The sequence below is a fragment of the Melopsittacus undulatus genome, chromosome 10 (genome assembly GCF_012275295.1).
Source record: "Melopsittacus undulatus isolate bMelUnd1 chromosome 10, bMelUnd1.mat.Z, whole genome shotgun sequence".
Lineage (NCBI taxonomy): Eukaryota > Metazoa > Chordata > Aves > Psittaciformes > Psittaculidae > Melopsittacus > Melopsittacus undulatus.
In genome coordinates this window covers 6,812,106-6,956,284 of record NC_047536.1, presented here as the reverse complement: position 1 = coordinate 6,956,284, position 144,179 = coordinate 6,812,106, and the positions used below count along the sequence as shown (strand labels likewise).

The 144,179-nt window shown below is 36.8% G+C and overlaps 1 protein-coding gene across 6 annotated transcripts; it reads left to right on the top strand.

Annotated features, from left to right (window-relative positions):
* Nucleotides 1-46,052: 46,052 nt before the first annotated feature.
* On the top strand, nucleotides 46,053-110,781 carry GABRG2 (gamma-aminobutyric acid type A receptor subunit gamma2). 6 transcript variants are annotated; one of them, XM_005144966.3, is made up of 10 exons: nucleotides 46,053-46,837; nucleotides 70,386-70,534; nucleotides 72,139-72,206; nucleotides 73,169-73,389; nucleotides 75,932-76,014; nucleotides 76,709-76,846; nucleotides 104,761-104,913; nucleotides 106,927-107,132; nucleotides 108,803-108,826; nucleotides 110,397-110,781. In XM_005144966.3, exons 1-10 carry the CDS (start codon nucleotides 46,731-46,733, stop codon nucleotides 110,670-110,672), a joined length of 1,425 nt encoding a protein of 474 aa, XP_005145023.1. In that variant the 5' UTR covers nucleotides 46,053-46,730; the 3' UTR covers nucleotides 110,673-110,781. The 6 variants fall into 6 exon arrangements, with proteins under 6 accessions (XP_005145023.1, XP_033922642.1, XP_033922643.1 ...); XM_034066751.1 differs by lacking the exons at nucleotides 46,053-46,837; nucleotides 70,386-70,534 and having other exon boundaries at nucleotides 72,148-72,206; nucleotides 104,764-104,913; nucleotides 110,397-110,672; XM_034066752.1 differs by lacking the exons at nucleotides 46,053-46,837; nucleotides 70,386-70,534; nucleotides 108,803-108,826 and adding an exon at nucleotides 110,263-110,282 and having other exon boundaries at nucleotides 72,148-72,206; nucleotides 106,927-107,136; nucleotides 110,397-110,672.
* The last annotated feature ends 33,398 nt before the right edge of the window (nucleotides 110,782-144,179 follow it).

The window sequence follows — 144,179 nt, the reverse complement described above, 5'->3', positions numbered from 1 at the left end:
ACTCTGATGTTAGCAACATATGCCATTTTTATTTATCACAGCCACCCTTCTGGAATACGCAAGAACCAAACATATGTACTCATTTTGGCCAGGGAGACAAAAACAGCCATGGAAAAAGTTAGTGAACAGATTTCTCTTGCATTAAATCTGCTTCTTACCTTGCACAGCTCTCACTATGTAAATTAGACAGTGATTATCTAAATAATTATATACATCACAGGATTTTAAAATGGGAGGAGAATCTTAATATAAAGCCATACACACTTCTTTTGACAGCCTTCAGCACAGAGCTATCAGGTATGAGCAGCTTTCTGCTGATGTCCATCTGTTAAAATAGCCCCTCAGAGATTATCACAGCTGGATGTGAAAAAGCAGTCCCCAGGGAGCTCTTATTTACACCTATGATTGAAGTGCCCAGCAGTAACACTGTGGTAGAAAACTGCTTTTGCTATAACCACCACCTCTTTCTTTGCCAAGTTCAGTTGCACTGATTCAAACAACCCCTAAAACTTAACATACTCCTTTTCTACAAAATATTAAAGTCTTCAACAGCAGCTCATAGAAATCACTTAATGATAATGCATTAGCTTAAAATAAATAGTCATTGTAACAAGCAGCGATTATTTAAAATTTGTTTCAAGGTGACTTTGCTCTATATTAGAAAGAAAACAAAGAAACAGAATAAAAGCCTAACAGTCTCTTCCTATCAACCTGCTACAGGCTGCTGTACCCAGCCAGCCCATTCTTTTACTGGCAACAGCTTGAATTAAAACATGTTCATCTGTTTGTTGAGAACATTTTGTCAGCTTAGATTAAGATTCTGTTTTGTCATCCTTACCCACACCAGTGAGTAGAGGCATGCATTCAGCTGAAGAGGTGAATAAGGATTGGGATCTACAGGACTGGAATGTATAAGACTTTATTATAAACCAATATTGAATTTAGCACAGCCATTTTTTCATTGTGCAAATGCTCACTGCATACAGATTTGACTTTGCCGAAAGAGTAGCTTTGCACTTAAGTTACTGCATACTAATGTAGTCAGAAAAAGGATGCATTTTTGATCAGCTTTGTATGTCACTACAAAACTGAGAAACCCACTCAAACTACACCAGCTTTTGCTCACACCTGAAGAGCGTTTGAACACTTTTTTCCAGGTATCCAAGTATGGATTTCACTCTAAAATAATTCGCAGAAAAAATCTGGATTTTTCTCTGAAATGTTCCAATCAAAGTTCTTTCAGCTAAGTAGGTACTAAAGCTTTTCAGTTATGTGTGGAGATCATTCAAAATCAGAAGCACAGATTAACAAATGCAGGGAAATTTCCCTGTATCTCCCCTTTCCAACTTTTTTTTTCTTTTTTTTTTCTCCTTTTTTCTCTTTTTCTGTTAGCTCCATTAGGAGGAGCTCTTGCAGTATTTGGCCTAGATATGACTGGTTTATCTAGTAACACTCAAACTAATCACACAGCTTTAAAAGTCAGAGTGAATACATTTCAAGAAGTGCAACTTCAACGATACAGCTTTCAACCATACAGCTTTCAGTAATATTGGCCACAGACACTAGTTTGACCACTAAAAAGAAAAACCCACTATAACAAATAGCACTGCTAGTCATTTTGCATTTCAGGGCATATGCACAACTTCAGACATTCCCACAACCTGAAGAATCCCTTAAAGAAGTATCATATACTTATGCTGTGAACATGGAAAAATGCTAAATCATGAAATATAGGCAGGGTCACTCATATGCCATATCCTTACAGAATTCATCCAGCTCTTGACAAAGAAAGCACAGGAACCTAAGTGCAAAGACTAATTCCTTAACACACTAACCGTAGCATGTGGAGTCACTATGCAACGGACATAGTGATGAGAAAACATTCAGTACCACAGATATTTTCAGTACTACTGACTTCAATAGGCTTAAATTATTAATGGGTACTGTTACCCAGCATATCTTCTATTTACTTGACTGACCAAAACCTGACACTTCATGAAGAAGGAAAACCCTCCCTCTCCCCAGCAAAAAATGTTAAGTACTTAATGCAAGTTGCTTCAGATGCACAACTGCTTGTAAATAGAAAGACAAAAGCTGGAAGCCCAAGTTCCTTTAAAAAGTCACATGAGAGATATGTAATAGTCAAAGCACAAACTCCAGTGCTAAAAAAGGACTTAAAATACCTAAGGAAGGAAGCATGAACCTCCTTTTGAGTCCAAACTACAAAATTTCTAGATGCAGCAAGAGTTACTTAAAGATAAATTTGATTCAATGTTTTTAAAATATTCTTCATAAATATTTCAGCCTTGGCAGTGGTTCTGTTCAGTGACATACTTTTTTCCATGGTGATTCTTTTTATGTAAACTCCACTTGATAGCCACGCACCATTAGCTTTTCAATAAAACCATGTTTACTATACTGTTTGGAGAAAAATAGGATACAGCATCTCATAAATCTGTCCAGTCTGATGAAAATGCCTAAGAAAGTGATATTTCAGCTAGTGCTTGAGTTTTCAAAGTTTCTTATTTGAAGAAGCTTGCATTTTAGGTTTGTCAGAATAAGGATCAATAGTAAGGAAGAAGAGTGTGAAAAAACATTTTTAGCACTTGAAGCTGTTATGTAAATTTAACTTCCTGAGGGTTTTTTCTTACTTTTCCTTTCTTTAAAAAACCTGAAACTGTGTCCAAGTCTGTAAAAAATTCTCAAGGCAATAGATAGTCTAGTTTCAGTCTCAGGATCAGGGTTCTCCTTTTCACGTCATGAATACTGAAACATAAACCTGAGCTAGATTAGCAGAATGTAAAATAAGTGGAGAAAACTGCAGATGAAATTCAATTTAGCAGTTCAGTACCCTTAATGCGTGTGCTTTTCATAAGTAATGATTCATTTGCACAACCTAGCTTTTTTTTAATTGTAATTCTAGAGGAAAAGTTTCAAAGGTATAATTTCATAAAGAAAGAACTGAAAGGTTATGAATGGACAAATACCTAAGAGGTTACACAGTTTAGGTATATTCTTCCTAGAAATTATTGGTTTACACATTGTGCAATACCATCTTGGAACATAGAAATCCTTCTTGGAATGCAATACAGCAAGATCTACTGTCTGTTATTCTTGCCAACAGCCCTCACACACCACCTCAAAGGATGCCTCACACTGTTCCTGGGAAACATCTACAGGCCAAGATGGAGAAGGGAAAATTAGATCAAGTATCTGCTAGCACTTTTCACCCTCTTCATCTCCTACTATTCGCTGTATTTTACTAAACCTGTGGAGATTTCACAGATTTCATTGATTTAATCAAAAAAGGAATGTGATGGAGGGCAAAATTCACAAAATCATGTCAACATCTTTTCCTGATCTCTGATTATGGTTTTTGTTTTTTCCTGATCAATGTATTGATAGATGGTAAATAAGTCGTGAATTTTTTTTTTAAATATACATTTAAAAAAGATATTTTCAACACATTTCTTCCTCTTCTACAGACTGAAGAGGAAGTGACATTTACAGCAAGTAAATTCTAGAAAACAAAGTCTGCAACACTGAAGGTCTAAATTCACAGGCAAGAATGATCATATTTTATCTTAGAAATACCTGTAAACAGTCCTGCAGACAACACACAAAATGTTTTAAAAATCATAAAACTAAATCCTTTTTAAAAAGTGTTAGCTACTTGCTAGCAAGGACAAATAATTAAATTCTAGGCCTTCTACTTAATTTATTTACTCTTATTGCTCCATAGCAAATTTCTACTGAAATTTTAGCATAAGTTTTTGTTGTCTAGTATATACAAATAACAAAAATATAATCACTTTCAGATTTCCCATTAATTTTAAAACCTCCAAATGCATTGGCTAGACATAAATTACGCATGTAATTCAATAATCTGAGCATTTCTTGTGTGACAAGTTATGAAGAATGGGAATTGCCTAAGTACTATTTTTCTCAACTCATTACTATTCCTTTGAAAACCCAGGGTTATTTTATGCTTCATAATATTTTTCAGAGCTACCATTTTCATTAATTAAATAACTGTTCCACAAAGACAAGTCTAATGAGAGATTGTATCTTGTGAGGCAAGTTAAAAGAATAGCCCAGTCATTTCTGTAATCAAGGCTCTTCTCTAATTAGATTTATATATAGCATTTGTAGTGCCACTGTCAAACATCAAGGACTATGGAAGTAAAAAGTCCAGTCATAGGATCATTAGAATAATTATGTTTTGATTTATCAAAACACCTCCAAAATTAAGAGGAGAGTGATACACTGCTGCATCTTGATAATCCAGAACTTCTGACAGATAATGATGAAGTGTAATAGAACCTCCAAAGAGGCTTAGAATAAAACAGTTTAGCAACTTACTGGAAGCAAAAGTGAAGACAGTTACCGATGATCTTTTAAATCTTAATTCAGAATAAGCTCACATAACATTGCTTCATATTTCATAGGTTCTAAATCCGAGATGATTGAAGACTAACAGTGGGATAATATTACCCTGCAAGTTCATCAGTAGCCACATCATTTTAGGAAATAACTTCTATATTCTTGTTCACCATTTTGTGAAGTAAATCAAGGATATTTAGCCACAACATTTTTTCTCTACAGTAGTTTTCATATTTTAGACTTGACTTGGTAAAATTTAGAAATGAACATTTGACAGATAAATCTGTCTCCAAGTGTGAAAGAATTTGAAAAATCATGCAAATATGAAAATGTGAGTTTAGACAGAGCTGTGAGATCCCCAAAACAGTCTGCCAGAAGAAGTAATTGTGCAAATAAGATCACACCCAACAAAATACCAGGAAGGTGGCAGTGGAAAGAAAGTTGTTTGTTTTGTATTCAAATCATAGGATTTATTGTTGAAATATTCTCCCCAAGGACAATGATAGAGTATAATTGAGCACCTGTTTGGTCAAACATGTAGATTAGAGGTTGACATCATGGTGCAGGTTGTAAAGACTGATCTCTTGGTTCTCACTGATGGATTATGAAAAAGGTGACTGTGAAGTGAAAACTGAGGAAAGTAGCTTGTGTTCAGTGAATCAGGGAAGCAAAAACAGATCAAGAAAGGGACAAGATAACAAAATCAATTTGTGAGGCAAATGACTTCACAGTGATGTTCTGGATAACCCAACTAAGTGCTTTAGGCGAAAGAAAAAGTAGATTACAGCAACCAGGTAACAGAGGAAGAGAGTGATGAACCTTACTGTCTGTGTAGATAATAAAAGCCCATCTTACAGATCTTTGCTCACAATAAGATATGAATGCCTTCATATGTAGAAGTCTGAACAAAGAAGTGGTGCACAGGAGCCAAATGAAAGAGCTGTAGTCTTTGAGAAAGGAGAGAACAAAAGGGAAGAACAGGTATGTTTGCTTAAATCAGAGACAAAGTCGTCTGTGAGGGCAAGTCAGAAAAACATGTCATGATTTTACATTGAGCAGGTGGAATCATGTCACACTGTCATTCTAAAGGTGGGCTGAAACATTTGTGCTTGCAAATAAGAACCTCCAGAAATATGGCGTGAAGCTAGAAAAACAAAATAGCAGAAGTCTGGGGAAATATAAAAAGGGCGCTAAGTAAATGAGTGACAGCATATTAAGAGTCAAGAGAAGATGACAGAGACAAATAGCATGATAAAATCTCATTACAAGGAGACACAGACGTAAATAAACGAAATGTTTTCATCTGTCACATTCCTATACTACTCTACTAGCATGTTTATTTATTTTGACTGTAAGAGAAGTAGCTTCCTATCCACTGGCTTAATTTTCTCATGCTCTTTTTAATTATTACTGAATAATATTAATTCCCATCCAGATCATCTAATTTCTGAAAAAATCTATTTAAAGGCTTTGATGCTCTTTTGTGATAGCAAACACGTTATGCTTTATAGTGAAGAGCAATGTAAAATATAAGTCCCTGTATGTACACTGGCAGTACCAGAATTTATTCTAGCAATATATGTATGAGCTACTTACATCTATGCAAGGTAAGCAGACTTGCTCATGAAAATTTTAAATTTATTATTTCAAAACATTTCATTAATCCTAAAAATTCACAAGTAATATCTGCCTGATTATTCCATCAAGTGTTTAAGTGCAAGAGAAGGGGTGTTGCCCAAGAGACATTTAATTACTGTTTCATTTGCAAGGGCTCAAAAGTGTAGGCCAGGCTCCCAAGAATAAAATCAAATCTCTTCACCCAAATGGATATTCACAGAGGCTATTAACATAGACTCATATTTTGGGATTTAACATTCCTAAAAAAAAAAAAAAAAATAAAAATCAGCAAAACCATCCCATATTGCTACCTTAGTATCTGGTAGAAACCTTTCCAAAATATTGTTAGTGCTGCAGGCCCAAAATATCCCAGATAAAATTTCCTTCATTATTTCAGTAGGTGATTCCAGCAGGCCAAAATCACATTAATGGAAAGAGATGATTAGTAAAATTAAATGAGGATTGAAGAACTTTGTTTCATGAATGTCTGTTTGAACATTTGATCCCTTGAACAATATTTTGTTAAAATAAAGGAGAAACCAGTAACACTCCAAAAACAGTTTACAGATTATTGAATCTCATTATAGTAAAAATCTGGAAAGGCTTAGATATAAATATCTAAGACTATACGAAAACATAGAATCTCTTAGAAGCCCCATTTATTATAATCTTAGAGCAGAACTCTTTCTTGAAAATAAATGTAGACTTCTTCAGACATTGAGATTTTTCTGTAAATACAGTGTTAACTTTCCTAGCACCTACACGTACTCCTTTATAAACCTAAAGGAGATAAATGGGATCAGATTGGATTCAGCTGATAAATTGCTTTTTCAATGGTCACTATGATCACTAAGTACAACTGACAGATCAGTATGTGACCCTGGTGGCAACGTGAAGTTTTAGAAAGCGTAATTCAATGATACTGGCTAGCTTGTACACACACTTCATTTAAACCAGCATAATAGAAAATGGGGTGGTCTCTTATAGAAATCTTACTTCAGAGTACATTAATGGCCATATGCATACAGAGAAAGAAAATACAAAGAACAATCACAGGCACAAATTAAAGGAAAATAGGCACAGCTTCACACATTTTTAAAACAATTATGATCAAAACATATATGGGATCAAAGTACCCAATATTTATTTTTTCCAAGCCTGCATATAGGGACATAATTTACAAATTTCAGAAAAAGAATATTCATCAAAAGGTAGATTTTTATAAATTTTTGAAATGTTTTTCCCATCAGATTCTCTTTAAATCTATGGCCAATTTATTATGTGACTTGGCAAGCCACTGGGACTCAGAATTTCCTTCACATTGAATATATTTAATTATTGTAACACGGCTGGGTAATGCTGGTGTTGTACAGCCTTATAACAGTTTTAAAGATGTAAATATTGTTTTTCATGAGGCCTCAGAACACCCTGATAAGATGGATACTATCATGACCACTTTCCAGATGACTAAACTAAAGGTGAAGCAGTTCATTGTTTTATTAAAGCTAAGCAATTTGTTTAAATTGAAGCTAAACCTGACCTCGGTAACCTGAATCCCACACCTCCACTGCCAACCACCCTTCCAAAAATACGTAACAGTAATGGAGTTCAACATTTCTTGCAGTGCTGTTTCGTACATTTGATTACAACCACATAAATTTCTTTTGAGCATCCTACTTAAGAGTCTGTGCAATGAAAAGGTTAGACCTTTAAATGTATCTTGGTGAGATACCTACTCTCAATTATGTTATACTTAAAAGTGACTGCAAAAATAGGAATGGGAACAGGAAGGGTGTTGATTTAAATAAAGTTTCATCCATGGTATTTACATCAAGAGTGACAGCAAAATTACTGAGCAACATCAACATTGATTCATTAGGACAGCTTCAGGGTAGTCAGTATAACAGAACCAGTGCTTGTGCTAGACACTAGACAGTTTGTATACACACATTGGAGTTGAAGTGATTCCTAAAAGCAACAGCAGACCTGGGTTTTTTTATGTAATTATTTTTTTTTAAGTAGAGGAAAAAGGATTTGTGCTATAATGCATTTTACAAGAGTCTGGAAAGGCTGGTAGAGCTACAAGTCACTGTTCTATGGTCATAATCTATTTCAAACAAACCAAGGTAAATGAACCATAACTCAGAAGTAAAAATCCCCCTCCCCCTTTTTTTGTTAAAATTGTACAGCTGAATCCTTGAAGCAATACAGACACCCTAGCATAGCCCCATGATGAGCTGTTTAGTCACTACATCATCTTTACCTGCTCTTTTTAAATTCTCTCAATGAATGTAAATTACTGGTCACAACAAGGAATGCTTTGACTATTACTGTAACTTTAAGAAACAATAAAGAGTGAGACTTTTTAGTAGGTCTAAATAGTGTCACTTGCTTGCTATGTATAAAAGGAGTACCCTCATTTAGCCTGCATTTCACAAGAACCAGAAACACTATGTGTCCTGATATTCTCTGCCTCCATATCATATCTAAGGAGCAAAAGAATTCATAGTAGATTAGAGACAGTAGAGAAAACTAATAGATTAGAGATGTTTGAAAGAGAGTATTTAGGAAATTTTTCATGGCTCTTCAGTAGATGAAGCAAAGCTGTGTCAGCTTTCATACCTGAGTAAGTTTCACCATAAAAACATATAAAACCAAGGTAACAAGCACAGATTTAACTCTGAAGTTATTTGATTTTTAACATGTAAGAATGTACTTATGACTTCTATTTAATGATTATTTCCCCCCTGTAAAAACTTCAAGAAAATAACTTTACCATAATTTAACATTGATCATACACTTTTACTATTCCAAATAGCCAGTATTTAACTACTTTCTGCAGACTATGTAAATTTTCCAAAAAACCCCTTTTTCCACTAATCATAGAGACAAAGCACTCACGAGACCAGTTTTAAGAGCTGCAGTCAAACCTCCATTATACCATAGAACTGATTTGTTTAAACCACCTGTATTAGGCTTTTCAAGTAATACCTGACCTAAAATATCCATATGTCTTTTGAATATGTGTACTTTTTAACATGCAAATCTACTGTTATTTGATAACGACTGTTTTTATGTGCTCAACAGGCAGGCTACTGTTCACCTAAGTAGCCCTGGGTACCCTCAGGTCCATAGAAATAGTGTTAATTACTCATTGTGTTAGGGTCTCCAAACAGTTTGAAAAGCTACCAATAGTTAACTTCACAAATACCAAAGGAACATTAATTCTGCTGACAGTTTTGTGAGATATGCTGCTGATGAACCTTCTTTCATTAAGTTTTCACAGTAAACTAGGTGATTATCTTTAGAAAAAAAAATAAAGACACATTTTTCAGAAACAAGTGAAGATTAAAACATCACTTTCTAAATAAACCAATCAAGCTCAGAACTATTAGCTGCACTCTGTACGATGGGAGAGAACAGACCTGTATGATACCTAAAGATTAACGAATTGTAAGTACAATATATCAACAAAAAACTTTGTACTGTAGGCTACTATAGCTTTTCCATTTGATTCGGAGAAAACTCCATGAACAAACTCGCCAACAGAGTTTCAAGTTGACAAGCAGGTATTCTTTATTACGGCGCCGGGAGACACGGGGGATAGCTCCTCCTAACGTGTGTCCCCGTATTGCTCTACAGGTCATCCTTATATGGTCACTGAGAACATTACATCATTTCCAGAAAGTTTCCCGCATTCATACAAAATATGATGGTGGTTCCCAGCTTAATTAACATTACAGATATAGCAATCATCCTGTTCTTTTACTTATCAATAGGTTTTAACTACTGCCATCCTGGCCATCAGCTAGTCCCAGGTGCTACCCACCCCTTGGTCGTTTTCCATTCTGTTCTTGTCACACCTTTTGTATTGAGGTTCTGAGGACCTGAAACTGCCTTCAGGCAAAACGGTTACTTTTCATTACAAAGCCAAACTTATCATTACTTTAGAACTGATTACATTTTGTGCCTCTTTGTTTCAATCCCCCCTTTTTCTGTCCTTTTGCGAATTCTTTTGCAACATTTTATATAATACCATTACCATCTAGAGTCTTTTGAAAGTGTCCTGTTTCTACTTGATACTTAAGTTTCATTTCTTTTTCCAGTCTTCATAACTTATTATAGATCATTTACAATACCAGAAAGAAAATTTTGTTATACCACAAGTAATTAATATTAAGACAATATCCTGCAACCAGTTGCCTTAAACAGGAGAGATCAAGTAACCATGAAGTTAACTTTTTCCATATTTCTTTAAACCCCCAGGAGGTATCATCCTTGGCCATTTTATGAAAGATTTTAATTTATTTCCAAATTTCCTCCAGATTTGTTTCAGGAACAGCAACTTTCACTGATTATGGAACAACCCCCTCCTTGTGAAGCCAATAATGTCTAGAGCCATTCGGCTTTGTAATACCATATTAGATATCACCCACAAATTTGTCCATGAGATAGTGTTGGAAACTGGAATGCCAATTAATGGACGGCCCTGATCTCCTGATTCAGGCAACTGTGCACACACTCAACAGCCACTACAATTAACAATTTTAGCAACATTCTGCATTAATTTCAGGTATAAGTATTGGTCCCAAACTAGTATACCAGTTATCATATAAGTTCAAATTACGACCGATACAATTTCATACACCAGGAGCCTGAGGGTTCAATCCACCATGTCTTCTCTGGTTCTGGTGCTTTCTTTATTCTTGAATAATGTATCCAAGCAGGTTGTTCCTTTATCTTCACTGCTGTAAAGGTGGTCAAACTCTCAGAGATGGCCTTCTCCCACTTCCAGAAGACTTTCTCTTTTAAACTGGGACTGATATGGTCTTCCATATAAAATTTTACATGGTCTAGCCTTTTCTTTCGACCGAGGTTTAGTTCAAAGCCTTAATAGAGCCAGTAAGGCTTGGTACCAATATTAATTTATTTCCTGACATATTTTACCAATCTGATGTTCTGATCAGATGAACCATCTTTTCTACTTGCCCACTGACCTGGGGCCTGTATGGTACATGTAGTTGCCAATCAGCTTCTATTTTTGCTAGTTTCTTGTAACTATTTTGCTCTAAAGTGTAAGCCTCGGTCAGAAGAAATTGCCTCTGGTGCTCCAAAACAAGGTATATCATACAACGATGTTCCAATTACTTGTCTTACATTATTTATTCTACAAGGGAATGCTTCTGGCCATCCTGAAAAAGTATCCGTTAACACCAACAAATATTGGTAACCCCCTTTTCTTGGTAATTCAGAGAAATCTATTTGCCATTGCTGTCCCGGATAATTTCCTCTCCCAATGGTCCCAATTTGATTTCTGTTTTCAGTTTTAGGATTATTCTTAAGACAGAGCTGACATTGTTTTGTCACTGATTGAACTGTGGTGTATAGATTCCTTCCTACAATTTGTTTGTCCAAATATTTATACAAAGAGTTGCTACCCCAATGAGTTTTATTATGTTCCTCTTGAACTAGCCTCCAGAGTTGATTATAAGGAATTACAATTCGCCCATCAGGTATCTGAACCCAACCCTCTTTGTTTTCCTGTCCTTCGAGATCTTCAATCAATTTTCTATCCTCCTTTGAATATCTAGGTTTAGATTTCTCAATTGTTAGTTTGTCATCAGGGATTAAAAGAATGATTTTAAGATTGTTCAGCTTCTTGTTTGGCTCCAATATTGGCCAAATTATTTCCAGTTTCCTGATCAGAGTCACCAGCTTAAATTTATTTATTTATTTTTTTTTTAAAAAAAAGTTTTCATTCTTTTCAGACGTCACCATGTCCATGGACCACAAATGCATATTTAGAATCAGTCCAAATATTTATCCTTTTGTCTTTAGACAGTTCCAGGGCTCTTGTTCAGCATGTTCCAGGTTTCTTTCAAATTTGGTAAAAACAAAAACCAAAAGAAAAAAAAAAACCATGAAGAAGATAACCAGTGGGCTTCTTTCTGTTCCAGAACTGCTAATACAACATGAGACACTAGTACAGTAATCTTTTGTCCCAAGGTAAATTTGCAAGCCTCTTCAATGTTCATGACAACTGCAGCCACAGCTCTTAGGCATCTGGGCTATCCTTTGCTTGCTTCATCCAGCTGTTTTGAAAAATGCACCACTGTCTTCTTATAGGGTCCTAGCTTCTGAGCAAGGACCAAAGCTATTCCCTCTTCATAGGAATATAGCCAAAAGGGTTTAGTCACATCTGGAAGTCACAGAGCTGCAGTTCTCATTAGCTCTGTTTTAAAGCCCTCCTATACAGAATCGGTCTATTCCAAAGAGAGGTTTCTTTTAACAGTTCATATAGTGGTCTTACCAGAACACCATAATCACATATCCATGTCTGCATCATTCAGTCATTCCCAGGAACGTACAGAACTCCTTGATGGTTGATGATAGTGGTGTTTGATAAATGGCTTCCTTTCTAGCAGTTCCAACTTCTATGTTCTCCTGTTGTTTCATATCCTAGGTAGGAAACTCAGGTTTGAATTAGTTTGGCCTTTTGTCTGGATACCTGATATTCATTCAGCCCCAGAAAATTCAATAATCCCACCATTAACGAGACATATTCTTCCTTTGTTCCTGTAGCAATTAATAGGTCATTCACATATTGTAACAGAGTCCCTCTGAGTGGGTGGATTCCTTGTTTCTAGTTCCAGTGTTAACTGATTTCAAAACTTGTTGGACTGGTTTTAAACCCTTCAGGTAATACTGTCCAAATTAGTTGAGTTTTCCTTACTGTGTCAGGATTTTCCTTATTCAAAAGCCAATAAATTCTGGTTTTCTTTGGCCAATATTAAGCAAAGAAAGAGTCCTTTAAATCCAAGACAGCGAACCATTTGATTATTATTCAATTTAGTAACAAATGCCTATACCCCCCCTTCCTTGGCAGTTAGTTACATTCAATGCTTTAGCTATATTTTCAGCAAGATTTACAAAGAGATTTTTTTAGCAACTGTGGGAATTTCATATTGGACTCCAGTTTCCATTTCATGATAATACATGATGTTGTATTGACTCTTTATATTTTTCTTTGATCTTAATACTAATAATCACATTTGGGTCTTCTTCAGTTCCATATATTTTAAGTCCAATTTTAGTTACTTTTTTTCTGTTTCTAATTTTTCAGTTAAATTTACTGGCTTGCAGGCACGGGTTGTACAGCTATTCCTGCTATTAAATTTAGTCATATCTCCAGCCTGCAGTATTCCAGCATACACAAGACCATCCTTTTCTTCCACAGAGGTGTGATGACTGATATCTAGCCGTTTGACTAGGTACATCATCAGGATTTATGTGACATTGGTATCCACCTGGGCAAATATATTTTGGTTGGCTACTGTAGTACCGCCTCTACTCTGAACTTCCACAATTAGTATCTAAATCATCATCTATAATATCACATGCATCAAAAATTATTGACAGTGAGGTACTCAAATTGGTTATAACTTCATTATAACTTATTCCAATTAATCTTCCGTCTGAATTTGTTCTCACTGAGTTTGATTGTATATGCAACTGCCTGTCTTTGTTCCTTTGCATTCATAAAAGGTGTGGTAGATCAGCATTTGAGAGGTTACTCTCCCTTGTCTAGTTGTGGTAATGCATTCACTACAGTTGTGAATGATTTTAGAAGCCACGGCATTTTCCCATATGGTTCCTATCAGAACCGACACCAAAAGAGGTCCGGTCAGGATCATAGTGCTCAGCGGTCACAGCCCCAGGGGTTGCAGCCCTCGGCAGACCTTTTCAGCTGCAGCACCGATTCCCTCCGGTCTTGCCCTCTCTGGTAGCTTAAAGGTATATTCCCCGTCGGCTACTATGGCAGTAGTATTTGACCCACAACAACTGTTCCAATGAGGTGGTAATTTCACACCGAATGCAAAAGAACTGTAATTGATTTCTCAAAAAATTGTTCCTGGTCTCCCCTACGAGTAATAATATGCTTCAAACAATTGGGACACTTAGGAGGACATGGACTGGTACTGGCCCTTATCCTATGGTTTCTTAAAATAATTTCAACTATATCTGCATTTCCCATATCAAATTTACAGGAGTCAATATGAATTCTCTCAGTTACTTATCCCAAGTCCTCTTGAGGGTCAACTTGGCGTCTCTGGGTTCAGTCACAACTTTTCCATTCTTTTATGGGTCCTTTTACTCAGGACGCATGTGTCCACCTTTTTTCAGCAGTTCTTATCGCCATTTCTGGAACTTCAGATGCCCATACTCCCAGATATACTTGATTATGGATTTCTTCTATTTCAGGGGGTGTCCTCCTGTTCGCTTTTCTGTTGAAGATATAAACTCAAAACTGAAATTAACTGATTTTTAACTCTCAATTCCATTTTACCTTCTTTAAATGCTTCTTCTAGTCCTAATATAGATTTTGGAGAATTTAGTATGCATAAATTTATGCATTCTCCTTTGTTTTTCCAATTGTCTGAAAGGGTTTCAGAAAGTTTTTTGTTTGTTTTGTTTTGTTTGTTTTTTTTCCTTGGTGACCATTAGCTCCCACATCTGTAACAAATTCTTTTCCCTCTGACTTAACTCTGAACAAGTTGCTCCTGTATCCACTAAAATTCTACTTTATTTCCTCTAGTCCCCGGTTTTAATTTAACCAGTAGATCTACTAGGGTAGATTACCCAGGTTCCTGTCAGTCTAGCTCCAATTCAGCCACCGGAGCCATCCCATGCATTTCCCCAGCATTCATCCCACTCAACCACAGGAGCTGCCCGAGCTCCCCTACTTTCCTTCTTGGTTTTCCTTAACTTTAAACATCTTTCCCCAGTATCACGATCTGAACAACATCTCTCCAGCTTAGCTTTCAAGTTTTTCCCTGTCCTTTTCCAAAGCCAAAATTAAGGGATCTGGCGAAGGTATATTAATTTTGCATTCCATCTGTCATATCTGCATACATTACTTAATTCAATTTTCCTTGCCACCTCAAAAACAACATTAATTATAACAATGTATCATAATTAAAAGTTCCATTTTTAGGCCATTTTTCCTGATCTTTTAAACTATACAAAGGCCACCATTGGTTACAATATTTCACCAATGTTTTCTTATTTAGCGAGCCCCCAGAAGACCCTCCCAGTTCCTTCCAATGGGCCAAAATGCAACCTAAAGGACTCTTTTTCAAGATTTCTCCACTCTGCTGATTTCCCATTATCAATCTCGCATTCACACACACACACACACACACACGGGATCCCACACACACACTCCACACAGCTACAACACTTGAGACAAAGACTAAAATCGTATCAAACAATAGTTATAACCTGCTGCCAACACTAACATCACAAGACGAAAATCATCACTATAACAAGCCACAGAATAGGCACTCCACAGTTACAATACTTGAAACAGAGACACATTTATAGTAGTCTGTCACCAATACCAAAAATCACAAGACCAAAATCACAACTGTAATAAGCCACAATAGAAGTCAAATACCAGTAAAATCCAAAACCCTTCCTATAAGACACCCACTGTGTCTTGCAGGACTTTCTATAAGACACCCACTGTGTCTTGTAGGACCTTAACCACAAGATGCCCACTGCCTCCTGTGATTGTAAACCACAGGACGCCCGCTGCCTCTTGTTTTACACCTTTACCCAAACCACAAGATGCCCACTGCCCCCTGTGTCTGTAAACCACAGGACGCCCGCTGCCTCTCGTGCGTAAAACCTTTTGTTCACTGTGCCTTGCGGACCCGAACCACAAGATGCCCACTGCCCCCTGTGTCTGTAAACCACAGGGCGCCCGATGCCTCTCGTGCGTAAAACCTTTTGTACAAGACACCCACTGTGTCTTGCGGACCCAAACCACAAGATGCTCACTGCCTCCTGTGATTGTAAACCACAGGACGCCCGCTGCCTCTTGTTTTACACCTTTACCCAAACCACAAGATGCCCACTGCCCCCTGTGTCTGTAAACCACAGGACGCCCGCTGCCTCTCGTGCGTAAAACCTTTTGTTCACTGTGCCTTGCGGACCCGAACCACAAGATGCCCACTGCCCCCTGTGTCTGTAAACCACAGGGCGCCCGATGCCTCTCGTGCGTAAAACCTTTTGTACAAGACACCCACTGTGTCTTGCGGACCCAAACCACAAGATGCTCACTGCCTCCTGTGATTGTAAACCGGTAAAACCTTTTCTACAAGACGCCTACTGCCACTGCGTCTTGCATGACCCAAACCACAAGATGCCCACTGCCTCTTGTGATTGTATACCGGTAAAAACCTTTTCTACAAGACGCCTACTGCCACTGCGTCTTGCATAACCCAAACCACAAGATGCCCACTGCCTCTTGTGATTGTATACCGGTAAAAACCTTTTCTACAAGACGCCTACTGCCACTGCGTCTTGCATAACCCAAACCACAAGATGCCCACTGCCTCTTGTGATTGTATACCGGTAAAAACCTTTCCTACAAGACGCCTACTGCCACTGCGTCTTGCATAACCCAAACCACAAGATGCCCACTGCTTCTTGTGGGTGTATACCAAACGGACGCTAGCAGCCGGGTATACGCCTTTACCCACGAGATTTCCTATCTCGATTTACGGAAGGCTTCCTCACCATGCGTACGCTTACCAAACCAATATACAATGCTTTCTACAAGACGCCTTCTGCCACTGCGTCTTGCAGGATCCCCCCTTAAAATATAAAAGAATACCTTTTCTGAAGATGGTCCTTGTCTGCTCCCGCAGTGATCCGAATGAGTCGAGGGGTCCCTCCAGGAAAAACTCCCGAGGGCCCTAGGGAGCCCTGTCCTCAGCGGGTCCTGCAGCCGAGCAGAGAGGGTCCCATCTGGGTCGCCAAATTGATTCGGAGAAAACTCCATGAACAAACTCGCCAACAGAGTTTCAAGTTGACAAGCAGGTATTCTTTATTACGGCGCCGGGAGACACGGGGGATAGCTCCTCCTAACGTGTGTCCCCGTATTGCTCTACAGGTCATCCTTATATGGTCACTGAGAACATTACATCATTTCCAGAAAGTTTCCCGCATTCATACAAAATATGATGGTGGTTCCCAGCTTAATTAACATTACAGATATAGCAATCATCCTGTTCTTTTACTTATCAATAGGTTTTAACTACTGCCATCCTGGCCATCAGCTAGTCCCAGGTGCTACCCACCCCTTGGTCGTTTTCCATTCTGTTCTTGTCACACCTTTTGTATTGAGGTTCTGAGGACCTGAAACTGCCTTCAGGCAAAACGGTTACTTTTCATTACAAAGCCAAACTTATCATTACTTTAGAACTGATTACATTTTGTGCCTCTTTGTTTCACATTACACTGCCACCAATAAATATCATAGAATGACTACTAAAATTTGAACACTTGCCTCCTTTTAACAGCCTCTAGACAAGTTCCCCAAAGTTCCACATTGTATTCATAGGACCTACCTCTCTCCTCTTAGCAGTACAACCTTGATGTTCATTTACTAAACAGTTTATTCTGGTACCAGTCTTATATGAACTCTGATAGTTTACCAAAGTATCTACACCTGAACACACTCTGCTTTTCACTGAGGATACTGTCAACCAGCTGCAGACATGATCTCCTGATTAGAGACTGCTACTTAGAAGACAGACTCTGAATTTCCACAAGTATTTCTACAAACCATAACTGTACAGAAATTAGTTGCATTGCAAATGACCAGAGGCTGGATTTCAAAGATATTCTGGAATCTGAACATAGATATATATTTAGGTCACTTTCCAAAGTGCTTCCTGCCACCTGCTGCATTGTCAACTAAATAATCAGCAAAATCAAGGACTGATGTGTAGCTAAATGAAAACAATACTAATGAAAGATCCTTTTCAAGATCCTAGGGAAAAAAAAACAAACAAACTCCTATTTATTTCATATTGACCTTATAATTCAAAGAGAATGAGCTGATACTCTATGACTTGAGCAAATAAAATTCAAGAGATAATGAAAATAAAGTAGCAGTTACAGCATAGGTGAAAAGGTGACAATTTCTCCACTTTTAATGGATTCTATTCCTCCTCTCCATGTTCGAATCTGAACATGCCTATTCCCTCTAGTGATTAAAAAGAATTTCAGTTGTTCAAATTCAGGACAGTCTTCAGTGTAGAAAAAAGAACTCTACTGATTTCACCAGTTTCCTTTGCTTTGAGCACTTCAGCATTTGTCTCACAGTAACTTTTCAGGGTACAAAGCACATGAAGGTCATATTACCCACTGCCAAACTCACAAATCTCCCTTGTATCTCTTTTAAGAGAGAATAAGATGAGATGGCTGCTATTAACTTTGTCAGCATCAGCAGACTTATGGCACATGACTGTAAACTTTCAGAGCTAATCTAACAGATTAAGCTTTGCTTAGTTGATAGAATATAAGCAGCAATCTGAGGACAGAGTTTGTTCTGGTATTAACTAAATACCACCACTGATGTTTCTTTACTGTTTACACATTAGCACCAAATAAATCAATAATTAGCAACTGTAAATAGACTAAAACCTATGTACTTCTGAAGTGAATTAACAAATGGCTTCTCGGGAAATGTGATAAGGGCAAATCCTGATATAAGTAAGAGCAAATATTCCAACTTGCCTTGGCATAGAACATTCATAAATAGCAGGTGAGGGCAAATCAAAAGTGGAGGGCTTGAAAATTTATTCTCAGCACAACTGATCCACTGTTGTGCCTCCTCATTTGTGGTATTTCTACTACACACCTTTCAATGAACTTAGGTGCAGAAGAGAGACCACTCTGAGAAGAAATTGATGCCCAACGTATCTGTGTCCAGAATAAGGTTTCTCTCTTCCATGTGACTAGTACAGAAATAATAGGTAAACAACGTATTTGTCCTTTGCTGTTCACAACTAGAACTGACCATGAATTGTAATTGAAGACTGCAAAGAACAAATTTTCAAGACAAAATAAGTTTTATTGCAATACTTAATAATTTATCCCACTTGAATTTCTTTATTAATAAACATTCTCTTAAATCAAATCCTTAACCATACGAACACATTTCTCAAATGCTTCTCAGCCTTATTATACTTTTTCAACCTTTGGATTATTTCCTTGATAAGTGGCAGATAGAAGTATTTTTCCTCCTAAGTCTTTTGATTAAGTTCAGTGAATAATTTTATCCAAAGTATCCTTGAGGAGCACTTAGACAAGTTATCTTATAAATATTCAATATTCAGTTACACATACTTGTAACTTTCAGTCTATGTATTATAAGATTCATCTGGAAGAGATAAGAAAAATTCCGAAGCACAAGCAGTCACTGGACAAAAGCAATTCATCAGGAAGTGACCTTTAATATCTAGTGATAATCCCCTCCAAAGGAAGCTAAACTTCAATTTAAAAGTTAAAGAAAAATGGATTAAAACTCAAAGAATTGTCTCATTGCATGCATGGCTTTAATCTACCAAGAACAAGTTTTGCCAAAAGGATGAATGAATCAGGCAGACATAGAAATCAAAATAATCTTTTGGATGTCTATTATTTAATAGTGTGAAATGTTCTCTTCTCAAGGTCACCTAACTGTTGTATATCACTGCTGAAGGAGAGCATTAATTAAAATCACTGATGATGAATACTGCATCTTTAGATGTTAATAAACGAAACTAAATGCTTGTTAGATTTCTCAGAAGTCAATCAGAGCTTTAAATTAAATATCACACTGAATACCCCAAACTGGCACACAGTGCTTTACTAAGACAAGTACCAGAATAAAAATTCAACAGAATTGTAGCTTAATACATCATTTGGGGCAGAAATTTTTTACTCATTTTTCTCTCTTAATCTGGATAACTCTATTGCAGTTTTTTTTCCTTTTATATGATAAATTCCTCAGCATTATCAGTGTTTCCCATTAATCATATATCTAATGTACGGTATGTCCCTTTTACCCTTGGGCACAATGCTGTCATGCGGGTGTGATATGGAACACCATACAGTTTCCAGTTATGCCCCTGCCCTTAGGAAAATAAATCTTAGAGACAGAATATTTTTTCCTCTTATCTCTTTTTATTAGAGTCAAGGTTGCAGGATTCTTCTAGCTACTTGTATTTTTTTGCTTAGATATGAGACATTCAATGGAGTTCATTTAATTAAACTATTCCACTTTTCATTCAGTAAGATATTGTGATAGGTACAAGATTGAATTTTCTAGAGCATAAGCAGGTTTATTGCACTTACTGCCATATATGCAAGCCCAACAACACTACTAGGGAATGACAACTATGCTGAAATAAGCAACATGCTCTAACACAAATAAAACCAGCAGACACGAATACTACAAAGATTTAGAGGGTGCATCTGCTGCCACTAGTAAAATGTAGTATTGCTCTCATGCTAAGAGTGTTTTACTCTAGTTTTGCTGTTCAGACTTCAGCAGTTAGGTTATTAGTTTATGTCTTGAGGATCCTAGTTTCAATTACCTTCTCTGCTGTTGACATCCTGATGACTGAAGGTAAAATACTGGCCCCAAATATGCAGTATTAGCCTATTATCTAGCTGCTATTGATTTCACCATATGAATAGACTATTAGATGTTAGTGCCGTTGTGAATATCAAGTTAAGCTTAAAAATATCCTGATTTTCCTGTGACAGACAGTACATCCCATTTGCACCTAAAATTTATTACAGTATTGAAGCCCCAGCGAATCTTGCAGGTAGCTACTTTCCCAGTTTTTTATTTTTCCTGTGTTACATTATGTTAGTACCTGGGAGCTAAAGAAAAATTCTAATCTCAAATCCAAGGCAGTGAAAGAGCATAACAAAAGACAGATTCTGCCTTAAAAGGAAGATATCATGCCCTGAAATGCTTTTACTAAGCTTTAAGAGCTTTAAGTGCCTCAAGTTCTTAGATTTCCTAAGTAACTTCCAGTGCATCACTTTGTTCATTGAGGTTATTATGCAATGAAATAAAAATAGGGTCTATTCCTAATTTCCTTTCCTCCCCAGCCCTGAATATTGACTGGCTCTAAATCAATGGGCTCACCTTCATTAATGTGCCTTATCTCTTTGCTAATTATCCTCCCTTATTATATTGTTAGTTGTTATTTTGTTTGTTTTATCCTGATGGTATAATTTTAGTCTTTTACTTTCTTCCTCCTCTTCTTCAATTTAGTGAGTAAAAGAAATACCATTTACCTAGTGATATCAAAGAACAGTTAAGAGAAATGACCTACAACTTAAAGAACAGAGTAACTAATTATATAACTCTACATTCGCCTTCTTTATACGTCACCTTCCAAGTTCAAGCAAGACTGAATGTGTGCAGTACAGCTGGGCAAGTATTCAGGCAAGGAGGACACCACCGAGAGAGAGAACAGCTGTATAGGATATGATGAAATTACACTTTCTGTGGGGTGTACTTGTTTCAGAGCATTGTGAAAATCATTTCTATTTCTGTTTCAAAACCCCTAGTTAAAGAAAATCTCAGCTAGAAAACCTCACTTATCTTCATTATAGTAGAGTGGGATTGTTAAGAAACTCACTCTGAAGCAATCAAAGTAAATGAGTTTTGCCAGTTCCTTCCATACCTGTGCTCAGTTCTTAGAAGTTTATCGCTAGTTCAGCACTTCCATTTTCAGCTACATAAAATTTCCAAACTGCCACCTTTTATTACACCACTGTATTGGACCTCTCATGTCCTTCCAATTAGAAGTGCTGGGTGCACACTTCTTAGAAATAATATTTTCAAGAACAAGAGTTGAGAAATTAAAAAAAAACAAACAAAACAAAACAAGAAAAAACCAGGAGGAAGCTAGAGGGAGGCAAAAATAAGGTAAATTATCAAATAGGGTTTCTTTATTCCTTCCAGCCTTCACATAGTCACCTGAAACAGTGTTAGGGATAACGTAATTGTCCTTGCACAGAAGCATGTTTACTCTATTGAACTGCAAACTTCTGATCTTGTCAGTGTCTGCTAAAAGATACGCTACTGAATTTGCACCAGCCCGGCTCAGCTCAACTCTTTTCCTCAGCTAGAAGTCTCCTAATGACTCATAAACAGAAAACCATTGTACATTCAACATATCCTGTCTTGCCATCTACCACAAGTTCAAAGTGCTCCCGTGACCTCCTGCTCGAGGACAGGGCAAAGCAACAAAGACATGTAAAATCTCTTCATTCACTCACCCACTGCATAGGAAGAAAGACAGTAACACAGAAAGACCTCAAATTGCCCATAAATAGAAATTTGATAGAAACAAATGAGTGTAATCGTCGATAAATTATCTCAGCCCTAAGATAAGTCACTGACCATCTGGCACTTGGCAACATGATAACTCATTAAACTACTTTGGTAAAGCTGTGGATTGAAATATTACATTCTCTCTTTCACTTTTAGCTGACACATAAAACTCAACGTCTTACAATTCCGTCAAAACAAATGTAATAATGCCATCTTTCCTCTTCACCTTCTCATATTAATTTTTTTAACAGTACTCAGAAATCCACAGTGACATGTTTTAGGTGGGCTAGTAGCTCAGAATAACTTTTACATACCTTCTGATTTCATAAAGCATTTGAAATAGAAGTCTGTAGGAGGGAAAACCCTTTGCTGATATATTATTTGCAGGTCATGCTGTATATGCCCCTGTATAATTGCAAGATGACAATGTTAACAGTGCTAAAATTAGGGATAACATTTAGAAAAAATCTGCATAAGAGATTTAGCAGTTTAAGCTTTCCAGAATATCATGTGCTTGGCAGTTGATACCAAGAATACAGCAGATAATTTTAAACATAATCTAAAATGGAATTTGAGCTACAAAAAGAACAAAGTAATATACTGCTGTACACATCTGAATAATACCATGTTCCCAGCCAACAGATTGGAATTTTAATACATATAAATTTCTTTAATTTTTTAAAGAACTGATGAGTTTAGATACCAACTAGTCAGTTCTGAGGTGTCATTTTTCTCCTTCTTAGTAGCTGGTGCAGCACTGTGTTTTTGACTTTCAACCTGGGAAGAGCGCTGATAACACCTATGTTTTTAGTTACTGCTCAAATGTTCAGACTGACCAAGGACTTCATGAGCCTCATGCTCTGCCAGGGAGGAGGGGAAGCCGGGAGGAAGCAGAGATAGGACACCTGACCCAAACTGATTAAAAAGGTATTCCATACCACAGCACATCATGCCCAGGATGTAACTTAGAGTTACCCAGAAGGGCTAGGGTACTGTGGGGTTGGACTGGTTATTGGTCGGTGCTCGGTCGGGCAGGGTAGGGCGAGTTATCAGTAGGTGGGTGGTGAGGTGTTGTTTCTATTCCCCTGTTATTTCCTTTATCATTATCATTATTGGTGGTAGCAATAGTGGTTTGTGTTATACCTTAGTTACTGGACTGTTCTTATCTCAACCTGTGGAAGTTGCATTCTTTTGATTCTCCTCCTCATCCCTCTGGGAGCAGGGGAGGGCAAGAAAGGGGGGGGGAGTGAGAGAACGACTGCATGATTTATGGCTGACAGGGTTTAAACCACAACATGAAGACACAGACTTAATAAAGCACTTAGAATTGATAGAAATTTTCTTTGATGTGTATGACAGCACTTGTCATTTTGGAAATTCCTTCCATAATTTTTGGAGTTTTCCAAAAGCTTGTATTGAAATACATTATTAAAAATAAAATAAAACTGTCTTTAAGGAAAAAGTAAGAAATGTTGAGTATGCAACAGAAAAACTAACTTAGCACAACTGAAATACTACAAGTGATGGAAACATTTAAGAAGCAGGAAAAGAAGGAAGCAAAACTTCAAGCCAATTTTCTCACACCTGGAATAGATGCACCAAGTACAGAACTTCTGTTATTATGTCTTGATTTGTATTCTTCATGGAAAACAGAAAATTACGTGCTTGTTGTGAAGAACAGCTCATTTAATCATCAAGATTACTTCTAAGTGTCCCTTAATAATGCTACCAAACTGATAGAGGAAATGGTGATTTGATTATAAGTGGCAAATCTGCATACGGTAACTCCTGTCATGATGTCATAGTTTCATTAAGAGGACCCAGCTTGATTTTGAGTTAAACAGAGAGCCACTGAGAATGCAAACTGTTGACTAAGATTTCTCTAGCACTTAGAAGGCTAATCTTATTTAAATCCTTGCTAGTTAATTTATCTGTATTACAGTAACACTCACATCCGAGAACAGAACTGGCACATGTAGTTCATGTGTTCATCAGGAACTGGCCATTTCTTCAGAGATGTTACAAGATACTTAAAACAAACAAACAAAACAAAACGTGCTTTTTAAATGTGTTTTACCATAAGGGAAATGAGATGCACAAGGTCTATGATAGAAGAGGTAGCACCCAAGTTATCAGGTTATCTACTTTCATATTATCTCCTTCATTTGTTAGTCCTGGATCAAGCCTAGATGTAGAATATCTTTGTTCCTATTAACATAATAAAGTGGTATTTACCAGATACTTTCAGAAAAGCAGGCAAATCAATATCTGTTAATTATTCTAGTTTTACTCGGTTCAGGATGTAGATTAGAAACAGAGATTGATGGCAGTGCTGGAGATCTGTTCTTCCTCAATTTAGTAATTGTTTAAATGAATAAACAAGCAATAACATCACACAAGGAAAATGGTGAGGGAAAACCTTACTCTGTGTCACCCCACAAAACATACCATTTAGAATGCTTTTTAAAGTGCAGTAGGTTAAGAACCCCTTACACAGAAGGACTTGAACTTAGGTGTTACATGATGCTAGATAAAGCACAGGTTTAAACATCCTTTTTTTTTCCCCTGAAAACAGAGGAAGAGCCTTCCCTATGCTTTTGGTAGCTTGTGAATCTGTTGCTTTTGCACTTTCAAGTGTTGAATCGTTGGAAAAAAAAAAGGGAAAAATTTTGGGGAAACATTTGGGTTACATGAAGATTTTATTTGAACTAATTTTTTTGTTGTTTGCTTTTCTGTTAGAGATCTGAAGTGAAACCATCACTTATTTCTACAGTTTTAGTAGTAAAACCTGTATACCAAGGAATTCTCCATTCATTGCTGAAAAAAGTGAACAAGTTTAAAAGACTATAAGCATACCAATTTGGTGGCCTTCTATGATGGGGCTACAAAAGTGATGGACAGGGGTGGAGCAGTTGACGTCATCTACCTGGACATGTGCAAAGCGTTTGACACTGTCCCACATGACATCCTTGTCTCTAAATTGGAGTGTCATCAATTTGATAGGTGGACCACTTGGTGGATAAAGAACTGGCTGGATAGTCACACTCAAAGAGTTGTGGTCAATGGTTCAATGTCCAGCTGGAGATCAGTAACGAGTGGTGTCCCTCAGGTATCCGTGCTGGGACCGGTCTTGTTCAACATTTTTGTCAGTGACATGGACAGTGGGATTGAGTGTGCCCTCAGCAAGTTTGCCAATGACACCAAGCTGTGTGGTTCTGTTGATACACTGGAGGGAAGGAATGCCATCCAGAAGGACCTTGACATGCTTGTGAGGTGGGCTGATGCCAACCTCATGAAGTTTAACCATGATAAGTGCAAGGTCCTGCACCTGGGTCGGAGCAATCCCAGGCACAGCTACAGGTTGGGCAGAGAAGAGATTCAGAGCAGCCCTGCGGAGAAGGACTTGGGGGTGTTGGTTGATGAGAAAATGAACATGAGCCAGCAGTGTGCATTTGCAGCCCAGAAAGCCAACTGTATCCTGAGCTGCATGAAAAGGAGTGTGACCAGCAGGTCGAAGGAGGTGATCCTGCCCCTCTACTCTGCTCTTGTGAGACCTCACTTGGAGTATTGTGTGCAGTTCTGGTGTCCTCAACAGAAAAAGGACATGGCACTGTTAGAACAAGTCCAGAGGAGGCCACGAGGATGATCAGGGGACTGGAGCACCTCCCATATGAAGACTGAGAAAGTTGGGGCTGTTCAGCCTGGAGAAGAGAAGGCTGAGTGGAGACCTCATAGCAGCCTTCCCATATCTGAAGGGGGCCTACAGGGATGCTAGAGAGGGACTATTCATTAGGGACTGTAGTGATAGGACAAGGGGTAACGGGTTGAAACTTAAACAGCAGAGGTTTAGATTGGATATAAGGAAGAAATTCTTTACTGTTAGGGTGGTAAGGTACTGGAATGGCTTGCCTAAGGAGGTGGTGAATGCTCCATCCCTGGCAGTGTTCAAGACCAGGTTGGATGAAGCCTTGGGTGATATGGTTTAGTGTGAGGTGTCCCTGCCCATGGCACGGGGGTTGGAACTAGATGATCTTGAGGTCCTTTCCAACCCTAACTATTCTATGATTCTATGATTCTGTAATATGAAAGCAGGATAGATGAACAGGAAAAAAGCTGTGTGAATTGTTTAATAGATGAGGGTTTTATATCAACTCACATGTTCCTTTACAATAATTGTGAAAGTGTCATGTTAATACTGATATAAAGGTAGCTCATAAAATATTCTGATGCCAAACCAATAGTTTGTTGGTTTTTTCTTGAAGCATATGACTTATGTCAACCTAATCATCAACTAATACATACAGAGTTATGCATATTTACTGTCACTGTGTTTACAAACTCTTTAACTCATGATAAATATATTTACAGATGTATGATTTACCTTGAGCCACTGCAAGTCTACAGGAAAAGAAAAAAACAAAGTTATTGCTGACTCTAGCAGGTACTTGCTGTGCACGCACACAGCAAAAAGTCTGAAAAGCTTCTAGAACAGAGGAACAGAAAATACGCAGAACAGAACACCTTCATGGCATTCTTTTCCTCTAGTTTTATTTCTCCAGTTTTATTGTCATGTCTGCTCAATCAAGGTGAACAAACTCAATTAAAATTGTAGAAAAGAGTGTATGGTTCCTAATGTATAAGAAAATTTATAAAGGATTGGTGGATACTATTTTTGTATCATGATAGGACTAGCCTACTACAATGAAGCTCTTCTCAATAAGCAAGATACAACTACAATAGCTGACACAATTTACACAGTTACTCTGTGGATGAAAGTTGACTATGTGAAGGCCTCTTTCCATTCAGACCCACTTCTAGGTTCACCAATATGTCAGATTACACCTTACCTTGAGGCTCATTTAGGACATTGCTACAAGAGCTTCTCTCCTGATAGAATTAACATGCATTGCTGGGTCAGCAGAGCTTGAAAGAAGTTTCCAGGACCATTTCTATCAAAACCAGTTATATTTAAAAGATACTGTTAGTTACAGGTGGTCTGATGGAAATAGGAAAATTATTGATTGACTCTTGATTTGAGCTTCTCCTTCCTACCACTAACCTAAATAAGAATTATTTTGCCACAAACTAAAATTTTTTTTCTTGGAAATGAGTTATTCACATAATTGTGGCCTTCTAGGAGGTGAGCACTTGTACATAAAAGAATAGCTGAGTATATACATGCATATTATTTTATATTTCTCCTTCCATTGTTATGAAACTAAAGAATAAAATTTAATAAAATAAATATGCCACAAAGGCTAATAAATCAGGTCAGATATAAATATTTAAGCCCTATACAATTTAATTATGGACAGATTAATTTATATATTCATCTGGAATTTTATTAAATTTGATCACTTGTTTTGTATGCATGCTTTTGGAATTGATAAAAGCATTTTTCAGGTAAGCTAGGACAAGTTAATACTCACATGGAAAACCAACACTACTTCCTTTAATCTACTCAGAGACATCACTGATAAAGAAGAGATATTTCAATGCTAAAGAGTACATTATTGTCCAAGAAAGTGAGGGTGAGTATAGAAAGAAAACTTTTCAAAAAGCTGCAGAGAGAAAAAAAAACCCACTTTGATGAAGTCTGGGCAGTGAATTGTGGGCTTTAAAAGGTTCATTTCCTGAGGTCTTTCTTCCTAACATTCCTCTGATGCAACATAACTGCCAGCCAAATTAATGGGTGTCATGGTTTAAACCCAAATCGCACAGCTTGTTCACTCACTCCCCCCCTTGCTCCCCCAACTCCCGGAGGGATGGGGAGGAGAATCCAAAGAATGTAGCCCCCATGGGTTGAGATAAGAACAGTTTAATAGCTAAGGCATAACCATAAATCACTACTGTTACTAATAATAATAATGATAATGATAAAGGAAATAACAAGTAAAGAGAATACAACACCTCACCAGCTGACGACCCATAACTCACCTCAACCTGCCCGACTGAGCACCAACCGATACCTCCTCCAACCCCACAGTACCCTAGCCCTTCTGGGTAACTCTCAGTTACATCCTGGGCATGACGTGCTGTGGTATGGAATACCTCTTTGATCAGTTTGGGTCAGGTGTCCTATCTCTGCTTCCTCCCAGCTTCCCCTCCTCCCTGGCAGAGCATGAGGCTCACTAAGTCCTTGGACAAACCAAACATTTGAGCAGTAACTCAAAACATCAGTGCTATCAGCAACCGTTCCCAGCCTGAAAGTCAAAACACAGCACTGCACCAGCTACCAAGAAGGAGAAAAAATGACTGCTACTGCTGAACCCAGGACAATGGGTTTGCTTGATTTTATCAGGGTGGGTGCTTTTTTTCACATTCTTTAAGAATATTCACACCAAGATTTAGGACCATATTTAAGCATTTATTGCAGGAATATAATCCAGTAAGGCTAGAAAAGGTGTTGAATGCATATGAAAGTACAGCTTTTAAACTGAATTTACCAGCAGAACTCGACCAGTGAGCAGGCAAGTAGGCTAACGACATGCCTACAAGGAAGAATGTGAGAATGAAGACCCTAAGCCCTACGTAGGAGAGGATCTGGTTCGAGACCATCTTAAGAACCTGAATGTACAGAAGTCCATGGGACCTGATGAAATCCATCTGCAGGTCCTGAAGGAGCTGGCAAATAAAGCTGCAAAGCAACTGGCCATCATATTTGAAAAATCATGGCAGTCAGGTGAAGTTCCTGATGACTGGAAAAAGGGAAATATAACCCCCATTTTCAAGAAGGGGAAAATGGATGACCTGGGGAATTACAGACCAGTCAGTCTCACCTCTGTGCCTGGCAAAATCTTGGAGCAGATTCTCCTGGAAGGCATGCTAGGGCACATGAAATACAACAAGGTGCTTGGTGACAGCCAGCATGGCTTCACTAAGGGGAAATCATAGAATAGTTAGGGTTGGAAAGGACCTTAAGATTACCTGGTTCCAATCCCCCTCCCATGGGCAGAGAAACCTCACACTAAACCATGTTACGAAAAGCTCTGTCCAACCTGGCCTTGAACACCACCAGGGATGGAGCATTCACAGCTTCACTGAACAACCCGTTCCAGTGCCTCACCACCCTCACAGTAAAGAACTCATACCCAACCTAAATTTCCCCTGTTTAAGTTTCAACACGTTACCCCTTGTCCTGTCATTACAGTTGCTAATGAATAGCCAATCCCCAGCATCCCTATAGGCTCCCTTCAGATATGGGAAGGCTGCTATGAGGTCTCCACGCAGCCTTCTCTTCTCCAGGCTGAACAACCCCAACTTCCTCAGCCTGTCTTCATACAGGAGGTGCTCCAGTCCCCTGATCATCCTCATGGCCTCCTCTGGACTTGTTCCAACAGTTGCACGTCCTTCTTAGGTTGAGGACACCAGAACTGCACACAATACTCCAGGTGAGGTCTGATGAGAGCAGAGTAGAGGGGCAGGATCATTTCTTTTGACCTGCTGTGTCCCTCAGGGATCGGTGTTGGGACCGGTCTTGTGCAACATTTTTGTCAGTGACATGGACAGTGGGATTGAGTGCACCCTCAGCAAGTTTGCCGATGACACCAAGCTGTGTGGTTCGGTTGATACACTGGAGGGAAGGAATGCCATTCAGAAGGGCCTTGACACGCTTGTGAGGTGGGCTGATGCCAACCTCATGAAGTTTAACCATGATAAGTGCAAGGTCCTGCACCTGGGTCAGAGCAATCCCAGGCACAGGTACAAGTTGGGCAGAGAAGAAATTCAGAGTAGCCCTGCAGAGAAGGACTTGGGGGTGTTGGATGATGAGAAAATGAACATGAGCCAGCTTCAGTGTGCATTTGCAGCCCAGAAAGCCAACTGTATCCTGGGCTGCATCAAAAGGAGCGTGACCAGCAGGTCAAAGGAGGTGATCCTGCCTCTGTTCTTGTGAGACCTCACCTGGAGTATTGTGTTGGATGAAGCCTTGGGTGACATGGTTTAGAGTGAGGTGTCTCCTCCCATGGGAGGAGGGTTGGAACCAGATGATCTTAAGGTCCTTTCCAACCCTAACTATTCTATGATTCTATGATTCTAAGGTTACGGAGACTGTGAAAGATGTCTAAAAACTGCTTGGAAATCTGAGCAAGGTTGCCATTACTGTTTTAGAGCTTATGAACACTAGAGATTTAGCTGAAGTGAGGATCTGACTGCAGTCTGATCTGATCTGAATATAACAAAGCTTTGTTTTATAATGTACTTTATTTTAGCCCCTAATGTATCTGTTAAATGAACCAATGAGCTATATTTCATGTAGATAAACCCCTTTGTCTATGTTTTGCCTGAATCACACTCTCATTAATATTTGCCTACGCTTCCAAATAAATATTGCTGGCATAAATGGAAGCAAATCCAGAGAAAATTATTTCTGATTTTTTTTCCTGGTGTAGACAAAGCTGTTAAAAGTAGAGGCAGGCAGCTAAATTTGCAGGCAGCTGAATTTGTTAATGATGAGCTTCATTCACAGCACTCTTTAAAATCATGTTATCTTAAGAAATTATGTAATTTAATCATCCATTATCTATTTTAAAATACTTCTTTGAAAGTATACAATAAGAACATGATATTAAACATAATTACAAACACAAAATATAAAATGACATAAATAAATCATTTCTGCATTCATTCTCATTGCAGAGATGAACATGACCCACCACAGTTGCTCACAGAGGAACTTTAATTCCCATGACATTTTGACTATCATATTGTAAATGACTTATTCTTTGAATGGCAAAGACATCAAAAGGTAAAGGAAAATGACTATTTATAATGTAGAGGAGCTTTACTTTGTTAAAAGCCTTGAATATTATGAAACTATCTGATTTTCCATATGAAACAAGCACAGTCATAAAGAGGTTTATGGCTATATTCTGAACAGCTGCTGAGGTCTTATCTAACGGGAAAGATGTATTGCAGCCAAACCAAATGGCCCAGTGAAATGTGTTTAATACTTGTATTAAAGATTGCTTTAGACATGAATACAGTGGTAGGATGTCTCAGATTAATAAGTAAGAAAAGTTTCTCAGCTAATAAATCAGTGAAGAATATCTGACTTCAATACTAAATTTTACCATCTAAAGATGTTTTGGCCTTTAATGGAGTCACTAAAATGCTGTCTTTGGTAGATAAATGCATGTTTTAGAAATTCTTTTTCATTTCACCCTTTATCTTCTGTTTTTATTTATATATTCAGTTCATATGTTCAGACTCAGAAAAAGATTCAGGGCCCTAAAGGGAACTTTCATTTTAGGTGTGGGCACCTGCATTTTGATGTACAACTTGTGACAGCAGTCATTCAGCTTCTGTGTGACCTTGATGTGGCCCAAATGCTGCCAGCAAGAGATTCTTGATGTCACTGATTCTGCTTTTACCCCCAGTTCCTGTTTTGACCAAGCTGATCAGATCTGTACCCAGTCTTCCTAAACAGCATCAGAAGTAGTACACTTTTATGTCCTGCTCCCAGTCTCATCCCAGATAATCAGGTTGGTATGTTTTCAAAGCGTATGTAATGAAGAGTGTTTTGACAAATATCAGATATGTCAGATTTCTCCTTTAACCAGGCAGGTTTGCATTTTTAATTAAAAAAAACTAGCATTAAAACAGTCATTTCATTAATTTCTGTTACAGACACAAGACCATCTTCTGTCTAAATAAATTCAAACCTCTACTGCATGCTTCCAAAGGTATGTTAGTTACCTCCTAACCAGTTGCTTAAAAGCTGGGTACAAAGTACTTCATTGTTTTGGATTGCAACTTTATCAGGCATAGTATAATGATTAACCACTATCCCAGACCATTTACAGAATCACTGCATCTCTGGTATTACTCCTTATGTTTTAAACATGACCTATATTATTTAATCTTATCTGGATAAATGTGTTTTATTATGATGCCAGTGATGATTTAATAATCATCTGAGGACCTGTCCAGTTTCTAATCTACATAATGACACACAAAAAAACTTTTGTCTAGTCCCAGTTCTATGTTGAACAACCTTTCACTGCCCAGAATATATAAGTGGGTTTGTTTTTTACTTTTCACACAAAAAAAAAAGGAAGGGCTGCCTGAATTCAACTGGAAGTTTCTTGGCAGGGTTGCAAAATTTTGGATAGTAACTGAGCTCCTAAGAGTGAAAAATCCTAGAGAAATCAGGAATGAAGTGTGGTAGACAGCTTCAAGCCAGAAACTAGAGACACTCCCCCCTTTGGAGACACACTGTGGCAGTGTCTTTGATGGGTATTACTGTGAATTTAATTTGCAAATGAATTGAGCAGATCTCATCATGTAAAATAATATTTTCTTCCAGATAAATGCAAAGGTCTTAAAAGCCATAAAAATCAATTGAAATTGGTACTACTTACTAGTTTGATTTTCATTTTTCATATCATAGAATTTTAGAATCATTGACTGATTGGGGTTGCAAGGCACCTTATACATTCAAGGTAGAGAAAATAATTCCCATTTATTAAGTCTATCTATTTACTTCATTACTGTAGATGAGCTTGGAAAAGAGACTATCAACAGACTATTTCTACTATTAAAAAGGTTGCTATTTACCTTTTTAGTTCCCCTCCTACTACTTTATGTAATATAATATCTAAAAATGCTAACTTAGGCCATCTGTTCTTATTCCTATTTTCAGCACACTTTTTTTTTTCTGTTTCATTCTCCTAGTTTAACTCATTTTAGCAGTACTGGAGCTCATTCTGTAGCATTTTGCTGCAGGGAAAATCCATGTTTATTTCCATAGAATTTAATAGACCCAATCAAACAATGAATATGCAAATTCTGGAAATAGCAAGACTTTTGAAGAAGAGAGTTGTGAAAAAACCCAAACTGTCAACTTATAAATACGGAGCTGAAATGTTAGAGAGCAGCTGTAATGAATGTTACGATGCAGAACAAGTATTATAATTAGCCTCTAGACACCACAAAGAAATATATGAGAGACTGCCCAGATCAACAAATAGAATAAAGAAAATATTATTTAATTACACTAAAAAATAGATGAGGACAGAACTAAAACTCTGTGAAGTTTTATAGATTAATAGTTTATTCACTGCCAAAAGGAGAGCAGAACTGATAAGAAATATTTGCATATATGGAAGGCATTTCAAGTAAGAAAAGGGATAATATTCTATTTCAACATTTTGCTTTCTATGTTGGTGAGAAGGACAAGAACAAGTGGCAGAAAAGCTGGCCCAAGCTTGGCTGGCATTACCTTTGGGATCTTGATGCCAAGAATTCTCTAGCTGCTTACGTAAATTTCTGTATTTTGAAGCACTGTACAAGAAGCAGGGTTGGGAACGTGATCTGACAGAACACATCTGAAACTTCAGTTAAACCATCCGTAAAAAAATGAAGGAAGCAACTAAGGAAACATTATGTATAAATTACTCTGGGTCCTTGTGCAGTTGTTAGTCTGTTTCAAAGAACCTAATTTATTTGCTTTCCCAGGAATTCCTTTCACAGATGCTTCAAAGAGATTTTTTCCTTTTTCCTTCTACAGGATTGTGATTGAAATGTCCATTAGGGAGGATTATTCTGAGAAACAGTCTCCCCATCTGTTGTCTCTTTTAAACAGTATTAAGTAATATTTTTCCTCCCTCCAAAACCTGTCCACATATTCCATTACCACTGCGCAGCAGCAGCCTGGAATGAGCACCTTAGGAAATGCAACTAAGTGGAGAAGTCTCAAGCAATGTTTCCTTACCTGAAAGTAAGAATAAACTTACTTTCAGATAGAAAATTACACTCATAAAAACAAAAGTGCATTTATTAATGCACTATAACTTGTGGCTTAAATCCCTTCATATCTCAACAATGCATGCTGCCTGCAAGAAATGCCACATTTTGTTCTCCTCTGTGGTAAAGCCTTGGTGGTGAAGAGTGGGGGCCAGCAGCCCCAGGGTACAGTAATGCTCCTTCCCTCTCTGCAAGGAAATATTGTCCAAAAGGGGCTGGTGCAGCTGCGTGCTCCCCTGCCTGGGTGCTTCACAGCCAAACTCCAGGCAGTACAGTGACCTTATCTATTTCAAGAGTGGAAGGAAAGAAATTTCACATGTAAAAATCTATTTAACAACCAGTAGGATAATCAGCCTTGAAACAATCTAAAATTCCTTATTTATATTTCCCCATATCTCTACTGAGGTCCATGGAACTTCAGGTTTGAATCTAAACTTGTGACCTTTGTCAAACCTCTCCGTGTTTTTCCTAGTATCTGTTTCATGGACTCTGATGATTAATACATAAATAAGTAAATATTTTGCTGATGGTTATGCAAACATGTTACCTCAGAGGCATAAGAAGATGCTTCTGTTATTCCTCACTATTGCTCTGAAATTATACAAATCTCAGTTAAGTAGCATCTCTGAAAAAAAACCCAAGTATTTAATTTCCTTCTGAATTCCAGTTTAAATAAAGGTGCAGGTACCTGCTGCTAAACATCTAGATAGCAAAGCAGCTGGTTGGCCTTTAGGCCTGGATTCACTCTGACATCACTGTTTTTGACATCATCTGACAAAGATTGAAGTGTACAGTCCATTAGTCTCTTGGCTTCTTCTTTGGGAAAAGTATGAAAAAATAAACCAAATGTTGCTGAATGAAAAAGATCAAAAGTTTCAGGAAAACAGATCTCGGTCCATGGCTTTTGAGACTATTGTAAAGGAAGATGAGTGTGCAACATTTAACCAGTAATTAAAAAGTACTTGAAAGCCTCCTCCTAATGGTTTCTTGTAGTATTGATTCACTGGTGGATACACTACTGTGTCAGAGGTACACTTCATTTGCAAGTGGATACATTCTTTGGATTCTCTGGTATTAATTTTTTCCCTGATTCTGTGTATCTAACAGTGACAGTAGGGGAGCTTTCAAACTGAAACTTTCTCATAGTAGTTGGTTTAATTCAATAGACATTAATATTCATTTCAGTCCAAAGCTCTAGAATAGCAGCACATCTCAAAGCCTTCAGATTTCAGACTAGGCAATGCTGCCTAATCATTATTCTCACATGATCAATTTTAATAGTAGCACCACTGTTTAATAAATGCCATTGCTAATAATAATCAGTACCCTAACCTGATTAGATAATGTAGTGTTTTGTATGCTTACATTTATTTGAGCTTACATATCTTTTTCAGATATTTTTGCTTTAGAATGCAGCCCAATTTACTGAAGTTCTAATGGGATTGTGCTGAAACATGAACTCATTAGTTGCAACAGCCCCTCTGATAATAAAGCCTTTACTGTAAAAGAACTGGTACACAAAACCAGTTCCCTTTGAAAATAAAGGCAGTTTATAGATTTTTTTCCCCTTGACAAGGTGCACAAAATACTTCGCATATAAAGTAGACATAAATACATTCAAAATATAAAATATGCCATAGGAAAGCTGTCAGTGACAGTGTTTTACAATTTAATTTTTTTTTTCATTTAAAATAAATATTAATCTTATTTTTTCTCAGTCTGCTTCAGCTATCAGTTTCACATTTTACATTCTGCTGTTACTAAAATTCTGTACTAAAGGAGATTGGATGTACCTCCACCAAGTCTGTGGATGACACTGAATTGGGGCATGCTGGCAATAGGCTTGAAGGCAGGGCTGCCATGAAGAGAGGCTTCCAGAGGCTGAAGGAATAGGCCAAGAGGAATACCACGAAATTCAGCAGGAACAGCTACAAAGTACTATCTATGGGATGGACTAATGCACTACCAAGGCAAAGGCTGGGGACTGACCAGCAGGGAAGCAGGAAGAAACAGCAGTATTGTGTCCTTGCAGTGCTGAAGGCAAACAGTAAAGAGATCATCAGTCATCTTTGCCTGGCCCTCATCAGACAACACCTGGAGTTCTGCATCCTTTTTGGGGGCTTCAGTACAAGAAAGCTATTGATAAATTTGAGTGAATCCCCAGAGGGCCATGAAAGAGGCTGCAGCTTCTCAGGATCCCCAGGGGAGGGGGATCAGAAGGCAGTGCCAGGGAAAAGGGTCATTAAGCAAAGCAAGGTAAAAACTAACTTCACATTAAGGATTAGAACAAACTGCCCAGAGAGGCTGAAAAGTCTCTATCCACAAAGCTCTTCCAGACCTGGAAAGGCAAAGTCAGGTTTAAATTCAGTCCGTGCTGTCACTGGTTTTGAGTAGGAATCATAGAATCATAGAATAGTTAGGATTGGAAAGGACCTGAAGATCATCTAGTTCCACCCCCCCTGCCATGGGCAGGGACACCTCACACTAAACCATATCACCCAAGGCTTCATCCAACCTGGTCTTGAATGAGACCCCATTCAGTCCCTTCCTGCCTGTACATCTCAGCGCTGAAGCCTCAGGTTTCACCCTGAAAACAAGTTACATTTTTCTGTGACAAGTTTTTAGAGAGATTTCATGTTCTCAGTCCCAATTCTGAGAGCTTTATAGCACTGAAAAGAGTCAAATACTAAATTTCAACAATCTCTGTACTTGCTCTCACTCTATGGCCTTAAAACAGCTCCTGAAGCCTCATTTCACCCGAGAAAATAGTGTGGTGGCCAGTTAAGGACAAGGATGTGAGTACAAGCCTTCACAGCATGGAAAATGTTTGGATTTTCCAGTATACACTTGAGTTACTAAGTGGTGTATATGGATGATACAGAATTACATCACTTCATTTTCCTATGATGAGTCATTGTTTAAAATATATTAGTAAGATTATATTTTGGGGCATTAGGATTCTTGAAAACTTAAAACCACAGAGAAACACTGAAAGAGAAATCTGTTAACATAAGTAAAAGCTAGGAACTAGCCTGCAGCTGAGATCATCATATGATCAACATTGCTGTGGAGAAGGGATGATTCAGCTCTGATTTTTTTGTTATTATAGGGTCCATATCATTCATAGGTGCAAAAGAGGATACTACAAAGGAATGATGCTACTACTTAATGTTTACAAAACACACAAACAAAGCCAGCAGACAAACAAACAGGAAAGGGGAATAAAAGCCTTATAGGTCTCTCAGCTACAGCGAAGAGATTTTCAATGCAGTTACAGTTCTGCTAATGTTGAAAGTAATCCAAGACTAAATAACTTAAACAGTAATGAGGGTCAGGATGTTCTTAGAAATATTTTCCTAAAAGTCATTACTTAGCAGCAGACTTGCAGTCAGCAAATAGAACCTGATGGAAAGAAGTGAGAAGAGGTTATAAACTCTCTGTAACATCCTTGGAAATTACTTTTTTCCCATATATTTTCTTTTAATTGGTAAACAATACTACTAATTTCCTTTTACTTGTTCTAATCTGCTTTCTAACTCATCATTTCTCATTACCATTAATACGTGTAGGTTCCATATTCTTTTTCACACCTAAATCATGAAAAATGCATGCCTTTCTTTTTGTGGCATCAGATGTTTTCTACCAGTTCTTACAGACAAAAAAAGATATGCAGGAGATCACCTTTTTACTTTTGTTTCTAAAAGCTTAACTGAACAAGTCTGTTTAATCTCAGGCCGTTTTTTAATTTATACATCGCACTTCCCTATTAGTCACAGAAAGCAACACTGATGGGACCTCAAAGATAGATCTGACCTCAGCAAACTGTTCCAGCTTGATCATATGTTCCAGTATGATTACTACCATAAGATTTTTTTTCTGAGTTATCCAATGATAATTAATCTTAAAAGCTGTGATGAATCTCTATCATTCTCCAAAACAGGAATACCAGCTATTCCCTTCTTCAGTCTACCAGTATATATTTGAAAGCTGGCATAATTCCTTTCAGGCTGAAATGCATTTATTCTTTTTTGACTTTTTCTTTGAAAACACTTTCCAAGACTCTTGCCCATCATTTCCAAACATTCTGAAATTCACGTTACTTGTTTTCAGATCCACTTCTATTTTAATGCCTAACCCTATCTCCTACCATGCCAAACCCCCTCCTGCCTCTGGCTTGACGTCCTGAATTTAGTAAGGTTATTATTAATACTATGATCCAGGTCAATAATTAATATATTTAGTAATAAAAAGCCCAGAATAAGCACCTGATGAATCCTAGTACCCATCTCAGTACCTACTCCATTTTAAAAACAAACTACTGAAAACAACTGAGAACTGATCTATAGAATTAGACATTTATCCCTATTTACTCATGAGAATATCATACACTATATCAACAGCCCAGAGTCAAAATGTGTGCTCCTTGCCTGCTAGTTTACATGGACTGTTATCAGGTATCATTTCCAATGTGTATTTGCATCCACTGTATGGAATGTGATCCTTCAAAATGCTGGAAGTTTGTTTACAGAGATCAAAAGAATTTACCCTGAACAGAAAACATGGTCATACTGTGAGACATCTTTATATAAAAGCAAAAACATGAACAAAAAATAAGCCAACCTTGTAACTCAAATGTAGACATGAAAAACAGATGTTGAATATAGTATTGATAACTGTACTGTTGTGTACCCTTACTCTTGCATAATTAGTATAATGCTTTAGCACAGATTTTTTCTGATTTTTCTTCTTTCTTCAAAGGAGAGAACAGAGTGCTTCCTTTTTGCAGGCAAAAACATTCTTTATGTCCTACTACTTCCATTAATGTTTTGGAGGGGAGTATCAAAACCCATTTGTAATGATATACAGAATGGATATAACATTCTCCTGGCAATGCTGCCTATAAGACTCACTACATAGGCTGCTGTGGTGGGTTGACCCTGGCTGAACACCAGCTGCTCAATCACTTCCCTCCTCAGCTGGGCAGGGGAGAGAAGATGTGACAAAAGGCTAATGGGTTGAGATAAGTACAGGGAGTGATCAATCACCAGTTACTGTCAGGGGCAAAACAGTAAGTCATGCCAGCAAACCTGTGCCCAAATGTGTTCTTATGCAAATGGTAGGAAGCTTTTCCTCACATTTACTTGAGGAGGAGATATTGCCTTGCTGATGGAAACAGACTTTGAATATTGCAGTCATGGGAAATAACGATACATCAAAATAGATCATAAGATTCTGTAAGATGTCTAAAGGAAATACCAAATCTGGCATAGAAATACAGAGCTTTTTACTCTGTGTTAGTGAACAGTAAGTAAAATGTCAAACCTACATGGTATGTCAAATCAGATTTTCTATACAAAAGGGATAACAATTACAGTAAAAGTGAATGAGGCTGGGTCTGATAGAAATGCTCTAAATGTAATGCGGACGCTGGAGACCAATGAGTCTTAAAATACTCACTGATGAAGAAACTCAGTGTTTGTATTTGTGAATCTCACCTTTTCACTTTTAGATCTCACTTTTCTGGTATGACAGAAGATCAGAAACAGCAAAAATAGCTTTACTGAAAAAGAGCAACTACAATTGTGAAAATACACATTGTGACGTTGAACTGGTGTCTGTCAAGTAGTGCACTTTTCTTGAGTTAATAATAAAAAAATAATTTAAAAAAAACAACAAAAACTCCTTGTGCAAATTAAGTCTTGGACTTAGCTAACCCTGATGTTACAGACAGCAGTTAAACATACTCTCTCATCAAAGTTAGTGAGACTTGAACTTAGGCTTTATTCTTAGCATTTCAAGCTGCTTCCTATGGCCTCTTGTCAGGAATTTGTACACTTGAATCCTAAGAGAAATAAATGTAACTGTGGGAAATGTGATGAAATACTTCTTAAAGAAGTATTCACTCTTAAAACAGCTGAGGTAATCTTCTTTTGTGGAAACCAAGTATCTGGTGTTAACGTTATAGGTTGGGGTAAACAAATAAATGAATGAACCACATTCTTACCTGGTAATAAAGGCAATATTATAAATTTCTTCAGTTTAAATGAACCCTCAAGAATGCTTTTTATTGTTGTTTGTAAGAGTAAGTACAAAAATCTTTAATTTTCCAAAAGCATTAAAAATATTTTTATAAAGAAAATTAAAACATTGAATTGAGCAACTAAAGAAAAAAATGCAGAAGTCTATTCCTCACTTTATAACTCCCTTATACCTTAATATAAAGTCGAGCTATAGCGACTTCTTTTAATATAATGGCACACTCTCCATTAGCAGCATGAAATAACGGAGCGCTAAGAGCTCTCTGTTATACATACAGTGCTTTGGAACATAAAAAAAATCATTTGCAGAACTCATTAATCCTGCTCTTTGTGAATATACACAGATGAAAATGTCCTGGTCCATCACATGCTGTTTCTTAGATAATTTCAAAAATACCAGTTTGATTTCATTCCAATACACATATATTCAAGTACCAGAACACAGTTATTGAAAAGTACTCCCTCATAATTATTTCCTCAGTATTCCAATGTGTTTCTCCTTTTGGTACTCAGTGCTGCTTCCATACACATCATATTTCTTCCTCTCCCACTGCTAAATAGAGAATACATACAGTTACAAGTTTGCTCATGCCATGCAAGTACTGAAAGCTTTCAAAAGAAAGATGCAAGTAGGCTGAAAGACCACTGATCATAATCATACTTGAAACAATAGTACTAAACTCATCCCACTTAAAGTACACACGATGTGAGTCAGGTTCTCCATTCCCCCATGTGAAGATTCTGGCATCTCAAGAGTGATAGCAGCATTGCTGCCTGCTCTCCTCTCTTTACTCTCAGTAGTGAGAGGAGGACAATTCAAGTCTTCTCCTTTCCCCTTCAGTTTATGGGTGACTACAGGAGGCAGTGATTGCCTTCCTGAGATGGTTTCAAAAACCACTGGCCTCAAACTTAGAGATTTAACACAAAGTATGGTGAGGAAGCTATAGTTTAAACACAGGGTTTTGACCTAAACTTTTCATGCAGTATAAACACACATGAGGAGAAACTCTGCTAGAGACTAGTATGAACATATATCAATATATGGCTCCTGAAAATCATGATTTGCGGAAGTCTTGTGGAGCAGAGACTTCTCTTGGGTACTGATAAAACTGTTCAGAAAACAAACATTATTGTGTTCCTCAGAAAGTATCTTAGTGTAGCAATTTTTTCACAGAAGAATTTAGCCTAATGGAATTGGGTCCTCTGGGTTATATTGAAGGGCAAGAGAGCTTTCTCAGGTCAGTGCCAGGGAGATGGGGAATGCAGTTTGCTGAAAGACTTTTATGACAAGAGAATCTTAGATGTTTATAGCACAAAACAGCATTTGTTAAGTCTGTTGCTGGAAGGAACTTGTAAATCTAAATACAGTGAGAGAGCTCTTAGCCAAAAACTTGTTTTCTCTACTGTTTTAGCACACGATCAAAGCATATAAACAAACACAGTATTTTGGGTTTGTGTTTTGGTTGTATTACAGCTACCAGTATATTTTTTCTTGTAAGTTAACTACTCAGAAAGTGATTGCCTGGAATAGAAATGTGATGAAACAGTTTGAATAAAAATATTTCTGACAAATATTCTCTTTGCATAACCCCCTGAAATATCACTCCATACATATTTTAGGAAAGAATCCCAATTTTTTTTTATTGCTAAGGTATGAAATAATTCCTTAAAAAATAATTTCCTAAGCAGCACAAGATTGTGGCTTTTTAAAAAATGTAGTAGGTTGAGTCCTCTTAAGAAGCTGGCTCAGCTCGATGGCTTTCTTGAAAGAATTATTATTTTTGCCTTTTTAGCCTTATTTTTCTTTTATTCTTGCAGCTCAAGTCAGTTGCCTCAATTCTAATAAACAGCACTGAAATAATACTTCAATGGTATTTTTTCAGTTAAATAATAAAATGCATCTGGGATCCTACTTTACCATATTCTATATAATATTATGCAACTTGCCAGACATCTTCATACAATATTTAACAGGGAAAAGTAGCAGTGAGATTCAATATTAAGAACTGACTATTTTTAGTTATATAACAAAAAAATAATTAGATTTAGCTTACATCTGCCAAAATAGGTCTATATTTGGATACGTGATGCACTGTAGTTTTGAGTTCATCTAGTTAGTACTGATACGAATGTATAAATTCATGCAGTTGTAATAATGTGGTTAGACTTGATTAAAAATAACCTCTTTGAAAGGCCCAGATACCATGTCCATGAAGAAGTCAATAATCATCTTTAAACTATGATCTCAGTCTAGCACTGAGGAATGTACTTTCTATTTGGTTCACCACCACACCAATCCTTCACAAAATATTTGTATTTTCTGCACATGAATTAAAAGAGAACCGGATATCCAGGTCTTCTAAATGAGTCCATCCCCAGACCCCTGAGTTGGCAGTATGTACTCAGACCTGGCAGCTCCTACTCTAGTACAAGGTTTTCTTTATGAGTGAGATAATAAATTAATAGGAAAATACACATATGCTCCCATAGACAAGCATAAACATATATTTATATCAATAAATGTACAAAAACAGGAACTAGCTTTCTTCTTTTGATTGTATGAAATCCTAGAATTCCATCTAAGAAATATACTGGATGTTCTTTTCCTCAGGAATTCAGTATTGAGGTATTCAGCAAGGCTAGAGAGTGCTGAGAGAATTTTGGAAGAAACCAAAATGTTATCAATGTTAATATTAGTACTATAAAATCTGTATTTATATATAGCTTTAAATGAACTATTTTTTATGATCTGTGGATTAATGCAGTTCTAAAGTGCTTTTTAATAACTAGAATATTTTATTTCTGGAAAAAAATAATTTGAAACTTCTAATGTATATTCTAAGCATCAAAAACTTACTTGATATGTAATGAACAGTCTCCTAAAACATCACTAGACAATTTAGCTACATAAATCTTTCTGTCTTGTATCTTTAAGAAACCATCCTTAACATGACCCATAAAACCCAGTTACCTCTTTTCCAAATTTTATGCCACTCGAGAGAGTGAAATTAGCATTTTATTTTTGGTTGGATTTTTGCTTTGTTTTATTTTGTTTAGGGTTTTTTGTCTAAAGCAACACAAGGAATTACAAGCTGAAACAGAAGAACTTCCAGATATGAACTTGTGATAAGAGAAAAACAAAGCAGTCTTTCCTGTTGATAAGCTGAATATATGTTGACATTGTCAGTCCTTTTTCTTTTTTTTACTTTACCTTTTATAATACTTCTATTTTCACATTTGCTTTTTTCAAATATTTTTTTTCCTCTTTGTTAAGGTATGATGCAGTATCTGATCTGAAGGCAAAATAATTTTAGAGTAAGGAACAGCCATGTTTTCTTTGGGCTTAAAGATACACCTAGGGAAATCAGCGGAAGCTGAGAGCCTCCTTGTAAATTGCACAAGCTGTCAACTAAAGTATATTAAGATACCCTTGTGAATATTATTCTGGTTTGGTATAGACTGCATGTTTTTGGAACAATTATCTCTTTGTTTAATTATTATTCATAGTTCATTTTTTTCCATAAAAAACTTTAAGTCATTTGTTGTGAAGATAGCACTTTTGTGCTCGGGGCAAATTACTATCTGGAATTGTTTTATCACACTGAACGTGCCAGGAAAACATCTCACACTAGGCAGTGTCCTCATGTAAACTTGGTCCTTTGTGACAATTTATTATGATGGAATTTTAAGACATAGCTGTCTGATCCGAGCTTCAAAGACAGCATGTGTTTAAATAGAAAGCAGCCTACTGAATTCCTGTTTTCTGTAGCACTTATATCTGCTACAGATAAACATTTTTTTTTCCTCCCAGCAAAGGTTATCATCATGACCAGAAATGAAAATACTGAAATACATTAAGCATAGAACCTGGTTTTGCTTTCTCTTCCTTCAGGGCAAGGTTGCAAAGAACTGCAAGGACAGTTTTGCATTTGAAATTACTTACAGCCAACATTGTTATTGCTTGACTATTGGTGGACAGATTTGGTCAAGTGTTCTGATACACAAATGATGTTACCTCTTATGTTTACTATCTAGGAGAACTAAAAAACCTGCCTTGGCCTTTGTGTGGTCCACTGACTGTATCAGAGTCTGAAGACCCTAATTCCCTCTACCTAAGTCAGTGCCTAAATATCAGTTATACACATGTGAAAATAAAATTAAGGTAGATGCATCTGACACAAAAAAATGATCATAAAATGGTGATTCAAGTTTTAATATGCAGAACAGTCTACACAATCTTCAGTTTACACTTGTCCATCAAAACCTACTGATATATTCAGAATGTGAATAGATGGCACAGCTAATAAAATGCCTACAGAAACAACAGTATCAATGACACATGTCTCTGTACATCTTAATGAACTCTAAGAAAGATTGGCACTACGGTATCTAACTACTTTTGACATACATATAAGTGATGGAAACCTGGAAAAAAACTCTTTAGATCTGACACCAGCAAGCTTTTCTTCTATTGCAGCCCCCTTGCCTCTCAACAATGATAATGAGCTGAACCTCTCAAGTCAAAGTGCATAACAATTTTGTAGGAAGTCCAGAAACTGTTATCAGACAAGAAGGATGTGAAACATTTTGCTATGGGACAAATTTCAGGAAATAAAGCACAGTGTAAAGCTGCTAAAATACAGCAGACATAGTTGCTAATACATGGTTAATACAATAACTATTTGAACAGTTCAAATTCTTAGCTATCAATAATTTTGATTCCTTCATCAAAATATACACAGCATTTTTAACTTTCAAAGGAATGTTTTGAGAACTGATACAAGAGATTACAGCAATAACATCACAAAAGTTTCATGTTAAGAGCTAATGAGGTGAACCATGAGCAAATGTTGATATTTGAATATGCATACACACAGATACATACAACTGAGAGAGATACAGGGAGAGCATGTGGAATATTTTACACCTTTTTATCTCTGGACTGGCTGTACTGAAACACAAGTTAGTGAAGTAACTTAATAAAGATTAGGACCCTTGACTGGAAATAGTAAGAACTAGGTTCATAACTTGTTATTTGTTTGGAAACACTGATAAAAATACAGTGACATCATTAGATGTCAACTCAGATAATCACAGAACTGTCTATCTAGGGGGCAAGATGTATTTCATTCAACTGATAATATTGATCTATTGCTTATTGCTGTACTAAAATATACTGGTTTTGGAAATGAAGCTTGATGGCTGGACTGGATCTAATTTTTTGACTATTTGGGAACTCAGCTACTACCACTGTCTATTTTTGATTGATAAAGTTCAGATTGGTTTGGGTATTGGCAGGTTTGAGCAGGATCCGTGTGTCAAATTTCATTTAGACTACATCCAGTCCAGAGGGAAATTTTGATGCTTTTATTCTATTTAGGACCATTTTAGTTTCTCTTCATTTAAGTGTTCTTTAGAAAAATTATTTTTTATTACTCTCTTGAGTTTTAGAAAGATGGGCTTTAAACTGAACAGTGTCGGGTCACATCTCCCAGGTGCTGATGGTTATGTTTGAACATCAGTCTCCTGGTCTATAAAACAGCACTGGAGGGGCTTGATGCTCTCTATACCTGCTTTGGGTTTTGGCAGAAAAAAATTGTGAGATAAAAAAAAATAAACATTTACTGTAGCTCATACAGCTATTTTAGGCTGAGGTGCTCTTACTTTGCGAAATCATGGAATTACCTGAATTTCTTACTTCACTAGTAGCTGCTAAATTGCATTTTTGGACAAGGGAACTTGGGATTCTGGTTCCAGAATCTGGCAACATCCAGCTCTTACAGTCATTTAGTGTTTCCCCTTTGGCCAGGAAGCATTTCCTGTGTCTCTGTAGCCTGCTTTTATTAGGGGGAGGGGAGATAAAAGCCTTGCATATTCCCCCTAATCCTATCACACACTAAATCACCTCATTCATATTGACTCCACCAATGCTGCTTTCACCATTTCCTGAGTTACTTAGCAACAATCATCCCTCCCTTTTCCACTCCCCCATCCATCCTTTCATTTTTTTCCCCCTTTTGCAATCACGATTTCCAGGCTGTTTAGAAAAATGAGGATGCTCAGCAGCATAGGGCAAGCTTTTCCTTCCAACTTCCCTTTTTATGCCTGCCAAATCCTTCTCGCCTCCAAAATGAAAATCCAGGCTGCCTGCATATGTGTAATCAAAGGTTAAAAAGCACCCCGGCTGACACCACGCATGTGTTAATCTGTGCTGCAGCAGAGTGCATCATTTCCACTTTGACCTCAGAGTTAATCTGCATTCAGGCTGAAGCTCCATTGCTTTATTCTTTTTCTTTTTTTTCCTCTCATTTACTCTTTCTATTGCTTGATCGGATTTCATTGCATGTGTTTGAGTGGTTCTGTACATGTCTGCATGTGTATGTGTTTCTTCTTTCCTTGACTGCTTTTATTCTGTGAGTGTCCATGATTTTGCTGTTTGGTCGTTGTGGGGTTTTTTTTCCCCTTTTTTTCCCAATTATATTGTTCCCCTAGACTTGGAAGCTGCTGCCTGCTGCCTGAGCTGACGTTTTCTGATTATATCTGCAAAGGGCTTCTGCAGATCTAATTTCTGTCTCCCTGCATATTAATTCCCGCAGCTGGGCGCAATGTATCATCCCACTGACGGGACCTGGTAGGGAGGGGGGCAGAACCACTACCAAAAAAAAAATAAAGAAGGGGACGGATCCATCTGCAACCGAGAGGAAAGGGGAAAAAAAGTGGGTGGGGGGGGGGGGGGAGGGAGAGAAAAAGAGATGATTCCTTCAAATCCAACAAGCCCGGGGAGCACTGCATTCTTGAATCCTGCATTTTCGCTCAAAATGATGGTGTGGGCACTTCTGTTCCTCTCTCTCATCCAGTGGTAAGATGTGCTTTCTGATTCTGTTGGGAGGGGTGGGGGGGAGAGGGAGGGCTGGGGGGTGAAGAATCTGTTTGCAAATTTGCAGAGCTGTGTGAGAATGCCGGAGGTTTGGATCGTGGCATTACATTCGTCTATCTCCTAGCAGCTGAGATCTTACAATGTTTTATTTCTCTTACAATTGTCGCTCTGAAATGGACAGGGAGGGTAAGCAGCGGGTGTGTATGATGGTGGTACATGCCGGGTTTCTCATAGAATTTGATGCAATATTACTGAAGCCTTTTATCTCTGATTTACTGTTTGATCCTGTGCATGGAGTTATAATACAGCTGTGTTCTGAGGGTAGAATGTCAGTGCATTTTTGCTTGTTTGCACCTAAGCAGCCACATCATGGCTGTGCCCGGCTGCGGGCTCCGAGGCACCACTCACTCTCTCGGGAAGGAGCCAGTGCAGGGATCCAGGGCCAAGGACAGAGATGCGGTTCCCTGCACAAGCCTCCAAGGCAGGCAGGAGGGCTGCCTGTATTTCCCCATTACAGAAGTGTTTTTAATGCTGATGGAACAAGCAATGGGATGTAACAGTGTTCACTGATTGTATGAGACAAACGCTCACCACAGCATTCACCCCCCCACTGACACATGTACTGGCTGAAGACAACCTGTGCATGCTGCATATGTGTATGCATACATAGATGTAAAGAAGTAAAAATCTTAACAGCAGAGGAAGAAGGAGTTTATATGTGGATGAGTAGAAAGTGGAGGGGGGAGTGAGTGCTGCTGCAGTGCCAAGCACTACGCTGAACCATAACTGCAAAAATCTGTGGACTGTGCATTTAGCAGGTTAGATGAGAAAGTAGCTCTGCATCACAAAGTACCTGGCCTTTCAAGTGCCATATCCTCACAGCTGTGTAAGCCATGTTGCATTGATAAACCAGCAAAGTTAGTGCCCACTCTCTTTTATACTATTAATGCTGTACTGACATGGGCTCACTCCTCATTCAAATTTAGCTTCTCTCTTCTCCCCTCCTTTTACATGGACACTACCATACTAAAAAGTGGGTTCTTTCTGTTTGCTTTTTTGTTGGTTTGTTTGTTTAATATCAGACTTTGTAGCTGCAGTGGTAGGATCTTGTTTCTAAGCAAAATAAATAGGCCAAAATTATTGGCCAGGGAAATTAAAAGTTGCTGGGGTTTAGAAAAACTTTCTTCACACACAAAAAACCCCAACTTTGTGAAGAATTCCTATAAAAAAAAAGACTTGAAATTGTTGAAAATGGAGTAGAAAGTAAAATAAAACTTGGTGAGACTACCCTGAGGGATACTTTTGAGGGATACTTTGTTATTGGGAGTAAGACAGGTGCAAGGTGTCTCTGATCCTTACAGAATTGTTTATGATTACCATGTGAATACAGCAATGAAAAATGAGCTTTGACAGGATCTCATGAATAGAGTCTCAGATTATTTTGACATAAAGCTTCCACTAAAATAATCCCAGATATTTATGTTAACACACTTCCTTCTTTTCACTCATCTTTCAGAATAACATAGCCTGAGAGGAATTTTGCCAAAACTATTTCATAAGCTTTAAAAGAAACTTCATAATGCAAATTAAACTTTCTTCTCAGCAAAATGTTCTGTTTTCTGGTCAAAGCCATCTGATAGCCAAGATGGTTTCCTCTGACAGCTTCCTGACCTCATAATTTTAAAGAATAAATAACAGATAAAGAAACAAATTTAGCAAGCTACAAGTAAAAGGGAAAACTACCCTTAGTGCTTTACACAAACTTTTTAAATATTTCAACATGATTTTAATTATAATAATCGGGACACTTTTTCCTACTTTTATAGAAGAAACCTTACTATTAGTCTTGGAAACTCATGGACCTAAACAGAGTTACAGAATTGAGCTTAGATACTATTTATTTATAACCCGGAAGAAAGTTTTTCTTTGCTAAAAACTCATCTAACACTTCATAAGGAAGGGAATAGCTTTCGTATTATCTGTTGCTTGTCTTGGACACAGAAATTCTGAAAAGCCAATGCAACTTAACATTAATATATATGCTCTATGTTACGCAGCTAAATAAATGTGGTGACATCAATTAGAAAACATACGAAAGTTAAAGTATTTGCAGAATCTGATCAAAGTAACTGAACACATAAAAATGGATTACCAATATTGTAACTAATATTATTAAGAAAACAGTATTAATAAAAAAAAACTATGTAGAAAAATTGTTATGCAATTGTTGATATGTAAAAGATTGAAGAAAGAAGAGAGAAGTTAAGGCATCATTCAGATAGTAATGGAAGCTAAAATTCTGGCCTTGACTTCAGCAAACCATGATCTGAATGAGTTCAGAACAAATGTCATATTACAGATCTGCAGACTTTTACCTTCACAATATTTTTATGCAGTAGTTTCAATCACATGCACAGAGCCCACCCTTAGAATTGTATGCACTAAAGTTTTAGGAAGTGCTGTTTTCCAGTTTGTTTCTTGACATTCATAACCGTACTGCAAACTTATTGCATAAAGCTCCCCCATCATCTTATCACTGAGACTAGTGCAGTAGCATTACAGTCCCTCATATTGGCTGAAGGTGCAGGACAGTGAAAATGAGTCAAACTAAATTCCAAATTTCTGAAAACCGTGCAATCTTGGGGTGAGAAACACTTTTGAAAGGTAAATAAAATAGTTTGATATTTGTACACCTCCATATGGGGTTTAATTGGAAGTATTATTTGATTACACTGATTTCACTTTATACATAATTAACATGTTACACGTAAGAGAGCTCACTTGTCAGCAAAGTTTCAAATAGATTTAGTTATATTCTGCACATTATTTACACACAGATTTTATCAGTTATTTTTACATAGGCCTTAGCTTTAAAGAAATGTCAGCAAAAATCACAGGAACACAGCACAAAGTCATGTTCAGATGTGAAATGCTGGACACTAGCTACTTTTTTCACTTGTTAGTGCCCAAGTAGTGCCATGGCAATGTTTCTATGTTGCAACTAGATACCTAAACCTGAAAACTCTCAAGACTGATCAGAAAAAAGGCACAAATAAAGTGATCATTTCAGCACTGAAATAGTTTGGTTTACACGTGAATATATGTATTTTTTGTAGTAAATTACCAAACTTGAGAGTAAATAAAATTGTTTTGGTCTTGTGAAGTACTTTGCAGTGTCAGTTGGGTTTTTGCACTGTGTGGTAAGGGATGCAATAACAATGATTAAAAGGGGCATGATAAGTGATATACTAACAAAGATTAAAAGGGGCACAAATATCCCTAAGCTGAATAGTCATTTAGAATTACTGTAAAGCTAGCTAACATCAGTTTGCTATCAATCCTGCAACTGTAGTTATTCTTACACTAGCTTCCAATACTTTCATACAGTGTCTAGCACTAATATTAAGCCAGAGGTCACTTGGAGCATTATTGGAATAAGATGTTGCTCAGCAAGAGACTATTTCTCAGCTAACAAGGAATGGTCCTTTTTAGAGAAGTGTCATGACAGAAGATGTGAATCTAGGTGCTGTTAAATTATGACTTTAACCTTACCTATGATACTATGAAATCAAATATTTAGTGCTGACTGACCTATATATACCACAGTGTTTGTTTCAGCAGAGCTGAGGCTGCACTCAACTTGAACATTTCAGGGGTAGCAAGAAGGGTGAGACTGCCTTTTAATTTTTCATAGCCATGCTGCATTCCTGACTGCTATCAGCTGTAATGGTGGGATAGGAACTTTGAATAAATAGCACTGTAATAAAAAGACTACCAAACCCACTAATCTTAAGTAGATTTGAACAATTCAGTAAAATTCTCCCTATCTCATTATTAATAACTTGATAGGGTATGAATGATTACAGATACTGTTTTATTACTTGCAATTACATAATGATTTGGGAATGCGGTTTAAGCCCTTTAACTAGCTTCTGCTCTGGTAACTAAATCACCTAGCCCTAATACATAACAAACTTCAGGTATTCCAAAATACTTCAATGAACACACAAAGTGATGTTGGAAAGTCTTTCAGAAAGTTTGAATCTTTGAAAATCCAAGAAGTGAAACTCTCTAATAAAGAAACTTCTATAATCTAACTACACTTAAAACAGTTTATGAAATTAATATACTATTTTAATGTAATATTTCCCATGTGATTCATATTATATGTGCTATTCATGGCCATACAAATCATCCTTTTGGGTCTTGAGTGTAAACTGTTCATGACTAGTGCTGATCTGAAAAAAAAAAATCTTGTTGATTTGGATTGTGGTCACATTGTTTCCTCTTTATCCTACATTTGCTCTATTGGCACATGTAGAGAAACTCAGTCATAGTTGCACAAAAATTTTAAAGGTAAGAAGGCTCTGACAGGATTGAACAGATGAAGGGAAAAGAAGCAAATACCTGGTCAAAGGAAACTTACTCCAAGTCTTAGACCCAGTACAATTAAATTCTCACATACTTAAGTAATGGCCAGCACTTTCTGCAACAAAGAAGTGATCTGTGAATTGAAAGCATGAATTATTAAAGGATTAGATAGAGCATTAGACACAGGTGAGCAATAACATGCACAGGCATATAGGAAAGTAGATTTCTTTTTTTCTTATTCTGCCTCTGATACCTGCTTAGAGTATATCTGTACTGATAGCACAGTGCCTTGTAGATACATTTAAGTAAGTTCTAAAGCAGAGGCAGTTTTGAGAGCAGTACCTCTGATAGGCACTGTCGTGCAATGTGGTAACACACCAGCTCATTTGAAGCCTACGCAGTACCCTGCAGCCTTTCCCCTGTTATGTTCAGCCACTCCAGCAATGAAGATTCAATATATACCTAGACACAAAGATTCTATTAGAGTGGTCATCTGATTATTTCTTTTTAGAAATATTCAACAGAGTAACTAGAGTGTACTGTAGTTCTCCACTGGTACAGTCTGAACTGCTGCTTTACAAGCTATTTTACTGCAGCCCCATTCACAGTCTTATACAGAAAATTATCCATATTATCTGAGAGTGGCAGTGAAGAATACAATGCTAGCTGGGGGTTTGCTTAATATGAACTTGGGCATAGAAAATATATATGTTAAAAAATAATTGACATAGGGTTGTTAGAACTGAAGTGGGTTTTTAAATGTTCATGCTTCACAGTTATCAAGTGTTGCACTTTTCTGATGAACATATATTGCAATACAAATTCCCTTTAACAGTAACAGTAAGATTTGATTGCCATTTTCCCAGTTATGTCTACTAAGAAATCAATATCCTATCCTACACCTGCAAATCTCTGCAGTTTTAGAAATCTCTTCACATGTTAGGCCTAGTTTTATCCTCTCAATAATGCCTGACCCACTGCAGTCCGTCTGTTGCAGAGGGAAAGCCAGGGCCTATACAGTACAAATTCTTACAGATAGCTATGCATTGATAAATTAGAGCTAGGAAATAATCCAAAGTTAAATTATAACTCTGTAAGAAACTTCAATAAGTGTTTCATACACTGCATAATGCTTTTTGTTTTTGCAGAAAGCTCTCAACCTACATTCCAGCTGACTGATTTACAATACCTTTGAACACCTTTTTATCTTCATTCCTTCTCTTTTATTCTGCACAGAAGATCAGCTTAAACTTTACACTCCACTTCATCCCACAGACTATAATGTAAATTGATCTTAAGTGGCACATGGGTGTTGTCCTGGCCCTCTGGACATAAATGAATTTCTCCATTCAAGAACAGAGTGTATTTTCTGTGAATGGAAGTTCTGAACATAAACTAGGGAGGCTTTGTACCACTAAGAGAAAATGACATGTTTATTTATCTCATTTTAGAAAAGATATGACAACTGAAGGTAAAAATAGATGTCCAGGTAACTTCACTGGAAGTGTAAGTACTCTTCCAGGCTCAGAAGTGAGGCTCTTTACTTAGAACAAGGTACATTCATTCTATGACAAAGACTGAAAAATATACCAGGAAAGGGCCACAAATTGGTTAAAAAAAAAAAAAAGAGGCCATCACCATAGTCAGATAACTATAATTATTACTATGTAAGGAAAAGTCTATTTCATAGAATGAGACCTAAACCAAACATGTTGAGCACTAATGAAATTAAGAGATTACAATTGCCCCTAGAGGATATATCTAAAGCAGAAAAAATCTTGAAGTGTTAATTTTGTTGAAAGATGAGAAGGAAACAGCAGAAAGTGTCTATTTTAAATGCACTGATTTTTTATCAGCAGAGTCCAAATTCACCTAGTGTGTACACCTACAGAGGTGTGGTTTTGTTGCAGACATTTTATTTAGGTGAGCGCTTGGCTCAGAAGAACTCCAGTTCAGCATGTTGAAACTTTGGTGTTGCTTGAATTGGGTCCAATTTTTATTTGTGATGTCCATAAGTAACCTGTTTGCTTGATTCTTCCAACTATGAAGAAATTGAGCTTTGCACTAAGCCAGAAGGTGGAGAAAATCACATTTAGTTTTATCTTTGGAAAAAATAATTTAATATCACTTGCTTTTAAACTTGTCATATGGAGTGGCTGGAAATTCATTTATATCAGTATGTGTAACCATCTCCTTCAATGTGAGAAATTCACAAAAAACTTGAAAAAATATCTTTTTTCTTTTTTTATCCATATGAAAAAAGATTAGGAAGTGGGACACAGTGGATATATATTTTCACAAGTCCCAGCACCTGCAAAATGACTGAGAGAAACTGAGGTAAAAACAGGGAGAAGGTGGTAGGTTGAAGAAATCTGTTGAGAGAACACTGAGTATAACATCTAGTGGGATTCTGGGGTATTTGTATAGTTCTGACAGGAAGTTAATATGTGAGTCTTGTAAGACTGAATACTGGGTATTCAGTCTGACACACAGTGATATCCTCTTATTTATATAACTGAGTAATATTTTTAACACATCTACTGTCAAAAAAAAGAAAAAATAAGGAGGCTTAATGCTGCTGAAAACAACCAGTGACTGCATAAGTGAAAGAGAATTGTAGCAAACACCTTCTCATGTGAATGACTACCTCAGCTGCATAATGTTTTTTCATGTGATGTCCTAAGCAACACAGAAAAAGTTGACTACAGCAGCATTACTTGTTTTCTCTTACATAAAGGGTGTAAAGCACCCAATGAAATCATCACTGGCTGCCTGAAAACTTATAAAAATGGTTTTCTTTCTAATCAGTGAGGTATTGCAGAGCCCAGTAATTCATTTGGATTCAAAAAGAAGAAAAATACTTCAAAGTCCATTAAAGTCAGTGGTAACATTTCCTTACAGGAAATCTATAACTGCATGTTTCTGGAACTGAAGAGAATTTTACAAGGGAAGCATCATTGTATTCTTACCCTGATCTTTTGCTCTTATCTTCTCCTACTGGTACCTGCTAGATTCAAAATATATTGAACAATACATAGCTGATGGGACCCAGAGTAATCATCAGATTAAGATTACTGCAAAGTGGTAGCAGGTAATAGAACTTCAGTAATTTATACAAGAATCTGACTGCAGTAAATTAATATCTTTAAAGAAGAAAATCACTAATGTGTAACTCAGATTTTCTTATCTACAGGATTGGTTCTATTTTTTTAGATTTAGTAGAAAGACATTTTCATACATGCTCGGTAAAGTACAACACAATGTGTAGGCCTAGCTGTGAAATCTGGCCATTGTATATGAGGCTAAATATTACTCTTACAAGACAGAACTTTCATCTGTTCTCAGACAGCCAGCAAAACATTAAAGAAATAACTTTTTTATAAAATCTAAGCAAACGTATATATATTATTACCAGAAATAAAACATCAACACACAAAAATAAACAATTTAGACAAAATGAAGGATAATAATGGACATTTCAAAAGAATGAAATGAGAAGATATCTGCTTTTTATGCTTGCATTAGCTCTTTCTAAATGATGCAGGTAATCATGTTTGGAATAACATTTTTAACTGAATGTCATTGTGTACTTTGGTGACAACCCTTGAGATAAAAGGCTAGCTTTTTTTCTGAGCTATTTGTTATCTTAAGCTTATGAACATTCCACGTTCTACAGAAAAACACCTATCGCTCTATACAGTGATAAGAAATGCATCTTAAAGGGGATTTTACACATACTCAAAATAACATTCTGACAAAATTTGCTGAAAAACAGTGGGTGATATGATAAAATGACTGTTTTCCTTCAATACTGACTCAATGTCATATTGTGTAACACAAATTGCATGTTCTGGTCAAATGAAGCTTTTGTTAATCTGTAGTAAGATATCTTCAGATCTAAATAGATATCTGCCTGCTGCAACAGATTGAGGATTATCTAGTGAATTCTACTTTCATCTAATTCCCTTAGATTATTTTTTAAGAGAGAGAAAAAGAGACAGCAAGAGAAAGAATGAGAAAGAGAACAATTAAGAACAATTAATACTAATAACATAATGCTAGAAAGCCTTACTAAACTAATCAATCAATAATCAATGTGTTATTCAATATATTATTATTATTCAATATATTAAGTGATAATGCACTTCTGGGACCTACTGATCCATGCAAATGTTTGACAAAGCTGGAGAGTGTCACCAAACCAGAATGAATTACACTCAAAACGGTCAGATAAAGTGATCAGTCATCTCTTGGTCATTTCATGTACACACTGTAAAAGGGTAGTATAGGATGTACTCTGCTTTTCCTCTCTGAAAACTGATGAAGACACAAAAGACATCACACTGTGGATTCACACTAAGAAGGCTTCAATCAGGTGTAGAGCACATTCTGATGCAGGCAGGGGAGAACAGTTCATCAAAGAATCTGCAAACATCTTTCCCCTTCTGATCTCCTGAACAACATCTCTAGTTTATACTTTTCATAGACCTAAAAGCCATTCTTCCAAAATTTAGGCATTCAAGTTGCTTCTGTGTGCAGAAAAGTAATCGCCTGATCAAAAACTATTCAATAATCTAATTCCATGTGCTGATTATTAGCTCATATTTATTTGTGGTCATGGCCAATGTTTTCAAAACAGTTGTGAAACCATTGCCCAAATAGATGCCACACCAAACAGCACACAAATGTCAGTGAATGAAGAATGCCACCAAATATTTGACATATAATTAAACTACAGTCAGCTTGTACAGTCACCTTATACAGATTAATAGCTCTGTTAGCTCTTACAGAGTTAATTAATACAGAGAGTAAGGACTTTAGCTAAGAGTCCAGAAAAGCTGTACAGTTACTGTAAGAAGCAGGCAGAACTGAAGGAGATGTGGAAGTGAATTGTGAAGGCTGGAATCATGAAGCATTTTTAATGCAGTGACAAGTAGCCTGCTATTACTTAGAATAGAAAACCAGGGATTAAAAAAGATGAGTTATGATGAAATTAACAAAGATGACAAATGCAAGGCAACCTTTTAGATTAAGTGATGATAGTGTATACGTTTTGGAAGTTAAAGGCCAGGGACATGCCACACTGAAGTAAGAACACAGGTGAGAAAGCTTCAAGTAGCTGTTACATAGTAAAAGGACAGAGAAGCAGAGAAAACAACTTCCTTACTACTGACTGGTCTTGCTGCAAAATGGCTTAGAAAAGCGGCTGAGACTTGTGATCCATGTAATGATATCCACACTGCCAAGTACTGTCACAATAGCTGAACTTGAAGACCTCAAAGACACCTTCTGGCTTCTGTATACATAACTGAAATGATGCATGTTGCTCGCACAGCCTGTGAGGGCTATGAACCCAAATATGTTTTAGTATTACAATTTTGTTTTGTAACATAGTAAACAAATCACTATTTTCTTGGAAGGCAAAGGTTTGGAAGAGGGGAAGGTTAATATGACACTTGGTAAAATACTTGGAAAACCTTAGAATAAAATCACAAATATTGCTGGGTTTTTAATGAACCAAAATAATTAAGTATCAAAGACTACACTGTATTGAACAAACATATTGGGTATTTGTAAGCTCTCTGGGACAAGGACAATCAACATTACATTAATAATGGCTCTTTTTTCATTTTATTTTCCTAGTTACTAAAGGAAATGCTAGAAAACTGTTTTAAAGACTTAAAGTATGCTTTAAGCTGCTTTAAAGACTTAAAGCATGCACTTAAAATGACTTAAAACCTTAATAAAGCTCTAATGCAGCAGATGAGATTAAAGCCACAACAAACCTTTAGGGCTAAATTCTTAACTTCCATGCCCAGTATAATTAATGAGCCTCTTAATACCATTTTAAGAGGCAATGATGAACATGAAAATATTTTTCCCTGTCACTGGTTATTGTGGTACTGATCTACCAGTCTGCATCCTTGACGTCAAAGGCTGTAAAACTGAGACACCTCTAGTTCACAGAGGTGAGGACAGTGTTTCTTTCCTCTCACAACAGGCCACCACTGCCTCTAGAGAGAGTTCATTTCTCAGAAGTTATCAATTCCAAATTATTTGCTATTAATATCCAAACACTTTTACACCCACCTAATACATTTTAACCCCTCAATAACCAATCACTTTTACGCTGAGTATACTTCTTAATATAGGTTACTTCTATAATGAGTTCCAGAATTTACTATTCAGTCACTGAGGGATTAGATGTGTGAAAACAAACCCTATATAAATTTAATTTTAAAAGTGAATAGGAATAATTTTAGCCTTACAGATTTCAAAAAGTGGGTTTTATTTTAAGCTTTGAAATAAAATTAATCTTTGGCCAGAAACCAAGAATTTTAGCTCACATGGTAACTTTGTGAAAGTTCTGAGTATGTGAAAGCTTTTAGAGAGTATTAGAAGATAAAATTGTTTCCAGCTTTAATTTTACAATATGTTAAAGGAGGGAAAAAAAAAAAGAAAGAGGAAACATACTATATCTGTAAAATCATTTCTTCTGTTATGGTCCCCAAAGTACTATCTCTTAATCTCTCCATAGTAGATAAAAAGCAGAAGTGATTAAATTTAATGCAGTATATATTCAGATTAAAAAATGAGAAGCACTTATCATCTGCACTTGTTACCTGTGTACGCAATGCTCAGAGCTCCTCAATACAACAGTAATGAAAGGATTTAATGCAAAAAATCAGAAGCTTAATAGTCAAATAATGTCTAGTCATAAATACTACATATTTTAAATAGGGCTTCTCAATTTATCTGCAAGAACTCCAAACAACATGTATTTGTTTAACAGAGACATCATGTCTACAATGACATCTTGGGAAACAGGCTGAGGCAGCTAAACTGGGGTTCAATTCTGCAAGGTCTGAAGAATTCAAGCTGTCCTTCAGGAAAACACTTTCACTTTTGTTTAAATGTTTACCAACACCAGGATCAGAATCCTGAACAGCTGGCTGGATGAAAAGCATAATCCTGGAAAATCTGACAGATAAAAGCCCAAAATGCCAACATTGCCAGCAAGTGTACTCCAGCTATGCCTTCTCATCCAAATGATTTCACTAGTAATGTCTCCTGGAATACTATGGGGCTTGGAACAGCACCCGTTCTTTAACAAATTTAGAAGTATGTTTGCCAAATACCTAAGTGGTTCAGGAGGATAAAGCACATGCTGAAGTTTTGCTTCAATGGCTTCCAGTGGTATTTCTTCACATCAGTATCCTGCCAGTTATTCTGCTTAAGTTTGTACTCATAAAAAGCTGCTGGAGCCACAGCAAGGGAAACTGAAGATGGATTTATCCATGTGTATGTTATGATAGGTAAAACATCTTTATTCTTCCTTAGCTTCCACTCATGCTCCATTAGTTTTAGAGGTTTGTACTTTTCCCAGGTTTTCAGGTCTCCATCTTCACCTGATGGTTCCATCTGGCATCTGTTCGAGTCATGAAAAGACTCTTCCTGTTTTTAAGTTCAGATTACGCAATTTGCATAAGATCCTCAAAGGACCAACACAGTCTCTGAAGCATCACGTTGCCTTCTCTGTACCTACAGAAAATGGGGTCTGAAACCACCTGCATTTTTCCAATTCACGCATTCTTAGTTACCATCATGCCTTGTGCAGCTACCCTAAATAACTTACAGATCTTGCCTGAGTGCTCACCATCAGTAAAATCTCCATAAGTGACACCACATGTAGCTGGTGCTTATACCTCTTAAATAGATACCCCGCAGCTGGGAATGGACTAATTCAAGGTGACCCACTAACACCAGGTGGTAACAGCTGCTTCTCACGGCTTGGCCTTGTATCGATTCACCTTTAAAGCTTATTGCTGTCATGCCATGGTGGATGCTCCATAGAGGTCTAAGAAAGGACTAAGGAAACCTGCTGGGGATCTGGCCTGAATATCTGGACATTCTGGTTTACAACTGAAACACTCTCTGCAGCACATTTAATGGATCATTTGATTTTGCCACAGTAGAGAGCTGCAGTGAGGATGAGGAGAAAAAGAAAATCCTCTTATATAATCTTTTGAACTGAAGGAAACAGCTTCACCTCCGTATGTCTTCTGTACTTTGTCTCATTCTCTGTAGTATCTTCTGCACTCTGTATTATTCCATTGCTAAGCATACGTTGAATCTCTAGTTATGAGTCCACATCTCCTAGACCTTAATGGGGTTTCACCCCTTCAGGGATTCCAGAAATAAACTGGTAATAGGTGTACCTTATAAAGATTATTCCCAATGCAGTTTTTCAACATAATGTTTTTGGAATAAGTTTATGACTACATCTACTGCTATTTCTGACCCTTGTAGCCAGTTTCACACATTAATCAAACCCACTCTGTTTCTGCTTCTACTCAGTTATTGTTCTGACTCTTGCCCTCTTTTTGAGTTATAAGACATCCATCTTTCTCTATCCCTGAATAAAATCTACTTATAAAATACATTTTTAGTAGCTTGCTCTTTAGAACTTTCTTTCCTTTTACAAAAACCAAACTTCTCTGATCATAATCAGAACAATGACAACTTACAAAATAAAATTCAACTATATTGATGAGAGAAAGAGTCAAAAAAGATATGCCAAAATATTTCTGGAGGAAAAACAAAGTGTGGAAGTACATGTTTGTAAATGTGTGAAATGGAAATTGCTCCTATATTCCTGGTGTTTTGACTAGCCTTAATAGTCACATTTAAATGCAAGGGATGGAAAGATAGACTTTGCAGTGTTCAGTATGCCTAGCCCACTCAAATGTCAAAAATTTCAGTACTAGGTAAATTTGCACGTTATGTGCTTTATATTTTATTTATTAGAGACTGGTAGAAATACCAAAAAGAGAGAAATAAGACAGTAAGTGAACCCATATGCAGTTTCTTCTCATTAAAATAACGTTGTAGAATCACCATATTATTTATTAGTTAAAAACCATTAAAACAATTCACCGTATTTTAGAAAAACATTTTGAAGTTCTTTCATAAGAAGTTGAATATACTTAACAATGAGATTTTCTTTCTACGGAATAGATATCAGAAGAATTTGTTTACAGCTTCTTCTGTACCGTGTTTTTTCTTTTTGAAACTGTATTCCAACATGATTGCCATAGTGGGGTACCAATAAGTAAGGAAGATGCAGCAGCTTTGCATCAATATTTACCTTGGAAGGCATGCAGTTGAAGTGCAGCATACAGACCCATAGCACCGCATTGCCATTACTAGTGACAGGCCATAACCTCCGCACTGAGTTTGCAAGGCTCTGAACTTTTCCTGACCCAGCCACAGCTTTGGTTTCCTTGGTTTAGCTGCCACAGTGATTTCTCTAATTGAGCAGGCCTCTATGGCTAATTTATTTGACTTTTTGTATGATACAATCATAGCTTTTTATAGACAATAGCCGAAAGCAGTGACTCTATGAAGAGTAAATTATTACATAATTACGTAGTGTAAAGAAACACAAGCCTACTTTGACAGCTGAGCTCTTGAGAAGTGAACACAGGATGTAGCACGGAGGGACAGAGGCATGGGCTGACACTGCCATTGAATAACTTTGTCTGGGTGTGTATTACAGCAGAGGTGCTGACAGTCCTTACCCAGAAGCTAGGATTTTTCTGTGCCCCACAAAACTAAAAGAGTCCCTGCCATGAAGCCATCCATATAGTAACAACCACCAAGAAAAGTCCACCAGAATTCCACAACAAAATCAGCATAGGCTATTTTATGAAAATAAATTCCGTAGGCAAAATTCCAGCACACTTGTTGACAATTTTCCTGCTCAGCTGACACAGAGACATTAGCTTGCCACTTATATTCTTACTGTAATACATATCTACCCTGTTATCAGAACTAAATTCCACATCCACCCCTGCACAATCTGTTTTGTGAGCATGAATGCAAACAGCGTCTTGCATGATATAAGTCAGTTTAAGTGGGAACACATGGGTTACTATTGGTTACCATGCATTAAAACCTAAGTTAAATCAGAAGCATTGTTAAAAAAAAAAAAAACCCAGCAACAAAAACCCCTGTTTAATCTCACCATTTGCTTACACTCATTTTGTGAATGAATTAGCTTCATGATGAGTTAATTAAAACATGAGTATTGAGCAACTATTTTCTATTCATTCAGCTCTTTCTTCAAGACACATTTCTGTCTAATAAGCATTTTAGTAATGATACTTCCATGATCTGCAAGAAGTAAGAATTAAGACATACATTCAGAATACACCCAGGTTGGTTTTAAATTTATTTTCATTTGGCTCCCTAATCATTTGGGGTTTATCTGTCCCACTTGGTTTACCAAAGATATGGGCTACAACATTGCCGATAAGCATGAGGGAAGTGTGATTCCCAGCACTGCAGCGCCATTTCCTAAGGCATGGTTAGTGACTCTTCCTTCCTCCGTAATGAGAGGGTTTACCATCATACCTAGTCTTCACCAAACACAGATAATCCAGCACATTTATGTGCTTGTTTATATTGTAAAAATGTTTTACAGTTTCTTGCAGAGATGATATAACTTAGCATATCATAGCAAGTAGAAGGACACTGGTCCTTTAACTGCGGCTCCCAGCCCAACACTGGGAACACTACATTACAATGCTTTGCTCTGTACTGAGACACAGAAGAGGAGAATGAAAACATTTCCAGACAGATTTAATTCTAATGAGGATTTACAGTCAGTTTAACTTAAATTTTGAAAGCTCACATCTGAGACAAAAAAATGGTATGCTCAATTTCAAAAAATGCTCTGGAAGGTTATCCAGTAAGTAAAACTGGAGATATTTCTAGCACCTCGCGTGTTTGGTTTTAAACATTGACAGTTATGAGAAGATGGCTATATCATGAATGACTGATTCCAGAAGTGATTTCCTTCTAAGTGAAATTACCTTGCTGACAAAATACAGGAAAATGTTGTACAAGTATTCTGAAAAGGCACGAATATGAGTACATCATAGGGTACTGCAGAAAAAGAATCTTTATTCTTTAATTTTTCAAATCTAATTGAGCAATAGGATTGGGGTTTTTGAGCTAATGTTGTTTAAATAGATGGCTGGAGGGCATCTACATTTTCCTAATCTTACTCACTGAGAACAGAATTAAGCTTTTTACTTCTTGTTAACTTATAGTGAGATTTTAGAGCAATCTTTTCTAAAAGCAATGTACCTCATTTGGGAAGAGAAATTACGTATGATAGTAACAGATGGAAATTACATACAATAAAACACAGCCAGAACAAAGTGAATAGAGGTCACATTAAAAAAGACCTAGTCAGATTGCATCTCAGCAATGGCCGTTAACTCCTTCTCTTGATCTCTCCCAGCTCTAGCAGAAATCTGCAGGAGCCGAGTTACAGCAACAGGGAAAAATCATGCCCCATGTGCCTTAAATTTCACATGCAGAGGTGCACAAAACAGTTCTAAATGAAACAAAAAATGAGAGAAGGGATGGGAGTGTAATAAAAGGGAAGGAAGGTAAATAAAAAAAACCAACCTTCTGAGGTTCACATAATTCCAAGATTACACCTTTTAAAATTGGATCTAGCTAGACAATTTCAAATAAAGTAGATCAACTTGAGCTAACTCTGTAATGCAGAAGAATATCTGAAACTGTTCCCCTTTTTCCATTTCTATCTCTTTCCTTCACCTGCCTCAAACACGAGTAGCCCTAACTACAGCAGAAAGAGATGTGCGAGTTGCTTATATCAGCTCTAGCAATCAAAATGTAAGAAAACATCCTTATACAAAATTCCAGCTCCAAAAAAAAAAATGCAATAATAATCATAAATTATGGAGGATTATCTGAATTATCTGGTCACATCTTAGACTCCTTCAGAGTTCTCATAAACTGCACTTGGAGTTCAGGCTGTTCAAAATGAATGATGTGTGCTTGTTTCTGTAATTATCTCTCTTGCTCCTTACTGACTATACAAGTTTGGTTCATCCCTCTTCATTTTCTTATCCTCCCTGGAGGTAGCATATGTTTCCTCTCCCTTCCCACAAGTTGTATACTGTGGTGTAATTCAGTTTTGGTGAATTACATCGGTTTGTTGTGATAGACCTGAACATGGAAATCCTTTACCAACTAATTTAACCAACGTGCCTCAACTTCCTGATGGAGACACTGAATCTAGACTGGGTACTACATTTCAGATTTTGGTTCTTTGCCAGGACTGCTAGCACTGGTGTCTGGTAATTTTGGTGACAACTGGTCATAAGCCCATATTGTTGGTACTAGAATTATTTTGAAAGGGAAAATAATCCTCGTGCTTACTCACGTCTCAAATCCAATCAGTTGTGCAATGCAAAAATTACACCACAATTATTCAGTACAGTGACCTAGAAAAAGCAGTAAATACTACAAACCAAAGGGTTTAGTGGCAGCTCTCAATAAATGAACTTTAAAGGGATTTTTTAAAACAAAAACCCAAACAACATTACAGGAAGGGAACAAAACTTAAACCAAGCTAAATTTTTCATTTTTAACCTGTCTACCTGCTGTAGCCACATTCACAAAACCAGATATTTTAACTATAACTTCAAAGGGCTAAAATTCATGATGAGATAAGGTGCAGTAACTAATGTTAAGTGTATGCCTTAGGGAAGACATTAAATGACAAAAATAAACCAGCCAGCTATAATTAACAGTTTTATAGCAACTAATACAAAAGCATCATTGCTATGCAGTATTTTAGAGGTCTAGGAAAGAGATTTAAGAATTGGACTGCTTCCCTCAAAATGGCTGATAAGCCCCAGTGAGGATATTGTGAGTTGCTGAATGACTAGAAGGCAGCTTGTAAAATCCACAGCATGATACTTAGGTGCTGCATTGCCAGGTATCATCTCATTCATTGGAAAGCACTGCAAATGTTCACAGGAATCCGGCTGGCCTTTAAATATCAATGTAGACACAGTTTTCAGAAATGACTGCTTGATTGCAGGCAATCTAGGGACTTCATGTACCGTAAAGATGACTGAAAAGTCATCTGTGTACTCATCTGTGCTACTCTAGTGATTTCTGGGTCTTGAATACCCATTTTGAGACTTGTGTGCTCAGTTCTTTCTTCACCTTTGTGTTTCAGCTGTAGAGATTTATTTTTGAGAACTGTAGTATTATTTTAAGAGTTATTTTCTCATACATTTCAGTTGCTCTGTGACTTAGGAATGACAGAAAAACTCAGCTTTGTTTTGATTTTAAGCAGTGATCATTTCATGACAAGATTTTAAGTACTTTACACTATTTGAATAGTTCATGGAACGATAGCTGTAGAAGTAGCATTTGCATAGGAAATTAACATATCTTCCATAGGCAACCTACCTAAAATCCAACCTACCCAAACCATTAAGTAGAGGTAACTACGTAGAGGTAACTACTATTTTATTGCCCCTTGCAAACTTCCTCAGCCTCCCTTGCTACGTGACTATTGCAAGTGTCCAAAACTCAGCTAATACTTCCTGGTTGTCAAGCCTGAAACAAGCTTTTTCTGGGAACACTGTGAATCCAGTACCTGAGGCTTTTCTGCTACAAAGCTCCGTCCAGGCACCAGAATTGCAGTCTCAATAGTACCAGAGCTCCAGGTGGAGGGAGCAGGTTAAGAAGACACTTGCTCTTTGCCCAAATCTCTCAGCATAATCTCCATTTCCTTTTACAGAGCTTCTCATAAGTGACTGATCCCCTCTTTTCCCTCCCAAGTATTGTAATGGACATTTAGTAGTAAAGGAGAAAATAGGTACAATTTTTTTCTGGTAAAGATAGAAGAATGGTCCTGGGCACAACCTTGGGATTTAAAGAATGAGAATGAACAGAACAGAAACATGAACAGAGGAACAGAATACAGCATTCAGCTTTGTGAAAACATTTCTATTTCAACTGAGATAGCTTTACTTAAAATATGACTGGCAGTCAACAAGAGAGAATATAGACACAGCTAGATTTCCAGACTCTGTAGTCTCCTACAAATACGCTATTCTCTACATACTCATATGTCATATCTGCATACAGCATCACTGTATCCATAGTGGGAACTTGGAATACGTTCTTCCCTCACAGTGACCATATTATTGCAATGAATTATGTATGACCTATATATTAAGGTAATTTTTTATGCACATCAGAGAATTAACTTAGTTTGATTATTCATTAATTTAAACAGTGTTGTCAGGTAAAATAGCAAGCTTTGTTTCAGTCCTTCACTGAGATGTTGAAAACACTGATGCTGTAAGTTTAAGACTCACTCTGTGTGTAAGTAGTTTACTAAATCTTTGCTGTAGGCTCTGTAGCTTCTTTTGCCTACTGGACATAAAAGATGAAATTAGTCAGATTTTTTTTTGACAAATAAGCTGAAGTTTTTAATTAGCAGTAAATTAATTAGTTGTTGGCTGTACAGGACTGCTGCAAGTCTTTTCCTTGGGCACTTTGTGCCTCCTCTTGTTCTGCTTGTAAAAAGCAGTGCAATAGCAGGCAGATTCCAGCAGGGATAATTGACTCTTTTGTGAAGTTTCTTCATAGAACACTTGGAAATAGTTAAAATTGATCTACTATATTTAGAGAAGTTAAAGGGCAAAGCCACAGCAGGTACAAATTAGCATATTTTATTGAAAGTCACTGGAATTATAGGGATTTTGGCCAGCTAAATATATGACCTCACATGTAAATGTTGGAAGACTGAGCAGTGATGGCAGGTTTTTGCATCAGAGAATACCATTTTCCTTCTACTACCTGTAATAAGTTGTGAAAAAAATATATTCCTGTGAATTAGGAAACATTTACCTTCTTTCAAAGGGATATACTTTGTGAGTTATTGCTCACTAATGAAATAAGATGTGCCCAATCTGTCCCTTAGTTTAAACTGCAAAATTATTGCTGCTGTCTGTGATTTTAAATAATGTATAGTGTACCTTTACCAACTTATGGTAGTACCTTTCCACGAAAACCTATGTATAATTCTTCTGGAAGTTACATCAGAGTGTCTCTCATATAAAGTTGTCATGGAACAGCAGAGATGATCAGAAGTTATAATGCTGACTTTATGTCTGCATTTAACTGAAACACAGTTGTTTTGAAGTGGATAATCCAACCCTTAATGTAAAATAGCTAAACACCATTAATGTAATTATTTGTTAAATTTTACTAAACTCGAGATTATTTTTACATAGGTATCAAATTTAGTTCCATGGGAATAAAAGCAAAAAGAAATCCTAACAAATCTATTAAAAAGAGAAATGGATTCCCAGCCTGTAATCTGCACTTTCATGGGTTTGGTCTGCTAATAGGATAGTGTAACAACACATTAGCAAGACCTTTATCTAATCAGCTGTGCTATGTCTTCTGGACAAGGTTCAGAAAGGAAGATGGGAAAAAAGTATTTCCCTAATGCATAAATGAGTTCTCAGCAGAGATATCCTCTGGGACTGACTGAGGAGTATATATGTTACACTATTTCACAGTATTTCCAGTATAGAAACAAAGTCTTTAGACCTAAGGATAAAAGAGGCTACGCTAACTAAATAGGGCATCATTTCCTTAATTCTTTATCCCTTGATTGGAGAAACCAGTTCTACCTCTACCCCTGCCCACAGAGGTTACACTTGTTCCATGAATGATTAAATGTTGCTCGCATGATATTGCAAAGAACTTTCAGATGTACTAGCAAAACACTTTCAGATGTCCTAGCACAGCACTGGGTAACCTAGTTCTTAACATTTACATTGTGGACTCAAGTTACACCTTCCCAGTGAGCACTCAAAAGAACTGTATAAACATTACAAATCAAGTAACAACTTCTTTAATGCAGAATTAGTATGTGTATTTTATAGTGAGAAAGATAAGAAACACGAGTTACAAACAGAGTAAAAATCGCACTGGCAGAACAAGGTTGTTATGCAGCTGTAGGGTGAGTTACCAGTTCATAGATATTTGCACATTTTTATTAAAAAAAATAAAATATGACTCATTTTTGTGCTGTTACCCTCACAAATATTCCTTTCTGATCTAAATTAACAAATGCTTATTAGCATGTAGTGATTTCTGCCCTCTAGCTGCTTTATGAAGATGCATTTCTAGCAATGACACATACAAAGAACCCCCCCGAATGTTCGGCACATGAAAGGTTATATACATAAGTAATTACAATCACAGCCACCTTACAGGCTTAGCTGGCAAACTGAGTAGGGGTTGGACCAGATGACCTCCAAAAGCACCTTCTAACTTTAATTACTCTACAACTTCAAGCTTCAGCTGGGGGTTCTGACCTTCCTGAACCCTCTCTTTTCCAAACAGGGAAACTGTATTTATGTAGAGCAGTCTTGCACACATCTTGTGATAGCATTAAATGTCAGAAGTGGAAATATCTCAAACTATCAGTGTCTGAAACATTAACGTTCAAAAAATTATGCTGCAATCTGCAAATAGGTTGTATACTTATATTGCTAGATCTGAAAACTTCTAGCAGTCATAATAAAAACAGATTTCAATATGCATTTGAGTATAATCCAGGCTTTATCAAATTTGTTCTGGGCATTAAAAGCACTTGCAAAATTTAGGCCATACAATCAGAAGAACTGATCTGAAAGTCTCAAGTAGATGAAAAAGGCTTTGTCATTGTAATTTTCATTAGTATTAATGGCATTGCACAGCTAAAGCCCTGCTCATCTGGATAGGGAAGTGCTTCTGATTGTTCGAGCTGGTATGCAGTTTTACACAGACAATTGGATACCCATGCTAACTTATGATCCACTTGGAATTCAGATAAAAGCTGGAACTCAGTGGCCTTTTTCCCTCATCACTTTGGCTATGTTTCCTCTCCTCTCTCTCACACTGATATAGAGCATTTGATGGTTTTTGAGATTTGGAGTGCTAAAATGGCTTGAAATGGCAGATGAACAGACAAATAGCTATTTCTTTCCTACAAATAATTACCAAGAGAAAAAGGAAGTTTTAGTGATTGTGGGGCTGCTATGCTATAAGGTTGTTCTAGATTTGAGACAAGTCCTAGGCAAACACGCTTTTTCATCTTTTAACCTTGCACTGTCCATTACACCAGGCTCTAAGTAGCTGTCTGGCTTTTGAAGCTTTCTCATCACATTAATATTCAGGAACACATTGCCTTTGTGAAACAATATATTTGATTTACTTGTTCTTTTCCATTCATAAAAATTATTCTTTTTGGAAAATGTTTAATTGGTTATAAAACAGGAGTATGGCTTTTTATACATTAAGTTAGATTTTTTCGCTCACTTTGCATAGACTGAAAACATAATCTAGAGCCTTCTGTTCACAAAGGCTTTATTTAGAAGGATTTCCTTTCCTTCAGGAGGAGAACCTTGCTTCAGTTATGTTCCTTTGAATTACAATTAGAACTTTGAACTCCAGACAGCTGGATAAACAAATTTCCCTACCAATTTAATTATCCTGGCCTGCTTGTAGTACCAGCAGAATACTACAAAGCACATTGCCAATTAAAACGCCGCTTTTGATTGCCAGTAAAGCACTACAGTTTCAGGCCTGTGTAGCCAGAGGGAGGAGGTTGGGTTGCCTATTCTTGATCTGGGAAGCTGAAGCTCCCAGCTGCACATTGCTGGCACGGGTGGGTGAGGTGGTGCCTGAAGGCTGCAGGCAGCGGCATTCAGTATATGCAATGAAAGCATAGAGAGCCTAGCTTCACTAGCAGCTTCCCAGCTTAACTCCATGCAATATAATGCAAGACTGGCACTCTCACTCATACTATACATTCCTAGTTGCTGCAACCATATGTGCAGTCTCAGGCTGCTTCAAATTTCACTGTACTTTCAGCACCTCCTGGGAAGCAGAATCGTATACAGAGAGGCACAGACGTGTTGTGGCTCTTTCCTGTTAGGCTTTTCCTATGTGCCCACAGGGAAGAAAGATTCTAAAGCCTCTTTCATAGTTAAGTTGTATTTGTGCAGTTGGCTTACAGCTCCCAAATGCCCACCAAAAGCCTTCAGGCCATCTGCTCTAGGTAGCTATAAGCAGGATGCAGCACTTTAGGGAGGGGATGGGAAAGACCTCAGCTGAGCAGAGATCCATGTGAACAGAATGGCTCCATGAGACTCTGGGACCAGTTATCCCCTTACTATTGTGCCCATGACCATGGTCAGCTGTGTCTGCTTTCAATCTTGTGTGGCAAGCACAAGTTCCAGCCCCCATGAGAACTGACTTCTCTGTGTCCTCTCTCAATTTCATAAAGATTCTGGCTGGAACAGGTAAATACCTGTATTTTCTGCTTTTGACACAAACTCCACCCAGCAGCTTAAGACATTTGTAGTATCATTAATACTTTTCATATCCAACAGTGTTCAAACTTTGCCACAGAAGCAGGTCAGGAAAGAAGGGCACTGGCATATTATACAAAAAACTTAGAGTTGCCTAGCACCATTCAGCTGATAACCACTGACATTCTGAAATGAAAATATCTAATGATGTCATATTCTAAAGTAGTTTCTATTTTCTCCTCTAGAAAAGAAAATGTCCATTAAGACTAGTCCACATATTTCTGATTCTTAACTTGCTCTTTCTACTGTGCTAAGCAGGTTGAATTACACTAGAACTGCTGTCACACTGCTCAATAGCAGAAAAGAAAACCCCGGCAGACAGTGAAAATGAATACCATTGGCAAAAATTTGTGCTGAACTTTCCAAATGCACAATAAACTCAAGTTCATCAGAGTGAAGAAAAGCTGTGTGACAGTTTGTTGCAATGAATCTAATTATTGGTCTTGTCAGTAATGTGTTGTATCAAATCATTCTCTCAAAGAGAAGTAATGCAACAGCACTGTATATATGTCATATATGTCATATTTTGCTGGAGAGTTGCATAAGCAAAGTGACAATTAGATTTGTTTCATAACAAGTCCCACCTGAGTCAGTGAGAGAAAAAATAGGCATACAAAAGGTAATAAACACGAAGTTCCTTCAAATAGACAGAATATGATCTGAACTGTACTAAAAGGAAATGTTGCTAAAGTGAACTGTAACCTCAGCTGTTATGTGACATCTTTACTGTGAGTTTGTCTCCTTTTATAATACAGGCAATCCTTCAGTATTTTATGTGGTCCTATTAAAACCTGATATGTGTGTATTGTCTCCAAAGAGAGTTGTGTACAAATTCATACTTTTCAAGGGTTCCCATTTCTTCATTTTTATTTCTTTAACAGTTCCACCCAAAAGGGAGATGATGATTATGAAGATTACACTTCAAATAAGACTTGGGTTTTGACTCCCAAGGTCCATGAGAGTGATGTCACTCTTATTTTAAATGGCTTGCTGGAAGGATATGACAACAAGTTGAGGCCTGATATAGGAGGTATGTTTGGTTTCTTTTTAGACCACTTTTAAATAATCAGTGACAAGAAAGAAATTTCACCCTGTGTTTGCTACAAAGGAAGCAGAATCCATTCACAGTAGTTATGAAAACAAATTACAATGTGATAAGACATCAGCGGTATGAAAAGTAGCCATGATTTTGGAAGCTGATGTAAATTAATACTGCTAAATCTATCCTGAGACCTTCTAATAAGACTGTTGTGATTTGCTGAATCAGGCTGCTTGTAACAATGCACCTTCATAGAAGTTCAGAATTTAACTTTTGGGGAAAGAAAAAGCAAGTCTTCATCTTCTTTGTATATCTAATGAGGGTGTTAGAAAATCACGAATAATATACGGAAAGGAAGGCCAAATGAGCCTGATACTTCCATGCTGTGAGGGGCACAGACATAGCCCCTAAAAGCAGCAGATCTGTACTGTTTGATGCTGCATGAGACCTTATTTGCACAGCAGGGCAAGAAGTGACTATAGAATGGGGCACAGATGAATAGGTTCACAGAAGAAAACTGCTGTCAAGTAAGGCCAACCTCCCTAGATTTCCACCACAGTCAATATAAGTTTATAGCCCAAGCTTAGGCTCTTAACAGAGGTCTTATTTGACAGAATCACCTTTTTGTAGGAATCTTCCTCTCCACTCATTACTGAGGCAGCTCAAAGTAATAAATCTCCCTGAGTTGCTGCAAGTCAGCTTGAGAAGGCCCCATGTGTGCACAGAACAGGCAGAAAATACCTCTGTAGAAAAGGATACAGGAGTAATCAGATTATACAGAAAAGCAACGAGAATTCATGGATGAGGCAGGCAGAGGAAAGCAAGGGAAGCAGAGAGCAACAAGGTCAATGAAGGAAGCAGTTTCTAACAAATTTGTAGAGGCTTATTAACTACAGTATTTTTCACAGTGAGGGATAACGTGAATATTTAACCTTCAATGTATGCATATAGTGTAAATTAGCAGAGGAACTTGTCTTATTCTCCCTATCCAAGATTTTAGAGAATAAAAAGGAATTCTGCATTCATAAAAGAATCTGAGAAAAAAAACAATGATGTTTATGTCAAGGTGTATAAGAATAATAACAAAATAAACTAATCTAACAACAGTTCTTTCTTCCTGTTTCAGAGCCTTGAGTGTTACTTTTTGCTTTGAGCTCATGAAATTGTTGCTTATCTACAGCTATCTCTGCAGACACCAGCAATTATGTCGTGTGTGGCATTATAATGTGAAATGAGTGATGCATGAGATGCTAAAAAAAACAAGTTTGCTTATGTTGATGGTGTTTTGTCAGCGGTGTTTCTGTGACCTAACACAAAATACACATACTCTCAGTTAGATACAATGCACTCAAAAATTACAACACTGGTTTCAGCATTGGTTCTTAAGTAAATGAATTTGTTCAGATAGAATAAACCATCTAAGAATTTGTCTCAAAGTGTTTCTAACTAATTTCAAACCGGAGACATCACTGTACATTTAAATGTGAGGCAACATACAAGAGCAGTACTATAGCAGATTTCTGCTTGTGTTTGACTTTCATGTAGTTTATTTTGACCTTCACTGGTGTTACTGATTCTTCTTGTTTCTCTTACAGTTAAACCGACAGTAATTCACACTGACATGTACGTCAATAGCATTGGGCCAGTGAATGCTATCAATATGGTAGGTAAATGATTGCCAGTTTTCCTACAATGTTCACTTTGTTACAAAGCCTCCATCATTTTTGACATTACAAAGCTTCTATTAGTTTTAACATCGTGCTATACCTATGTTATTTTAAAAATCTCATTATTATTATGGATGTGAGGACTGTATGAGATATGAATTTCTACAAGACAAGGAAACTAAGCTCTATGCTGAAAAAATGTAATAAATACATTTTTAACATATCCTCACACTTTTATGTGACAGCTTAACTCCTGTAAAACTGAGCTTCCAGATTGCTACAAAATAAGGAAAACCATTTACCAGTGATATTAGCACTCCTGAAATAAAAAGAAAAAAGCACCAACAGATAAAAAGAAAAGCCTAGATCCTCTTCTCTCCTCTTTCCAAAGTTCCAACAAAAATGCAATTATATCTTCGTACAGGTGAGGGAAAGTGGTCTAGCCTTAGCACAATGCCTGCTTCATTCTTGTTGGGGTTATGTGTAGAAATAAACCTCAGATTGCTCTTTTCCATTCTACAACTACATTTGCAGCTCTGGCTACCCAGTGGTGCCAGGGAAAGTGAGGCTTGACCACTTCTGATACTAACTGGGGGCACAGGCAATGAAGGCAGCAAAGTAAGCTCAATTTTTTCTTTTCCTAGATCCAAGGGAATAAATAATTGTCCTCTGACCTGATCAGGTATGAGTTGAGGTGGGGGGACATAGAATCAGAAAGGTGCATATACTACCAAATTACATCTTAGGTCCACCTATCAGTGGGAAAATAACATGATGACTTGATTTTAAATAATAACCATTGGTAAACCACGCCCTCAAAAATTGACCAAAAAATATTACCAGTTCTAGAATCATCTTAGTTCATACTTTTTTCATATGAAATTAAGGAATGCATATCAGGAGTTATGTGAAATGCTGAGAGCTATGTTTTCATCAGTATTTCTGGTTAACACAACAGGAATATACAATTGATATATTTTTCGCCCAAACGTGGTATGACAGACGTCTGAAGTTCAACAGCACAATAAAAGTGCTCAGATTAAACAGCAACATGGTTGGGAAGATCTGGATACCGGATACATTTTTCCGAAATTCCAAGAAAGCTGATGCTCATTGGATAACAACTCCTAATAGGATGCTCAGGATCTGGAATGATGGCAGAGTGCTGTACACATTGAGGTATTTATACCTGACTTTAATTTCAGTTTCTCTAGGGAAAGTCAAAGAGAAAGTCATTTGAATTTGGGTCATTTAACATTAACCCTGGTGAGTTTTTTTCATATTTACTTATACACACAATCCTGAAAAATGGAAATATTTAGAAGATATTATTGCCATGCAATTTATTTTATATTGGTAAAGAGTTTTATTTCTTCCTATAGTTTGTACTGTCTTACTCCACAATAGTCATGCTCCTATGCTAAAATGAATATAAGCATTATTATAGTAATTCATCTTTCAGGTATGTTTTACTGTTTGCCACTGGATTAACCCATACTGCCTTTTATCTTTTTACTGGGCTAAACCGATGAATTCAAAATATCCTTGACTTCAGTAAACAGTTTAAAAGGAATTATTATATACATCAAAAGTTTCTTATTCTGAATTACAATTTAGCTACATGAAGCTCCACCCTGCCAGAGCATTTAATTCCTCAATTATTTTATGAATAAGAACTATAATTTCAGCATTGGTCATTTAAGGTTTCATCCAAAACCGACATATATACCCTCTCCCACTAAAATCTTCATGAATCTGAACTAGATAGGCTCATGTGTGGATTCCTCAGTCACATGTACAACTTTCCTTTTGAGACAGATTGCCTTTAAAAACTATCTTTTCAATTATGAAGTTATGCATATGCCTACATTTAAGTGTAACATATGCAATATATAACAACTCAAATATCATATTCCCAATGACCACAAGATACTTCCTAAATGTGAAAATCCTAAGTGAGTTTTTTACTTTTTCTGACATGTAATACAGTATTTAGAACTATGTAAAATGTAGGTAAGAACAGCATTTGTTCAAGAGAATTGATAATTCTAAATCACAGTACAGAACTGAAGCTGTGAGACATAAGGCCATCTGACTTCCAGACTGCATTTTTTCTACTGTTTTTTCCACTTTTGCTGCACTGGGTGCCAAGAATTAAGTTTTGAGGAAAAGTATACCCATCATAATTTTAATGAACAGATCTGAAGCTTTGGTTAAGACAACCTTTTATTGCTGCAACTGTCTGAATTACAAAAACGAGTTTTATTTCATAGTTATTTTAGATTCATTACACATTGCATCTCCAGAAGAGATAAGAGAACTATTTGATTTGAAAACCAGTGCAAATCAAAGTCAGTCTGATAAAGAAGATCCTACGTCTGCTTTTGAAATGTTAGATTTGGACATAGCTACACTACTGTTTCTTTGAATTTCATTACCTTTCTCTTCAACCCCCTCAGTTTCTCTCATTAGAAAAAAATATATCAGACGGAAACGGTTATCTGTTATTAATACATACTTAGTTCTAGTGAGTCAGGCAAGCACCAGTAAGGATTCAACCTGGATTAATCCAGAAGTCAGATTTGATAGTATCAGCAGAGATCTAGGATTCTGTCCTGGACAGAAAAGGGCTCTAGAAGAGCTGGTTGATTTTTTTCAATCATTCCCCCCGAAGCTCAAGAACAATCCATCCTGACCAGAAGGAAATGAAGCAAAGTTAGCAGATGTGGAAAGAAAATGTAGAGGTGGAAGCAGGGACAGGGTGACCCAGGAAGAAAACAGAACTGCTGACCAAGCACTGAGGGACAGGGTTAGAGAAGCCAAAATTCATCTGGAGTCAAATCTGACCTGGGGATCCTGGTGGACATTTGCTCCAAGCCAACAAAATTGGGTTTTTTTTTCTCCTTTACCTTTTCCCCTCTCTCATCCCACGTCTTCCATCCTTTCCAAAGTGCAAGTACCATGCAGATCATGGCAGGGCTGGAGCTATGTACAGTCTAGCAACAATTAAGGGAGTGAATGAAAAATGCTAGACTTTTTAGGTGGCCCATGAAGGGATACTATCTCATCTAATTTTGGATTTCTAAAAGTACATATCTCTACTTGATCACGTACACCACCTGAGTTATCATGGAGGTGCTCCTGATATTCAGTGGAGAGAAACACTTCCCGGTACCTTCTTCTTCTGATTTAAATATCTTATTTTGGAATGAAATTAAGTACATCCTCAGAGCACCTTTCCACTAGCTGTCAATGTAGTCTAGATGGCTGTCTTGGATGCAGATGTCTAAATTTAGACTCTCATCCATCATTTCTAAAATAGAATTTTTATCACGTAAGATACATTTCCCTGGTACATTATGGCATGTTGTGACACAGAGATTTGTCACTGCTTGTGAGATGACCTGTATATTTACTTATGGATTTGTTAGTCATGAGTAATGCTGCTATTTGAGATGAATAGGAACAGAACTTTAGTACCTTATTCTAATACACAGTCCAAAAAGTAGATTATTAGGGCCTATGTAACAAAAATCAAACACTGCTTATCAGTAATCATGATGTTTTCCTGGACTTGGAATATCCAAATTAATATATATCTATCAATGGTTTATTTTTGCTTTAAATGTATTGTTTTGCATCTTGTTTTGCTTGCCACAATGCAGCTTTCACGACAAACTTCGCAAGTGCATTCTGTATATCCTGATCTCTTTCTCCTCAGGCTGACAATTGATGCTGAGTGTCAGCTACAGTTACACAACTTCCCAATGGATGCCCATTCCTGCCCCTTGGAATTTTCAAGCTGTAAGTAACATGTTTAGAAATATACCTTATTTTACCCACTGTGAACAACTTATTATAAATTTATATTATTTATATTTACATACTAGGAGTCAGTGAGAATTATGTTCTTAACTAGACATAGACCAATGGTTTTCGGTTTTATTTTGACCTTATTTTCAAGTGTATGTATCATATATGTTCACAAATACAACTGACGAAAGCTACATAGAAAATTATATAATTTCTGGACCACATGTGATTCATTTATGATAGTAACTTAGCATAACAGTAAAAATATTTAGTATCAGAATCAGTCTCATGGCCTGTGGTTTTCTTTCTTCATATGAGTGTTTTACTATTGCAATAGTTTGAGTCAAAAGTTTGACATTTTTCAAACAGGTCAAGGTATGAATTCCTGACCCAGCTGCAGACTTTTTGGCCATAATTGAAGGATGGGCAAAATTGCATCTTACTAGGTCCACAAAAGTAGAAAAGATTATCTCAAGCGCTATTTTGATTTATATATAAATAAAATAGTAGTGCCTTTTAATGTTACATTTTAAGTAACTCGAGAAAAACATATCTATAATTTACTTGCAATAAGCTTCTCTAGCTTTTTCCAGAATTGGAAAGTAGTGTTTTTACTCCCCAAAGTGCACCATAACCCTAGCAATGACTATAAACCAAAGCATTCTGTATTTTCCATTGCAATAAGATGGCTACCCAAGGGAAGAGATCATTTACCAATGGAAGCGCAGCTCTGTGGAGGTGGGGGACACCAGATCCTGGAGGCTTTACCAGTTCTCCTTTACAGGATTAAGAAATACAACTGAGGTGGTGAAAACTACTTCAGGTAAGACAACTGATCTGCTTATGTTTAAATTAATTTTGGATTTCATTAACAGAAAGAAAAAAGAGATTTAGAAGTTTATGAGTTAACATTATCACTTCACTGAACAATTATAGGCTTTTTAATACCTATGGAACCATCCAGGTTTAGTATTTCTGAAGAACACTACCCAGGAAGAAAAATAAGTTGTTTACTGTCCATTCTTGTCCCCCAAGTAATACCTAAAACTGTCAGAAGAAAGCTACTACTACAAGGTGTGTGTAGGCAAGGGAACTTCCTTTCCTGTTTCAGTGTAGAAAACAACACAGCTGAGCCACTAAATGAGAACGTGATACTGATTTGAATATTTTACAACCCCCTTCCAGCTTCTAGTTGCAGAAAGTAGGTCTGCACAGAAATAAAATACAAAGTCCCAACCTCTTTACTACAGCAGCTCCAAGTTTATTTTGTTCCTCAAAACAGGGCACATTCAACTCTCATTAAAGAGAGCAGCCTTACAAATCACTCTCAGACGATTTTCCTGCATACTTCTGTCTCCTTGGAAACAAGTAATGGGATTTAAATCGATAAATGAGCAAGTACTCAACATTTAATAAAAATAGTGATTTTTAACACTACTAACTAAGCAGGGAAATACATACTTCTAGACATATATATTGTTTTATCTCTCAGTGGAAAGAAAATCAGTGCATATGAGAAAGGATGCAAAGAGGAAATACTAATATTGTATGTGCATGATATACCTTGTCTTTGGCTTCTCCCTTTCAAAAACATCAGTGAAATGAAAGCAGTTTTCTTTTCTGATTGCTTTTGATTTTTACGTTATTTTCTTTTTCTGGTATATATATATTGATTTAAATTCAGACATCTGTGTTAATTCAGACTTAAGCAATATCTTAAGAAATATCAAGAAATATCCCCATCCATTTTATTTCCAAAAGGTCAGCACTATTCTATTCAAAAGGAAAGTGAGATATACTACAGTGGAGAGAAACATGTGAATTACACAGGGGTGCAAACAAAAGGGTTGAGAATGAATTCAAGTTCCAGCTCCGGAATCACAGGATATTAAGCAAAAATGACATGTCTAGTCTTAGGAGAAGGGCAAAAATGGAATGAAGCCTCCCAGCTGTAGCCACATTTGCCTTATGGCAACTTCTGCCATTTTAGCTGAGGAAGATATTTAGTCAGTTGCTCAAAAAAGCATTTGACCTTTTTCATTTTCCCTGGAAAAAAAAAATAAAGGTGCAAAAGAGAAGAGAGCAGTGTGTGTGCGAGCTGTAACTGCTAATAACTGTCGTTACACATGGCTTGGTGGAATTGCTCTTAAAGCAGAAATATAAACAGCGATATATCTCACCTCAGACTGCCCCTGAATAGGCAAAGCACAAAAGGCAGCAGTGTGCCCTAGTGTGGCCAAAGGTCTCAATGTGCTCAGGTTGAAAACTAACTTTATTTCAGCCTTAATTCAAGTTTCTTTTATTTGCTTTTTTTCTTTTCTTTTCTGCTTAAGCCATTCTCCAACAAACTTTCTTCTTTTTGGGCTGAAGGTAGAAAGCAATAAAATCTTAACATACTACAAGCTACAGATCCACTGATTCAGGACAGTTTGCACTGGTGAACCAAAAGCACACACTGGGAAATAAACAGTAAAACACAGAAAGTAAAAATATACTTTCCCATGCAAAGAAAACCTTTTCTTATTTCAGCCATTCAAGTTCCCAGTGCTCACCTGGAGTATTACCATTATGTTGCATCATTAGTTTTTAATCTGATGACACAAACCAACCCTTTTAATTTGCCTTAAGAAAAAGTAACTAGCAACTAGCATGCACTTTGAAGCAGCAAAGAGTCACTCCAACCATCATTAGATTCCTAAGAAATGCTTGTGAAAGCTACTCAGCTTCCTGAGCTGCTTTCAAAGACATGCTGAGTATACAACCTTGGGGAAATGTCTTGTGTATACATTTCTTTGACTGCAGTTATCTTATGTTTGATTCCCCTTGCTCCTTTTGTTTTTATGACCATACGTATGCAGAAAATTGGATTTGATTTTTATTTAGGTGCAGTATCTGAATAATTAGAAAGTGGGGAAAAAACAACCACAACAAAATAGGGATTCTCACAAATCTGGTCTGTCTACTACAAATATTTTGCTAAAGCTGGCAGAGCCTAAAGAGTGTTTATTGTTCTACTTAAGTGCCTTATTAGCATGCTGAGAACTGCATTAAGTCCACTATTCCTCAGCCAGACCCATACTCTACCTATTATTACTCTCTTACATGTACACATTTTCAACAGTTTCCCAAAAGGAAAGAAAAAAGTTCCAAGCTTACAAATTCATTAGCAACTGATGTGACGCCTGAGTGCACAAGTTAAATGTTTGAATGCCTATATTGCTATTGAGACTTCACGCAACTAATTGCAGTGCTGTGTATAATAGGATTTAGGTACCAATAAATGACTAAATGCCAGTGAGCCAAGGTACAGTGGAGGAGGCAATGGGAAGATTCACAAGATGTTGGAAAGAGGACTATACTTCCAAAAGTCTTCCCCAAAAGTAAATTTAGATGACAACAGAAAACAGAGAAACCTAAACACAAGAAAGGGGAATTAGAGAATATGAGATTGAACAGCTACAGACAGAGCTTGAGAATAGTGTTAAGTCATTTGAAACTGGAGTTAACTTTTCATATATTCATTTAATCCATTTCAAAAATTCTTGTTTTCAGCTTCATGCCCTCCAGTGACTAACATATACTAGTCTTTGAGAGCTATGCTTACTTCGTGATTGGAGGAGAGAAGAGAATCAGGAAGCATGGCTGAGATTTAGTTATTACAATCTCTGTTACCTTTTTTCCTGTCATGCCATAGCATGAGAATATTAAAGTACATTTGAGATCTGGGCTGAGTTATGGGCAGAGAATGACAAGGACTGTTTGAGTGTAAGCTTCATAAGATTTGAGGAACTTGCTGAAGTAACTACTTTTATCTGCTGCTCTTCCCTTATTATTTATTATTAAGTATGTCTCTAATCTCTGCTCAAACAGTCCATACCAGTCATTTATTAAGAAGCTACTAATTCTCTTGTGTGACCTTTCTGCTCTTAGTAAAAGGCCCCATCCACTGAATGATAGTGAGGTTCTCAAATAAAAGAGGGATGAATTAATGGCATATTCTAGAGATTTTTTGCCAGCTCCTAAAATTTGGATGGATGCTGCTATGAGTAGTCTTTGTAAAAAAAACTATCAGATTTACAAAATCCCACTGGATTAGTAGTTAATGCCTAGCCAAGACATGTTGTACTTTGGGAACAGGAAAATATGAAAAATCCAAAATTTTTAATTAGTTACTTCAAATAAAGAGGAAAAGATTGTAGGAAGCAAGAGCACAAATATAAACAGATCATCAGTTGTGTAAAAAATTCTGGGGACTGTAGTAGTCCATAAGTACCCATGGACAGAGAATGTGATACTGTTGCAAAACACCCCAAACAAACCCAAATCCAACTTTTCTGGGATGCATTAATCAGTGTTGTGTGTAAATTAGGGAGAAAAATCCACTGTCCTACTCTGAAAATCTGATGTCAAATGGTTTATTAAAGAAGTTCACTTTTAAGGGCAACATTTTAAGAAAGACAGAGGAGTGCAGGAGAGTATAATAAGTAAAGGGTTTAGAAAACGTTCCCTATGAAAACATTTGGAAGCATGGAACCAGTCTGGAAGAAAATATAATTGGTGATTATTAAAGAATTAAAACAAACACCCTGGGTTTAAACCATAAAAATAATCAGCACTGCCACATAATATTTAGGGAGACTGCAGAAACCTTGAAGTCAAATTTCTTATTAAATCATACCTCAGATCAGGAGTAAAGGACTACCTTTGATCTTGAAACTCTGTCCATCAAGAAGTTCCCATGAATTTCACAAAATTACTGCACAGACTGCATTTTTACTCCCTATTCCACTGTTTTTGCATGTATATAGTACCATACTATGCAAACCATTTTGTGAACGTGTAATTATTCAGGACAGATGGAGCTTCTGATATTCCCAGTTCATTTTTTTAACTGGGTAGTTCCATTTTTAGACATGACATTGCCTATTTCTTATTCACACAGCCTGTCCTGAATTTTTAATTAGCTACAAAGGCACTATAAAACTAATCAATAAATAACTATTCAACAAGCTACATAGGATCCATGCAACTAGTAAGCCAATATCTGTAAATTCCTTTTTATTTTCTTCCTGTTCTGTGTTTTATGGAGCTAATCGGAACTGTGCAGCAGAGATTGTATTGCTCATAACTGATAAATAGTGTCAAATTGGCAATTAAATATTTATGTTCCTGTGCATCTAGTAAATCACATAAATAGATCCAGGTCTGGTTTCTGCAGGAAAATGTGATCAAAGCTACTGTTTTGTGGAGGCGGATGTATTCGCAGACTTCTATGTGTTAATGCTGTATTGTAACTAACTGGACTGTTGGAAGGTGTGCAGTCCCCCGAGGTTCCATAATGCTCAAAAGCCTCAGAAATCTTCTCCCTATGCTTCTCTATTAAGTCAAAGCATGATGTGACAGGTGCCACTATATTTAAAGATCTGTGTTGGGAAATAGGCCTGACATTAAAAAATGGCCACAGGCAGATTGCCAGTGTGACTAGAAATCCCTGACATCCTCATACACAGCTCTAGGTGCTAGCATGAGCTGATTATAGCCTATGGCATTGTTAGGGAGTTCCCCCTGAGAATTGAAAACTTTCCCTGTCCGAAGATTTTAATCTAGTGAATAGGTACATAACAGTACTAGTACCAGCATTTTGCTTTTGGCAAAATTTAAACATACTTTGTATCCACTATGAAGAGGAGCAAATGATGACATAAACTTTAAGTCAGAAAGCCCAGCCTAGTATTAAATTATTCTGCGTATTGTCTTCACAGTTTACAAGAGAACTTATCTCAATATTCTTGTTTTTTTGTAAAGCTATATTAAATTATTACCTTAAACAAACTTGCTAAAAGAATACTGTCTCTGTAGGATTGTGAAACATTTAAGCAGTAGGCAAACACAATGAACTGAAAGGCCTATTTTTATGTTTGCTGTTTCAAAAGAAATTCTCAGCTCTCAGCAAACACCTTAAGATAACCTTAAAATATCTGAACAGCTATACTTTAAAATATCACTCTCAACATAAACATTCTTGTCACCTGTCCAGAAAGAGAGCATTAGGGAGTAATTTTGCTTATAAATTATTCTTTCACCCCCTTTTAAACTCTCCATTATTTTAACTCACATAAGTCAGAGTTTAACATTACTGTATCCAACACACCATTATTTGAAAGAAAATACAGGAGGGCTTAGTTATTTAAGTTTCATATACTACCATTATGCAGGCTCACAATTCTGTAAGCAATAGAAGAATTTTTGTTATGGTTGTAGTTTACAATAGTTTGATATTGCTGTCAGGGAATACAACCAGGCTAAGGTAACTTACTCGTGCATTTTTTGAAGGATAATGAATAAAACACATTTATGGAATATGAATAACAATATTTTCTCAACCCAGATATGAATATCTGTGCAATCATTCATCAAACCATAACAATGCAAGTTTGCTAAAATTGTAACTGTTGAAAAGTTTGTTCACTGAAAATAATTAGTCTGCATTTCAGGATTATGTCTTTAAAGAGTAAAGTTGTAGTACAATTCTGTCCCTCCCATACCTATTGTATACTCTACGCTTTCTCATCCAAGTTGGTTAATTGTGTGGCAAATGCATCTTTATAGATGAATTCACATGACTGCATAAATGAACTAAATCAGCAAGCAGGCTTTTTGGTTCCACCCTGTCATGCAGACATCCAAGATCTACAAAAGTACGTACATGTTTCCAGAACTGCAAAAAACATTTATCCTTATATAATCCCTGTGAGGCAGAGAAGATGGCAGGGACAAGCTGAAAGTTTCCCGAGAAACCAGACAATGAGTTGCAGGCAAGAGAGAGAAAACCTGCACAGCTGCCTTCCCACTTCCTTTATTCACCCAAATGACTCTTTTCAACATCTGATCTATGGTTGGTTTTGAAATCTCTATGGGCCCATTCCTGTGACAGCAGACTAATAGGAAAATTCGTGCCACCTTAACAGTACAGGCCAAGGAGCAAAGAATTTAACACAAACAACATATCCAAAAAGAAAGTCCATGGATCCAAATAATAAATGTAATTAATAGCTAGTTTTGACCTGTTTTTCTGCCCCATGCTCAGTTATAAGCACTAAAAAAGAACTTTCCAGTTTATGTGGTAAGTGTAGTTGCACTTCCATAATGTTGTTAGGTGCTGTTAGACTCCTTGTAAAGAGCTTGATGTAAGCAGTGAAAACTGCCAAGCCATGGCAGTAGTGACAAAGCTTGACTTTGGGGTTAATGCAAAACACATCCAGAGAATAAAAGTTCTTCAACTTCACTATCTCTTTTACAGTGATGGGTGAGATCAGTATGGTTTAATAGGGAGGGGATAAAACCCCACTATTCCTGTGAAACTAGTATGTTTGAAGTTCTTTGAGATTGAAAGAATTTAACTTTTATGTTCAGGTTTGTATCTGTATAGCTACAGGTTTAGGCGTTCAAATTCACCTGCCTCTAACTAAACAAAAGGAGTTGAAAGGCCCTTTGAATATTGTATCTTTTGAGAGGAGTTAAAGGCTTGTTTAAAAGTCCAGTGACTGTAATTCAGCCTTTTTTTACTCTCAGTCTTTCCCAGACTCAATGTCAACTGAGTCAGCCCACCAAAGTGAAATCATGACTGGCCCTGAAGAAAAGTGTTGTTGGGGCCTGAAACCTCTCTCAATCCATTGGGACTCTCAAGAATCTTCCCAATTGAACAGACACTCTTGAGGGTCAAATTTATTTTCCTGAGTTTGTCTTTCTGTAGCTTTGCCATATCTGAAAGCATAGCTTGCTGTAGTTTAAACTGAGCTTTAGAAAGGTCAGGTAAAGATAAAAAGGATTAATGTACAAGTAATTGAAGAATAAAGGATAATGTGGAATCTCACAAGCATTTGCACTGAACCTAATGCAGGGTAATTGCAGAAGCACATATATTAAAGGCTTGGTTTTGTAGTAAATATGGTTTTGTGGATATAAGGCAACAGTGGCTTTAAGGAATAATATTTATTCATTTCATATCAATAAAATAATTAGGTCTTTCAGATAATTTCAATTATTTAAGAATAAACAAAAACCATAATTTTGAATGTTTTTAGGATAAAAATCAGCAGACTAACAGAGTGATTCTATCTCTTAAGACTTTTCCTATAAATAAGTAGCATACAAATTTTTTGTGGCGCCCCTAATGCTCCTATGAATATATTTTCACGAGTACTGATGACTCTTTGAGACACAAAGTATATTAACATCCCCACTCTCTTTCTTAAGTCCTGTTTGGTAACGAAATAATGATTCTCCATCTACTGACTGATTTTCACAGAAACTGCCACAATATCACTAAAGAAAAGTCCCTGTAATTCCACTCTTTGCCACTGGAGCTAGGCCTATTTACAACGAACTGTGGCAAGATCTTTGATTCAAAGGATTGGACACAGTGGCTTAAAGAATAATGCGTATTCATAATGATTTTAGCATTCAAAAAACTCTGAATATTAAGCATTTTTTAAAGATTTTTCTTCATAGTGATTAAGTATGTTTAAAGTCTCAATTTAAATAAATACATTATTTATTGTGCTGTTTAAATAATTTAACATTAAGCAATCCTGTGATAAATTGGAGGGTTCCTGAACACTTCAGCCTTACAGGTACAGAGTCCTAAGGTAATCTGTGCAACCTGTTCATTGCTCAGCACAGCAGAGCACAGCATAGCACAACATTCCTCACTGTTTCATTTCTAGAACCTTTTTGTGTTAACCCACATTTGTAGTGCAATGATTTTAAGCTAATTTCTTTCAGAGTTTTTGTTTTCCCTTGGTCTTACATTACTCATCATCTTCCTGCTCTTTCAGTGGAGAAAAATAAGTTTCTTGAGGATGCTTGAAGTTGATAGCTTAATGATCAGGATCTGTATAGTGCAGGGGTAGTTCCTTTGAAATAAGTTTGTATTTCGCTGGGACACATATATATCCTAAATAATAAACATATGCCTCTAAGGCTGTTCCTACACAGTTAAATCTCCTCAGTTTGCAAATGCAATTTCTGTCTTCTCAATCTCATGTCATTACACAGCATTTTTAGTAACCTACTGAGATAAGATGCTGGTTTGTTGGGGGATGTTGTCACTGTATTTCAATAGATGTAATTGAAAGGCTGAGTGGAAGCAAGTCATACATGTCTGCATAACAGGAGTATCTGAGTCAGGCGGCATTGGTGGGAGCTAATAATACCCAAATCCAGCCAAATATCCCATGAAAAATGCAAATGCAACCAATTTAACATCACTAAGTTTAAAGAGATCTTATCAGTAAGCTTTGATTTTTATTTTTTTTGTATCAAATAGAACAGGAGAAATGAAAAATAGACTACGGTGTTAAATGAAAATGTCTACAGTATGTAAAAATTTCTAAAACTCTCCGCAGCACCTTGTAACTACAGAAAGTTCTGCCTACATTTTTAAATGTGTTATCTACAGTTCCATGAAACCATCCTATAATGCTGAGAACTCATTCTCACAGAGGAATGTAGTGGCGCAATGTTAAGCATGGGAGTAATGTTCAAATATTTGTCATTAATGTTTCACAAACATCAACTCCCTCATTTTTATTCTTATAATAAATTCCTAATTGTAAATAGAATGTGTTTTAACATCACCTTTTTCATCAAGGCATAATCATCCTCATTTTCATGTATACCATAGAAGCTATAAATATGCCACTTACCTCAGAAAGTGATAGAGTCTATTAAGTGAGTTCTTTGTTACTCTCAAGAAGACTGCATAATTAAGGTTAAGGAGCTTCAGGATAAAATTTATGTAATAATACTTTCTTGCATCGTGCCCTACATAAGGAAACTTACCAACATGCCACCACACCCTTCATGTGTGTCAATGCCACTGACTAGACATGATCATGAAACTAATCAACAAATTGCAATTTGTTCTTTCTTGTATATAGCTCTATGAATAAAAAAAAAAAAGGTCAAAACACTATTGCAAATAATGTGTTCTTGCTGACTGTAGCTCAACTGCTTTTCTTTTAATCTTGAGAATAAGAGTTTGAAGAGGAAGTAGAGTCATATTATGTAGGTAACATAATCATACAAGTTGCTTCTGTTTTCCGAGTCCATAGGCTAAACCCCCCAAAAACCTCTCTTCCCTTACCCCCTTCCAAAAATCCTAAAATGAATTCATACCCTGCCCATTCAAATTACTGACATCAACAACTATTTCACCTTACTTAACATCCCTTCTCTAGTTATGCAAAATACAAAATAAGCAGGCAATAAAGAATTAATAGTGATTTCTTGGATGGTTTTCTGCTCTTTCTCAATAACATTTATTTAAAAAGAAACTAAAACAAGTTGGAATACTTCCAACCACACTTGTAGTTCACCAAAAATTCCTTTCTTATATCACTGTACCAAACTACTGGTCTGGAACAGAGCTATTAGCTTGATCCAGCTGCAAAATCATAAAGTGAAACAGCAATGCCTTGGAACTGCATATCTTAACTTTAGTTGTGCAAGTGCAGTAGCAATAACCGGGGCAGTTCATGACAGCATGCTGTCACTTCAGCTATATTTGCTCTACTGCTAAGGATTTGAGCTATGAAATAAGAGTTCTTGAATAACTGTCAACATTTCTAGTCATCCTGTAATAATATTATTGAATATGAAGAAAAGAAATTACTTTTATTATTTTTTTTAAATAGTAATTGTCAAAAACTGTATAACTAGGTTTGGATGAGTTGGGAAGGAAGAAATCTCCACCTCTTATCTCTTTCTGGCCCACCTCATTCCTAGTGCCACATCCTTTAAAGTTTATAATGGATTTTTGGTTCCTGGTGTGATGAGAGATATTTTTCTAGGGAAAATTAAAAAAAATAATAGTTCTGTGAGCAGAGGGGCTGATTTCTTATAGCTTTGCATCTCATAGATGCATGGCAGGATTCCTTGCTGTCTAATGAACATGCAAATGCCAACTGAAGCTTTTTCAACAGCTGAAGCATTCATTGCAGGTGTTCTCCAAGACATTTCTCTAGAGTCTAACATGAACCAAATTCATGGCTTAACCTTTCTTGGGAGGAAAAGTGTAAGGGGTGGCTGATGTTGTGGAATGCAATAGGGGAGCACTACAAATTACAAGCAAGAAGGACCTAAGGTAATAAACCCTTTCCCTTAGAGGAAGAGGATAAAAAGCAATATGCTTCTCTAAATTTTAACAAAAGCTATACCAGTACCAATTTTGTGGTTTATATATATATATATATATATATATATATATATTAAAAAAAGAAAAGAGCAATTCAGTATTGGTTTCATTTTTAATTACATTTCACATGTCATTGTAATTCCAGTCTCTGGATGGGACTCAAGCTCTATGAGCCAAAATATCACAATAAGAATATTGAGAATGAAACTGAAATGAGTAAACAACTGAAAGAATCTAGGATGTGCACAGCCCAAGATATTTAGGTCAAAAAATGCCAATTATTATATGCATAGTTCAGATAAACAGTTTGGATTTGTTGTGTGCAATTAGAGAGAGTAATTTTCTATCATAGACTGAACTTCTGCATGAGGATTCTCTATCAGACTTGAGAACAAATATTTTACATATAAATGTTCTTGAAGTGATATACTACTCCAGCACCTCTGAAAATGAAAAAAATCAGCCCAAGCTAGTCCTTCATATTCAGAGCCAAAAAGACTAAGCTAGTTAAATGAAGGAGGTTTATTCCACCCGTACTAGTTAAAATCAAAGATAAACATATGATAATTGTTACTATGCCTGTCTGAATGCTGTACCACAGGTACCACCCCCGTGCACAAATCTTAAAATACAATATAAAAACATATTTAAAGGAAAAAGAAGCCTTGCAGAAAAAGACAGTGAAGAATATATTTTTTTTTTCTATGGCAAAACTCTAATTTTATCATTCTCTTGCTCTGGATATACAACCTTTTTTTTTTTCTTCTAGATATAATTTCCATGATAATGGAATTTTAATCCAAGATCACGATTGCTTGCTCATAGTAATACGACTAAACAACAAATAGATTGGTTCCCATTGAGAGATGCTTAAAAGAGCTTTGTTTACACTTGTGTTCATATTTTCAAACATTCACTTTGCCTAAAAAGGTGTTCTCATAGTTGTTAGGATCAAGAAAAGGGAGGAAAGTAAATCAGTAAAACATGTATTTTTCAAAACCTACCATCAATCATCTTCTTTTGAACTTATTCTACCTCTAGAAATGATAAATTGTTTAAAATTTATCTAGCTGGGAACTGCTGGGATGCAATTTGAGAACACTGCTGTCATTTCCACAGTGAAAACTAAAAGTCATGACAAAAAGCAAACCTCCAACTTCTCTTTTTCACTCCACTGAAGTATTTTAAATTCTTTCTTGGCTTTGGCTACCCCTTCTCTTCCACCTGCAGTATTTGCATATGAATGGCAAAGCACTTGCTGGGAAATGAGGCGAGCAGACCTGGACCAGGCAGGAGGCACCACACAGTGGAGGAGCAGTGCTGCATTTCATGATGGGAATGTTGATTTCTTGAAGGAAATGCAATGGCATTTCCATATCCACATCCTTTCCTGAAAACTATGAGCCCCTTCGAAGCAAGCATTGTTTTGTTGCATGTGAGAAGTTATTGCTTGCAATTTTATTGCTTTGCCTCTTGGATTTTGAGTATCCTTGTCTCATGGCATCTGACCTAACGTCATAACTAACTTTGTCTCATAGGGAATCACTATAACAAGCTGCTCCTGAAAGATACAGATGACCATTGCTTCATTTCTGCATCCAACCTGTCATCTCAAACCTAAAGTTTTTTATGGTAGCAACCTTCACAGATAAATACAAAAAGCATCCTAACCTTTTCTGGGGCCTAACACCAGTTGCAGCCTTATCTCTCCATGGAGTTACAAACAGAGCACCTGAACTTCTAAAAACCAATGTAGGAGACCTTACAAAGATCTAACTTCCAATGACTTCACTTTACATTACCAATGTGGAGGGTACACTCCACGGTTCTGCAGGACTCCAAACTTCTCTGTATGCCACAAACTCCATACTTCTCTGTATGCCACACAGTATTTCAGATGCAGAATTGCCAGTTCACTTTTAAAACCTTTGCAGGACATAACTTTTTTCAAATGCTAAAAGAAGAAAGCCTTAAAAAGACCCAGCCCATGGGATTCACAGTGTTATAACCTCACTTTTAAGGAAAGATTAAGAGGTTGCACTTCCTGGCCTGAAAACATACGATGTGATGATATTCACACTGCAACATGGAATGGAGACTCTCAGGGGAACCTGTTTTGTAGTAGTTGTGAATGTTATCCTGAATATGTCTATTTCAGAAACAGTTCTTCAAAGGTTTCCTCTTGAAAAGGTCAAACCATTTAAATACCCTGTAGGATTTGGACTAAGGTGATTACATACATCTAGAAGCTTTACCTTTATTCCTGTGAAGCTGGTAACGAAAACTTCAAGATGGTATCTGTCGTCTTTAAAGAATTTTTTTACATCCTAAGCTTGATCTGTTTCACTTCAAATAGCAATAGTGGTTATAAATTATTCATGACTCATAGCTGTCTCTGAGACATGATTTTCAAACTAAGCATCTTCTTCATCTCTAATTCTTCCCTTCAGGCCTGTTGCATGCAGGCCTATGGCCTGTCTTGCTCTTGGCAGTAAGTATAGTTTTAGAACATCATCTCATTTTTTGGCATTTTTCATAGTTTGTCTCCCTGTTTCACTACTTCTGATACTTTTTTTTTTACCTCTGTATTTACTACTGTAACCATAACCTATTTCCTTCTGCTTCAGTGCCTTTTATTTCTTCTTGTTCTAGGATTTTAAAAATAATTTCCCACCTCTTCTAATAGCTAAAGAGAATCTGGGTTTTGACAGCTTTTTTCTTTACTCCAGCAATTTTACTTTATACCCAATGTCAACAATATCCTCCTAGAAAGCTCAAGAGATTAAAAATACACTCAAGAACATTTGCCATCTTTTTTCTTAGCATATAAATAACTGTTCTATTAAAGCTAGTTTTTTCCTTTTCATTTCCTCTCCAATCACACCTTAGACTATTTCGCAACACCTACTTTTACCAGCGGATGTTTCTGCTGTTACATGTTAGCTGTGATTGTGAACAAGATTAATTTGCACATTGCTGGAATTTTGCACCTGGTTTCTGCAAGACAAAATCCTTATGAAACCAGAAACAATTTGGAATCTGCACACAGAGCAGGAATTTTCCTCAGGGAGACTGATAGCAGGAGGATGGATATATTGGCTACCTATCAAACATTAGTCCTACAATAGCTGTTTCCAGAGGAATGTCTTGAATCGGAAAACAAATATATTTCTGATATTTTTATTTAAAATTGACTTAAGCAGTTATAAAAACCCCAGAAAGATGATTCAGATATTTTAGTTATAATAGTCATATGTGTGAACTCTTTAGCTCTCTTCTAGCTAATCTGGCAATATTTTACAGCAATATAATGGATTTATCTACTTTAGAATATGGAACTAAATGTCTCTGAAATTCTTCCACATTTCTCATTAGAAAAAGAGTTTTTAGAGGTAAGTGGCTTGCTTACATGTTATAAAGACTTGTTCTAATACATATTAGACTTTTACAAAGTGTCGACAATAAAAGTTATTCTCAAATAAGTGAGCCTAAATACAGATCCAGATTCTTCTAATGAAAATCATTCTAAGCTTTTGTGTGTAGGAGTTATGTTATTTTAAAAGCATTTTAAAAGTCACGTATGTATGGCTGTATGTAATATATGACTTTGCATCATGTATATTACATAAATAAGCGTTCTTTTATTAAGCTCTAAACCCTAGTAGTGACTAACTATCTCAAAGCAGATACATACCTTCCTGAAACACATACATGTACATGAAAGATGTAACAGGAGTAATCTGCTGCAATATAGCTATTTGCATGGAGACAAGTACCGCTCATGTGGGAGAGAATGTACTTGTGCAAGACAGCACATACTGCTCAGAAAGAGGATAGGCAACAGATATATGTTCACTGCGACAGAAAAGGCTGTTCTCCCCAAGCCTTGAATAGACCATGCAAACTAAAGAAAAGTTGTTTTTTGAGCAATGCCGACCTCTGTAACAACCAAGCACAGCATATTTTTCAGGATTCCTGACAAATTTCAGATTAAAAAACTGATTAATTTTGAGTCCCATTCATTCTCTCACTGCTATTCCAACCAGTCCAGACTGGGCTTACTCTGCTATGATACACATCACAGGAAGAGCAACTCTTCCTCGTGTAACAATTTACATGTTTATCTTATAATGCAGATGAATACTAAGATAAGCACTGGAATTCCTGCACAAGTACTGGTAAATCTTGAACATGATGTTAGCGTTAGAACTCATTTTAGCAAGGCGTGTGAACATACTCTCTTCCTGACTGTATCTGGGTAAACAACAGGTTTCTGAAGAACTTAATACGTCAACAAGTAGAGTGGAAAGCTGACTGGGAGTATTCCCTGCAGAATTCTGCAAGCTTTTTGACACTGAAAGCCTTTATGATAAAATCATGAATTTTTAAGCAACAGAATTATCTTTTGCCAAGTAATTTCATTTTAAGTCAACATCCAACAGAGGCAAATAACGGAAATTTAAAATGTACTTGTGTACTGCTGCCAGCTCTATCTGTCATTGATAAAAGGAACTGAAAACTGTGGACTGTCTCTCTCAATGACATAATCACTACCTGGTTCACGCACTTACATTTTAATTAACTACAAAATTAATGATTTGTTTACCTTCAACTACATCAGGGTATCCTGTCAGAATCAGGAGTATCAGGATATTCAAAATTACCATAATCACTCAAGAACCCATCTAATCTAGTGCTTAGCCAGATCCTGAATATAGACAGATTTTTCACTGAGAGGTGCAGGGATCCAATCCTAGATGGCAATGAAATAATCCACCTTCCATGTACGTTACCTTTAATACTTTTGTATTTTGTAAGCCCCAATGTACGAGATCTTTATTCTTTCCCAAAATTCTGCTTTCTGAATTTTCGTGTCATCTTTAGGTGTCACTTTGTTTCCATGTTGTATAAAAAAAAATTTCAAAGCATACAGCCTGTTTCTTTTCTGGCAATCCCAAGAACATGACAAGACATGAATGTGACAAAACTGGGTTATGTTTCCTTGTTTCTTGTATTTTAAGAAAAAAAAAAATTTTGAAAAAATGCAGAAAATTTCAAGCTAATCTTTATAGCACTGATGATAGGCTCTGATTTTAAATAGGAGCATTAGTGAGTTTATTTTATTTTGCTTATTTGCATGACCATATCTACCTTGGTAATTTTTAATATCATCAGAAACAGAATAATAATAATCAAACACTTTCAAGTTTTCTTTTGGGTGAGAAGACACAGAACAATTCTTACATAAGTATAAACGTTAAGTCATAATATTACATAATTAAGTAAAATATTATTTTTTTTTTCATGCACTTCCATTAAATATTTCACAGAAGTTTAGAGCAAAATCTGCCAGATGTTGCTGAAACACAATGTGCACATTCCAGAGAACCTCCACAGGAGGAAAGATGGGTTTAGAGAAGAGAAATAATTGTCCTACAGCTGTCCAGTGAGAGAGCTGCTCCTAGACCCTATCTTGCTTGGTGCTTCAAGTGTCCTAATCAATAATCTACACTCCTTTGAGATATTTTTGACTATATTGTTTTCCAATAAGACAGTTTACTTTCCATCTTTGTTACATTCTTGTGCTCAAAGTAATCTTTTATTACTGAGCTTCTTTGCTCTCTGAAGCCCATAGCATTCGGTTTCTGAACTAAACTCTGAAGAAAGTTGAGTTTGCTCTGTATTACTTTTGCTTCTTGATGTTTTGCCTTCCAGGATCTCATACCCGGTTGAATTTCAGTCTTTTCTTGGTTACTTAGATTGGTTTCCTGGGGGTTTAAAACTAACTATTCACTGATGAAATCTTATAAAATATTAAAAAGAAGCCAAAAATAAATTGAATTGAAGTTCTAAAAAAAAACCAACCAACCAACTAGTGCTGGAAGTCAAGCAATCAGGCATGTTGTATTCCTCCCAGCATCCCTCAGGCTCTTTGTTTATGGTGCTGTCTTTCCAGTTATCTCCCTGTGCATTTAGTGGAAGTGAGAGCTGGTTCAAGTGGTACTTGTATAAATATTTCTTCTGCTGGGGGGTTCAGACAGAATGCATCTGTGAAATCTGTAGCTCCCTTGCAGAACATTGCCTCTATGCAGTCATGCTTTCTCTCCTCTGGAGAGGAAGTAGAAGGAAACATAAAGTTTTATTGCAGCCTCAGGCTTTGTAATACTGTCTCCTGGCTCTGAAAATAACTGGAAACATCAAGATCAAAGATTAAATGTACCGTATCCTCAAATTCCTCTTCTCTCAGAATGGAAGGCTTTCAAAGGAATTTCAGAATGACCTTTGCCATGCAAGACAATTTATAGAGATGTAAAAGCAAATCCTAGAAATAGTGGTTTATGAACTGCATGAGCCCTGTCCAGTCATTTCAGCAAACAGGACATGCACAAAGCTCATTAAACAGTACTGATTTCAAGGGAGTTTTCTAACATGTCTGTAACACTATTGCTATTTAGGCCAAAAGTATTACTTTCTTTTGTTCTGTTATGGCATTCTCTGTCTAAGCCTGTACCTAACACTCAGCCACTTCTGAAAGCCCGCAGTAGAGTACATAGAAGGCATGTAGGTCTCCTGTTCAGCCAGTTCTGCCCACAGACTCAGCCACTGGCCACAAGCAGAGCCTGATGTCTTATATCAAGTTAGCTGAGATCACACCATAGAGATAATTGTCCCACCTAAGATCTGACTCCCTTTGCGAGTTGTCTGTCCCTTTTGACTGACCATTTGCTTTCTACTTTTTTTATTTCAGCTACTTCATGTCACCATTTTTTAACCTAGGCCTCAAAGTGTCACCTTCAGCTCAATTCCCATTTTTGCATCTTACATTTATGTCATTACCCCTGGAGATGCCCGCACTCCCTTTTCACACAAATCCTTTGCACAGTTCTCTAGGAAGTCCCAATAGGTAGGCCCATGATATAGTTCAAAGGTTATGCTTTACCACCTTTGTAAAACAAAACCATACACCATTTGGTGCTTTTTAATGACGCAAACTGCTGAAAATTTCAACATGCTAAAATGTACATAGGTTTGATAATTTTTATTCCATGCCATTTCATCATCCTCATAATGTGTTTGATCTAAAGTACCAGAACTTCATGCTGTGAAGTATGGAAACCACTTCTTCCCTATTCTCCCTATATGTAAAAGCAGACAAGGTTGGGTGTTGCTAGGAAGTGATTGTACCATCTGAATACCTTGAAATGAATGAAATATCATAAAACATGCTTCTTATTTGCTCACATTGGTGATTTCACCATATCTCAAAATCTTCATTATTATAATGATAATAGGTCAAATATTAGTAATTAATAAAGTCATTGCTTTAAACATGCATGGAGCTCTTAGCTAGAGGTGCATACTTATTTTGAAGCAGACAGCTTTTTCTTAGGTATTCAGGTAACAGTCAGACAACCAAAAGGGCAAAGGACACAGGATATCCAACTGTTTCAGGCACAGCAAGACTTCTAACAGAGCAGCATCACAATTGGTTGTGTTATCTCACAATTGTGGGTCTCTGCTTCTTCATGTTACTTGGGATTTTGGTCATTCTCACATTTTCTCATCTCTGTTCCAATTTTCTACCACAATAAATCAAACAGGTTATTTAGAAACCTAACCATTCCTAATGATTCAGAGATGAGATGCTGAGCTTTCATCCTGGGCTGATGCTTCCTAAGCAGGAGGGGAAAGTAGTGAGAAAGGGAGCAGAAGGTTGTATAATTTGCAGATTATTTACACAGTGGAGCATAATGGTTCACTCACAGCAGTTGCAACCAATTACATCATGCTGCTGCCACATCTGAACACTAATCCTGCACAGTAAAAGTCCTGTATTTGCTAATGCCAGTGTAGTAGCTTAGCTGCCATCAAAAACAAACAAAAAAAAGAACAGTTGTTTGTAATTATGTCCCAAAATACAAAAAAAAAGACATCATATGTAAATATACAGGGTCAGTAATGTCCATCTTCCCTCTGACCTTCCAGTATTCATTGCTAGAACCTCAGAAACAAACACACCTAAATTTCCCTTCAATCCCTCACTACATTTTCATATACTGATATTTTTCAGCAGCAAGAAATTCTTAGGGTGAATCTTGTCTCTGTGGATTCAAAGGGAAGGTGGGAACAACAGTAAAAGATTTTAATTACTGTCTAGTGACATTACATTCTTTCCTCTATAATTAGACACTAATGAGAAACGGAACACATTCTGTCAAATGAACTGAGAAAACAGCATTTCAAGTGGAATGAGTGGCCAAGGACCAAACACAATTTAGAACTGTGGGACAGAAAGTCACGTCATATATAAAGAAATTTCATTTGCTTGGATGGCTGCAATGATTCATCTCATTTTGCAGGAGTTTCATCAGATGGGTTGTCATTTCACACAAACATAAACTAATTCCAGTTCTCTCCTCCCTGCTCCCACAGGAAATCAAGGTGTTTGATATCAAGCACATTCACACAGAGACATACACGTTACTCTTTAAAAACAGGAAAAGAAAACAAAAAGAGAAAATCTCCTCCCATTCTCTGCCCTCACCCTGCTGTGCAATGTAGTCAGGATTCATCCTTTGGAATGTAAATTGAAATCCAGGCTTGCAGCTATCTGAATCCCAGAGATAATCTTGCATAAATGGACTACAGTGCAAGCTCTGTCAAAGTCTTAATATTGTTTTGCCTCATTACATAATCAAGCTCTAATCACCGCTTTGGAATGGGTATTTAGCACTGGGATGAAATCACGGTGCAGTTGCTATACTGTACCATCCATGGCCATGAATCACCCCATTCTTTATGCAATGCCCAAGCAGAGTGAGTGCCAAACGTCAGGTAGAGAACGGCACCGCTTCAACCCTTCAAGTCAGTTACAAGCAAACATCTACAATGCCATGACAGATTTTCTTTCTTTCTTTGCCCTAAAGGCCAAACATTCACTGTATTTTATTCACATCATGACTTCCCTATGACACAATAGTGGTATTTTGCTGCTAAACCTCAGAGGGAAAGAGATTGTTGAGCATTTTTGAAAAGGAAGAAACTTCGTTATTTCTTGAAACTGTCTGTCCCTTCTGCAGTCTAAAAATGAGCCAATGGAAGACGAGAAAACTGTGAAGTACAGAAACAATGAAAAAGGCATTTGGCAAAGGAGATAATGATAAGGTTGCATGGTCAGATATCTAGAGTACAGTTCTTTCTGATTTTGCCATTTCACCAGACTTATCATTTCTGGCTGTGGACACCAATAAATCTCATAAATATCAGAACTGTGATCAAGTTTCCTCCCTATCTTTATGAAAAATCACTCATGCTCAGTGATCAAATACTTCTGTAAAAATTATTTGCCTGTGATATGTAAAAACCATGTGAACTGGAAGAGCTCAGATCATCTCTTCATGCAATAAATGACCAATTTTAGAAGTACTGTTTACTTAGTACTAAACTAGGCAACACTTGAGGACTTGCTCATCTGTTGTAAGAAGAAAAAAAAAGGTCACTTCAGGTTTTATACAAGAGAATAATTTGAATAGGTTGAACCCGAATCCTCACAGAAAACTGTGTTTACAGCAAATATTGCGTTTTCCTCATAATGGTGCACGACATCACTCTGAACTACATTCTGAGGCTGACTCAGTATGCTCACCAAGACAAGTAAATTGCAAATATAGACCCTGTCAAGGCAAGAAGAGAGATGGGGACAAAAGCCAAATGAAGATGCATCAGGACAAAGACACTAATCTGAACTATTTCTTAAACCAAGATTTTTCTTCCTTGATTAGAGCAGCAGTGTACAATGTAGTCCATAGGCTGACACAGCCCTAATGTGAGAGAGAAAGGTCTGACTCTGCTCTCCCATTCTCCCCCTATTCCTGCTTTTCCTGAGGGGAGTAATCCAGCTGCTGCTGAGCAGTTCTGGTATCATCACCTGTTTTGACATGAGTGAGAAAAGGCTTTGCCATTGTTCCCTTTTTGTTTTAATTTTATTTTTCCACCTGTAGCAGGTTTTGGATCACCCTACTGCCCTCCAGTATGCCAGAAGTGGAAGAAGGACACACAATCTGAAGAGAACTGGTTGTTTTGCAGGGAATGTCCCACAGGTTTACCAACTCACTGTTCATTATTACAGAAAATACGTATGCAAATGGAATCAAGCATGAGATATTTTTTTAAAGAAGGATGCAGTTAAGACTTTTTTGGTCCTACTTCCTATTTTTATACTCAACACTGATCCAGTAGGTTGTCATTTTAAGAGTCAGGGAGAATGAGAAGTACTGGATTCAGTAACATTTGAGTACTTTGCTGCAGCTCAGAACTGTAAGGCACTGAACTAATACACAGCAAGATGCAATAATGCCAGCTCTAGAAAAGAAACAAAGAACACTAGATATCTGAATATTGCCCACCTTGGCAATAAACTCTTTGGGTCTAGAGTCATCCTGGTTTATGTGTGGGTACATCATGAAACAAACTGGTCAATGATTAGAGCCTTTAAGCTCAGTTAAAATATTTTAGACATTTAGGGTTTTTTTCCCCCAAATTCATCTGGAGTAGGTTTTAATTTTTGTTATTATTATTAATACAAATAATTCAGAGTGAGAGTTTTCTTAGAGTGCTTAGAACAGTGAGCTTACAACAGAGTTCCTACCTTAAAGGAGGTATTTATAGGAATCACATGTTTTAATGATATTTCCATGTACCATGACTGAAAACAGGAGAATTTTCCATTAAACTACTATTTACCTGTTTATTCTTGAAAAAAACAAAACCCCAAACCCCTGGACAACAGTGATAGTTGGGATCTTTGCCTAAATGAGACTGCTGGCCATGTTAACAGTACAAAAGAGAGAACAAGGATGTATCTATTAGTTATTTATGAGGAAAAGAAGATAAATTCTGCTGCCACAGTTGTTCTTCATTAATAATTTATGCAGTTTATACTCATTACTTGTAGCACAAAAGGTAATACTTTGGTAATATTTGTATCATACAAGAGTTGGGTTAGTTCTTACAAGTGCTCCTCTATTAACAGAGCCATAGAAGTCAGTGATGCCATTTCAGCGTTTGTATAAACACTCAATAGGGAGAATAATTAGAACTTTAAGATTAGGTTTTCTCCTGGCAGACTTGCAATCGTCTCTCATGTCTATTCTGAAGTGACAGTGCCCTCCTGTGGCACCATTTTCTTACATTTACTTTTTCCTACGTATACTCCATCGAGAAAGAGGAACTGCATAGGGTTTCCCATAGATAAACAAGCCATTTATTTATGCACTTGTGTATAAGAGTAAATTTTGAGACTAGGTTCCATTTCTGTTTCATGTGGTTCTCTAGACATTTCTTTTAAATGTTCTTGATCTTTTCTGCATGGTTTCTGGGTAAAAATAGGAAAGAAAAACCTATTGGAAATCTGGAGAGCTGGTGCATGTCTGGGTCTGTGTGAATCACTATTGGCTGCACTAACAAAACTATGACTATCAGGTACCACATAAACAGTGACCTGCTCTAATCCTAGTTGTTAGTCATTTGATCAGTCATTGAAGAACAAATGGTGATCCTTAATTTTGGGAGAGTTTGGCTCATACATTTGTTTTTTTCTTCAACTTTCTCAGCAGTTTCACAAACCCATTTAAGTACAGGAAAATGTCCTGCTTTAAAAAGATGTAATAAGATATTTGGCAGCATTTTTCTGCCAGTTATTGATTCATCATCAGTATCTTCCTATATAACCTATTTTCTCCACAAATTTTTTACATTTTAGGCATCAAAAGCACTAGATTATAAACATGAGAATTAATAAAACACATTAATTTTCATACTACAAAACACTGACAAAAATATTTAAGGTAACCAAATACTGAAGGAAAATCCTTTTCAGACCCTGGGATAGAACACATCCAGTTCCTAGGGGAGGAGCTCCACAATGCATCTCCCTGACACCATGGAGACAGCAGGAGGTGAGGACTTTTTGTGCTATATACTTTCAGCACACAAAGAAATTCTAGAGATTTTAGGTAGCAGAGTGTATAATGAAACAAATAACTTTTAAGAAGTACAGAACTATCTCTGTCATCCATCTGTTCTTGCTGTGCCGCCCTTCAGCGTGGTATGTAGCTTTGTACGGAGCAGAGATAGCACAGGGCTAGTCAAAATAAAGTCTTATAAACTCTCAAAAAATTCTTATGTCTATGGACACGTGTCTATGCACACATTGGTAATTTTCCAACACTTTTAACTTAGCCATGCAAGATTTTCACAGAAATGCCCACATGTAAAACGACCAGCCCTTCAAAACTCCACATATTCAACAGAAATGAAACCATTTTATCCACTCCCAAGCTATCTATGAGAATGAACTGAAATGACACATAGACACATACATAAAACTTGACCAGGTGGCCAACATATAATTTCTGAAGCTCTTCTACAGTTCTTTTAATACGTTAAATCCAGCAGTAAATATAGAATTTTTTAAAAAACCTGCAAACAGCATCTTATAATAGTAAATGTGAGACAACCTTAGCTGTAAGAGTTGCTACCTGAACTATAATTAAGACACCAATTTCCTGTGATGTTACAAAGCTGTTCTTTTCTCAAGCATTTGTACTAGCTTCCAAATCACTTTGGAGTACAAATTAGAGGCTTGTTTCCCCAGTACCTTACACTTTGCACAGTCGCTTAAACATGCATAAAGAGTACTAATGGGTATAATTTCCCATTCACTTCGCACAGGTATAAATGATTCCACAACCAGGAAGCAATGAAGGATCACACCCACTGTGCTGATTAAATCAGTTTAGTGTTCATTCCCTCTGGCTATGCTTCCTGGCACAACTAATTCCTTCTATTGAACTTTTGGGACTTAGGCCAGGGCATATGCACAGATGGTTTCCTCAAGTCAGGAATTCACTTTCCCTACTGTCTAACAGAGCCTGAATCCTGGTATTCAAACTACTGTATCATAAAGAGTATGGTAGGAGGAGCTCCCCAAAACTTTCACAGACTGCTTTGAGTCTGTGTAAATTAGGATGTCACAGGGCTGTTAAAAATAAAACTTTCTGAAAGGTCTTACTAGGCTCATGATGACTGGATACTGATGGTATGCATCTTCTTTCAAAATAACTCCTACTTCAGAAGTCATTTAAGTACTATGCACTTTCTCTATGTGCAACAGGGATTATTGACACCAAGAGCAATATTCAGCTTCCCATTCAGAGTAGCAGAATGAACATACTGTGGCTCAAGTCATAACCCTGCCCTGCATCTCATGATCTTCCAAACATAAGTGCTAGGAATATGAATTTAGTATAAAGCATGATGAGTGTTTATACATGAGGATAAACATAACCTGGACAACATTTTCCTGGGGGTCTGCATTCCATTTTAAATAGATGCCATTGAAGAAGCTGATTAACAGGTTATTGCACCTTCAGATGAAAATGGCTATGTGTCAGCTATAGAAACATAGATGAATACAGAGGAACAGGAGAATGATGTATATTCGTAAACAGAGAGAGATGAGATCTAAATATATTTAGGATGAGTTATTATACTCCTCCATGTAATAAGAGGTTTTATTTCCAGGGAAAATTTTTATTTCTTTAAAAACTGAAAATTATCTAGATATTATTTATGCTATATACACCTCAGAGAGGACAACAAGACTGTAATATCTCTGGTGAAAGGTTAAGTAATCAAAAAATCTTCTAATTAGGATGCCAAATATTAAAGTATGTTGTCTTACAAAGATACTGCCAGGTTGTATCATCATTCATTTCTAGAAAAATCTAAAAGTATATTAGCCCTCCAAACAGCAATCTGGCAGTCTGAGAAGCTTTCTTGCTTTAGTAGACAATATTGGATATAAACAAGAGTCAGGGCTCTGGGAAAGAGGATGAAGTAATAATGAAAAGATTATCAATTTGCCAAGTGAGGGCTAATGAATGACAATGTGCTAAGGATCAAGTCTGGCCATTTTTTACCGAAATAATGCCTCAGTTTGACAGCTCCATACAGGCATCACACCAGGAGTGAAAAATCACCTCAGGCACAGAGATGATCTGAATATAACAGAGAGTACTTAAGCTGGTCCCAGCTGAAGAGCAAAGAATTTCATTAATAGAGTCAGAAAAACAAATGTGGTTGAAACCAGGGCTGGGGCAAGATTCCATCATGAAAGATGTGATTAAAGTGAAATACTGTCAAATCCATGTTCCCCAGAGGAGTTAATGTATTTTACATTTAGGATGTACATGTTCTGACAACTGATACTAGGTCCTAAATGGCACATCTTTGGTCTTATGTTAATTTGTATGTTCAGAGTACTTTTTTTATGCAAAATCTCAGAAGGCCTGCTGTTTTATCATTCCAACATCACTAACATAAACTAGGTAATACCAGAAAGATGCTTCTCTGGAGCATGCTGCCACTTAGTCCTGTTTTCCTTAGTGCTTTCTTTACAGCTGTTCATATTACTTCAAGCTAGAAGAGACACTGAATACATTACAGAACTATTGGCTTGCTTTATCTTGACATTTCCAAAATTATATTTATTATCACTCTTAGCTTGAAATAAATCATCATGCCTAAAATCCCAACCAAGAAAGATAAGAAATAGACAAAACACCTCTCTGAGCTATTAACATTATTCCTTTTCTTAGTAAGATTCTCTGAAATAGTGGGATTTACTCCAAAACGCAGCAGTGTCTGCAGCACCAGAAGGATTTTGGATTAGAAAGCAACATGTATTAAAAGAATTTATGCATCCTTCAGTGATTCTTGAGTGGTGAATTCTACACTGCTTGGCAAGTTAGAGTTGAAACTGAAATTTCTGTTCCCTTTGATTTAACTTCTCCATTAGTAGAAAACTTAAAGCCTGTATAATGTTTATAGGGTCTCTTATTTCTTTGAGCTTTCAGTAAAATTCTACAAGGCATGTGAAATAAGGTCTGCCAGAATAATTCTGTGGATTTTGCCTATGTGTATCAGGAGTTGATAAGAGCGTTTCCTATGGATATAATCCTGGAGTGTTTTGGATTTTTTACATATACCTATTAGGAAAAAAAGTGTTTGCATAAAGGAAAGTGCAATAATGTGAGGCTTGAACAAAATCTAGGACAATTACATCATGACTTACCTTCTGCAGCATGTTAGCTGAGATATGTTATTTTGAAACATAATTGGTTAAGAAGTCCAGTATCTAAAAGAATACAAAGCAGAAGTAATTGTGTTCAACTCAATATAAAACACTTCTACCTGGAGCATCTTCCGTTTGTGTAGCAAATGTTCTGTGACAGAACACTGCTGCTGCTCTATGGAAATGGATTGGTACATCTTTGAGATGACAGAGAATTCAAAGTAATGCCTCATTGCTGCTGAATGAACTGAGGCCTTTACAAGTTACTTAATGGTTTAAAAGTTCTTCTGCATTACATTTTGAAGAAAAAAACATTAATTTTAAAATTAAGCAGAAAGTATTGTAAAAAATTACTGTAATAGCTTACTCTACAAAAACCACTCCTTGCATTAAGGGAAAAATCAACAAAGGCCAGATGACAACCACCAAGAGAAAAACACAATAAAACAATGTATATCAAAACAGTCTATAAAATGGAAGGATTGAGGCTGCTCACCCTAAATACACATATATAGGGATATTCCTATGTTATCCACACCACTGTTTGGCTTGGCTTGCACACACTATTATTGAAGAAAGGTCATGCATGAAGTCTTTACAGCATGTCTTGGTCTAGGTCATCTGGACTCATCTGCTTGTTTTCTTAGCACAGGTGTTGAGTTTTGGATTTGACTCTAATACCTGTAACAAAGTCCTGCTTCTGTACTAGATTCTGATATTTTCTGTTCTTTCTGAATTAAAGATTCTACAAATCAAGAGGGCTAGTATTAACCAAAAAGTTGGACAAAAAGACCTGTCCAAGAACAGGACAAAAATGTGGATAAAAGTAGTTGCCTAGGATCCGATATAGTACTTCAACACTCAAGTAATATGATAACACTGAGCATGAAAACAGCCTTCCCTTTTAAACTGTTTGAATAGAAATAATACAGATGCAGCTTAAAGTAATATCTACCTTTGTATAGCAGGAGAAAACCCTGATAGCATATACGACAGTAATAGTATATATGAAGATGAATAAATAAAAATTCCCAAAACTGACAAAATGATAACTTCTCAGGATTTTTTTTTTTTTGGTGGGGGGATGGTGTGTTTGTATCATTCAGGACATACACATATAATGCAAACTTATTTGTGAATTAACAGGATAATCAGACTGTAGTTACTTGAATTGGTTGCTCATATTCAGCCATATCTCCTCATAAACCACATATATATAATTTGGTTTTTAAGTCTTTGGTTTAACTATAACATATTGTAATTAAATTAAAACCAGTTAATCCTTGGGATGTGGACATTCACATTGGAAAAAAAAAATAACCCACAAAAAAAAGAAGCATCAGCTGGAAAATTATCTCTGAACTTTCTTCTGTGACCAGGATCAAAGGAATTATTCTGGGAGAAATTAAAATTTTAATTATGCCTGAAAACAGAGAACTCAATGTTAAATAAATGCACTGATCTAAGCAGAATACACATTTGTCACAAAGTCTCTTTGATAATGCTGGAAAACTATCTCACTCTCGATTTGCAAATCCTATTCTGTTGCAGTTTGAGACTTCTCTGGATTGCCTTTCACTGAATTGCAATGAAGTCTTTTGTAGTCTGGGATTCGGTAGTTCTTTGCAATTAAGATTTCCCAGGAGTGCTGTAATCTGAGGATGAGAACTAGGTTCTTTTAGTTTAATAAAAATACATCTAAACCTGAAGCTTTGCTGTACTCCTGAATCCAGATGGAATTTACTTAATAGTTTGAAAGGGAAAAACAACTGGAAAAAGAATCATAAAACTAGTGAATGGGAATCGTGTTATGCACAGAGTAACATATAGCATGGCTTTTGGGGGGCACTTAGAAGATGTGGGTTCAAATCCTTTTAGAGGAAATAATACAACAGAAGATCTCAGGCAAATAAAAAAATTAATTATTGACACTGCCTAGCCCTGAAGAATAGTTGCAAACATTAATAATTTAGAAAGTACATCTGAAAGCATGCATTATTTGAGAGCAGAGATGAGGGCATGCTAAGAGGGACAGCACAGTCACTGGAGGTTTGCTGGACCAGCACCACTCAGCTGTTGTAAGAGGACTGCACCAGGCATTTGCAAGCTGTGAGGAATGACGCAGGTAGAAGGAAGCCCGCTGTGCTATGCAAGGCAGGTTAACCTTGAAATCTTGAAGTTATTTAAACCTGCCAGACTGTTCTCTTTAACAGTGTAGAAAATCCACCAGTTCTTGAGCTATACCAGTGTTGAAGAGGTTTGTATGTCTTTGTTGTGAGTATAACTGGTGAATCAGTTTAATATCTATACCCCTGACACAGAACAGGAAAACCCTAGCTAATACAGAAATCATGTGTTGGGTTTTCAATATATTATTCTACTTCAGTATCCTTTTATTTTACAGGAGACTACGTAGTCATGTCTGTTTACTTTAACCTGAGCAGGAGAATGGGTTATTTCACTATTCAGACCTACATTCCCTGCACACTTATTGTTGTGTTATCCTGGGTCTCTTTCTGGATTAACAAGGATGCAGTTCCAGCTAGAACATCACTAGGTAAGCTATTTTTTTCTTCCAGATTTTATGCAAGTATTCTGACATTTAACTGACACTTCTGGAGATCACCAGTTTGCAAATGTAAGAGGCAAGACAAATTCACATGAGCTCTCCACATTTAAAAGGATACAGTAATTTCCAAGGAATAACGCACCCTAAACTGTATTTGCATCTCTTCCTTTTTACTATGTCAGAATTTGAGTATTGTAGATTGCTTATAACCAAAACTTTCGCATCTTTTCTGATGACAGTAATATGTTTTATAAACATCAAGAGAATGGGGGACATTGCTGTATACTAAAGCAGGGATGTGTTAGTTTAATTTGCTTTACTTCCATATCATGGTGACTGGCAGTACAAATGAAGTACATATCAAGAAGGGATCAAAATTTCTGGCTATGTGCTATAGTGGTAAAAAGGGAAGAATGTACTACCCTGACTTCTGCTTTAGGGACCAACAATCAAATTTAGCTTCCAGGCAACAAAATCAACTGAATTTGGTGGCACCTAAAATCCTACCCATGAAAATGTGACATGCAATTAATCAGAATTAGCAATTTCTACACATTTAACAACCGTTCCACAAATAAAATAAAAGAGACCAAATTAACCTTGCTTGTGCAAAGCAGCTCGAGCTGCAAGGATTAGCAAAATAGAAACTTTCAACTAGACAAAGTTAAACACATTTTCTCCTCCATTAAATCCACACAAGTGAGAACCATTTTAGTATTTCCTTCTGCACTTTCATTTCTTCACAGAACTACAGCATAGAGCACTGGAATGCAAAATAAGTGACAGCATTTTCATTCCAGATCTCCCTTGAAAGAAACAGAGGAATAGAGGGCCACTGGCTCCCATGACAGAAAGTTTTAAGTGTTTTATTGCTTTTTTCATTTCTTCTCTAAAGCAAAGTTATAACATCTGTTTTAAAGAAGTATAGAATTAATAAGGCATTCAGCTGTTATTTAAATTTTACTTCAGTATACAAAAGAGCTTCTTTCCCTCTGTCCAGAATTAGTCTATTTGTACCACTGAGAAGGTGAAACCAGTAGTATGAAATTTACCATATAAATGTAATGGATTTTAACTGTTCTGATGCATTTTTAATGTTCCTCACATTGTAGTACAGGCAGTAATGTTCTGAAAGGAGAAGGCACGGTGAAGTATGACACAGTACTTCACAGTTATAGAGTACAGTCACTTATGAAGACCAGAAGAGATGCTGGTCTGGCACAGAGAGAAATCTGACCTCAGAGTTTTACATTTATAAGGAGCCCTGGGAGTCTCTCTCTTTCAGCTTTATATGCAAGAAATCACTTAAGCAGCAGATAATTAGTGTGGGGCTAGCATGCCTGCACAACTAGAACTCATTTAAGCAAGAGAAAGAAAACAGTTTTATTCCCTTATGGAGCACACATATGAATCTATACGCTTTGTCCTGGAGTTCCTGATGGATTACATGCTTTAAGAATTTTAATTTCTACCACCTAAAATGGCTGCAAGTTTCTCTCTTATTGGCATTGCTATCACTCTGCAACTAAATACTTATCCCATCACTACAAAATGTTTGAGATTGGTCTTGAGTTTACTTTAAAGAATGGAGTAAAGGGATTTTTATTCTCCACCACAATTTTCTCACTGACACAAGGTCTTTTCTCTATACTCTGTTTCAGTGTTTGAGCACACCCAGCCTAAAAACAAATGTCTCAAAAGTGAAGGCCTCCTAAAAGTAAACTACAAAACTAAACAACTAAACTAAATTTCTTAAACCCAGAATCAATCTAACCAAACTATTCTGCACAACAACCCTTGCAGAGACCACGCAAAAATGTTTCATACCCCATGTTCATCCTTGAAGCTCTCACTGAATCCACATTCACTGCTGTGATGTGCTGTTTAATATCTTTACTATATGTTTGAACTCCAGGCATACTTCAAAACCTCTCAGAGAGAACCAACAATATCAGTCTGCAACTGAAGTAATATTTCTGTTGTTTTCTATCTATCTACCAGGTATTACAACTGTCCTGACAATGACCACCCTAAGTACAATTGCTCGTAAATCTCTTCCCAAAGTCTCCTATGTGACAGCAATGGATCTTTTTGTGTCAGTCTGCTTTATTTTTGTTTTCTCTGCACTGGTGGAATATGGAACTTTGCACTATTTTGTCAGCAACAGAAAGCCAAGCAAGGATAAAGACAAAAAGAAGAAAAACCCAGTATGTATCTTTTTAGCAGAAGGGTCTAAAATTCAATTACATTTTCTAAGAAAGCATTTAAATCCCTCTTCATGCTTGTACTTTCTTTTCAGACATTGCTAATATATACTCTTCCTTTGTATTAATAGGAATGCAAACATTCACCTCGAGAATGAAAAGCTCATACATTACAGTTGTCTGGATGCCAGAAAAACTAATTTCTTAGAATAAGGATCCTTTTAACCAAAGTGTTCTGCAAATCACAACTATCACCAAAACCATTATTTATGTCATAGAGCTCTTGCTGTGACCTTTATGGAAGAACTGTCACTGTCTCTGTCTTAGCTTAGCAATATTCTCTGGCATTAACATATGCATGTATTATTGGTATGACTGGTTTTCTTACTATCAAGACTACAGTTAAACATCTATATTCAAACTACAGTGTGTTTTTTCTAATTTCCCCTTAAGAATCTGTTTACTTTTCATTGTTTTTGTATCTTCTTTTCTTGTACTTCTCCTCTATCTACCTTTCTCCCTTAGAGAGTGATTCAGCTAGCGGTTTACAATGTTACTTATGGATGCATGCTACACAGTAATAAATAAGTGTATTCAATTGCCACAATAACTAAATCCTGGAAGCACCTTCAGTAGGTGTTTAAGGTTTTGCCCAGGTAGGGAAAAAGTTCATTGCTTATTTTGTCCCGGACAAATTTCTTTCTTTTGCACCTGAACTAAAACATCTGTTGTATAGAATCTCTGAAGTGAAAATAATTAGCGTGAAATCCTAGAGAGAAAAGTAGCTTAGCAATCCACAAAACAACCCAAATATGCCTGTGAAAAATGTGAAGAACAAGTGGTTTACATTAATAGAGAGCATTCTCAAATCCACTTCAGGCATCTAGTCACTCAGATTTACTGTCCTAAAATCGTGAAAGACTTTTGAAGATATTCTTTTTTTTTAGTTTTAACATACAGCACAAGAATTCTTACTTAACTTTAGGTATGCTAGAGTTCGATTTCATCATAGGCCTCTCTTCTGTTCAAAAGAAAGAAGCACTGCTGGCAAGTGATGCATCTTGGCCTGTCCTAGGCTGCAATAAAAGGCTGGCTGTGTGCATGTGTGTCTTTTACAGTGCAGTAAAGGAGCCGAGATTAACTACCTCAAACTTAGTTGTCTCACTTAAAGTTGTCCATAAAAGGGAAGATGACTTGTCTTTACATTATTTATCTGTGAGCATCTGGGGACAAATAGAACTGTAGATGATAGCCTGGTTCCAAATCACAGAGTGTAAAACACTTAGAGTGTTCAGGATGCAGGCTGCAGGTAAAAAGAATTTTTTCTACTAAAAGTGTTTTGTAAACTGTGAATTGTCTCCTTCAAAACAGTTCAACATAAAAGATTGGAATCCCATGGGAATATTAAAAGATCTAAATTGAGTTTGATATCTTATGTCTTTGGCCCAGATTTAGTTATAAGACAGTGACGAGTCAAAAATGTGGGGGGTTTATATTACAAATACTTGTTTAAATTGCTATTATCCCAACTTTTCTATAAATTTAGTTCTTTTTGACTTACTATGTTTTAGAAACATATTTTTAATTTACATTATTTTTGTCTCTTTCTTTCTTTCCTTTCTTTAATTTAAAACAAAACCCTCTGATTCTCTTTTCTGTCTACAAAATGAAAGCTTCTTCGGATGTTTTCCTTCAAGGTATAATGCTTTTTGGAATGGAAATTCACTGCATGCGACTGCTGAATTTAACAATCAGAGCTTATATGAGAGTGGTGTTTTGTTGGGTGTTTTTTTTTTTTTAATGAGACATCTAAGCATTCTACTTCAGGTAACTTCCTAATTTAGTAGAATGTTACATATTTCTAGACAATTTGTAGAGTTGATTCAGCAGCCCAAATAATGATTCACTATGGTTCTGAACTAAAGTAAGTTCAAGAGTGACCAATATTATTGCATCCCATGAATTGACTTTAATGTCAAAACATTTCTGCTCTGCTCTTTCTCAATTTGCCATGGGATCCAATAGCAGCAGCTACACCAGAAACCTGCAATATACCCTTTTAAAACTCAACTCTGACCCCACCTTTTTAACATCTGTGATTTCACTCTGAATTATAAAACTAAACGTGTTCTGATGTTAACCTGAAGAAAATTTAATGTCATCATCAATTACTCAAATGCTGTTACACTTATGCAAAAAAGTCAGAGTTTTGAAAGGGTTTAAGTTGCATATATATTTTTAATGCCATCACTGGATCAATAGACTCTTAGCACATTAGGAAATGTATCTAGCTACGGTGCACATCTAAACATTCTCTTCATTCAGAAATGCAGAGATTCCTTGGGAAAAAAACCAAAACCAAACCAACCAAACAAACAAACAAAAAACCCCAAACAAACAAAAAACAAACCAAAACAAACAACAACAAAAAACAAAACAAAAAAAAACCAAACCAAATATGCATACTTATGGAATGGAATTGTTGTTATTTTACCCTAATAACTATCAGTAGGAAATATCAGTGCCCGTCATCCTAGTGTTCACCAAGTGCTCAAATGTGTTTTAAATGCTTCATTTGCCCAATTTGTTCCAAATATATGTGTGTATATCTATATATGTATAGATATTTATGTGCAGCTACTATATAAAGTCTGGAACATGTTGAGCCTTCTAGTTGGTGAACATTAGTAGATGCTGAACTGCATATATTCAAACAACTGGAGAGTCTTACAGAGATAGCCCTATCTTGTTTATTCAAAAGACCCAGTTTTTCCTTTTTTTCCCTGTGTGTATATATATATATACACATATATATCTGCTCCTGTCTCAACATGAACCAGCCTTAATTTAAAATCCTGCATTTCCATTGATTATTCCTTTCTTTCTATGTGCAATGCACAAATTACCTTCAGATATCAAGCAGCTATGTAAAATACAAACCATAAGAAATTAAAAAATACCATCAATTACATTCCTGAATGTTTCCTTTAATCTCTGATGTTTCCTTGTTCGGCTTTCAAGCTAGTTGTCCACAGCTGTTAACTTTATATTGATTTGTGCTGCTTCCTTGTAAAGAATATGGTGCAACTGGTTTTAGTGAGTTTAAGGTAATACTGCCATTAGAACTCCTCAGCAATTTCCCATGTACTCCATGCAGAACCATCATTCACATGTTGACTATAAGTCTCCATCTATCTGTTGGTCTGGTAATAATAACAGTGTCTCTCCCCTCCTGCCATCTTTGTCTTTTTTTGCTACTCCACTTAGGCACCTACAATTGACATCCGGCCTCGATCAGCTACTATTCAAATGAACAATGCTACACACCTCCAAGAAAGGGATGAAGAATACGGGTATGAGTGTCTTGATGGCAAGGACTGTGCCAGTTTTTTTTGCTGCTTTGAGGATTGTCGAACAGGAGCATGGAGGCATGGAAGAATACATATCCGCATTGCCAAAATGGACTCCTATGCCCGCATCTTCTTCCCAACTGCCTTCTGCTTGTTTAACCTGGTGTATTGGGTATCGTATCTTTACCTTTAAAAGCAGAAGGAAATCAGTGATACGAGCCTTACTCACTGAATTTCTTAGAGAGATGGCTTCCTAAATCCACTTGAAGTATTTATGATGCGCTTTATAGTGGTCTGAATTCTTTAGTGCCATAACCCCGTGAATATCAATCATATCATTTGTCCAAAACCTGCCACCAGGTTATTGTGAATTAAATGTCCATTCAAAGTGTCAAAAGAATTTGAAATAAAAATGACATAAACAGGTAAAACACAGCTATACCTGATGGAATAGAGAGAAACAGAGCAGGCAGGGCAAGGGGAGCAAGGCAACATCACTTAATAGTTGGTACTCATATTTCAGACAGAAGTCTGAGAGAGAAGAATTTCCAGGTGACATGCTGTACAGCTTAACACTGGCTATGATTATGTTATAGCTTGATTCTCTGTGGGCTTTTCTTTTTGGAAGAGTCATCTCTCACTCTGAATGGGTATTAAGCTAGGAAAGTAAACTTCTACTCCCACCAAGATAAAAATAAACCCTTCCATTTGCCATCCCTTTAAGAGCACATGTACAATGCTGTAAATATTTCAATACCTTGTAGTACATAAATTCTAGTGCATGCACCTTTTGGGGGCCAAAATAAATGAAACAAAGGTACCATAAAGTTTTGTCTTTTATTTTGTGTCTCTGGATGTGCTATTGTAATTGAAATGTGGACAATTTTTTTTTCCTTGAAAAATTATCCCCTTCCCTCATGCATGGAAGATCCAAGCAGACAGCACTTTCATGTAAGACATTAGAGAAGCCTTAAGGATTCAAATAAATAACATGTAGACAAATCTGTATGGCCAATATAATAGCTCATAAAATGTACTGTATGTGTCTGCTGCAGTTGTAGCCTTCATTTTCCATTGATAATGTTGCTATATTTCAACTGAATTTCCAGTAATTATACATTGCAATATCAGCTTCTGAATTTAATCCATGTGGTTCTATTGTTCTTTTCCCATGTTGAGCTCTACTTTTTTTCCTTACATAAATATTTGTGGGTTTGTTTCTCTGAAATTCTTTAATCCTGTCCAGGAAATAACTTTTATTCTAGACATTATTTTTACATGAAAGCTCCAAGTTCATTTTGAAACATTAGATTTTGTATTATATATACACATACAGTCCTCTGCCCGTTCATGTCCTTCATCAGCAATAGTTGTTGTCAGTGCTGCTTTTCACTCAGTGAGTACCTTTACTAAAACGAACCTTTACCATGGCTAGCACACAGTTTAGAGATAGCCTTGAAAATAAAAAAAGAACAGAGAGTGTCTTGGCTACTAAATCACATGTATGCAGTTTATGTGTATTTAAAACCTCCAACCCATGAGGGCAACTCTTGAAAACCATTTATCCACTGGTTTTCAGAACCTGTATGATGCTCAATTATGCAACCTTAAGCACATGTAAATATGACTAACCTTTTTTTTAGTTGTCAAAGATGTAAAATGTCACCTCCAGGAAAGTGGGCTTGCAGGTTGAAAAGGGAGATATATAACTTATCACTACAGTATTATTAATAGCTAAAATGGAGGAAAAGGGAAGTTTTCCAATGTTATGTTTGTATAGTTTTGGAAATAAAAATGTATAAAAAAGGAATAACTCTTGATCATCAATTGCTCCTTGTCCAATGCATTTGAAAACATTTTAATAAAGGAATTGCACACACCTGTGGACTTTTTCAATAAAACTGCTGCACTCAATCCCAGTTTTCTCGTGATCAGTTTGTTAAACACATCCTTCAAGGACTAGACTGCTTGATTAATTGGGTTCATCAGATGCCTAAATATAAGTGATTATAATCCTCATAACACTCTGCATTGTCTCATTTTAATGGCTCACACAACTTTCAAAGATGGAGACGATCTCTAAAACCATTTTGAAGATTATCTTATTTTTAAAAATAACAAAAAAAAATCAAACAACAAACAAACAAAACCCAAAACTTTTCTTACCATATCATACACCAAGTAATGGAAATCAAACCTATTTAGTCATTACCCAACATCTCCACTCATGCCACACTTATTTTGGTGATCTGTTGTTTCCTCCTGTGGAAAATGGATGAGATTCAAAAGGACAGCTGATGGAGAAACACATAATTCCCAGGGAGACAGTGACACCTTAGTACAACCTAGTGCTAACTGACCAAAAAGCACAGTGTTCCTCAGAATAGAGATTATGTGAGCTATTCAGTAGAGAATTAAAAGATTACCTTTATATTGTAAAGCCAGACTGCCACCACAGCAAACAAAATAGCAAGCAAAACAGCATTTGGATATTCTTTAGAAGAAAACTACTCAGAAACCTATCTATACAGACATACTCACGGGTAAAATGTTATATTAATGTATACTTTATATATATTACTCTCCCAGTTGCATTCTAGGCAATAAACTCACTCTTGATATAACAGACTTGCTAAAATATTTTCAAGCTCCTTACACTGTGGATAGCTATTACTGCTCTGGGACATGTCTGAGGATGTTCAGTTGGTCATTAAGGGTTTTATCAAGTATATATTAGTGGCACAATTCACCTAATCACAGAATGATTGGGGTTGGAAGGGTTCTCTGCAAGTCATCTAGTCCAATTCCCTTGCCTAAGCAGGTTGCACAAATTCATACCCAGGTGGATCATGAAGACCCGAGAAAGAGACTCCATAAACTCTGGAGGAAGTGATGTTTGAATATTAAGCAATCTTCCTGGACACCTCTACCTTCTAGAGCCGTAACTCATGGGATTTGTCCAAGTAGGGCCTTAAAGAGGCCAAAGTCAGCTCCCCTGAAGTTTACAACTCTTCTGGTTATAATCTTACTTATTGCCCTGCTTCCTCCATGCAGGATCCTGAACTCCACCATCTTACAGTCACTTCAGCCAAGGCTGCCCCCCAACCCTCATATCTTCATCCAGGTTTTTTTTTCCCCAGTTTATCCAAGGTTTGGTTTTTTTGTTAGTACAAGGTCCAGCAACACACCTCATGTTCTCATACCAAAAGAAAACACCCCCAAAAGCATTCATAATCTTTATACAGTTATAATATTTACAACCCGTAATTTGTAGATAAAGAGATAGGATCCAGAAAGATAACATGACTACAACAGTTCTCCTATTTTAAATGTTAGGCAACCACAGAAAAACTGTATTTCAACTAGACAGTATTGAATAAATTTAGCCTTTGTACAATACAAAATGCTGAAGCTCCTAAGGGTGCAGTTCCCAGCACAGATTATATACACATACACACAAAAAAAAAGGAAAAAAGAAAAAAAAGGGAAAAAAAAAGGGCAAGTCGATTTTTTTAGTTCACTTATTTCTACCTAATTTTCCCCACAGTTGCATAAATCTATCTAACCTGAATGGGCTATGCAAATACACTATGTATTAGTCTCAATAACATAGCCACAGCAGCACAAATACAGCACAGTCAAATACAAAAAGAAGTCCAAATATTTGGACTTCTTTCATCCTGCACCCCCAAAGCTCTTCAGGTTAAAAACATGGGTAGAAAAATAATACTTATAAAATACTTGAACATATGAATAATGTGTGAAATCAGAAAACCTGTGAAGAAAACTTTTTTAACTGCACAGATTTTAGTAGATAGCATTACTTTATATGGAATCAAAAAGAAGAATTTGGAAAATAGTTTTAGATAATCTGCCTTACCCCAAAATCTGGGTATTAAATAGCTAGGTCTAAGATAAGGATTTAGTGAAAGTAAAGATTGTTCATGGGCTTCTGCAGTTGCAAGAATAAAGTCCATTATTTTAAGCTAAGGGATCCAAGGCAGAATCCAATAAGTATGACCACAAGAAGAAAAAATATGAAGGACCCACCTAAATGAAACTTAATTACAGCCCAGGGGGGAAATTGACATTTTAGTGTTGCCCTTCAAACAAAATTTCAGTTCCCCTGCAAAAAGAATTTAATTAAATCTTATGAAAAGCTTCACAGATATATCAGTTTATTATACCTGTGGGAGACCTATTGTTCCATTTATAAAAATTAAAAGCCAATGCACTTTCCCTCCATATTTAGAAGGGTCCTGCAGATGAAAAGATTACTTTTACACATTACTGTGCTTTTCTTTTTAAAGTCAAGATTTACAATGAAAAACATATCTGTTGAATATGTAAAAGAAGGTTCATGACCTTTAAAAGATCTTGAATAACAGATAAACTAAAGGCTTTGCTTACAAGTCAGCAAACCATTTGAATAACTCATTCTACAATGCTGAATTAGTTCAGAAAAAACATTAAACAAGGTTCTCTTTCTTGTAGGGAAAAAAAGACACAATATGATAAGGTTTTCTCATTTGGATTCACATAAAATTCATACTGATTATCAGAATGAAAAAAGGGAAAAAAAGAAATGAGAAGATTATTATAGCTTGAATTCAACCAGTATGAAAAACATTAGAAATATCAATCTTCCCACCAGACACATGTTTTTTGACACTGGCATATTGAAATCTGTATCTAATGAGGTTTAATCAGCCATCACTCTCTTCAGAATTTTCAGGTATATGCTATAAGCCTCACTACAGGTTCAGTCACTTTGCTCTGAGAAGCCCAACGTTAACTTACCCACAGGAAGAAAAGACTTCCAAACCCAGACTTCTCATTTCATTCCTAAAATGAGACACAAGCACATAGAGACATCTATCCAGCTAATAGATTTACAAGATGCTTAGAAAAATAGTAGATGAGGCTATTAAGTGCTTGAAAGTCAGACAGACCTGCTTGAGAAGATATGGCACAACAGGGGACTTTGCTGTTAAAGAAACACTTTGTTAAAGATCCATTGTTATTAAAGAAAAAAGCCCAAACAAAACCATAAAATTTATCATGTCTTAATTTAAAGTCAGCATGTTTGTATTGACAAAACAATGCATATTCACAGATTCTCACAATTCTTTTCAGTGTTTCCCTTAAGAAGTGAAAGACTAGACCAACAATTTCACCAACTCTGTATCACAGACCTATTTAGTTTTCACAGGTTTTTCTGCTTCTCATTTTTGTTTTACTTATATCCATGCTCTTTAATTTACTGCCACAATGAGATTTCTGGTAGAAAAAGGCATTTTCCTTTTGCCAGCTCCTTTGATCTCACTGAACATTCACCCAAATTTGATAACTTTCCTGCTGATCTAGCAGCTTTGCATTAAACTACAAAGAATATTAACTACACCTCTACTTCTTATTTGTTAGAATAATTCATTCATTTAAATTTACTGTAGAAACATCCTGAATTAGATTTTTATTACCAACTTGAGGGAGTAACAGGAAGTGTGACTGTCTATGCATTCTGCTACCCTCTAGGACCCATAGAGCAGTTGGTCAGACAGGTTCAAACCACAACAGGTTGTTTCCCTGAGAGCATATTACATGGAGAAGCATTAGCCCCCATCACAAATCTATCCAAAATCTGTACAGTAGAAAGCAAAAGTGGCAAAGAAACCAGCTCACAAACTCTTAATGCACATGGAAATACTAGTTTCAAATTGCTCTGCATGATCTGCCATACTTGATCAGAACCGTCTCAGTTTGAAGAGTCATCTTGTATTAGTACATTAGTCTTTGTTTCAATCAAATAACATTTTTAGGCATTGGAAGCCTTTTCTGTCCTTTGGAGCATTCACTTTAAAGCAAAGGTAGGGCAGTTCCTCCTTCCAGCTGTTGTTGACCTCTGTCCTGGGTTCAGCAGTAGCAGTCATTTTTCTCCTTCTTGGTAGCTGGTGCAGTGCTGTGTTTTGACTTTTGGGCTGGGAACGGTTGCTGATAGCAAGTATGTTTTGAGTTACTGCTCAGATGTTTGGTCTGTCCAAGGCCTTTTCTGAGCTCATGCTCTGCCAGGGAAGAAGGGAGGCTGGGAGGAAGCAGTGACAGGACACCTGACCCAGGCTAGCCAAAGAGGTATTCCATACCATAGCACGTCATATCCAGGATGTAACTGGGAGATACCTGGAAGGGCTGGAGCACTGGGGAGATGGAGGAGGTATCGGTCGGTGCTCGGTCGGGCAGGGTGGGGTGAGTTATGGGTCGGTGGCTGGTGAGGTGTTGTATTCTCTTCACTTGTTATTTGCTTTATCATTATTATTTGTAGTAGTAGTAGCAGTAGTGATTTGTATTATACCTTAGCTATTAAACTGTTCTTATCTCAACCCGTGGGGGCTACATTCTTTGGATTCTCCTTCCTAACTCTCTGGGAGTCGGGGGAGCAAGTGGGGGGAGTGAGTGCACAAGCTGTGTGGATTGGTTTAAACCACAACAACCTCATACCCTATCCCTTGCATGCAAAGAAACAAACCTAAGTCCCAAATACATCTAAAAGTAGGAAAACTCAAAAAAATCATGAGATTCTTTTAATCAAAATCATAGCTTTCTTGCAAAATCCTCTCAAGGGCCTTCTCACTTGCCCATGAAGGAATATAGGTCGTGGAAAATTCTCATTTGGAGAGCTGCAACTTGTGTGAGCAGCTATGTGTTCCACTAGAATATTCTGCCAATTGCCTTACTGATTTACTACTCAAGTGCTACTAGTGCCTTCGCTCCCATGTTTGCTGGTCCAGTATTCCTAAACCAATGAAGTGAGAAATTCTGGCAACAGGTAAAAGCATAATGTGGGAAATGTACTATGATTAGGATGGTACAGCATTAATGATAAACAGGAGAATTTATTCATACTCAGTGCTATCACCTAGTAATAGTTACTCATAAACTGACACAGGTATCTTCACTTAAAATGAAGAACCTTAAGCTTTTGTTAATTACTCTACACCACCCTTGTTTAGCTTCTTGCTTCCCCTTTTAGTCATAGCACCTGTTGGGGCCAAAAATTGCCAAAGTGTAAATGGTAGCATACATTTCCTCTGAAATACCATATTTTAGAGCTATTGCAAACAAAAATCCAGGATGCTTGCCCATTAAAATTGAAGTGGTTAATTCTGCTCAAGATCTCTGAAATTTGAGAATCATTTGACCCACTTTTTTGTGTGATTTTGTCTTTTACAGTGAATTTAAGGATAAACACTGATCTTTCTGAAAAGTCTTAAAATTAATTTCAAACCTTAAGTAAGACGCTAGGATAAAATTTCCTAGGGGAAGAGATGGATATAAGCTCATCATGTGAACAGATAATTTAGTCTTCAGAGTTTATTTTTCCTACCTACAAAGAGGAACTAATAATAATGTTGAGTGGTAAATGCGTACACATGGGCTTCAATAATGTAAGCAGGTTGAAGTTCATATCCCAGGCACATTTGAGATAATTGCAAAAATTCTTCTGAGGATTTTGCCAGCTGAATGCTAAGTATTCTGTATTGCTCCTCCTACCTTCCCTCCCACTCTTCCTGGTACCCAGGCACAGAAGGAGCTACCCTCAGTACACCTGAATTCATACACAGTGCAAAGGAAGAGTACAATGTGAAAAGTTACTTCCTATCAAAATGTCCTTATTTTACCCTGTCTTCTAAGGGAAAAACAATGCCTAGAATTGGAAAGTCATATTATCATATTATTGGCAGCTTAGTTCCTGTTCCTTATTTTTCTTATTAAAAATCTCAGAAATTTAAGAAACTGGTAATTTAGAGAACTAATCTTGGTCAACTAAGACCACTCATAACCAATCCTGTGAGACGTACACTAGATCCCTAACAGTACTCAATCATTTAGAGTACTAGTACAATTATATAATTTTACCCTGTCTGAATAATTTGCCACAGTTCCAATAAGTGGATTGACATTCTGATGTTGCCTAAAAAATGTGTTCAATGAACATTTTGAAGCAGAAAGGCAAAACATGTGTTTATCAATTTTAGCAACAAAAATCAGATTAACTTTTAAAGCTCTGTTTAATTTGTAGGTAGCAGGCAAAATACTAATCAAAACGCTAATCAAAATCATTCATGCTATAGTAGAACAGAATGCATTTTATTCTGGATAGCAACAGCCAGTTTTGTAAGGATGCTCAGCAATTATCATCAGTTATGAGAAAAAAATATGCTTTTCAAAAAGTTAAAATACAAAAGAAGCCCTTTGCTTAATAAGAATTAGATAGAAATTAAAATAAAGCAAAACTGTATCCTAGAAATACGGAACCAATAAATGTAAAACCTCACTAGCTACATCTTTAAGAGTTAACACACTTTAAAACTGTTTACATTACTCTTTTCCCATAATTTGAAATATATTACGGTTCAAAAATCAGAACCGTTAGAGGCTTATATCACAGGTATCAACAAATACATCCCCACATAAAGCTAAGTTAGTATCTGTACTTAGCTCTGTAGATCTATATTTTAGTCTGGTTTTATCTTGTTCAGAAAAAGACATCAATCCTCTCTTTAAAACTTTACTTAGACATATAGATACATTGAAATTAATCTCATTTTTTCCTGTTCTTTAGTACGTTTAGACAATCAGAACTTAAGGGCAGAAGTTAGGCTAAAAAAGCCGCTTGTAACTTGGAGAGTTACCTATTCATCAATGTTAACTTCAGAATTCCCATTCTCACATTTTCTCCAGAGCTTTTATAGAGAAAACATCAACATTTCATTGTCATATGTTTGAAAACCAGAGGAAATTGGCCTTTAAACTGATAAGGATGTAGTCTCATTTCCTCCTACATGCCCATTTTTGCCATTAGCCTCAGATCCCACATGTCCATTTATATGAGCTTAGAGGTACCAAAGAAATCTCTGCTGAGATCTGCCATACCAGCACACAACTATTGTAATATGTGTCAGCAAAAATGGTCCCCAAAACTACAGAAGCACTGCTGGTTGTGGCTTATTGCATTCTTTCATGTATTTTGCTGACTGCACCCAAACTGGCAGAGAGGTAGAGATGGCAACACAGATTAGCATAACAGAAGTAGTGCAGGAGACAGTTACAAGGTTCTTCACTAATTCTCAGACTGCTGGACAGGTATAATCAGAATGAAAATTATCACTTTAGTGACACATTCTCTCTTTGCCACATTTCCTTATGTAAACTCGAATATCGGTGCTTAAAAAGCAACAATATTCATTACTGCGTGTCTCACTCACACCTTTGAAGTGTTCATTCTATCACTTAATGTTAAAAATACTATTTGGTTATACCACCTTCTTCAGTAAGCTGCAGTTTTATCATAATACACATTTCACAGTAAACAAGTGTTCTGTTTTATGAGATTCATAAATATTACTCACATATTCTTTGTGAAATATCATGCTACCTGGAATATTTAGAGTAGGTGAAACATTGCTTTTCATTTTCCAACTGTCTAGCAAACTGCCTAACCCCATTGAAGAAGGAAAAACTATGAATGCTACTTCAAAGAGCAGCAGCCCTATTAAGCTCAAGTGATTTGGTTTGGGGTTTTTTTGCAGGTTGGGGACGACTTACATGATAAACTGCATTATCCCTTCTCTTTCTAATCCAAAAAGCACCTTGACCTCAACTTTACAAAACCTATAGCCCACATCCAGCTACATCCATTCAGTTTACTATTACACTGATAAAATTAATGTTCTTAATTTTCAGCTGCTAGCAGGCAAGTATGTTCTCACGTCAGAATAATGCACTCACAGGCAGTGAAAACCCCAGGGTTTAGTCTGTATGACCCCATAATGATTCCCTAATCATTGACTAATATAATTACATAAAATTAACATTTTTCTGTTTCATGAAACGATAAACCCATAATTCTCCTCTAATCAATCACACTCAGCTAATAACACAAACTGTACCTTGAATTTTACAGGCAACTTTTTAAGAAATTCCTTTAGCTACCATAGAAACCAAGGATGCATCTGATCTGGACATTGTTATTCACATAGCCTGAGTTTGCTCACTTTGAAAGTTAAATGTGTATTTGTAGGCAACGATAAAAAGAAAAATAATTTCTAATAGCTTTTTTGTGAAGGAGAATTAAAAGATTAAATGATTGTAAACTCACTGGACAGTGTGAGGATAACTCACATTTCTAAAGGAGAATTTTTCTGAAGGAGAATTAAATTATTCTTTTTCTGAAGGAGAATTTGAAGACTAAATGATTGTAACCTGTGTGACGATAACTCAGTTCCTGTACCTTCTAAACCAAAATGACAAAAGAATCGGGGAGACAGAGCACCTGCAGCAAGTCTGGATACCTGCACAGAGCGTTCCATGATCTGCAAGCAAAAAGTGGATAAATTGCATCACGCTGGTAGGAAGCAATTCTTCCTACCAAGAACTTTACTGATGGTTCAATTCTTCAGAAAAGTGGTAAATGCAACGGCCACATTTATTCAAGCCTCTTTCTTCTTCCCCTCCCCCCCCCCCCCCCCCCATTCTTTTACTTGATTATTTTCCAGCTGGGTCTATTTTATAGAAAGGATGAAATGACAAGTCAGCTTGAGATACATCTCTCCTCTCCTAAATATTAATGTGCAATTAGAAACCAACTTGCAGTTTCCTAAATTGGAAAAACTGTTTTGTTTGCTAAACCATCACAAATTGGTGATCAGTTTTTCTGCTGCTAAAATCTTCACTTAACTTCCCTGTAAATCTACAAAACTGAACACTATGTGAGTGCTCATGTATCTTCCCAATGCACAAAAATGAGACTAAAATAAAACAAGGCATGTTACTTTTAGCTGAAAAAGTACCTGTTTTCATGATGAGATGAGTAACACAGAAGTCAGATCAGATATAAAGCCAAAGAACCTAAATATGAGCATCAAACTGCCTTTATGTCAGAAAACATGAATAAGAAATAATATTTTCCAGTAGGAGTGTTTTAAAACATAGATATGCATTTCAAATTCTACTGAAGCTGCCCTTGAAATATCCACTGCTGTCTGTGTGGCACCAGAGATGAATATTCATTTGTGCTTATAGTTCAGGGTTAGCAACACAGTGAAACGTAAACATATCCCCATCCTTCTCACACCACTGAAATTAGCTTAGTGCTTGTACTACACAAATTTCATATTGTTAATAGACACATCCCTTGGTACGTTTCTCTGAAAAGTGCTGCAGGTTTTCCTTCTTTGGTATCAGTTCAGGTGAGTGCATGGAGATACACACTGAGTATGCTCTCAGTATGACATTCCAAAGGCAACAAGCACACACACAATTGCATCCCTAAACTAGATTTACTGTATAACAACGAATCAGGCCGAAATTTCAGATTATAGCAAATTTAATGGTTCCAGTGCAAAAGACGGCATTTTTTAGCTTATGACAATAGACAGAGGAATGCTATCATTAGAGAAGAGGGAAGGAAAGATATAGGCAATGTGAATGACACCCATACAAAGTTTATATCAAAAGATGTAAACTGCACTAGAACACTTGGAGACCCATTCTATGCCTTAATCACAAATCTGTCCTTTCTATGCCATAAAATGAAAAATCTCTCCAGCTGCCTGTCAGCCAGTGACAGCATTATAAGAGGATTAAAGATGAAAGGTTTTACAGAGGTTTTTAAACTGCAGATCTTACAGATTCTTTGCTTTCTCATTCATGAAGATTTTAGATTTGTTCTTGCTTTGTATTTCAGTTTTCTAATCTAAAATGAAAGTCACTCAGTTTGAAATGTATGTTTTGTTCTTTATGCACCAAAAACACAGCAATGAAAGCTGTCACTGAAGACCCAGCTGTGAAAAACAACAAAGTGCTTGGAGTAAAAAGAAGGTGTGATGATGATTCTTGCATAAGAAATAGAAATAATTAAAAAGAGCCAAAAGAGTATGCAACAAAGCAAGCAAGGAAAGCAGCTTATTATACAAACATGGAAGTCTATAGTTTAATTAAATATATGTGAAAATCTTGTTATCCCTCACAGATGAGCAGTTAATATTTTCTGCAAATGCTCTTCAATAAATTTATGTTTTTTAACAGATTCTGCAGCTTTTGTAGTTTTTCCTGGGACTACCCAGTAGAGAATGACACAGTCCGAGTCCGAAATTTATTCACATTGATACCAATTAGGCAGTGCAAGTTTATTTCCCTTTTCTTAGTATCTTAAAGTCATACAGCGATCTAATAAAGATTGTGGGAGGGGGAAGACAGGTAGTCAAAACTTTACTGTAGATACAAGCGTGTTAGGACACTCAATGGCTAAATGTGTATAACTGGAGAGGAAATATCTTAAGGTAATGTGATATAGAGCCTTGTACCTTAACTAACACACTGAAAAAACACAAGGTATTCCCACATATGTTAGACCATAACAGCAGTCAGTCACAATATATGGAAACCCAAGAGTTCCCACTTCCACTGCAAGTTACACTCTTACCAGACCTACAGACAGAATACTTCAACCTCATACATACCCTAGGTCAGAATGGAATCACATTAAGTCTTACTAATAGGAGAAAATGGATCAGGCCATACCAAATGTTCACCAGCCCAAATCCCTCATCTGTTTTCTACTCAAAATCACCTTGAAGTCTCAAAGATGTAGTAGAACATTAGCAGCTGCCTACTATGGCCACACAGTATAAAAGGTGAGCTCTGTCAAACTACATTTTCTCTTTGTTTAGAGTTTATTAATTGTTGAGTTTCCAAGCTGTAGGTCTTGTTACTTGCTTCTCCACTTTACAGTATGAGTGCTAAAATACCCTAGGGGTATTGAGAGATGGCAAACCCATCTGTTTTGATTCTTCTGGATGGCTCTATTTTTTTAACATACCATAGCTGCTGGCTGAGACTGAATGGAACATTTCCTCCTGTTTCTTCCACTGGGATTTGGAAAAGCTTTTGCACTATGGTATTCAGTTGTTTCTGGTGACAAGCTTTTACAACTAGGAGGAAACCAGATACTACCCACCACTGTCTCAAGTACTGTTCCCCTTTACAGAAATATGAAGCATCATTTTGACAGTGACAGTTTGAAGGACCCTGAGATCATACTGCGGTTCTGTTTTACATCTTTCTTTATACTTTGGCCACTTCCTGGGGGTTTGACATCACTTTCTAACATTGCAGACATATTTGTTTCCAGTCTCCTCTTGCAGAAAATGTCAACAGGTCATAACCATTGCTCCATTGTATTGTAATTTGACAGTGCTAAAATACAGACTAGTCTGGCTCTACATGTCTTTCTGCTCCAAGGTCCCTGGCTGAATAGTATCCTAAATCCTCATGCTACACACAGAGCACTCTGTAACAGTCTAAGTTATTTTAAGTTTATCATGGGCTAAGTTGAATCAGACATATCTGAGAAATTCTTAGCATAGACAGCAATCTGATCGATTATTAGGAATACAGACTTTGCTCACCTTTTTCTAGCTTACCAGTTTAGAGGATTAGTGGATTGCTCTTTTTCTGCCTCTCCTTTTTGAGCCTCCAACAGTGGTAGCCATTAAGAATCTAGACTTCCCAGTTACTGAAATACACAAGTCCTCAAGGAAAAATATTACTTTAAAAATAATTAACAGACTTTTTTTTAGACTAAAATGTGTTATAATTTTATTACACAGGATTAATGATACAACTAAGCAGCATCAGATGACACTGTAAATGTAAATTAGAAAGATAATGTGCTTAATTATTGAGTTAATTTTCAACATTCAATACCAACAAGAAATTGTTGGGTGTTCTAGCAGAAAACTCACACTAAAATATCCACATTGCTTATTCAGCTAGCAGGAAGTATTCTGCTATATACCTTCTCTAAATTTCTTAATTGACCTAAAATTCTGTATGCATCGCACATCAATTGCTCTTAAGTAAGTTAATTCAGTAAACTCATGACTGCTTATTTTTTTTTCTAGGTTCTCAAATTTTGATGTAGGCAACATTGTATGAAAATGGCAACTAAAGAAAGGAGAAAAACAGATAAACCTCTTTCCTTAAATACACATCATTAAATAAATTGTGGTGACATTATGAATGGAACAGCCATACACAAACATTGTGAGCCTTCATTTAACTGATTTACCCCTTTTCTGTCTCAAAACCATCTATGTTTTATTAATTTATTACAAGTTGTGAATTTCAACCTGTAGAGAACTCTCAAAATATGTATTGATTGGACTGTTCAAATATTCAGTCCTTGCACTGTGATCATCAGACTCAGATTGATTCTGGTCTGATTGTGTGAGCTGACCTTTTTAAACTATTCCTACTTGGTAAAATCATGTTTTGATTATACAAAACTTAGTACTGTATAAAAACTTATGTTTAATCAGCATTCATACAAACTAAATCACAGATGAAAAAAGGGATTACGAAGAGGCAGGACGTGAGGAACAAATATAGTGGATACAATATTCTAGTTAAAAGTCAAAATATTTAGGAAATATTTTTCATTACTACCTATTAACTGCACTCATGAACCTCTTTTCTTTTTCTGAAAAGGGAATTGCACAACATATAGACCTATTATTTCACTACTCTGAGGTGAGTGCCCCTTTCAAGATAGTAGCTGTAATGCCAGAGAAAGAAAGACAGACAGTTGATATTCTACATCCTTCTCTATGCTACAAAGAAAAGAACACTTTTGTTAGAAACTTCAGAAATACTAAAAATTATCAAGGGAATAGCATATCCCAAGACAGAAATGCAATACTGTCCTGGGTTCAGCAGTAGCAGCCACTTTTTCTCCTTAGTAGCTGGTGCAGCACTGTAGTTTTGACTTTCAGCTTGGGGACAGCGCTGATAACACCGATGTTTTTAGTTACTGCTCAAATGTTTAGTCTGACCAAGGACTTTCTGAGCCTCATGCTCTGCCAGGGAGGAGGGGAAGCTGAGAGGAAGCAGAGACAGGACACCTGACCCAAACTAGCCAAAGAGGTATTCCATACCACAGCACATCATGCCCAGAATGTAAACTGGGTGTTACATGGAAGGGCTGGTTCACTGCTGAGTGGGGTGAGGTATCGGTCGGTGGGTGGTGAGGTGTTGTATTCTCTTCCCTTGTTATTTCCTTTATCATTATTATTAATGGTGGTAGCAATAGCGGTTTGTGTTATACCTTAGTTACTGGACTGCACTTATCTCAACACATGGGAGTTACATTCTTTTTGATTCTCCTCCCCATCCCTCTGGGAGCGGGGGGAGAAAAAGAAGGGGGAGAGCAAGAGACAGACTGCGTGGCTGATTTATGGCTGACTGGGTTTAAACCACAACAAATACTTATTAAATTTAGAGATTCATTATCCATCCCCAAATGACAATTCAGTTATTAACTTTCCTACTCTTTCTATTGTAATGGCTGCTTGGAAAAGAACAAGAGATATGGCTGTAGGACTTGAAGTAGTCTTGAAACAAAACCTGCTTGTTTTCAACATTTATTTTTTTAAATAATAACAATAAAAGAAACTCATTTCTTAAAAGCCAATGGGGAGCCTTTTACAACTATTGTAACAAAATAGTTTGTCCAAATACCAAAGATTAATTCTTTTCTCATGATTATTCAGGTTGAAAATATGCACATTGTATTCATAGCCAAATGCAACAGGTAGACAAGTGTTGCTTCTATGATCTGTAATTATTTACAGTAGGTTCTTTTACACAATATGTAAACTTAGACCTCCATTATGTCTGAGTAGCAAATATTTTATAGACATATTTTTATCTATCTCAAAGTACTAATGAAAATGAACAAATTTAAAAGTTCATTTCAATTGCTTTTGGAACAAAAGTTGACAATGTTTCATTTTGAAATATTTAATTATTCGTATTTTCTACATATCTTTAGTTTTCTTAAGCCAGAACAACAGGACACCATATTCTTTTTTTCTTCCCTTCTTGAAGAAATTGTTATTCCAAATTTATTCATGAATTAATTTAGGAAAAGCAACTGATCTCATTGACTGTAGTCCATTTTGCTCTTAAAATCTTCTAATCTTGAGTTAAGTGGAAAAAACCTGACACAAATATCAGGGATTGATTTAGAGTAGAGAAGATTTACTGAGAACTCGTAATTCAAAGCCTCACAGTATTGACTTACACCAAGATCATAAGGTTATTTAAGGATTTCTCTCATCGGTGGGGAAAAAGCTTATCCTGGGAAACTCTCCTCTTTGGCCCTGTCTCTGACTGTGTCTGATTGTTTTTCCCACTGCACATACTTTTCAGCTATTATGAGGTAACTGCTGAATCATCACACAATAAAAAGGCTATGTTAAATGTGGTGGCCAACAGTGGCAATTCTTACACATGAGTAGTGTCCCCTCAGGACACTGGAGATGGGAATCTCAACAGGTAAGTGAAAATGCAGCACAAGACAAAAATGTTTACAGCCCACAGAAGATGAGCCATCACCGCTCACAAGACTGAGCTCCCTCTAGAAACAAGCAGGATATGATGGATTATGAGTTTTACCAAAACTTATGATTTAGAAACTTGTTTCATTTCTGTTGATGCCAGAGGAAAATCTCAAAATTTCCAGAGGAAAAAAGATCAGATTGGTCATCTGTGTCCCCATACTCCCAATCCCATGAAAGTGCATTGAGTCTACCATAGGTTTTTCAAAGCCCTACTGCTGAAAACTTAATCAATTATACTTTTGTCAGAAGCCTCAGTGAACCAGAACTATGATTAAATAAAAAAATGAATTATTTTATCCTATTATGTAAATACAATTGAACACAAACCTACTATGCTTTTCTTCTCAATTTTCAATTAAAAAAATATACTCGAAAAGATTTAATCACATTCTCTCCTTAATTCCTACTGCAAAGTGTTTGGCTGATGCAAATCATGCCTATATAGTACCTCTCCCAGACCAAGGTTGGCTCATACAATGTGAGTATTTCAAGAAGGCTACATTTCACTAGAAAATAGAATAATCTAGGCCTAGCTGAACTGCAGTCTGACTCTTACACTTCTGAAAGATAATGGAGATACCTGGTAAGTGCTGCTGCAGGCAAGTTTGCTGTATTCAAATTTGCAGAGAATAAATCAGCACTATAGTTAGAAAAAGTAGGACTCCAGCAGAAGACATTTAATTAACCTTTCATTCCAAAGGACTGATCCTCCATGTCAGGGTTCATGTAGGTTGATCCTATAGAAACTGGCACTGCTGCCATCTGCTCCGCGGATGAGCAGCAAATTTCACAGTCCTCACCTTTTGGGAGCAAAAAGTTCAGATACATATAGAAGAGTGGGTTTCAGAAAGCTTTACACTCTGGCTGTAGTCCAGGAGAATGGCCCTTTGTAATTAACTGTGTACAAATCCATTAGAGAAGGACTGAAAATCACCACTTACTGGTCTGCCCGTGACCTAGAAAGGGCAGGAGAGTATTGACAGGTCGGCTGGTGCCTTGCCTGGAACTTGCACTACAAAGTCAGGAAGACAAGTCACTGCAGTGTGTTTTGGAGACAAAATTGAAATTCTTTTTGCAGATGAAAGCCCAAGACAACTATCTCAAGTAGCCAATTTTGTCTTGATTTTTCATAGCTTCTGAGCCTCATAGCTTCTACTGCCTTCAGATTTGAAATTCCAGTCACTAAAAGCTAGCAGAGGTAGTTTTGGGCCAAGTAACAGTTAGGTATTAAAAACTACTACTGATGAAGTATAGAAGGGATCTGCTGGAGAAATTATCACTAATAAGCACTGCCAAAAAAAAAATCTAAAATATTTCTGGAAAGTTGCCTAAAATACTTTTATAATGGCATGGATACAAATGAAAAACTAATGTATTAAAAGCATGGGGGTGAGGGGAGGAGAAGCAATAGGAATATTTAAAGAAAAGATTTTAAATCCCAAAAGACTGGATTTGAATCATGCTGCCTTAACAGATTAAATACAATGCCATTACACATAAGCATAAATACACTAAAGATTATGCACTGCTGACAAGAGAAGGACTTGTAGGTCTAAATGGAAGCTCAGCAAAACATAATGTACTAATAAAGACACAGTTCTCCTGTTTACTTCTCCACAGTCAGAACTAAAGCAACAAAGCAAGTCAGTTTTCTGATTTGTAGTAAGTTCCCTTCTTATCCATTTTCCCAGAAGTAGCACAAGCAAATGAAACAGATTTAAAAACAAGTCCTATGGTGTATATATTTTTAATATGCAATTTTGAGGGGGGAGGCACAGTTAGATGTCTCCCTCATTGCACCGCTATTGCCTGAGCATTTTTGATGCAAGCAGGACTACTACTTTCACAGACAAAAAAAAAAAACATGGCATGACCTGAAGATTATACTAAATTGAACTCCTTGACCAAAACTCTTATGATCCTATTAAAGCTACCTTGTCAAAATGTGTAGTTTGTTACCCCTCAACATCTTCCTACAATTTTCCTTTCCCACATATGCCTGATCTGTTTTTGAAGTCTCCTATGAAAATAACAAATGAGATACCAGCTTCTCTACTCCAAGCCTTCATCCTTTATTACTTTCCTGACATGAGATTTTATTTTCTTGAAGGTGACAAACTCTACAGGCCAGTGTAATTCTCAAAAGGTAATTTCAAAGAGATTAATTAAAACCAAAAATAAACAGAAAAACTGGCAGCTGTGTAGGACAAATGGTTGACAGAAAATACCAATTCTGAAACCCTTGAAGAGAAAGCATTCATAAAGCAGTAACTGAATTCTAGAGAGAGGTGCCCATTCTCAAACTTTTACCTTGACTTTATATCCATTAGACTTCCATTCTCTTCCATGTTTGCCAGGTTCCAGTTCCTCTGTATGCCTATATCATGGTTTAAAACCAAGTCTGCACAGTTCGTTCACTCACTCCCCCCCTTGCTCCCCCAACTCCCAGAGAGTTAGGAAGGAGAATCTAAAGAATGTAGCCCCCACGGGTTGAGATAAGAACAGTTTAATAACTAAGGTATAACACAAATCACTACTGCCACTACTACTACAAATAATAATGATAAAGCAAATAACAAGCGAAAAGAATACAACACCTCACCAGCCACCGACCCATAACTCACCCCTCCCTGCCCGACCGAGCGCCGACCCATACCTCCTCCATCTCCCCAGAGCTCCAGCCCTTCCGGGTCTCTCCCGGTTACATCCTGGATATGACGTGCTATGGTATGGAATACCTCTTTGGCTAGCCTGGGTCAGGTGTCCTGTCTCTCCTTCCTCCCGGCCTCCCCTCCTTCCCTGGCAGAGCATGAGCTCAGAAAAGGCCTTGGACAAACCAAACATTTGAGCAGTAACTCAAAACATACTTGCTATCAGCAACCGTTCCCAACCTGAAAGTCAAAACACAGCACTGCACCAGCTACCAAGAAGGAGAAAAAATGACTGCTACTGCTCAAACCAGGACAGCCTAAATCTATTTTTCAAACCCCTTGTCAAGGATTTAGTTCCTTTGATGTGCCTGGCTTGTTTTCAGTCTAGACAGCTCCACAGAAAGGCATTTTCACAAGCTGTTACACTTTATTATTGTTAAAGATAACATTTTGTTAGCCCACTCACACATCTTCCCACAGAGCACCAAGATGACCACGGCTCGTACAGGATATGGAGAGACAGATGTAGCTGCCAATTTCAGACAAGTTATGTTCACACCAAAATTCACTGATGGGCAAACAGACATATCAGGAAGAAAGCCAAGCATCCTTACTCCCACTGCCTCATAAATATCACTATCCACTTGGGAGAAAGATGGTCTTTGGGAATAATAATTATCTCCTTTTCAACCTCCTACATCTTACTACATACAGAACCTGTTCAGCAGCATGCGTTTGAAAACTTTGTGTGTTTGAACAAATGTGTTCTCATAACTCTTTATAGAAAGTTATCCTTTGGTATTAGATCACTTCTGCTGACAGATACCAAACCTCTGTTCAAGTTTATTAGAAACATGCCTCCTCATGCCTCCTTTAAGACACAGAGAAAGCACTGCATTGTTTTGATGAAGAATGAAGCAAAAGTAGGAAAATGCCCCAATGAGTTTCTCCTCACTTGGGCTGACCAGAACAATGACAGCAAAATCAACACTGGAGTCACACAGCATGAAGGAAGAAGGGATTCCTTTAAGTGCCCCAGAGCAGACTCAGCTATACCTAGCTACATACTTCCAAGAAATTTCTATCTAATTTGTTCTTAAAGATTGGCAGTGATGGAGAATCCAAAACATTTCTATGCTTCATTTTGTTTGGTCTTAAAAAATATACCTAGTCAAATCTGAAACTCCACTTCCATATTTTAAGCTTATAATACCTTGTGGCTTTGGAGAATTTTTCAACTTAATCTTTAGGTTACTCATCTGAATCTTTAGGTCACTCCCAGTTGTAGGAGTCCTGGTTTTAGGTTTTGGTTTTGGTTTTCCTGAGGTCTCAGATCTCTCCTATACTTCTGCACTTGCTTTGTGTCTTCCCTGAAGGACAGTAGCTAAATGTGGATCTTGTCCTCTGACTGAAAGACTGACAGTTAGCTATAATACAGGCTGCCTGGACACAGAAAGGAACAACTCTTTCTCTATTTCCTAATCACAGGTCAAATTCCAAGTCAGTTGCAGAGCTTTCAAGCATGAGGACAGAGATAAAGGGTTACTTTCCTAACTATCAGGAGCAAACAAGTGGCTTCTGCTTGTCTCCTTTCTTACCAAGGAAAAAGGCATAATCACTAACAGTGGTTTGGCTGGTTCCTTCTCCTCCCTCCTGGCAGATTATTTCCTATAACTGTGTCTAGTACCTAACAATGGCAGAAAAAAATTGTTACAGCCACACCAGCCTAATGTGAGCTTTAGAGGTCTATTGCAAATTTTCATTTGATTACTCATAAAACCCTACGGTTCTACAGGATGGTTGGAGTTGGAAGGGACCTCAAAGATCACCTCATTCCAAACCCCTGCCTTGTATATGTTTGCTGGTTTCCCACTGAACATAGTTAGCCAACATTTAGCTTGTAATTTCTTAATCATTTTCTTAAGAGCAGTTATGAATTCTAAAGATGGTCAGTTACTTTTGCCTCTTTTCATTCTCAAGCTGCCTGTAATTTCTTTTATCAATTGAAATGTTCAATCATATCCCTTAGCAAACAATTCCAAGTTCATGAATCTCATCTGGAACAGTTATCACAAGTTCAAAATATGTATGAGGTGTTAATAAACTAAGTAATGCAATGTCACCTTTTAAATTTCTGATTAGGTGATTCATATAAATAACCAATACTGCTTAAAGTGAGAGTGTTCTCTTTGCTGCAAATTACATTTCAATTGCAAATGCATTTCTGTGGACTTTTGGCTTTAAATCTAAGGAGCATAGATTAAGTAAGTTTTTTACCTTGAACATTAAAGTTAAGAGATAAAAAACCCAAACAAACAATTGACAAACTTTAAAAATTTGAGAAAGTATTTCTGGTTTTCTTTCTTTCAAGGTAAGTTCCTAGTTTTCCTTATTCAGAGACACAAAATGGTTCAAATACAGTGTTTTTTCTCTCAATGCTTAGTTTGCTTACTGGGAGGGCCAGGTGGCTCAGTCCCAGGTACAAATATGCCCTGAATCTCCTTGTAGGAACTGCAGTTACATGTTGGAGCAAAGTTCCAGGCATTCTCTCTTAAGACAAAGTAACAGAGAAACGGAATATTGTGGCAACCCCCCAGTTGCTAATACCTGCTCAGGTAATACTGCCTTCAGGACTGACTCATCTCTGCCACTGCTGACTTCTGTTAGTGAGGTAAATAAAAGTAACTCTAAAATAGTGGTTATTTTGCCTCTGGAAAATGCCATGTGTCAGGCAAGTTTCAGGGGAAAATGCATTTAAATTACAGAAGCTGAGTCAGGACATCAGTTTTCAGTAGCAAAGCATAAATACTTCTGGCAGGTAGCAGCTAATATTAGTTTAAAATCTGGTGCACCTAAACTAGTTTTTAGTTACAAGAAAGCATATCAACATATTTGGAAAGTCAAACCAAACTGAGCACCCAGTTGCCTGCCACATTGTAAACTCATTTCCCATTACAGGAGAGATTAAGATGACCTACACAGACTTCCATGCCAGCAATCTCTTGTTTAAATGTGAACAGTGAACAGCACTAATGAAATGCTGAGTTTAGCTGTGAAGAGCACCATTAAGTAGCTTGTATTTATTAAAAGCCAAGTCACAATTGGAATAAATGTCTTTTCAATGTACTGTTTCCCATCTTGCACCTTTAATCCTCTCTTAGTGCAACACTATTGCACATATTCCTTCCAATTCCCTGCCCTGTTATCTTCAACCCAATGACAAAGAAGTGCTTTCCAGACTTTTCTCTCTGATTTTTTGTTAATGCTCTATAATGGGAAAAGATAACTCTGTACTCTCTCCTAGCAACTGGTATCACAGACTTCAGAAGCTTCCTACAATGGACATTTCAAAATCTGAGAAAATATCTTTCCTTTGAAAGGACCTATATGAAAATATTAATAAGAACATCTTCCTACAAACCAGGCTTAATGACTTACTATACAGAACAGCAGTAGTATTCAGCTAAATGACTAATAAAAACCCCCAACATTAACAAAGGAAAACAAAAAGAAGAGCTTCCTGTTCCTGGAAAGGTACTAACTATTGTACTAGTGTACTTTTTCCAATTGGAAATTATTTTTTCTTTAATTGAGATAGAAACATCAGTATAATCCCTAATTCCATATAGAAATGCATTATTAAAGCATATAATATTTATTTATTCTCTTTCCTTCTACTGTTACTCATAGCTGCTGTTTGTTACAGTTTTACTGTAGTGGCACAATCAGAAATTATTAATTTTTATCCATTTTCTTGCCTATAGGTGCTCATGGATCTGATTTCTATCTCAGCTTGCAGAAGTGGCATGGCATTTCCTCTAAATCACAACATTACTTATTTATCCTACCTATTATAATGTACGTCACTAAGGAACTCCAATCCCTCTATCACAGTGTTCTAAGGTGCAGTTTGGGTTTTTCTGTTTTTTCTCAGTCAGAAACTTACTTCCCCTTAAAATCCAGAAGTCCCATAGCATTTTTACTGAACATCACTGTTGTCCATCTATTTATTCTCTTCACTCTGCTTTTGTCTTACACTTTGTGGTTTATGGATCAGGTTTAAGTTTTAAAATAAGAGATTAGTCTCTATGAACTTCAGAATAATCTTCAGTGCTAGGAAACTATTAGACTTAGTCTGCCACTGACACCCATTACAAAAAAAAATATAGCCAACTTACTCATTGAGCACAAAATATTTACTTTGACACAATGTCAGTAGGTTTCTAAACCTCTTTTACCCTCCCAGGAGTGTCCTGGGAGAAGAAATAATAAAATTAACAGTTAAGAAATATATTATAAGAACATTAAACTTTTTTGGCATATCTAGGTACCTTAAGATAAAAAATACGGAATGCAAGAAGTTCAGATAATAAAACATTTTTGTGTAACTTGTTCTGACATTTCTCTAGGATCAGCTCAAACCACAACTGTTAAGTGTTTTCACGTCCTGTCTCCTATTTCAGAAAAATTAGGATAGAATACTTACCATGGATTAGTGCTTCTATATAAGTAGATTTTGTCCAAATCTACTTAATATTCTACATTCAGTTCACATCAAAACTCCTTTGGTATTCTTTGGGTGTATACCTGTGAGCTGTGTTGCCATGATCTAGCCCATCTGACCCAATATGCCACTCCACATTTGTTCAAAATCTTGTATTCTTCTTGTGTTTTTTGAAAAAAATAACATTAGTAAAATAGCTGTTGCATTTTACCTTTATTACTAAGTCTATAAAGCTTTATAATTCCTCAGTACCACCACTTCTAGCTCACCAGTTCTGAGTTTCTTCCTTTCATTCTGCTTTGCTAAACTTTAGGAAGAGTATTTGGTGAATACTGGGAAAAGAAATAGCTCTTTCAAAGTACATAGATCTATACAGAGTTATTGCTGCTGTAACAGCTAGTAGAAGTTGAACTTTACATGTAAAAGTGTTCTACTTTTCCCTTTTTTTCTCAACTTCATTACTGAGCTGCAGCTTTTACTCATATGACAAATGATGGTTTCATTCACAGCTGTAGCTCAGTCTGTTCCATAACCAGACTAACATCCCAGATTGCAATAGCAAGAAGCAAATTCTTCATATTACTAACTAGGAACAGACAAGCAACTCTTCTGTCACACAAATAAATAGTGTGTTTGGAAAACAGATCAGCAAAATTCAGATGCCAGAATTCTCTTGCATTTTATGAATCACAACTCTTAAATACAGCACTTTGTTGAATCCCTGGGGTGCCATTCTTTCTTAAAATAAAGAAGAAAATATGCAAGAAAAAGCTGTGTGAATAAAAAAGCATCTACCCTACACTGGGCAAGAGCCAATGGTTATTTTTAATGAAAACTGATTGCTAGAACTCGCATATAGCTCAATTTTTCAGTTTCTGTTATTCTCTGTAAATTTCCATACAGTTTGCACCCAGCAAACTAAAGAAGTTTTCAGAGCTTTGTATTCTTGTGAATAAAAGTCAGACAAACACATATGTAACAAGATAAAATTTTACAAGTAGTGACATTTGCTGAGAAGCTGGATTGAGAAATTTTCTAATTACATCATTTCAAATATTATCTTACATGGATATTGAATAAAGCTACCGAAATGATCTATTGACTCGGCCCTCCTCATTCTTTGAGGGAATAGACAGTACCTCTGAGTGACGCTTTTTACAAACAAACATCATTCTAAGTCCTTCAAGTAGGCTATACAAAAAACAGAAAGGGAGCCAGAAAGGAAGTAAGTCTCATGAGGCAACAGAACCACACAGATTCAAGGTGATCACTGGATTCTCACTGCCAGCAAAAATCAACATAATAGCACTTATTTCCATACAGGATCCCTAAAAAGACCTGCACAATGTAGCTATCAGCATAATTGGTGGGATTTAATGCCAGCCAGCAACCAAGCACCACACAGCCACTTTCAGTGAGATGTAAAGGGTAAAAGTGAGAAAACTGGGCTGAGATAGACAGTTTAATAGGGAAAACAAAAGCTGCACAAACATCACACGGCTTTGGGTACCCCTTGGGTCAGTTGGGGTCCTGCCTGTGCCCCCTTTTATCATGCCCCCCCAATCTCCTTACTGTTGGGGTAGGGAGCAGAAAAGGCCTTGATTTTCTATAAGCACTTCTCACCAGTAACTATAACATCCCTGGGTGATCAACACTGCTTCCAACACAAATCCAAACCATAGCCCTATACTAGTTGCTGGGAAAAAAAATAACTCTACCCCAGCTAAAGTTAATACAATTATCCACACTGTTTCTGGTCCATAAGGGACAATGGCGCCAGAACAGAGTTTCAGTTCATAAGAAAGCAATTCATGAAGTGAAGCAACACAGTATCTTGCACTTCCTTAGCTGTCTTCTGAGAGTCCTTGACAAAGCCATTATGATGATGAACAGATAATACCTAGACATGTTAGATAAAATTTATTCATTAATACAAAATATCTCATGATTTAGCAATATGCAAATTAGTTGCAGCTCTCAGATATCAGTGATGCCCCAAGTCAGAATATCTGGGTGCTCATTGCTTACAGAAACAGCCACTTGCAAATCCTTTTAGAAGGTGTATGATATGCAAATTCACATTTAGATGCATCAGTCACAGATAATTAATTTCATGTTCTTTTTCCTCTAACTAAACTGGGTCAACTGAACTAGAGGTTGTGGTTGCCCAGAAGAAACCTGGTTGTCAACAAGTCTATGAGTTGCAAACACACTCTAAAATACCCAAATATGAAGTCAGTGCATCTTAACCTTCCTATTCTTCATACTGTCTGTAAAAAGAGCACCTTCTTAATCTGTATTTGGACTGATAAAGAAGGGAATTCTGGAATCAACACTCTGATACTGATCTTTATACCTCAATTAATTACATTAAAATAACCTAAGAGGTAATGTACACGACAATCTGTGAAAACACCTGTACACTGCCATTTAGAACTCATCTGGAAGCCAGATCAACCAAGATAAGCGCAATAAATTTCAAGTTAGAGAGAAACTATTGCAAAGTTTACTGATCTTCACAGTCATAAATCCTGTTTGGCCAGGACCGTTCCTGTTTTATAATGTACCTATCACATGAAAACTCCAGTGTGCAGTTTGACGCCATGTATATCCTGGCCCATTACTTCCTTAAACAATTTTTAGAACTTTATTCTAGACAACTATACGATAACCTTATTTAAGGAATAAAATACAGTTGAAAGCACAGTTCTTTTGTAAAAGAGTAAAGATTGTCTACATAAGTATATATACATCACTTGTAATTAACTGCTGAACAGAAATGCTACTACCACCTTTTCTTCCTCAGCTGCCTTACAGAGTGGTGCATTTTTATTTTTGACATTGCAAGTTTTAAGGCGTTATAAAAATTCTTCTGTGAACAAATAAAAGCTTCAGTCACTTTTCTATCATCTTACACTAACACAGCTTAAAACATCATGTTTATGTTGTATCACTTTATATATCCATAATTCTTAGTTCTGTGATGGTACAGATGGAATGAAGTTGATCTAAATCTATGCCTCGTGTAGTGTCCATACAGATCACAAACTAAGTAATCTTACAGTAAGTCTTAATTAGAAGACTCAAGTGTGCTATTAGTAGGTTAAATACAAATGTTTCACAATCAAATAAACTAAAATAAAACCCATTCCCATCTAAGAAGAGAAGTAAAACAGAATCTTCTAACTTGAAGTGGGCAAAACTGCCTGGCCCACTTCATGCTACGACACAAGAAAACCACTTAAACACTTATTTTAACTTTAAATTAAAGGCATTTCACTAACTTGGGGGGCCAGTGCTCCAGTCAGCATGTTTTGATTCAATAGCAGACCCAAGTTCTCATTTTCTCAGTAATGGAACTGTACTTTGTCACTATAAAAGTCTCTTTAGTGCTTACAGTTGTTTGTCTCCTTAAAAGAGTTCTTGTAGTAATCTTGTGTCCAACATGATTACTTAAGAGGAAATGCTTTATAAAAATGTTGAAGCCCTCCTGCCCACCACATTTCACATTTCAATGTATTTTCTTAAAACCGATAAGATGCTTTAGAATATTTTGATGCATCCATTCTTTTTTTTTATCTGCCCATACATAGCCCAGTTATCTATAAAGCACACACAGACCAGGCTGCATTCTTCCACCTGTGAGACCTCATACAAGTTAGTTATTTCATAATGTGTGCAGAAGACAGATAACTGTTGCTCACAGACTATGCTATTCGTAACAGGGCAGGACAGTTCTTGCTGGCATGTTTTCTCATCTATACATAGTTTACATTTTCAAATCTCAGTATTTGACTATTTAGGTGAGTCATTAGCCATTTCAATCTGTATCGCTGTTTATTTGCAGGGCAGATTTCACCTCATTCTCTGTCAAGAACTTTCAGAGAAAAAAAGTTACTAGCATTGAATGATAGAAAGTATGTATATTAAAAAAAAAAACAAACAAAAAAACACACACACAAAAAAAGCCCCACCAAAGACCCAGTCAATCTCCTAATTGGAAATCCAGTTTTACACAGACGTAACACTGGCAACTATATACTACCCATTAAATTACAAAGTCAGCTTCATTCAGTTCTGGGCTAAGCAACTTACTTTACCACACGCAACAAACTACCTTAAAGGACACAGACAAGGAAAAGAAAATGGAAAACTGGCAAATGAATCATAATACATAGTACTCCTTAGGAAAAAAATGCAACCCCCAAAACATTATGAAGAGGACACTGCAAACTGTTGGCCTGTGGAAACAGCTACATTTATAAAATTCCTTTCACAATCTGCTAGTTCATCAGTTATGCTCTGCTATTCACCATCATAAGTATGCTTTTAACATACTTCTGGATTTGTATCAAAAGCAAGATTGATTACTTAATCACAGCATCCAGTAGTGCTAATACCACTTTGGTCAGTCCTCACACACAACCAGATACACAGATTCCACAGATGCCTTCTCCAGGCATTAAGAGTAAACTGAGTCTTTCATGCCCACCTGAATTGTGCCTTTGTGGGGGTTTTCTGATAAGAAAGAGCAAATTACAAAGAAACACAAAACAATATGAGCAACAATTGTTGCCACTTGAGACTGGAAGAAAAGGGCAATTAAAGACATCCTAAAGATTTCCTGAAATGAAAACTAATTCTGTGGATATACTGAACAGTGGCAAGAGCAGTCTGTCTTGTAAAATGGAATTCTGGCCACTTATTTTCTTTTGATAACCTTAGTTCTCCTTTGCAAGCTTATTCAAATATTTAGTATTTGCAGGCAGATGTGAGTACCCTTGGCTCAGGCACACCTGAAGCAGTACATACTGGAGCCAGTGAATGCCCATTTTGCAGTCACTGAATCATAAACCAGCTGAGAAATATTTGCAAACAGGCACTAGAAATAAATCAAGACTGTAACATTTGGACACCTTTCAAAAGAGAAAATTCAGTTGGTTTGCAGAAAACAAATCATAATTACAAAACCCCCTAGCTCCAAAGCCACTTTCCTGCATAATCTATGAAAGTCCAAAATGCATTGTTGGCTCTTCAGAGAGCCTCCAGTAAGAACAAGCTGCAGCTGTACAGTTAAGGCACTAGCACTCCATCTGCATCTCAAAACTTGGATTTGGTTGGTAGCAAGCAGACAAGGGAGTTCAAAGGTCTAGTTTGAAATTTGTTCAGTTGAGAGGAGCTGTCACAGACTATCAGAGTGTTTCTTTGAAAAACAAACTGCAGGCTCCAACACAGAAGAAAAGGTATTCAGAAGGCCTTAAGTCAGTTTTCTCAGTTGTGTAACAAACTGTACAAAAAGGTCTTAAACTGTGAACACTGTGAGGTTGTTAATATCCTGAATTAAATGGCCAGTTGAAAAGGTCAAGGTTAGACTAAAAGGAAAGCAACAAATACAGAATGAAGGTTTGCCTGCTAGGAAAGAAGTTATGGCTTAGACATATTAGCAATCCCTTTTCTGTTGCCCATTCTTATGGCCCTCCAGAATTACCCAAGACATCAAACTATGCAGTTTTCAAAGCCACAGTGGAGAAATTAAGTCAATACTGACTCATGCCTGCTTCAGCATATCTCAAAAGTACAAACTGAGCTGCCTGTGACTTAACTTTGCAATCCAAGCTACAGTATTTCTAAAGTAAAAAATGCAGAGCATAGACATTTGCTAAAAGAATATGCTGGAATGCTATAGCAATGAAAGAATTCTGGAAAATGATGAGGCCTTTATTCTTGATTTCAAATACAAGAATATATCATTACTAAAGCCACCAAGTATTTACATTTACCCATTTAAGGGAATTTTCGCAGTGCTAAGTTTTGCCTTTATGGTAGTCTGTAAGATGTTTTCAAACATATGTTGATTGAAATGCTATTACTAAAGACAGTGAATTTCAAAGTAGAACGAATCTCAGATCAGCAGGTGCTGATACTTGGTCTCAGATTGGCACTTAAACACTCATCAGAATGTGACTGATTTCAGGAACTGAATACTTGCAATGAGTAACAGCTATTTATAGACACTGAGCTATATTTGCCAGTTTAGGAGGCAGAAACCAGCAGGGGGTAAACACAGCAACAGGAACAGCAGTGGTAACTAAATATTGAAAGAAGTGCCATTCATTCTGGAAGACCAATTAAACGACTATGTTAGAACCCTTCAAAAAGTTACTGTGTTCAATGTGAATGCCTGGCTCCCTCCTCAGAGGCAACACAGGCATCCCAGCTTTAACCAAGCATCATGCCTGCCTGATACAGTAACTCCATTCACTCACAAATCTGGCCTTGCGCTTTCTGGTTTGAGCAGTTTGATAAAGTACCGGGATCTGTAGTCCTCACTCGAGGTACGATCTTGCCTTTACGAACATTGTTTTACTGCCTATGTCTGAAGTGTTACGTTTTGCCTTCAGGATGCAAAAAAATTTCTACCTGTAGCTGACCCTACAAGGCAGTGTTTCAGTGAAGCACTGTTCACTCACAACCTTACCTTCGTTTCTACACTCTACCTCATTTCCTCAACAGCTTGCTATAAATTGAGGGCATATCCAGTGTAGGAATTGCTGGCCTCAAAACCAACTGAAGAGCACACCCACACAGACTGCATTAGGGTTCTTTGAACTATCAGATGAAGATAAAGGAGGGTTTGAGTTGGATATTTTTTTTGGGGGGGGACTGTTTTTTCCTCTGGTGGCCTAAAATTAAATCTGAATAACTGGCAGTAATCTCTCTTGAAAATGTCAATCAGTATGTAACACCTTGTGCACATCCACAAAGGCTTTTGAACCATCACCTTTGCTTGTAGATACTATATCCAGTCTTGAGCAGGCACAAGATGATAGCTAAAATTTCTGCCTTCTCATACTTGCAGAGCTACATAAATGAGCTGGCTCTCCCTACCTTCCTAATGCTATTTGCTGGATGTTGAAGTAAGAATACTTGTGTGAACTTAGCCAGAAACCTTTACATCTTCTTTATAAAACCATTGTGCTGTTAAAAAAAACCCCAAACAAACAGAAAAAAACACCACCACCAAAAAGACTCACCTTTTTTTGGCTGGCAAAGCAAAAATACAGGAAAAAACACTTTTGTCTTAGGACAAAAACCAAGGAAGTTAATATGGAATACGTACCAGTAAAACCAACAGCTGGAACAGGCAAGATTCAGGCAACATTTTCTTGTGCAAGAATACTGAAATGAGCATGTACACTGAAGTGTACATAATTACATTTTTGTAATTATGTCAATTAAAGGTAACAGTAACTACTCACATTTGACAGATTCCTCCCAAACCAAACCTTATACTCAATTTTTTATAGGTATACTTATGTTCCAAAGAGTCTACTTTTAGTACATGCTAGGGCTCCACACAGCTAAGGGTTTTTGATCATAGCTTCCAGAGAGGCAGCCGAAGAAACAGGACCTCGATTCAGAATGGTTACAAGTAGACAGCAACATAACTATAGAAAAGACATGTAAGTGATGCTGTACACGTCATTATTCAAATCCTGCTGGCAGAACCAGACCAAAAGTTCTCAGCGGAGCCTTGGTCCTTGCTCCTCCTGCTGCTGCCAGGAGGTGAGCAATGCTCGTTGCTCCTGAAGCCACATGGGCAGCTGCTGGGAGCAGCCACCCTCTAGCTCTGTGCCATCACTCTGGGTCTAGCTCTGTCCTGCACCAGCAGCAGCACCAAGACACGGGCAAGAGCTGGACACTGGCTCTTTGGGCAGGTTATACTGCTGGAAAAGTCAGGTTCATTTTACACAAACAAACTCAGGTGGAAAACCATTGTCCCTCTGGCAGACTGTCACACAATAGCCACTGCCTTTGCTTAACACTCTCTTTTTAAATCTTACACTAGAAACTGAGCTAAAGGGATACATTCCAAGAGAATTCAATTTGCAAAGGACTGTGTATTCTACCTGCACAATTAAAGCTGAAAGGGCCGTGTGATTATATGTTGTGTGTTCTCTGAAATCTTTATGAGCTATCATTACCAGCAAACTAGACAACACAAAGTGACTCTCTCATCTCATGACAGGACAATTTAACATTATCTTGTATGTTTTTGTTAGAATTGTACTACCATTGCTCCACTTTTCCTTGGATGACTGTAAGACCTATATTTTTGCTAAATTCATAGCTGCTTTTGGAAAAAGGATTTTCTGTGAAGGGAGTTAAACGGTCCATCTTTTTTTTTTCCAATTATTTTCAGTAAATTCCTGCTGTTCCAACATTAAATAAAATTTGGTATTAATGAATTCTGCCTGTAGGTGGCCAATTGCATTTGGTATCACATTTAAAAAGTCACAAGCAAACATCTCTCCTTTAACCTCTCACCATCTTTTTCTCCCCTAATTAACGTATAAGTGATTGTTTCATTACAAAGCAACTACCTAGAGCACTAATTGTTTCTGAGGCTGCTGAAGTTCCTATAGCTTTTCCTTTATTCCAAATACTCTAATACACAGAGAGATTTTTCACCTTTCACTTCTCTGGAAGAGCAGAGATCTGATAATCCTGATAACTCTTCTGGAAGACTGAATGTAAGATTTTAGAAGGCTCTTCAAGTATATGCACTACCACTGAAAGAGAACAGCTGAAGAGCTTGCAGTATAGCTGTCTCTTGGCAGTAATCACTTATTCCAGCTGAATGCTAACAGCAATCATTTACTCTAACTGAATGCTAACAATCCTATCCTGAGACATTATGCCATTATCCCTCTACCCATTGCCTGCAGCAAAGTCAATACAGTGCTTCTAAAAATAATAATAAACCTTTATTTTTAAAAATTACATGGTGCAAGCTAGCTTAAAGGTTTGCTCACTGATAGGTTAGGGAATTTAGTATGGAAAGGCTATGTACCCACAGTCCCACACTTCTGTTCAGTACGATACTGAGCATGGGTCAATAACCCTGAATTCAGGGAGTGGTCAATATCTCTGACAAACCCCACAACTTTACTTTTTCTCTAAGTCTGCTTCCGCTCTAAGACCTGACCATGTCATTGCCATTTCCCACATACTCTGGTCATTGCAGGCAGATCTACTCACCGTGACAAGATTACTATAAACTGCACTAATCTCTACTGTGTGATTGGTTGGGAACCAAGATCTCAAAGCTTAAACATGCCAACTATACCAATGCATGAGAGTTTGGTTTGGTTTCTGTTACTTTTTTTTTTTTTTTAATCTAAATAGACCTTCAGCTAGAAGTTAAGTTTTCTTAGGTGGATTTCCACCTTTAAAACAGTAAATTTACCAGTATAAAAACATGAACTTCTCATGACTGTCTCCATCTCACAGAGCATATTCTCAGTTTAAATGATGTACTTCATTACTCACTTTTAACCTTAGATATTTCTGCCAATCCAGAAAATAAAGATATTATTGAAATATCTATTAGTCACCATCATTACTCAGACAGATTCAAAATAGAGTTGTGCTGTAGAGTCAAACAGACCAGTGAAGCAGCAAAGCTGCTGAAAAAGCAGTTTGGCCAATTCACAGGCTGAGTCACAGGTACTATAGTGGAGGTATAATACATACAACAATACCACCCATGCAGCCTGGAGCATTATGAGTGACCCTTAGTTGTCTGACTAATTTACCAGGTGGAAGAGGAGTTTTCTATTAGAAAACAAGCCATTATGCTCTGCTCCGGTCCAAATCTAAAGCAAAGTTTAATTTCTGTTTGCCATATCTATTAATCTATTTCTGCTATTGCCAGCTACAAATCTAATTTACATTCTGTATTACATGGGAGAAATACATTTGTTCTTATGCCTTTCAAAGATACAGTATGTTCTACACTGGGATGATGAATAGCTCATTGCTTAGTTAACCATCCATGGACACTGATATTTGTCAGCATTCCCAGCAGCCAGGCATGCTTGATTCAGTGCTAGTTAGAAAAAAATTTGGAATAACATAAGCAAATAAATGCAGCATTTCAGAAAACATTAATGATTGTCATAAGCAATAGAAAATGTTATTACATAGAAAAAAAAACAATGGGTTTAAAATGCCCACAAAGATAAATGAAATACCAGTTTCATTTGCAAACTAAACACGCTTTAGAGATTTATCTTACGATG

Coding starts and splice junctions, on each gene's coding strand:
- GABRG2 (XM_005144966.3), top strand. CDS start 46,731: ATGATTCCTTCAAATCCAACAAGCCCGGGGAGCACTGCATTCTTGAAT. Junction 72,207..73,168: donor CAGTGAATGCTATCAATATG/GTAGGTAAATGA, acceptor TTAACACAACAG/GAATATACAATTGATATATT. Junction 73,390..75,931: donor AGAGTGCTGTACACATTGAG/GTATTTATACCT, acceptor CTTTCTCCTCAG/GCTGACAATTGATGCTGAGT.